The sequence below is a fragment of the Pleurodeles waltl genome, chromosome 3_1 (genome assembly GCF_031143425.1).
Source record: "Pleurodeles waltl isolate 20211129_DDA chromosome 3_1, aPleWal1.hap1.20221129, whole genome shotgun sequence".
Lineage (NCBI taxonomy): Eukaryota > Metazoa > Chordata > Amphibia > Caudata > Salamandridae > Pleurodeles > Pleurodeles waltl.
Window position 1 is genome coordinate 516,203,037 of NC_090440.1, and position 144,179 is coordinate 516,347,215.

A 144,179-nucleotide genomic window follows, 5' to 3' on the forward strand; every position below is an offset into this window, starting at 1 on the left:
AGGCCGTCTATTCCTGGCGCTTTATTCCTGGGCATCTGTGCTAGTGCTACGTCCAATTCCTTCACGCTCAGAGGGGCCTCTAGTTTCTCGCCATCTACCTGAGATAGTTGTGCCAATTGAGATCCTGCTAGAAAGGATGCAAGCTGTGCGGATGTACAGGCTGAACGTTTGGCATAGAGGTTCGTATGGTATTCCCTGAACGCCCCATTTATCTCTTCTTGCGTGGTGGCTGTCTCGCCGTCGTCTAGTTTTATACCCCCTATTGGAGACTGCTGTCGGTCCTTCTGTAGGAGCCACGCCAGCAGCCTGCCTGATCTGTCTCCCTCTGACTGTAGGCACATTAAATGATATTTGTGGTCGTGTCTGCGAAGGCGAGAGTCTACTTCATTATATTTTATGCGCGCCTCTTTTAGCGCGGTGTAGGGTGTCTCCTTCCTTGCCACTACTGTCTCAAGTGCTCTCAGTTCCTTTTCTAAATTACTAATCTCTGCGTGTAGGGTACGCCTCACCCCCCAAGTGGACAATATACAGTACCCTCTGACTACCACCTTATGCGCCTCCCACTCCGCTGCCCTTGAGCCCGCGGAGTCTGTGTTAATTTCCCAGTACTGCCACAATGCCGTGTCCAGTCCCTCTGCGTATGCCTGGTCTTGGAGCGCTTCTGGCTGTATTCGCCATGTAGGGATCACTGAGCGTCTCCTCCCCCAATTTACTGTCATTCTGAGCGGTGAGTGGTCCGATAATGTCTTAGCCAGGTATTTTGTCCCATTAGTCAATGTGCATATGTCCGCTGTGCCCCAGATTATATCTATTCTAGTGTGCACTTTGTGGGGTATTGAGTAGAATGAGTATTCTCTCTGTTGGGGGTGTGGCATACGCCATAAGTTGTGTAGTCTCATATCTTCTGCCCATGTCTGCAAAGGGCACTTAGCACTTCTATTTGTTATTCCTTTCTTGGGGGGGTTTGATCTGTCCAGCACTGCATTTGGTAAGCTGTTGAAATCGCCCCCCCCATATGGCCGAGGCTGCAGGGTTTACTAGTAGTGCCGGGGAGAGTGTACCCAAGAACCCCGCCAGTGCGTTGTTGGGGGCGTAGATCCCTATAATCGATAAATGTCTCCCATTCCTTCTACTATTACGTATCTGCCCCCTTGGCCTAACTTATAAGAGGTTCGGACAAATGGGACGCCACCTGCTATCCATATCAGTACTCCCCTAGCAAATGCTGAATAGGCTGTGCCTGTTATCTGCCCACCCCATTTCCCACGGATCTCCTGTAGCTCAGGCTCCAGTAAGTATGTTTCTTGTAGAATAGCTATGTGAACTCTCTGGCGTCTGAGACGTGCGTGCACTCGCACTCTCTTACCTGGCGTGCCCATGCCCCTCACATTCCACGTGGCTATTTCATATTGGTGTGTATGTATATTTACGTGTTGGACATGTATTATTATGTGGTGTACCTCTGCAATACCCGCTCCGGATTGCGGCTTCCTTCCGAGCTCCCCTCCATCTCGCCGGGTGTGCGCTTAAGAATGATATCCGCGGTAGTATACCCTGTCCTCTGAGTTGACCTATAACATACAATTTAACAACCCCCTCCCCTCCCCCCATTTTAACTATTTCCCTTAAACAACTGCTATCTCGCAGTGAACCACACCACACACTACCACTTGGTGAAACCTGTATCCGTACGAATACCTGTGGGGGAGCCATTTTGATTGCCAGATGTGTCTCTTATACGGAGCTCACATCCTTCCTCAGACCCAGTCTGTGTGTATGTATATGTGTGAGTGTGGGCGCTCCCGATATGTTAGCCCCCCCCATTCCGTGTGCACTCAAATATTAACCGGCGTTCACAACAGGTAGGGATTAATTGTTCAAAAGATACTCTTTATAGCCACCATGGCTGGCAGTTCGGTTCCTGCTGCAGTCACCCCTGTTCCCTGGCCGCTTGTCACCCCAACTGGGCAGTGGAGGCAGTCTAGTTATTACCTTTCACAGTTCGTCTGCAGTTCTAGGGGTGACATCTGGGCCCCTGAGTGCTTCTGTAATCGTGGAGTCCGAGCTAGCCGAGTCCGAGTCCGAGCCCGCCAAGGGGCCCATCCGGAATGCCTCAAAAGAGTTCTGCATGAGCAGCGGGGTTTCTTTCAACACTTTTGCCCTTTCTTCTGCTGCCTGTCTCTCCGTGGGTTGACCCTTGGGGCGTCTCCTGGTGCGCTTCCTCGATGAGGAGGTCAGCCATTCCTCCTCTACATTCGTACCTTCGTTAGTTTGCGCTATGCCTTTAGCGTGCATCTAGGTCCAGGTGTCTTTGGGGGAGGTGAACATGTGGGTGCGTTCCTCAGAAATTACTCTCAGTTTGGCCGTGAAAAGGAGAGCATATTTAATATTGTGCTCACAAAGTCATTGTTTAATTTTTACATAGGAGTTCCGTTGTTTCTGTACCTCCTGCGTGAAGTCTGGGTAAGCATGGACCCCTGAGCCCTCGTGTCGGAATGGGCCTTTGCTGCGAAATTGCTGCAGTATCATGTCTCAGTCCCTATAATTTAAGAATCTCGCTATTAATGGTCTGGGTGGTTGACCCGGTGATGGCGGTCTCCCCGGGACTCTGTGCGCCCTTTCCACAGAGAACTTCGAGGGGAACCCACTCAGTACTTCTTTAATTAGCCATTGCTCTATGAATAATTCCGAGCTCTGTTCTGGTGATTTCTCAGGAAACCCTACGAAGCGAACATTATTACGCCAGGATCTGCTTTCTGCTTCTTCAGCACGCCTCCATAGGATCTTCACCTGTGCGTCCAGACGCTGAATTTGTTTCTGGTTTTCCGAAACTATAGGACTCATCTTGCTTAGAGTATCTTCCGCCGTTTTCACTCTCTCTGTCAAGCTCCAATGGTCCACTCTGAGTAAGTTCAGATCTTGCGATACTGTGTCTATTCTGAGTTCTAACGAGGATTTAGTGTCCATGATTTCCTGTAGCACTTTTTCGAATTGTATAGAGTGGGATTGGAGTGTGCTCTCCAGTGACTGCAAGGTTGGGATTTGCTGTTGGTCGCTGGACGCCGGGCCAGGCGCATTTCGTTCTTGATTTTTGGCGGACTTGGACGTCCCGGCCATTTTGATATCTTTTGGGTAACTCTCACAGCAAGTGGGCAGCTTTATTGTGTGTTTCTTGAGGCCTACAGAGGAGGTCGGCTTTGTCAAAGGCGACGGTGCGGGGGGGGAAGCCTCCTGGCCAATCCGCCCCTTCGCCTATTTTCCGCAGCCCATATTGTTGCCCCCTTTTCACTGCCCCCTCGTTTTCTGGGGGGGAAGGCGTTAATTTCATAATTGAGCGATGGGTGGGGGCTGTCCCCGAAGTGCTTGGGCGCTGCACCCTTGGGTCAGGTGAGTGCCCGCTAGTCCAATGCGGCTTCTGCAGCCGTCTCCTTTTTTTTTTTTTCCCCTTGTTCCTGCCGCTCTGTGTGCCCAGTGGGTAGTCTCCGAGGCACCGCCACGCCACGGCATCACTCGTGCCTCAGTGCCCAATCGTCCCCAGCTCCTGTGCTGCTCCGCTCGGCCCCCCGGCTCCGCGACTGACCCCGGGGCCGGTTGTATAGTTCAGGGCTCCAATCTCCCCATCGGGAGCGCCCTACAGGATTGTTATTTTGGGTCTGAGTCGGCGCTCACAGCTTAGGCGTCCGACCCTACCACCATCTTGGCTCCTCCCCACGGCGCAATCATTATTCTAATGAACCATCTCGCTGTCTTAGAACTTATTGTTTTTTTTTTTTTAAAATCTGTTTATTGAGTTATTTATTATCGAACAGTGCTTACAATTTTTTACAGTCTGCGTTACAGATAGTTTTGCTTTATAGTTGCATTTTTTCTGTTTTACACTTTAATTACTTATACGTTTGGTTTGCTCTGTGATTTACAACCTGTAATACTGTTACATTTAAAATAAAAGAAGATTGTAGGGGAGAAAGGAAAATAGAGACGGGGAGATTATACAAGGGGATAATAGTGGGAGGGTTGATGCAGTTGGGGAAATGCTCTGTTGGGATTCTTGGCGTCACCTTTTTGGAGGCCTGGGAGGCAAGAGGGAACTGTGGTGGGTCCGGGAGTACAGTATAGGGGTCACATGTTCTTATCTTTGAGGGGGGGCAACAAACAATGAGGGAGGGGTTTCTCAGTCGGGGTATCTTGTAACTTTATTTTTGGTGTAGGTGTTGTGTCGGTGGTCTAGGGTGGGCATTTGTCGTCTTTTTCCTGTAGTTGTTCTAGAAAGTTATCCCATATGTCTGCGTTTTTTACCTCAATCCCGATGTCCCGTAGAGTACGTAGTACTTGTGTTTCTGCGTTGGTCGAGTGAGTCAGATCTTTAGTACATCTGTGTATGTCTGGCGTGCAAGGCGACTTCCATTGTGTTACAATGAGTCGTTTAAGTGTGATGAACGCTAGATTTGCACATCTATGTTTTTGTTTGTCTTTGTTACGCCTACGGCGTATTCCTAGTATGCAGGATTCGGGTGTGGGATTCAGCGTTAGGCCCGACCACTTGGCTATTTGTTGAGTGGCGTCGTGCCATATTCGGAGTAATGGAGGGCAATTCCAGGTCATGTGGAAGAAATCTGCCTCCGTGTTTCCATACCTTGGGCATTCAGATGTAGCTTGTAGGGATATACGTTTTATACGGAGTGGAGTTAAATATGTTTGGTGTAGATAGTTGAGTTGGGTATATCTGAAGCGGGCATTGTGTGATATTTCCCGTGTGGTTGTAAGGGCCATAGACCATTGTTGCTCTGTGAGGGGTGTATGTAAAAACTTGTCCCATCTGGACTTTGCTTGTGCTTGTGGTATTTCCAGACAGGCCTGTAGTGTGCGGTATATAAAGGAGATGCTTGTTTGCGTACCAGCGCCTGTTATCAATTCGTGTAGTGTGGGTGATGTTCTGAATTGCCTTGGCCCCATGTTTTACGTATCAGCCCTCTAAGAGCCACGTGCGTAATGAATCCGCCTGGTCCTAGAGTGTATGTCTCTGCGAGTTTCATGTATGTGATAAACTGGGCATCATCAAACAGGTCACCAACCTGTTGTTTGCCTTTTGTAGTCCATGTCACTAGACCCGGTCTGCCGTGTAGTTTATTTATCCTTGGTATAGCTAATAGTGGAATCTTAAGTGAGTATTGTGGTGTGTGGGCCCCCTTTGATACATAGCGGTTCCATGTACGTTCGGCCACTGTCATTAGAACGTTGTTGTGAGGCGAGAGGGGTTCGCACCCTATGAGCCAGCCTAGCACCTCTGTGCGTTCTAGTCGTGATCTCACTTTGCATCCCTCTGGGTTTAGGTGGTCCTGTAGCCAGGTCATGATCCAGTGCAATTATGCTGCTGCATAATAGAGTTCGAATTGTGGTGCGCCCATACCCCCTTTCTCTATTGGGAGGTAGAGCTTGGTCATGGCTACTCTTCTATGCCCGTTGGCCCATATCAGTTCGGTCAGCAACTTAGTTAATTGTGTGAAAATTGTTTTTGGTAGTATGAGTGGTAGCGCAGCAAAATAGTACAGTAAACGAGGGAGCACAATAATTTTGGCCAAGGCTATTCTTCCCATGGGCGAGAGGGGAAAGGAACACCAGAAGGGTATGGAGCTTTTAATTGACCTGATTGCTCTATCTAGGTTACCTTCTTTTAAATCAGAAGTGCTATTGTAAATGTGGACCCCTAGATATTTAAAAGTTGTGTGTTCCCATTTTAGGTTGTTATCGATTGTCGTGTTATCATGTGATTCTGGAGATGGTTGCATGGAGAATATGCATGATTTGGTCCAATTAACACATAAGCTGGACAAGGCCCCATAAGTATTAAGTAAGTGTAATATGTGTGGGAGGGATTCAGTGTAGTTGCATAGTTATATTAATGCATCGTCTGCATACAAAGAAATGATACGGAATTCCTCTCCTTCTGGGATGCCCCATCCTATTGCTTCGTTGCGCAATCTCGCAGCAAGTGGTTCTATTGCTAATGCAAACAGTAGTGGTGAAAATAGACAACCCTTTCGCGTGCCTCTACCTATGTCAAATTTCTAAGAACTTATTGTTAACTGAGAAAGGCAGGAAAATCTGCAGTAGTGGAATACTGTAAGTTTAGTGGTGATTCTATATATTTATGTTTAGTGTGTTTACTACAAAATATACTCTTTATGGGACGCGTTTTTCTTTTCTGACTCAAAATTTACAAGTGACAGCATCTTGTGGAAGTTTTGATCCAAAGTTTGAAACCAAATATGAATCTCGTTTAGCTTTAAAAGGCTAGGAGGTAAAAGATGGTAACTTTCATATACACATGCTAAAGAAATGCGTGTCACTTATACAAACCAATTACTTGAGTGCATTTGGCAAGCGGTCTCGTTGGTAAATGTATAGAATGCCGTATTGTACCCACAATTAAAAGGTAATTAACAGATCCCAGCACGTGTGTAATCAAGAAGCCAGAATGAGCTTGACCGTGAAAAGGTGCAAACACATATATCACAAACCATCTTCATTCACTTCATGCGGAGTCCAGAACTACATAAAAGACCTCTGCAACATGTACAAATCCTACTGGAGGCGTCAGAAGCCATATGCAGTGATCAGTGCTAGCAAATCATTTGTAGTGCAAGTGTCAAAGCTATAGAGTCCTATAAATCCATCTCTGTGAACCAAACCACGTGCTCTTCAGAAAATGTCCGATGGGCAAACTATTCAGTCAAGCCTTAGACAAATATGTACAGACTCATGACCATATCCATGACTGATAAATATCAACCTCAGCCTCAACACAGACCTCAAAAGCAGCTCGAGATTGATTTAGGTACCATCAGCCTGGCCCCCTCCCATAGTAACTAGACTGCAATTGAAGAAAATGCAGAACTGATGAAGCGTTGGAACAAGGCTAGATGGAAATCCAGACTTGACTCTAAATGCTCTGGCTCCAAAATCATTCCCACCTCCCATTACCGCCCACATCCACGAGTCAAAAGATAGAACCTATACTCAGGATCCACGTGTCAGTTGAACTATGTAATGTCCATGTCTTTATAACACAAAGACATTTGGAGTTCTGTGGAATCTCCACCTCTTTCTAATACAAAGACGTATGGATAGTCTGTTGCTCATTTATAAAACACTGACCGGTTACCCAACAACATTGAAATTAAAAATTTTGAAGTGACTGTCAGGAGATATGCTTTTACTGTGCAAGAACCTGAAATAAACGTAATACATGTTAATGGGCAGTATGACCTTACATGATTGACTATTTTAATATTTTCTTTGATATTTCGGTGCAAATTAGTGTATTGAGAACCAGAAATCTATGTGTAGCTGCCAACCTTTGAAAGCTGCCTGCATTTCAAGTGGTTTCCATAGAAGGACTTGCCCTGTTGTGCAGAGAAAAACCTAGGTGAGAGGGTTTTAAGGTTGTGTGGGCTGAGGTGTTCTCAGCCCATGCAGCTGAGGGAGAAATACAAACTTTTCTTTTAGAGATGCGGTGAAATATTTCTCCAGGTTATCATGTCGTAACCTGAAATATTCAAATATTTGATGAGTTCTCTTGCGATTTTCCCATATATGTCTGGGCATTTGGTCGTTATATCTGGAAAATTGTGCTAAATATTCAATCATTTGGCATTCATCTGGGTGGAGGGGAGGACTGCTCCTAAATATTCTTGAACAGAGATGGCCAGGATTGATGCACTTGCACACTCAGTTCTTTCAGAGGGCAGTTTTAAAACATCTTCTAGGGCTGGTGTCCGCGCTCAGTCCAACTCTGGTGGCCTGTAGTGGGGCAGCGACCTTCTCCTTTTGCACCAACAATTAATTGGGCTCAACTGTATTAAGTGTTACATTTAAATGCATGTATTAAAGTTAGGGTGTACTGACAAGACATCACGTGAGCTGAAATCCCGCACCGTACGGTTGCTGCCACATAGACAAAATCCTGGCTGAGAATGTCTGCCGTTGCACGTTTCAAGCAAAATATGGAGTCGCTGGAATTATTGACTTTGGCCAGACATTTGCAAATGGGCGGCGCTGACAAGCACAGGAAACTCCTGGGACTTTATTAATGAGTTGTGTGTTAGTGGGGGTAATGGGGAAGTAACTCTGGCTGAAGAAAGCTGTGCAATATCAGCATGTAGCTAAAAAAGAATCACATGATAATGCCAGTCTTTCCATCATTCAGAATGAAAAGGTGCTTCTAGTGGGGGCACTCCCAATTATTTTTTGCAGCAAAATATTTTAACTAAATGTTATTTTATTTTTAGTGCGCTGCATTTTAGGTTCAACCTGGTCCGCGTTTGATAAATTAGTTTTTAATGTTCATGCAAATTTATAGGACAATCTTTGTTCGTTTCATACTAATGATATAAAGGTGCATGCTCATCAGAATTCAACATTCTAATTGGCTCCAGGATTGTCTATAACTCACATTGACCTAATTTCAGACGCTGGCCAAATCATTAAACCCACATAATAAAACCTAACGCGGTAATCGTTCGACGTCATCACATTTCACAAGATGGACGACGAACACCGAGCGCGAACCACCTTTCACGCTCACATCTGCATATTCATATTCACCTTTACACTTGTGACGAGATGGGAAATAAGAGGCCAGTTTTCTGCACAAATGCCACCGTCTTGTTAATTATCTTGGAAATGATTAAGTTGTAGTCACCGACGTTCGATTAAGACATCACATTAAAACGCACTAACATGGGCGAGTAGCCACTAATCCTTTAATAAGCACTAGCAAAGCCAATAGGCCTCGCCCATACAAGGGCCATTGGCTTTGGCAATGCGTTTTGCTATGTTATACACCAGTGTGGCTGCTCTTCAGCATGGCTAAAGGTTGGTGGCATAGCGTGTCAGAGTGGAGTAGGGGAGTAGAGTGTGGTAGAGTGGATTTGAAGGAATGTCGTAGAGTGGAGTAGGTGGAGTAGATTGTTGTAGAGTGTTGTATAGGGGAGCAGAGTTCAGTGGCAGAAAGAGTCATGGAGTGGGGTGGAATAGAATGATGTGGGTTGGAGTGGACTGAGGAAGTAGGTTAGAGTGGATTGAGATAGTGGAGTGGATTGGACTAGAGTGGGGTGGGGTGGATTGGTTTGGGGTAGCCTGGATGGATTGAGTGGAGTGGGGTGGATTGAATTGGGTGAGGTAGATGGGATTGTGATGGATTCAAGTGCAGTGGATTAGATTGGATTGGGCAGGGTGATCTGGAATGAAGTGATAGTGCTGTGGTAGTGTGGACGGGATTGGTGTTGGTGGAGAGGGATGTATTAGATTGGACTGTAGTGGGGTAAATTGGATTGGAGTAGGGTGATCTGGATTTGAGTGGGGTGGGGTGGATTGGATGGTGTAGACTGGATGGAGTTGGGTTGGGCAGGCTGGATGGATTGGAGTGGGGTGCGCTGAACTGGAGTGGGTGGGTTTGATTGGATTGGGATGGAGTGGGTAGATTGGAGAAGAGTGTGGTGGATTGGAGTGAGTTGTGTGGATTGGAGTATGGTGGGATGGATTAGAGGAGGATGGGTGTATTGGATTGAAGTGGAGTGGAGTGAAATGTGGCACGGTGGATTGGATTGGGGTGTGATTGTCTGCAGTGTGTTGGAGTGGATTGGAGTGGGGTGGATTGGATTGGAGTGGGGTAGATTGGATTGAGGTGGTGTGTATTGAATTGGAATTGGGGTGGACTGGAGTGCACTGAGGTGGAGTGGATTGGAGTGGGGTGGATGGATTGGATTGAAGTGGACTGAACTGGGATGGGTGGGGTGGATTGGGGTAGTGTGAGTTGTAGTGTGGTGGATTGGAGTGGAGTGGAATGGGGTGGATTGGATTGGGTCAGCTGGATGGATTGGTGTGCGGTGAACTGAATTGGGATGGGGTGGATTGGGGTAGAATGAGGTGGATTAGAGTAGGGTGGCCTGGAGGGGGTGGATTGGATTGGAATGGGGCGGATTGCACTGAGGTGAGGTGGATTGTTTGGCATTGGGTGAATTGGACTGGAGTGGGGTGGGTCAGATTGGGGTGAATCGGACTGGGGTGGGATGGAGCTGAGTGGATTGGAGTGAGGTGAATTGGTTTGAGTGGGATGGATCGGATTGAGTGGAGTGAAGTGGATTATGATGGAGTGGGGTGGAATGGATTGAGTGTGGTAGATTGGATTGGGGTGGATTGAATATGGTGAGGTGGATTAGATTGGGGTGGGTGTATTGGACTGGGGTGGATTGGAGTGGGTGGGGTGGATAGGAGTGGAGTGGACTGTCATGGATTGGATTGGAGTGGGTTGGAATGGATTGGAGTAGGGTGGATTGGATTGGAATGGGATGGATTTGAATGATGTGGGGTGGGTTGATTGGAGAGGGTTGTACTAGATTGAGGTGGGGTAGATTAAGGTGGTTTGGAGTGGGGTGAATTGGACTGGAGTAGGGTGGATTAATTTGGACTGGACTGGAGTGGGGTGGATTAAAGTGGATTTTATTGGAGTGGGGTGGATTGAAGTGATGTGGATTGGGTAGCATTGGACTTGATTGGAGTCGATTGGATTGGATTGGACTGGAGTGGGTTGGATTGGAGTAGGATGGGTTGGATTGGAGTGTAGTGGGGTGGGGTGGGATGGATGGATGGGAAGGAAGTGGGTTGGATTGGAGTGGATCGGACTGGAGTGGGGTGGATTGGACTGGAGTGGGGTGGATTAGTTTTAAATGGATTGGAGTGGGGTGGATTGGACTGGAGTGTGGTGGATTGGATTTAAGTGGATTGGTGTGGGGTGGATTGGATTGAGGTGGATTGGATTGGAGTGGGGAGATTAGACAGGGCTGGATTGGGGTGGACCATACTGGTGTGGGGTGGACTGGATTGTAGTGGGGTGGAGTGTGGTGGATTGGAGTGGGGTGAATTGGCATAGTGGGGGTGAATTGGATTGGGGTTGGGTGGATTGGAATGGGGCAGATTGTTCTGGATTGGAGTGGGGCAGGTTGGAGTGGGGCAGATTGTTTTGGATCAAAGTGGGGAAGATTGGAGTGGGGCAGGTCAAAATGGATTGGAGTGGGGCAGTTTGTTTTGGACTGAAGTGGGGTAGATTGAAGTGGGGCAGATTGTTCTGGATTGGAGTGGAGCAGATTATTTTGGATTGGGATGGGTCTGATTGGAGTAGGGCAGATTGGAGAAGGACAAATTGTTTTGGATTGGAGTGGGGTAGACTGGAGTGGGCAGATTGTTTTGGACTGGAGTGGGGCAGATTGAAGTGCAGCAGATTGTATTAGAGTGGATTGGAGTGGGGGAATTGGGTTGGTGTGGGGTGGATTAGATGGGAGAAGAGTGGATTAGATGAATCGGGCGGAATGTTTTTGATTGTAGTGGGACAGATTGTAGTGGGGCAGATTCGAGTGTGACAGATTGGTTTGGATTGAATTTGGCAGATGGGAGTGCAGCGAATTGGAGTGGGGCAGATTGTTTTGGATTGGAGTGGGGCCGATTGTTTTGGATTGCAGTGGGACAGATTGTTTTGGATAGGAATGCAGCAGATTGCAGTAGGACAGATTGTATTCAATTGCAGCAGATTGGAGTGGGGCAGATTGTTTTAGATTGGAGTGGGACAAATTGGAGTTGAGTAGATGGGAGTGGGGCATATTGTTTTCGATTCAATTGGGGCATATTGTTTTGGATTGGGGTAGATTGTTTTGGAGAGGTGCAACTTGTTTGTGATTAGAGTGGGGTGAATTGGAGTGAGGCAGATTAGATTGGGGTGGGTTGGGAGGATTGTAGTAGGGTGGGTTGGAGTGAATTGGGCTGGAGTGAGTGGTTTGGATTAGAGTAGGGTGAAATGGTATGAGGTAAAGTGGGGTGGATTGGGGAGGGTTGGAGTGGGGCAGATTGGAGTGGGTAGATCGCACAATTATGTGTTGAACCATAATTTCAGAAATCACACCTAATAAAGAAACAATGTTGCTTTGAAAATTTGTGAAGAAGTTAATTGTCATCTTTTTAAAAGAGTGCCCACAAGCAAAAACAAAAGAAAACATGAGTGAAAATAAGAAAAGGCGCCTTGGCAAAATAAAAGAAAGTTAGCTTTATAAAATAAAGCGTTTCAATTTAATTTGTCCTGCTAGGCAAGTTTTTGCCAGTCACAAGCCTTCTGTTTGCAGGGCACTAGAAGTTAAAAAGTGCAAAATAGTACCTTGATCTTGTTGGAAGCAGTGGTTGGGCACTAATAAAGTTGAATCAATCAGTGCTTGGTCCGTGCTCCACGCAGAGGAATGGAAATTATGCCAGGCCCGCCTTGCCAAATTATGAGGCTGTAAAGAAGAGTGCTACGCAAACCATCAAATGGTGAGCGACATGCGGGCCCCAATCCATTTACTGTACACAACAGAATTTTACAAGCGAGACGCATGTACTAGTGCATGCTCTTGCAGGCTCGACCCTAATAAAAACCCAGGACTCGGCAGAGTATGCTTTGCATTGTTGTTCACAGAAGGTTGCCTCTAATGTCATGTGAATGTTGATACAGTTCTGGAGCAGCTGGTCCACCAAATGCAGAACTGTGCCATCCAGTCCTGTGGCTGAGGCTTCACGAGGCCCCTCTAGGTGAGAGTATTGAATACAGTAGGAGCTAGTATCAAGATGTCAGTAATGGCAAATCACGAAATAGCCTGCATAATTCTGGATGGATAACCTCATCCAATGCATAGTCTATAACCATCTGACCAACAATAGCTGGGTACCCTGGTTTTCGGGATCATTAGGGATTCCAAAGTAGTCAGTAGAATCTTCCACTTCAAAGGCCCTGATTATGAGATAAGATTGTTTCACTTGATAAATAACAATATCACTGGGTATATTATTTATTGGGTGTGATAAATACCACTTCTTACAAGTTACTGGAGAATAAAGTGGCTTTTGGTGTCTGACTTACCAAAATCCACATGGTACAGTAAATACTTTATGATTTTTTCCTGTTTAATTTTGGCAGTTTTGATCTGCTGAAATCTAATGACAGTTGAGGTATTTAATGCATGCAATAATTATCGGGTGAATTAACCACCTACCAACTCATAATTCTGACCTGTGTGTAAGCAGGTGTTTACACCCAAGTCAAAATACACCGACCACCTCATAATTAGGGCCTAAGACTTTTGTTTCATTTTTGCCACAAGGCAGGACTAACTATGCAAGACACAGGGATAACCTTTAACAGCTAAGGATCAGAGAGAGGGATGCTTTTAGATGGGGATACATTTAGGTATCATCATTTATCCAGCCTGGCAAACAATTGTAATGGAACACCCACAGTTGTCTTACAGGCACATAATATTTGCCCCCACAAATCCTCTAGGGACATGCAGTGGCGTAACAAAACTTGAGGCCCCCTCTGCCACGCACATAGAGACCCCCCCTCCAGACCTAGGCACTCATTACAACCCTGGCGGTCGGTGTTAAAGCGGCGGTAATGCCGCCAACAGGCCAGCGGAAAAAAAAATGGAATCACGACCATGGCGGAAACCACCAACATAGACAGCCACTTTAACACTCCGACGGCCACGGCGATAGAAACAAACACTGCAGCGGTCACCGCCAACAGACAGGTGGAAGACAAAGTACCGCCCACTGTATTTCAAGACGCCTATCTGCCACCTTTTCCGGGGCGGAACCAACGTGATCAAAAGCATGGCAGAAACAGTACACAGAAGGGAAAACACTCACCTCTCGACACCCAATGAGGAACCAGGATGCCATGGAGTCCGAACTACAGGTGTTACCAATGTTGGTGTATCCTCTACCAGGAGTACGAACGGCAGTGGCGACGACCACGGTGAGTACTGCACCGACAACACAGAGGAGGGGGGAAAAGAGAGTGACACACACACGCAACACACAATACCCCCACCCTCACCCACAACAACATACACACAAATACATGCAGCAACATTACATATACACCCGCCCCACCCCCTGGAAGAACGCAAGGACAAAAGAAATGATTGTAACCAGTGTAATCATGAAAAATCAGAAAGTCAAAATTCATAATTCAGTATATTCAAATATGTACACCAACTACACAAGTCCGGATAGTGTACCAATCATTGTCCGTGGACCACTGGGCCCAAAATGCATGGGCGAAGCCCACACTAGATACCTGACTGGAAATGGAAAGAACTCTGCTGGGGCATCAGACCGAAACTATACAGGCACCTCAGGGGAGGGGGAGGGGGGCCACTGCTCCAGGAGGGGGCTCCATGCCCCCTGATTGGTCCTGGGGAGTGCAAAGCCACAGTCTCTCAAGTCTCTCAAGTGGGTAGTTTGCCCACTGCTATATCCTCGGGACTGCAAAGCCACAGTCTCTCAAGTCTCTCCAGTGGGTGGTTTGCCCACTGCTTTATCCTGGGGAGTTCAAAGCCACGGTCTCTCAAGTTTCTCAAGTGGGCGGTTTGCCCACTGCTTTATCCTGGGGAGTGCAAAGCCACAGTCTCTCAAGTTTCTCAAGTGGGCGGTTTGCCTACTGCTTTATCCTGGGGAGTGCAAAGCCACGGTCTCTCAATTCTCTCCAGTGGGTGGTTTGCCCACTGCTTTATCCTGGGGAGTGCAAAGCCACAGTCTCTCAAGTCTCTCAAGTGGGTGGTTTGCCCGCTGCTTTATCCTGGGGAGTGCAAAGCCACAGTGTTTCAAGTGGATAACAGTCTCCACTGGTTCTGGAGGGGGCATTGTGCCCAGAGTGCTTCATCCTGCCAAGGACTGAGGTAGTGGATGTATCTCTCCACTGGTTCTGGAGGGGGCCTGGTGCCCAGAGTGCTTCATCCTGCCAAGGACTAAGGTAGTGGATGTATCTCTCCACTGGTTCTGGAGGGGCATGTGCCCAGGGTGCTTCATCCTGCCAAGGACTGAGGTAGTGGATGTATCCCTCCACGGATTCTGGAGGGGGCATTGTGCCCAGAGTGCTTCATCCTGCCAAGGACTGAGGTAGTGGATGTATCTCTCCACTGGTTCTGGAGGGGGCATGGTGCCCAGAGTGCTCCACGTGCAGTGTGGCCGGTACAATTCCCTCACCTGGGTGTGTGTGCCACGATATTGGTGAGGTAAAGGTAGCATGATACGCCATGGAGGCAGAGACATACCCCACACTGCTGCAGCTTCGCCTTCCACCTGCAGGTGCAAACAGTGATGAATGTCATGCCTCATGGAAGCTGCCCAGGGTCCAGGAGCTCTCCTCCAGCCTCGGATAACTGACCACTGGGGATGGCAGCCATGTCAGCGGTGGTGCCACTGTCCGAGTAAGTCGCGGGGCCGAGGGCGGTGCTTGCGGCGGTGTCTGTGGCGGCAGTGCTGGCGGCGGTGCATGGGTCAGCACCTGCTGAGGGACACAGCAGGACGTCTCCTGCAGCCTCGGACAGCTGCCCACTGGGGAAGAGGCTGGGTACTGTCGCTGAGGCTGTAGAAGTGCCAGTGGCGGTGCAGGTGGCAGTGCAGGTGGCGGTTGTGGTGGCGGGGCAGCTAGCGTTGTTCGCCGCCATACAGGTTGGTGTGGTTGTGGACAGAAGTTGTGACAGTGGTCCCTAGGTCGGTGCCACCATGCCCTCTCCTGACCTGCTCTTCTGCTTTTGTCCCTTCCCCACCTTAGCTGGTGCCGTAGTTGTCTTGCCACTATTCCCTTTTATTTTTGCTGAGCTCTTGGTGGCTGGTAGTTTCGGCTTCTCCCTCCAGTATGTGGGCACCCTTTTCACCTTCGCAGGTGGCGGAATATCCTTGCCATCACTACTTGGCACACTGGCAGCCCTGATTGGTGGCACACTCGATGACCCCACAGTTACTAGTACCACTGTGCCTGAGGATTTGGTGGCTGAGGTGCTGGGCTGGGACCTGGAAAGCCTGGCCCCTGGGGATGGACGGGGGGGGGGAGGTGAAGGGAAGAGGTCAAAGTTTGCCAGGAAGAGTTTTTTAGACACACTGGGACAGGAAGATGGAGGGGGTTTGGGAGTGGAGGAAGAGGTAGTGGTTGTAGGAGGTGTACGCCTGTTGAATTTGGGTGAAGGTGCATGGGCCGGAGGCTGTTGTGAGGTGGATGGCTGTTGGGTGGGTGTGTGCCTGCGTTTGTGTACTTTGGGAGGAGGGCTCACAGACACACTGGGAGAGGACACAGGGGATGTGTGAATGGTAGTGGGGGTGGTGATTGTACGTGAGCGGTGTATGGTGATGGGAGTGCTGGTGATGTAATGTAATGTAAATTCGTACTTGTAAAGCGCACCCCGACCCTAAGGTATCAAGGCGCTGAATGCATACCGCTGTGGAACCCCTCCTGGCTTTTCCCTGTGAGGTGCCTACTCTTGGGCAACCCCCAAGGTGAAGCCAGGCATCCCAGCGCTGTTGGGGCCGTTGTGGAGATTAAGCAAGCTATTGCCCAGAGTTGCACAGTGAGACCCATGAATTAGATTAGGCACTGAGGTGAGAAATATCCTGTCCAGGGAAATTGAGCCCGAGAACCACAGAGACGGGAATCGAACCCTGGTCCCGGGCAAGATCTCTGCATCAGGGTCTGCCTCTCTAACCATTGTGCCACACTTCTCTGAGGATGTAGTGCATGCAGGTGTGAGTTGAGACGAGACAGGGAGGGAGAAGGAGGACGTGGGGGGGGACACAGTGGAGGCAGTGGATGTTGGTGTGTCTGCATGGGGTTGGTGCTTGTGTGAGTGCCTGTGGGATGTGTGGTGCATATGTTTGCAATGTCCACTCTTGTGTGTTGATGTGTGTGCATGCTGGTCTGATGGTGTGCTTGGGATAGGCTGAGGTACAGGGGATTGGGTCTGGGTAGAGGAAGTTGGAGGGGGGAGGCTGGAGACAGGGACAATGGCTGCCAGCAGTGCTGAGGCCAGAGCCTGAAATGTTCTCTGTTGGGCCGCCTGCCCAGAATGAATGCCTTCCAGGTATGCATTTGTTTGTTGCAAATGCCTCTCAACACCCTGGATGGCATTCAAAATGGTAGATTGCCCAACAGTGAGGGATCTCAGGAGGTCAATAGCCTCCTCACTGAGGGCAGCAGGGCTGACTGGGGCAGGGCCTGAGGTGCCTGGTGCGAAGGAGATGCCCACCTTCCTGGGTGAGCGGGCACGGGACACATGCTGAGGGGCTGCTGGAGGGGCGGTGCTGGTAGGGGGGTTGCGGCTGTACCTGTTGATGCAGTGGGCACAGAGGTGCCCGCCACCGCAAGAGAGCTCCCATCAGAGGAGGAATCGCTGTCACTGGTGTCTGCTCCTGTCCCCGCCATGGAGCTCCCCTCGCCCTCCGTCCCACTGGTGGCTTCAGACTCTGTTGCTTCGCCCTCCAGGGCCAAGTGGGTTGCAGCTCCCTCCTGCTCTGGTGCCAATGCTCCTCCACCTGATGATGCTATTGCACACAAGAACAGGGAGATCACAAAAAGGGAGGGAAAGAAAGAAGAAAAACATGTTCAGTGCATGCAGCACCAGTACCGTTGGCGGACACAACACACAGGGAGCAGCCCTCAGCATTACGCCATGCACTAACAGTTCCTAGAAAATTCACCTGACCATGGGGTACGAGGCCTAAGGCCATTTGCTGCACACCTGGAAGTCACAGGAGCCTGACTAGATGTAGATGGCTCTTACCACTAGTGGGGTTGGGGTGCCACATAGCCTGCCTCACAAGGGACCTTGCCCACCAAATTCTCCCGGGCCTACGGGAACCCACTGCCCACCTCCCCCACCCAGACACCTCATAATGCGCGCAGAGTCAGCTGAATGAGAGTGTACTCACCCCCTTGTGGCTGCTGTGATGCCCTCAAGCGCCCATCTAACTCCGGATAGGCCACCGCCAGGATCCGGGACATCAGGGGGTCATGGTGCGACGGGCACCCCTTCCACATTGGGAGGCCATCCCCAGCTGGGCCTCCGCCATCTCCTTGCTCCAGCGGCGCAGGTCCTCCCATCTTTTACGGCAGTGGGTGCTCCGTCTGTGGTAGACCCCGAGGGTCCGGACGTCCTTGGCAATGGCACGCCAAATACCCTTCTTCTGGTGGGCGCTGACCTAGAGGAATGGTACAGGGGGAAAGGAAATTACTCACCTGTCCGGACCGTCATATTCATTGCCCACCAGTTCCCACCCATGCCCTGACGCACATACACTCACCATCCGCACATGCAGGCCTCAGCCCCTCCCATGTTTCTTCCATCCACACCACTCAAAGCAGGCATTGCCCATGCATCATGCTCACAGTGAACTCACCTGTTTGTCTGGAGGACCGTACAGTTGCTTGCACTGGGGGAGGACCCCATCTACTAGTTTCTCCAACTCCTCCGAAGTGAAGGCTGGGGCCCTTTCCCTAGACATCGTCGCTTCCAGACACAGGTCACAGCAGCACTTGCAGTGTAGGTCCTCTCCTGTTGAAGGTCAGGTGTATCAAGTGAGTGAACAGACAGAAAATGGCGGTCGCGGCAGTGCATACTGTCACCGCCGGTGTACATTGTCATTGGCTCCTGGGACCTATAGGGCCCAATGTTAACCAATGCTGAATTGCACCGCAGTCTTCGACCGCCCACCGCGACGGTGTACAACGCCAGCACAGTTACTTCATATTCCCTTGTCCCACCTTACAGGTCAGGCAGCCGCCATTTCAGGGGGCCACATGGCATGGAAAAAAACTCTGTCACACCTATCTAGGCCGGGAATACAGACAGATACCGGCACATAGCGGATTACTAACGTTTCTGCAAATAACACATTGTGATACCTCAGTGTTGGATGACTCTCTGCTCGCTGTTCTCCTCCATAGGGCACGTCTGCTGGGGCAGGTGATGAGATGGCGGCATCCTCCGGTGTACAGACCCCTGGTGGACCTGTCGACAATGGAAGAGAGACACATCATAATCACATACAGACTTGATCGTGCAACAATCCTGGAACTGTGTGCCCAGTTGGAGCCCAACCTGATGTGAGCTATCCGCCATCCCACAGGGATACCCCCTCTAGTGCAGGTCCTGTCTGTATTCCATTTCCTGGCCAGTGGGTCTTTTCAAACAACAGTGGCCATGGCCTCAGGGATGTCCCAGCCAATGTTCTCTAACGTGTTGTCCAGAGTGTCGACTGCCCTGCTGAAACACATGCGCAGCTACATCGTTTTCCCTCAGTTGGAGGATTTGCCCACTGTGAAAGGTGACTTCTATGCCCTGGGACATATCCCCAACATCATTGGTGCCATTGATGGTACACATGTGGCATTTGTCCCCCCCTCCGCAGGAATGAACAGGTGTACAGAAACCGGAAGAGCTACCATTCAATGAATGTGCAGGTGGTGTGTTTGGCAGACCAGTACATCTCCCATGTCAATGCCAAGTATCCTGGCTCTGTGCATGACGCCTACATTTTGAGAAATAGCAGCATCCCTTATGTGATGGGGCAACTCCAGAGGCACTGTGTGTGGCTAATAGGTGAGCCCAAGGTCCCAATACAGTTGACATAGGTGTCTGGGTATGGGGTTGTCCCTAAGGGTTAGTGTGTGTCTAACAGTTCTCCCTCGACATTTGCAGGTGACTCTGGTTACCCCAACCTGTCATGGCTACTGACCCCAGTGGGGAACCCCAGGACAAGGGCAGAGGAATGCTACAATGAGGCACATGGGCGAACTAGGAGGATAATCGAACGCACCTTCGGGCTCCAGAAGGCCCGATTCGGGTGCCTCCATCTGACAGGTGGTTCTCTTTACTACTCACCGAAGAAGGTGTGCCAGATAATCGTGGCCTGCTGTATGCTGCAAAACCTGGCTTTGCGACGGCAGGTGCCTTTTCTGCAGGAGGATGGGCCAGATGGTGGTCTTGTGGCAGCTGTGGAGCCTGCGGACAGTGAAGAAGAGGCAGAAGAAGAGGATATCGACAACCGAAACAACATCATCATGCAATACTTCCAGTAAGACACAGGTAAAAAGATGTAACTGCTTCCCACATCTCATACTATTGTTGAAGCTAGCATAAGTCTGTCATTTTCACTCAGTGTATGGACACTGACTTGTCACTTTGACTTTCAGTTTCACAGATCTGGGTCCCACTTTGTGCCCTCTGCTATATTTACTCCTGGCCTACAGCTCTGTTACATTGGTATGTGAACAAGTAAATTGACATTGCTATATTCCATAGATATTGCAATTACACATTTGTGAAAGCACAGACTGACTCCAGATTGTTTTGTGATTGAAGTGTGTTTATTCCTGTGCAAATAAGTGGAGGGGGATCTCAGGGACCGTTTGCGGGGTGGTTCTCCATCTGCAGGGGGTGGGGTGCTGGTGTCCTGTTGTTCCTGTGGCGGTGCCTCCTGTCCACTAGCGCTGGCGGAGGTTGAAGGCTCTTCATCATCCAGGCTAGTGTCAGGGGCCGTTAGTGTGCCACTGTGTCCTTCCTGGTGTTGAGAAGGTCTGCCAGCACCCCTGCAATGGTGACCAGGGTGGTGTTGATGGACTTCAAGTTCTCCCTGATCCCCAGGTAGTGTTCCTCCTGCAGCCGCTGGGTCTCCTGAAACTTGGCCAGTACCTTGTCCATGGTCTCCTGGGAATGGTGGTATGCTCTCAATAATGTTCGTGCCTTGTGGAGAGTGGGTTCCCTGGACCTGTCCTCCCCCTGTCGCACAGCAGTCCTCCCAGCTTCCCTGTTATCCTGTGCCTCTGTCCCCTGAACCGTGTGCCCACTGCCACTGCCCCCAGGTCCCTGTTCATCCTGTGTTAGTGGGGTTGCCTGGGTTCCCTGTAGTGGTGGACACACTGCTGATTGACGTGTCCTGGGGACAGAGGTATGGGCCCGCTGGGTGGGTGCTGTGCTGGTGTTTCCTCAAGGGGTAGGATCTGTGGTGGTTTGTGACTGTGTCAGGGGAACCGACTGTCCCGAGGTCCCTGATGGGCCGGGCTGGTCATTTTGATCCAGGCGTGCAGAGCTGCTGTCATCACTGTGGGTCTCTTCTGTGGGGGGACTGGATATGTCTGGCACCTCCTGTCCGGTGACGTTGGGTATGAGTTCTGTTGGGGTGTAAATGCATAGTTATTGTGTGTGTGTGTGCCATCTTGTGCAATGGGTCAGTGACCCTGTACTCCTCTGCTTGCATTATTGGCTTGGTCTTTGTGTGATTGGTGATTTTTGGGCATGAGTGAGTCTCTGTACTGGACATGCTTTGGTGATGGGTGTCCATGCATTGGTGTTACATGCAGGGCTTGATTTTGGGATGTGTGGGTTGTGTTAGTAGGGTATCTGTGGGTTGTTGGAGTGATGGGTGTGAGCGTAAGGGTGGAGGTATGTGATGGCATGCATGTGGGGTGTGGGGGATAAAGTAGTAAAGATATGTCTTACCAGAGTCCAGTCCTCCTGCTACTCCTGCGAGGCCCTCAGGATGCATAATTGCCAAGACTTGCTCCTCCCATGTTGTTAGTTTTGGGGGAGGAGGTGGGGGTCCACCACCAGTCCTCTGTACAGCAATCTGGTGTCTAGATACCACAGAACGTACCTTCCCCCATAGGTCGGTCCACCTCTTCCTGATGTCATCCTGTGTTCTTGGATGCTGTCCCACTGCGTTGACCCTGTCGACAATTCTGCACTATAGCTCCATCTTCCGTGCAATGGATGTCTGCTGCACCTGTGCTCCGAATAGCTGTGGCTCTACCTGGACGATTTCCTCCACCATGACCCTGAGCTCCACCTCAGAGAACCTGGGGTGCCTTGATGTGGTGTGGGTGATGTGTGAGGTGGTGTCTGTTGTGATGTGTGAGGGGATGTGTTGGTGTGTGTTGTTTGAGGTGCATGGATGTTGTGTAAGTGATGGTGTTGTGTATCTGTGGATGCTGGTGTTGTTTTAGGTAGTCTCTCTCTCTGGCCTTCTTTCAAAATTTTGTTTGTAAGGGTTTGTGGGTGATGTGGCTATGTGCTTTATATTGGATTGGGTGTGTGGGCGTGGTGTGTGTATGTGTATCAGGTGTGTGTATTTCGAATTGTCCAATTTGGTTGTGTTCTGTAAATGTGTGTGAATTTTGAGCGCCGCAGTGTGTACCGCCAATGGATTACCGCGGTTGAAAGACCGTTGCGTTGATTCGTGGGTCGTGATAGTGTGGGCGTATTCCTGTTGGCGTGAGGGTGTCAGTTTTGGTATTGCCAGTCTATCACTGACCTTTGGTGTGGCGGACTTGTGTGGGTGTCTGTATTGTGGCGGATTCCGAGCTCTGGGTCGTAATACCTGTAGCGGAATTCCGCGGCCCCAGCGGTATGTTGGCAGTCTTCTGCACGGCGGAAAGCGGCATTTACCACCAGGGTTGTAATGAGGGCCTTATTGAGGAGCTCTCAGGCCCAGGTACTATGCCGAGGGGATCCTCTGGAGCGTAGGGAACTCCCTGCAACAGAGGGGCTGCAGAGGCCTATGTTATGCCAGTGGGGACATGAAATCACTTGCTACACTTTCAGTACACTAGGGTGCTGGTTTGGGGTTTGAAAACATATTCCAAGCCTGTTTTTAGCACCCAGTTCAACTGTACAGTGTGTTTATTAATTTGGTTCTTAAAAGTTCAAGAATGCAGTGGCCAAAAGGCTATAACTAGATAAAGGAGCCATGATGTGGAGGATATTTGCAGATACAGCACAGCTGATTCAGGATAACGATGGCTGCAAATTTGCTGTGTTACGTGCACATTCCAAGTTTCTATTTACAAACCGCTATTATTCTGCTGAGGGCTTAGAATGCTTATAGCCCCCAGTCTTTGCAAAGAAGACACCTGCGAACAGCAAGATAAAGAGTTGTTCAGAATCACAATACTTGGTCAAGGGTGAAGCCTAGCTGAACTCCCAGGTCTTCCAGGTCCATCTTCATTCATAACTGAACCAGTAGATCAGGGGTGACCCACCTTGGTGTAAGATGCTGGACTTAAGGATGATCACTGACTGTAAATCAATTTGGAGAGAAAGTGGATTAGCATTTGGGGTGGTTAAGAGTCCACCACAAGTACTAATGGCACTATTCTTGTTAGGTCCAGTAAAGGTTTGTGTTATTTAAACTTGAACTCAACTCCTTGGGCCATATTTATACTTTTCGACGCACAACAGCGCCAACGCAGTTGTGTGTCAAAAAATTTAACGCCGGCTAACGCCATTCTGAAGCGCCATGTGGGCGCCGTATTTATTCAATGACGTTAGCCGGCGTTAGCCGGCGCTGCGGAGTGGTGTGCGTCAAAAAAAATGACACACACCAGGCAGCGCCGGCATAGGGGAAAATGGAGCTTGGGCGTCAAAAAATGGGGCAAGTCAGGCTGAGGCAAAATTATCGCCTCAACCCGATTTGCGCCATTTTTTTTCGACGCCCAGACGCCATTAACATGACTCCTGTCTTAGCAAAGACAGGAGTCATGCCCCCTTGCCCAATGGCCATGCCCAGGGGACGTTTGTCCCCTGGGCATGGTCATTGGGGATAGTGGCATGTAGGGGGGCCCAAATCAGGCCCCCCTATGCCACAAAAATAAAATACTTACCAGCACTTACCTCAATGTCCCAGGGGTGGGTCCCTCCATCCTTGGGCGTCCTCCTGGGGTGGGCAAGGGTGGCAGGGAGTGTCCATGGGGGCATGGGAGGGCACCTGTGGGCTCCTTCCGAGCCCACAGGTCCCTTAACGCCTGCCCTGAGCAGGCATTAAAAAATGACGCTAACGCGGGTAGACGTCATTTTTTTTGACCGCCCACTCCCGTGCGTCATTTTTGCACGGGAGTGTAAATAAGGCGCACAGGCCTGGGAGTCATTTTTTAGACGGGAACGCCTACCTTGCATATCATTAACGCAAGGTAGGTGTCCACGCTAAAAAATGACGTAAACTCCATGAACTTTGGCGCTAGAGGCGTCTAACGCCAAAGTATAAATATGGAGTTCGTTTTGCGTCGAATTTGCGTAAAAAAAAACAACGCAAATCCGGCGCAAACAGAGTATAAATATGCCCCCTTGTATCTATGGCACTGTGAAGGCAGGCTTAACTTAAGAAAATCATTCCAAAACAGTTAAAAAGTTGAAAACACAACACAATAAAACTCACTAATTTATAAAAATGGTAAATAATTTAGTGAACAAAATGACACTTAAGCAACAAATATTGAATACGTGGAACTGTAGATATGAGTTTTTACGATTTTAAATCAAAATAGTGACAAAAAGCATTAAGTGCTATCTGCGGTCATCTGGTTCCGCTAGACCGGTACCAGGTGTGACTAAACACTAATCAGGATGGAGCCTGGGTCCGATACAGACCCGCTACAAAAACCAGGTTTGATACAGGGCTTGATTTAAAGTTTGTCTCATGGCATACTCTGTGACAAATGTGGCAGTTATCTTGTGTGCTGTATTAAAAGTGTAGTAAAGCCTTTGGTACTTCTAATATGGCAGATTGGATGAAACTCTAATGAAAGTGTTAAGGCCCTCATTACAACCCTGGCGGTTGGTGATAAAGCAGGGGTAATACCGGCAACAGGCCGGCGGTAATAAATATGAAATTATGACCATGGCGGAAACCGCTCAGACAGACAGACACTTTAACACACCGACCGCCAGGGCGAAATCAACAGGCACCACGGCGGGAACCGCCTACAGCCAGGCGGAAGACAATGTTCCGCCCACTGAATTATGAGACACCAATCCAACACCTTTTCTGAGGCAATACCAACAACATCAAAAGCTTGGCTGAAACACTGCACAGAAGAGAAACAACTCAACATTGGAGACTTAGGGAAGAACCACGCTGCCATGGAGCCCGAGTTGCATGTGTTCCCCAAGACCTTCTGCTCCATTACGAACACCAACACCGGCGAAGACGACCACGGTGAGTACTGCCGCTTAGCACACGGGGGGGGAAGAGAGTGACATACACACACAACACCCCCAACACCATACACACAAGCAATAACATTACATTTTCATCTGTACCCCTCAGGAATAATGCAAGGACAAAAGGAATTGATTAAAGTAAGTGTGATAAGATAAAATAGTATAAATACGCGCATCCACATCAAAAAGTATAGACATCTTTACAAATGTAGGGACACTGCCCAGTCCTCAATGGCCGTGGGCCATAGGGCCACATTACAAAGTCCAAGGCTCCACCTTACTCCTGCAGCAACACAGGGAGAGAACACTGCAGGGGCATCAGGTCGAAAATAGAAAGGAACCTCAGGGGGACAGGGAATGGGGGGCACCTCAGCCAGAAGATGGTACAACGCCACTAGTCCTGGAGGGGCCAACATGCCCATCACTGTGTCCTTGGGAGTGCAAGGCCACAGTCTCTCGAGTAGGTGATTTGCTCACTGCCTGGTCCTGCGGAGTGCAAGGCCACAGTCTGTCAAGTGGGTGATTCGCCCACTGCCTGGTCCTTGCGATTGCAAGGCCACAGTCTCTGAAGTTGGTGATTTGCCCACTGCCTGGTCCTGAGGAGTGCAAGGCAACAGTCTCTCAAGTGGGTGATTTGCCAACTGCCTGGTCCTGGGGAGTGCAAGGCCACAGTCTCTTAAGTGGGTGATCTACCCACTGCCTGGTCCTGGGGAGTGCAAGGCCACAGTCTCTCAAGTGGGTGACTTGCCCACTGGTTCTGGAGGGGGCATTGTGCCAAGTGAGCTTCTTCCTGTGGAGGATTGGGAGATTGGATGGCATCTTCACTGGTTCTGGAGGGGGCATTGTGCCCAGTTAGCTTCTTCCTGTGGAGGATGGGATGAGTGGATGGCTTCTTCCACTGGTTCTGGAGGGGGCATTGTGCCCAGGGATGCAGATCTTGGGGAGTGCAAAATCACAGTCTCTCAGCTGGGTGTCAGACCCACAGGATTTGCAAGGGGCAGGCCGCACAACAGCCCATGGCCGCAGGACTACACACTGTCCACCGGCGGTGAGGGCTGCTCAGTGGTGGCAGTGATGCTGCTAATGGTGGAGCTGGCAAAGGTGGGGGGAGGCTCCAGCCCTTCCCCTGCAGCCTGGGATGGCTGCCCAATGGGGCTGCTACTGCTGGTGGTGGTGTTGGTGGCGGTGCTGGCAGTGGTGGGGGGAGGCTCCAGCCCTTCCCCTGCAGCCTCAGCAATTGCCCACTGGGGCTGCTGCTGGTGGTGCTGGTGGCGGTGCTGGTGGCTGTGCAGGTGGCGGTGCTTGTGGCAGTGCTGGCAGTGGTGGGGGGAGGCTCCAGCCCTTTCCCTGCAGCCTCAGATGACTGCACCACCAGCGGTGAGGGCTGCTCAGTGGTGGCTGCTAATGGTGGAGCTGGCAATGGTGGGGGAAGGCTCCAGCCCTTCCCCTGCAGCCTGGGATGGCTGCCCACTGGGGCTGCTAATGCTGGTGGTGGTGTTGGTGGCGGTGCTGGCAGTGGTGGGGGGAGGCTCCAGCCCTTCCCCTGCAGCCTCGGCAATTGCCCACTGGGGCTGCTGCTGCTGGTGGTGCTGGTGGCGGTGCTGGTGGCTGTGCAGGTGGTGGTGCTTGTGGCAGTGCTGGCAGTGGTGGGGGGAGGCTCCAGCCCTTTCCCTGCAGCCTCAGATGACTGCACCACCATGGTTGTTAGTGGGGGCTCCCACAGAGTCCCAGACCCAGGCCTCTTGTCCTTTCTTCCTGCTGGTGCAGGCCCCTTGCCCTTACCTTCAGCAGCCAGGGATTGCTCCTTACCCTTCCGTTTAGCAGCTGGGGGTGCCTCCTTGGCCTTGTGTTTAGCAGCTGGGGGTGCCTCCTTGCCCTTCCTTGCAGCAGCTGGGCATGCCTCCTTCCCCTTCCCTGCAGCAGCTGGAGGTGCCTCCTTCCTCTTCCTTTCAGCAGCTGGGGGTGCCTCCTTGCCCTTCCTTGCAGCAGCTGGCGGTGTCTCCTTGTCCTTCCTTGCAGCACTTGGTGCAGGCACCCTTTCAGTGTGGCTGCCTGGTGCCCGGGATCCTCTCCCACCTGGAGTAGCTGTGAACACAACTGTGCCCATGGACTGTGTGGCTGAGGTGCTTGCCTGGGTTTTGACCGCCCTGTCCTGACGTGAGGAATGGGGAGGAAGGGATAGGTAAGAGGTCAATGGTGGAGAGGAAAAGCTTCTTAGGGACATTGGGGCGGGAAGAGGAAGATGGTGTGGGAGTGGAGGAAGAGGGAGTGGTGGTAGGAGGTGTCTGCTGTGTTTGGGTGCAGGTGCATGGGCTGGATGCTGTTGTGAGGTGGATGGCTGTTGGGTGTCTGAGTGCTTGTGTTTGTGTACTTTGGGAGGATGGGGCACAGACACAGTGGGAGAGGACACAGGGGACGTGTGCATTGAAGTGGGGTGGTGACTGCCAGTGAGGGACGTGTGCTGTTAGGTGTGCTGGTGATGGGGGTAGCGAATGTGGATGTAGTGCATGCAGGTGTGAGTGAAGATGCAACTGGGAGGGAGGTGGACAATGAGGAGGAGGGGGCCACAGTGGAGGCAGTCGATGTTGGTATGTCTGATTCTGGAGGGTGTTTGTGTGAGTGCCTGTGGGATGAAGTGTGGTACTTGTGTTTGCCATGTCCACTCTTGTGTGTTGTCCTGGGTGCATACTCGTCTGACTGTGTGCTTGGGATAGGTTGGGGTTGAGAGGAATGGGATTAGGTAGAGGAAGTTGGAGGGGGGATGCTAGAAACTGGGACAATGGCTGCCATCAGAGAGGGGGCCAGAGCCTAGATTGATCTATGTTGGGCCGCCAGTCCAGTGTGAATGCCCTCCAGGAATGCATTTGTCTGTTGCATTTGGGCTGCCAGCCTCTGGATGGCATTCACAATGGTTGGCTGCCCGAGAGATGGATCGCAGGAGGTCAATAGCCTCCTCTCTCAGGGCAGCAGGGCTAACTGGGGCAGGGCCTGAGGTGCCTGGGGAAAAGGAGATGCCCACCCTTCTGGGTGAGTAGGCACGGGAAACTCGCTGAGGGGCTGCTGGGAGGACAGTGATGGTACGAAGGTGGCGGCTGTACCTGTAGATGGGGTTGGCACAGGGGTGTCCACCACCACCACTGTGTCCGAACTGTCCCCTCCTGTCTCCGTGGTGGTACTCCCCTCGCCCTTCGTCCCATTAGTACCCTCACCATCGGTGGATTCGGCATTCTGGATCCTGTGGGATGCAACTCCTTCCGTCGCCGGTGCCTCTGCTCCTCTGCCAGATGATGCTAATGCATATAAGGACAGGGTGACAAAGCAAAAAGGGGGGGGAGACACAAAGGATACACATACATGAGACCCACAGACCCCTGCCCAGTAGTGGAAGCCTACTAGCTTGGATAGAGTACTTTCACATCAGAACCCTGCCCAACATGGGACCAACCCTGCTATACCAGGCCTGGCCTAGGGGCACCCACAGGTCCCACCCCACGATGCGAAAGTTGTAAATTGTGGCATTGTACTCACCCTCTTGTGGCTGCTGTGATGCCCTCAAGCGCCCATTCTGCTCCGGATAGGCCACCTCCAGTATGCGGGCTATCGGGGGTCAGGGTTCGACAGGCACCCCTTCCTCGTTGGGAAGCCATCCCCAGCTGGGCCTCCATGGTCTTCCCTGCCCACTGTTTCCGACAGTGGTTGCTCTGCCTGCTGTAGACCCCCAGGGTCCTCATGCCATATACCCTTCTTTTGATGGGCACAGACCTGCAGGGAAATGGACACAGGGAAAGGTATTAGTCCGACCGTCCGACCGTCCTGCCTGTTACACTCATGGCCCACCATGCCCCTTCCCATCCCCAGTAGCACAGACATGGCCCACGATACATGCTGCACACTGCCCAGGGCCCATCCACCACCCACCCCCTACAGGAGGCCTTCACACACAGCACTCCATGCATTCATGCCATATGCATTGTGTCCACAGTGTACTCACCTGTTGGTGTGGAGGCCCACACAGCATTCTGTACTGGGGTAGGACCCCATCCACCAGTCACTCCTACTCTGCCAAGGTGAAGGCAGGGGCCCTTTCCCAAGTCACAGGAGCCATAGTCAGTTCAAGACAAAGGTCACAGCAGCACATGCAGTGTAGGTCCTCTCCTGTTGAAAGTCAGGTAGCAAGTGAGTGAACAGATAGAAAATAGTTGACATCCGCGGCGGTGCATACCGTCACCACCGGCGTACATCACTATTGGCCACTGTACCCCATAGGGCCCAATGTTAACCAATGAGGAGTTGCACTGCAGTTTTGACCGCCTCCCGCAACGGCGCACAACGTCGGCGGAATTACCTCATAACCACTTGTCCCTCCATACAGGACAGGCAGATGCCATTTTGGGGGGGCAGGCCATGGATCCTAACTGCGTCACAGTACACAAATGCACCATTTGGATATCTCCAACAAAATAACGTTACAATCACAACATGCATTGAACTGTAGTGGTTGGAATTAAGAGATAATGACCAGCTGCTCAACATTTTGCCCCCTAGATTGCAACCGCTGCGGTTGAATAGGAGATGGAGAAATCCCCCCGTGTACAGACCCCTGGTGGACTTGGAAACAATGGAGGACAGGCACATGATCAAAAGATCTATATATACACCTGTACATGTTCAACTCAAAAAATAATATGTTCTTTAAAAATAGGAATATGATTTAGGATTGAGTTAAGAGGGATGTTAGAGGATTGAATTATAAAGATACTACATGAGAACAATCGATAATCGGGTATGACCAAGGAGTGGGATAGGGTTAAGTGGTAAATTAGTGTTAAGATGGGAGTAATTTGATTTCTCTCTTGGACACAACATATGAAGGTGCTTTCCACAGGTTTGGAGGAATCTTTTTCCAGATCATGGGTGCTTTCTTAAAAGAATAACTGGTGCACACTGTCTTTACTTTCAGAATTTTGGAACTCAAGCATCTGTCCTTTCTTTATATAATATTCTGTTTTCCCCTTGGAAAGGTGTTTTTTGCACTAAATAAGTGGATGATGTGAAGTACAGCATTATATGCTAATATATGCAGCATTTATCAATTGAGAGAGGGTTCAGTGACATCAGGACTGGTGAAATTTGCTCAGTTTTTCATTATGTTTTTGGTTAACTATGTTGCACAGGTTGGGATGCTTTTAGGGTCTGTGATCTCGATTTAGACATGCCTGTCAGTGTAGATGACTAAAGACTGGACCATTATGTGTAGACCCTGTTCTGAGAGCAAGTATTTCAAGTTGTGTATGGTGAGCAATTGCCATTGACTGGGATTTTGCGAGGTAGTTGACATGATGTATTAGTGAGAGTCTGTTGTAGACTACGGGAGCTCAACCACTTGGCTTTACTTAGCAACATTTGCCTAGGAAAGAGTTCAGGATTCAGCTGTGTGCAGGTGTCAGTTTGTTTTTTTATAAATATAGGAAGAAGTCTGTTTTCAGCAGTCAAAGATCGTCAGACCCATTTACGCTGTATATTTTTAACATTGCAGACACTACTTAGCCCCAGCTCTGCTTTCACTCTGGTATTGCCCCACACGCCTGCCTCAGCCTTGCAATAAATGCAATTGTTTTGGTATCTTCTATGTGTAACTCTACCGTGCCAGCTGGACGTATGAGCAAAATGAGCGCCCTTCAGTGAATTCTGAAACACCAAACAGGACAGCAGCTGCAATATCACGGTCAGACTGCACATCAACTCGTTCTCAATCCTAAAAAACATATAGCGGCGTCCTTCGAGAATTAAAAGCCAGAAAAAGTTGAGCACAGGTCAGTATTACCTTTCAAACAAAAACCATAGACATGGGCGCTATAAGTGCCCAGTAAACGTCTATTTTGCATCTTGCACTTTCTTGGGAAAGCAGTTGCATAGAAGACAGATGGAGCACTGAGGAGAGGCGGGGCAAGTCTATGGGACTCAGTCGCCTCCGAAACAGTCAGCAGTAAGATCTGTCAGTACTTCATTAGAGAGCGCAGGCAGCAGGATGAGGGGAAACTATACACTGTCTACAGCGAGACAGAAAGACAAGCCCCATCTGTGTAGGATCAGACTGCAGTGCGACTACTAAATCTTGCCCCCTGGTGAATGCAAATACAAATGTCCACTTTTTACATCACTCAACACCGTTTGTTCCTGTTTCCACATCACTCGGATTGAAGGTCAATAAACACTACTGATATAAAAAAAATGCATTCAAAATCACAGCTTATACAACAATCCCTGCTGAGGGGCCTCATGAAAATTAGCCTTTAAGCGTCTCCGGCGCACCAGGGGTGACTAAAAAAGTGACTTCCAGGTATTGCAACAGATGGAAACTGAAGAAGAAGTGCAAAATGTGGAAACGTGGGTTATTGTGAAAACGTCACCTGTAGATCATGAGAATATGGTCCACTGGGTTAGGGGGAGGGTAAGGGATTTGGATTATAAGAAGTCCAGTATCCCCCGCCCAGAAAAAAAACAGTTGGAGCCCTATACTGCACAAATGAAGTGTTACAATCGATTTTTGCCACGGGGAGAGGCGAAACCAGATTCCTTCCACATCCAAATTTTAAACAACTGTAGGCCAAAAACTGCCTTTTTATTCTACTGACTGCCGTAGAACCCAGAAGCAGTATTACACTACAGCCACGTTGCTGGCCTTCTCTGCACCCCAGTGCAGCTCTGGAAACATATCAGGATGGCCAGACAACGGCGGGCTGTCCTAAGTGTGTGCTACCGCAAAGCTGTGGTGCAAATACAGTGCTTGCTTATAGCAATACCCATTTTTGCTATGCTTAGACGTGTACTTATTTTTATTTAGTTATTTAAACTATTTGTACAGCGTCCAAGTCACAGGGCAGCAGGGCGCTTTGCAAGTAACAAGTGAACCAATGGAACGTTACAGAAGGGACAGTGAAGAGCCAGCAAAAGAAGTCAGTTGGGAATGTATAGTTTCAAAATACGTGTTTTAAGCCTTTTTAAAGCAAGAAGGTTACGGTTTAGCCTTATGTGACTGGAGCGTGGTAATAGGCATTACATAAAAAAGTAATGATTATTCTATGGCTCTGGTTGTGATCCAGGCTGGTCCATGGAGGCACAATGAGTGGGATATGTGTGCAAACGATTATAGGCCTAGAGCTGTGAGACAAGTAATAGCGGTGCTCCCTGCAGCAGTGCCGTAGGTCTGCTTAGGGCTTTTGTCGTTAGTAGGTATTTTAATGCCAGTACACTGGAGGGGAAAGGATAGAGAGTTAGGTCCTGGGTCTGTGCAGCAGTGCATGTAGGGAGTGGCGCTGTGCTTTCAGCGATCTGTTCAGAATGACACATTGACCTTGAGTTGGCCCTCGGTGCTTGGCCTTGCTACGATGTTGATGATAAGCTCTTAGAAAGCATCAAGTGGCTCTGGAGTTCAGAGAAGGGCATGGGGAGGGTGAAAGGGATGCAGCACAGAAAGGATACACTGATAGGCTGCACGAGATGCGGGAGGAGACTTCTGGGCACTCTGTATGGCCACTAAGGGACAACCCCTGTCTCCACCTTAAAGCATCTGCCTAATTTAAAACACCACATCACTGCAATGCTTTTCTGTGAACCCAACGAACATTTTGCTGTCCCTATGACTTTTGAATCAGATAGACAGCAGCTACACATAACCCTCCTAGTGTACAAGTAAACGAGCACGAGTTTGCAAGGTCGCTTGTAACGCTTCAGTCCGCAGCAGAAGCAATTGTGGACAAGCTCTTGAACTACAGATACAAGGCCGCCGGCACTGCCCGGCTCCCTGGCAGATCCTGCTGCCAGTTCCTCCAAACTCAGCGCATTACACAACTAGGGCACGAACGCCGAACGAGGCTGGGTTTGATGGGCTTGGCATCTCTCCCCTCAGCACATTTAATATGTCATGTCGGCCAATGCAAAATGACTGCCAGTTCTGAACATCCAAACAACTGGTCTCAGAGCGCGGATGTGCGTTGTCAGTGAATACTCTGCGAGTAAACAGAGCCGGTAATGGAAAAATCTTCCACATGGAACGTTCCTTGTGGAGTGGTGCTTGACAGGGAAGGGGAAGACCTCGGCAAAGGGATGTCTGGACTATAACTTGAGAGCACAAATGAGGGTCAAGGGTTTCGCTGCAGAAGAAGGAATAATGGGTAGGCCCCAATGCTTAATTTGTAAATAAAACCGTGCCTGTGCCCAAAGCTCTCCTCTGAAACACGCGACTGCTGCAATTAAACAGGAAACACAGAATACTGATGCAGGATAACCCTTAAACCATCTCGGTCCTTTTTAATTCATTTACAGCCACTCCCTGCCCCGTCAGCTCAGTCTTGCAGCTTTCTGTTTTCTCCCTTTGTGACGCTTTTTCGTTTTTCTCTTTCTCCGTCTTCCCCGTGTCTTTTACTCGCAGTAAATGCTTGAGGCACAAAAATAAGTGCTGGCCCTCAAACTTAAGTGCAGGTGCCCAGCAAAGATAACCACCAGCTCAAATTAAGAACTGGTAGGCGCTCACAAAGTTGAAGGTGGATAAGACGAAGCGATCAGACTGCACCCGAGAACATTAGGGGAATTCACAGAGGTAGAGCCAGCATATTACTAAGCACCGCCAAATTCCACTAACCACCACGATATACAACTGCCTGCTAAAGATCAGGAAGGCTCTGGGCCGATGTAGTGCCATCGATGGGCTGGAGAAGAACGACTGGAAGGGAGCGAAGTCGACACTGGTTCAAATCTAAAATAAGTATCTTGCAGCTTACAAATCTTAAAATGGGAAAGAAAAAAATGGAAATAAAGTACACAATTCTGGACTGTGAAATTACCAGGCCCAAATTCTAAGCACGTCTTGCACCAGTAGTCAACACTGCGATCTTCAATAAATAATGTTATTGCTGTTATCCCGCTCTTAGCCTCTGTTTCCTTACTTGTCACTTATCTATCAAAATGGGAATATTATATATATATATATATATATATATATATATATATATATATATATATATATATATATCTTACCTAGTGGCAGTCACCACTAGGTAGTTATAGGTAGGACCTAGCTTACAAAGAAAAAGCATAAGCATTTTTTGTTTTGCTAATAACTTTGGCACCCTTTGATGAATCTTCTCAGATTTTTTCCAAGAAAATACAATGCTCACTTCAGCGTCTGTCTGGAAAGTTTCGGGGTGATCCATCAAGTGGGGGAAGATAAAAAGAAGGGGTCCTAAAACGCTTTTTACCTATTCATTTATCCATAGGGGTTTTGAACAGCGATAGCACAGAAACCACTTGATGGAATTACATAAAATTTGGCAGAAAGTTACCTCTTGGTCAAGAAAGTACCCTTTTTGTTCTTTGCTGTAAATCTGTTCAGCAGTTCTAGAGAAATTGAAGAAAAAACAAATTTGTAAATAAAGGGATGCAAAGGATTTACGACCCCTTCCAATCTCGTGCTGAGATCTGATTGGCTGACAACACTTCAGCTAGAAAGTGTTGGCATCCACGTTGGGACTCGGCTTCAGCTGAGTCCCAGAAAAAAAGTGAAAACAAAAACAAAAGGGCCAGGGTACAGAAACGCTGACCCCTTAGCTCTGGTGGTGTGGTCCAAGAGAGACCCCCCCCCCCAGGGCTAAAAAGCACTTTTAAAAAATGCAGCAAATTCACAACAGTTTGTAAATCTACGGCAAACATTTAAAAAAAAATGAAGCATGGGCTCCCCTACTTCTTAATAAATAAGTCCCCAGTTGGGCCAAGTCCTGGGCATTTATATTTGTAAAGGGGGCGGCACCAGCCCCCCCGCATCCCCAGGGACCACCACCTTCCCAAGGCTATTATGAAATTCAATGCGGGGGCCGCGTGACTCCTCCCACCACTGCCCAGGGGACCGCCACCTTCCTAGAGCTTCAAGGTAATTTGATGCGGGGGCACTGCAGCCCTCCCGCTGCCTGGGGACCACCACCTCCCCGGGGCATTAAAGTAATTTGATGTGGGGGCCACGTGCCCCCCCCCCACCCCCCACTGCCCCAGGGACCACCACCTCCTCAGGGCTAAAATAAAAGAATGAAGAGGGTCCATTTCAGACCCCCAAGCCCTGGGGACCACCACCGCCCGGGGCTATATTTTTAGGAGGGGGCAGCGCAGCCACCCTTGAGGACCCAATGATGGCGCTGTTGATCGCCATCTCCAGGACGGGCTACCGCTATGTCCCGGGATGCCCAACTGGGACTTCGCTGTTTGCTATGGCTTGGCTGCAGCTTTGACCGCTGCTGCCAAGTCACACCAAATACTCTGTTTCCAGGGAGGGAGAGCTGTCAAATAGCACTCTCTCGCTTTGAGCAAAGGTTTCCTCTGTCTCCCTACCTCCAAAGATGCAGGGAGGGAGACAGAGGAAACAATTGCTCCCACAGAGAGGGAGCTGTAGGTTTAGCAGCTCACTCTCTCTGTGACAGACATGCTTGCTCCCACAGGAGGTGGGGAGCAAGCAGGGACCATGGGGGCCTTCAAGCTTCACCCATGATCCCTAACATTGTGACTCGGTGCCCTGGGGGGCACCAAGGTCACAAGGCCGGGCCCCGCGGGATGGGGTCCCCGGAGCTGAGATCAGGCTTGGGATGAGAGCTATGCGCCACCCAAAAAATAAATAATTAGGCCACACCCTGGGGGATAGGGTCCCTGGGGCCAAGATCAGCCTGAGGAGGAGGACTGCACGCTACCCCTCCATGAACAAAATATAAATAATTAGACCCCAACCCGGGGAATGGAGTACCCAGGACCAAGATCGGCCTGGGGAAGCCCCCTTCCCTAAAAAATAATAAATTATGCTAGACCTTGGGGGATGGGGTCCATGGGGCCGAGAACGGTCTGGGTAGGGTGGTCACGCAACCCCACTCCCCCCCCTCCAAAAAAAATGAAATGTCTAGGTTGGGCTCTTGGGGATGGGGTCCCCAGGGCCGAGATCGGCCTAGGGAGCGGGGCCGCGTGGCCCCTCTCCCCCCAAAAATAAATATTGAAGCCGGGCCCTGGGGGATGGGATCCCTAGGGCAGAGAAAGGCCTCGGGGGTAGGGGCCACGCAGCCCCTCTTACTCCCAAAAACATTAAATATTTAGGCTGGGGGATGGGGTTCCTGGGGCCGAGATTGGCCTGGGGAGGGGGTGGGCATGCGGGGTTGGCTTGTTATAAGGATTGGATGCTGGGCGGTGGTTAGATTAACGTGTAGTAATGAAATTTACTTTCCATTAAAAAAAAGCATAGAAATTCATTGAAAACAACAAAGGTTACAGGGCTGGTATAGTTAGGAAATAGAATTAAAAAAACACAGACATTGTCCTAAAAACCCAAAGGTTACAGGGACTTTATAGTTAGGCTCACCTTTTAAACGTACTAAACTCTAAAGATTCATCAGTTATAGTTAGAGTTATCACTAGTAACTATAACTCATGCCCTAAGGTAACTATAACTCACACCCCTGCCATTCAATGCTAATTACCCCACTTGATACATCACTCATGACATCTTTGATAAATTATTGATAATACCAATGTAAAATTTGCTGTGAATTTATTATATATATATATACTGTAAAAAACAAAGGTTACAGGAACGTTATAGTTAGGCTCACATTTTAAGTATCAGTGGGTCTCCTAGTGGGTGTGTGAGTGTCTGAGTGGGTGTGTGAGTGGGTGCATGCAGGTCTGTGTGGGTTTGTGAGTGGGGTCTGAGTTGGTGTGTGAGTGGGAGAGAGAGCCTGAAAGAGAGAGATAGAGAAAGAGAATGAGAGGGAGAGAGATAAAGAGTGTTTTAGGCTTTGAAGGATAATATACTAAGAATGAGATATTTCTGGACAAATTAAAAAGAACAATGTATTTATCAATTAAAAATAGTGACACCATCTTTCAGTATGAACCTTAAACTTTTGAAGTTTAAAAGAAATGTAAAGGAAGGAAATGATTTAGGACACACCTGGAGCAGAACACTCAATTGTCAGTGTGAGGGTCTGTGACGTTCACCATTGGGCCATTGTTTTTTTCGGTCCCCCCCATTTTATGCCCTTTATGGGCTATCTGGGACCGTGGCGGGTAGCCTCAAGGCTTCCCCTTCGGTCCCAGCTGCTTGTCTTTTATTAATTTTTTGCCCTTTACGGGCTATCTGAGAGTGCGTGAGGAGCCTCAAGGCATCCCCTGCAGTTGCAGCCGGCTCCCGCCTCCTGCAGCAGTCAGCATTACTCCAGAAAGTAAGGGACTGCTTTTAGTAGCAGATCCCTGCTTGCAGGAACAATGTTTTAATCTGTCTTCCCAGCACGCATCGCATATTTGCGTGCAGTGAAGACAGATGAAAACGATGTTTTCTGACAGCGAGACCTGTTTGACAGATCCTGCTGTCAGAAAGCAGAGTTATGTTTGCTTAAGGGGTGGGCACCCCAGGACATAAGAGGAGCCGGCCCTGGGAGTTGGCGGTCCCCAGGACCATCAATGGCTCCTTGAAGGGAGTCTGTGGCCCCCTCCAGGAAAAACAGCCCAGGGAAGTGGTGGTCACCAGGTCTAGGAGGGTCTGAAAGAAATGGACTCCCTTTAAATTTTTTACTATTTGCCACAGGGAGGTGGTGACCCCCTGTGCTGCGGGGAAGCTGTGTGACCCAACGCATCCAATTTCTTCAATGCTTTGGGGAAGTGGTGGTCCCCGGGGAGGGCAGGGGGACGGCACCCTCCCTATTCAATTTCATTACAGCCCAGGGGAGGTGGTGGTCCCCAGGGCTGTGGGGGGGCCAATTTCCCCCACCGTTACAAATAATGAAAGTCCCAGGGACTTGGCCCACCTGGGGGCTTAAGAATTATGAAGGTAGAAGCTTGAGCTTTTTTTTTTTTTGTTAATTTTTGTCAGATCCGCCATGAATCGCGGAAAATATTTTAGCCCTGGGGGGACCTTCTGGGACCCCAGCACAAGAGATAAGGGGTCTGGGTGTCTCTACCCTGGCCCCTTTTTTTTTTTTTTTTTACATTTTTTAGTGGGACTCAGCTGAAGCTGAGTTCCAAAATGGCTGCCAAAACTTCCTGGTTTAAAGTTTTGGCAGCCAGTCAGAACTGTGCATTTCCCTGCATGAGCTCGTCATTATTCTCAAAGTCATCGCAACCAGAGATATACAAATTTGGATTTCCTTTAATATCTCAAAAACTACTGAACGAGTATTCATGAGGTAGGTCGCAATTTGAGACCCCATTGGGAATGGCGGCACTTACAGGAATGGTGGCCTGCTGGTGTCAGCAGACCACCATGTCTGTGACTGCTTTTAAATAAAGCAGTATTTTTTTTCTGGAATGCAGCCCGTTTTCCTTAAAGGAAAATGGAATGCATTTCGAAAAAAAAAAATGAAAAGTTTTCTTTTCATTTTTTCAGAGCGGGCAGTGGTCCATAGGACCACTGCCCTTTTACGAATGAGTTAGCACCAATTTGAAATTGGTGCTAACTGCAATTGTTTTGCGACCGCATTTGCGGTCACAAAACAATCATACATAACATTTAGATTCGGTATTAGGAAGGGATGCCCTTGACACGCCCCTTCTTAATACTGAATCACAAAACCCAAACTGCGATTTGGTAACAAGTTACTGAATCGCAGTTTGGGCTTTGTACATCCCAAAAAGCATTTTTCTAGTCGCAAACAGATTCTGCGAATCGGCCCCTTTGCAACTAGAAAAATGCTTTGTACATCTGGCCCTTAGTTTTCCCTAGTTTTTCGATTAGCTCGTCCACCCTCGGCAAACGGTACCCATCCATTTTAGCTACCTTATTGATGGCTCTAAAGTCAATGCAGAATCTCATACTGCCATTAGGTTTTGGAACGAGAACAATGGGAGAACACCAGTAGCTGGTAGATGGTATTATAACTGCCATGTGTAATATGTTGTCGATTTCTGTTTGGAGTGGCTTACAGCATGCTTCGGGGATTCTATAGGGTTTTTATCTGATAATCACTCCATCTGGGATTGGAATAGTATGTTTGGTTAGGTGTTTTTTTTCAGGAAGGTTAGAAAATATTTTTGTGAAGACTTTAAGGGTTTTGATTAGGTGTGTTCTCATTTTGGGGGTCAAGTCTTCATTGATGTGAGTTTCCCCAAGAGTGCTGGAGGCAGGTAAGCTACACACATTTTTAGGAGGGTGGTCCTATCCATTTTTTAAAGAGGTTAATATGGTATATTTGTTCTTTTTTTGGAGACAGATGCCACAGTAGGTCACCTTCCCAACTTTTCTGACTATTCTAAAAGGACCTTGCCACTCACTTTTGAGTTTGTTAGTGGATGAAGGTAAGAGTATCAGGACCCATTCCCCTACATCATAGGTCCTCCATTTCTTTCCTTTGTCATATATACATTTGTATTTTTGTTGGATTTTCTCTAAGTTCTCTAGGACCAATACCCGTAGTTTTCCTAGGCAGGACATTAACTGGGTGGCATGTTCTAGAAGAGACTCCGCATGCTTGCTGTCATCCTTCTCCCATGCCTCTTTTGTGATTTCCAAAAAGGTACTTGGCTCTCACCTGAAGAGTAACTCAAAGGACGAGAACCCCAGACTGCTTTGTTTTTGGCCCGTAAAACAGGGAGGGCCAAGGGAAGCAACTGATCCCAATTGTTCCCACCTTCAGACACAAGTCTTTTTACGGTTAGCTTCAGGGAGCCGTTATATCTCTCCACCAGACCATCTGTTTGTGGATGATAAACTGATGTCCTTAATTGTTTAATACCCAGCTGTTGACAAACTTGTCTCATTAGGTTGGAGACAAAAGGGGTACCATGGTCTGTAAGTATTTCCCGGGGGAACCCCATCCGAGAGAAAAGTCGAACAGATGTGGGGCTATGGTTTTTGTATTAACAGTCCTTAAGGGAATGGCTTCCGGGTAACTTGTCATATAATCAACCAAGACTAATACATATTGATACCCACAAGATGTATGAGAAAGGAGAACGATAAGGTCCATTCCAATTCTTTCAAATGGTTTCCCTATTATGGTCATGATTTGTAACAGCACCTGTGGGGGTCAGTATGGGTTATTTTTCTGGCAGATCTCACACTGTTGGCAATAGCGTTTGATGTGAGCGTAAACACCAGGCCAATAAAATCATGTTAGGATAGAATCGTTAGTCTTCTCTGTCCCTTTGTGTCCAGCCAACAAGTGTGAATGAGCAAAAAACAGAACCTGCTCTCGGAAGTCCAAAAGGGATAGGAGTTTTGGCTCATCCTGAGGTTCTGGTGCTCTATATAGTAGGAAGAATGTGCGAGGGAAGTACTAGGTCTGTTCTAATAACAGACTGCCTACACCCTGAGTCTAAAAGGGAAGGAACCCATTTATGATTGACTAGTAGACTTGTGTAGTATATGTGCCCAGTTTCTTGGGTATATAAGATGGAACGGGGAGCATAACTGACATCCATTGGTTCTTCTTCTTGCTTTTACAGCCTCTTCCTACAAAATCTAGCTATGTGGCCCCATTCCCCACATTAAAAACATTGCGGTCCAGTGGCAGGATGTTGTTCGGATTTGGTACTTCTTATTTTTAGGACTTCAGGTATAGGTTTGATCAAGGTCTTTTGGGTAGCTTTTGACTGTATGGAGGTTACAGGTTTGTTTTATTTTCTCCCATTCAATTGGCGGACCCCAGGAATGAACCCTTGCAAAGGTTGTGGCTATATCTACTGCTTGTTCTACAGTGAGACCAGGATGTTATTTAAGCCACCTTTGGGTTGGATAGGGTATGGCCTCTGGATATTGTTCTAAGTATATCTTTCTGATGATCGCCTCTTTAGTAGATTCAGAGGGCTTAAGCCATCTGTCGACAGCATCCTTTAGTTTAAAAACAGGATTTTTGGGGTATCACCTGGTAGTCCTCGTTCTTTCCCGAACTTTAATCTGTAAATCTCATAATCCACGCCTAATCGGTCAAGAATCACCTTCTTGATATTGACATAAGCAGATGTCCTGTCCGCATTGGCGACCTGATAAGCTGTTTGTGCTTCAGAAGTCAAGAGTGGAGCCAGATAAAATGGCAATTTCTCCATAGGCCAAGCACTGTCCCTAGCCGCCCATTCGAAATTCAGGAAGAAAGCAATAGGGTCTTTCCCGTACATGAATTTTTGTAGTGGCACCATAAGAGCAGGGATGGTTCCTGCTCTAGGCTGTGATAGTCCTCACATCATTTGCCCTTGGCTCTCAGCCATCTTGGTCATATTCTCCCCTTGGGAATGGATAGCATTTGTGAAGACTGTTCTGTCTATTTCTGCTAGGGCCATATGTTTTTCTAGCACCCATTCCAGCCATCTCTGTCCTTCCTGTAGCTGTTGTACAACGTTTTCCATCCTGTATCAGATGGCGAATCCGTGTCCCTTCGTAGTTGCCACTTGTGATGCTTGTGCAGCATTTCTTAGGAATTAGTCAGACTCTAATTAGGGATTGCACTTTTCATATTTATTATTCTCAAGATATTTCAACATAAACATCAGATGAAGATTGAGGCATGCTCTTTTCCATCTCTCTTCTATGTTTCAAGGAGGAGGTCTGTCCACCATTCCCTCGAGAGAAGCACAGTAAGTAATCATAAGTATTTAATTATCCTTCTTAGTTACCATCAGCGTAAACACCATGAATGTGCACTAAAACTCAAAGGGGTGGAATGGGGAGAGGGGGAGAAAGGTTTCTTTCTCTTTTAGGTATTGGAAGAAAAAGAAGAACATAAAGAAACGTATTCGTTGTCCCTAATAGGGTAGTAAGGCTTATACTTAGCCTCTTCCCTGACATGCAAGACAGAGCCCCCCTACACATCGTGATTTCTCTTCATTAGAACTACTGGGGTGGGCGGATAGCCATTAGTGTCTTTCACAGTCCCTGCACCCGGCCACACACCTGACGGAGCCAGGCTCCCCCTGAAGTGTGGCAGGAAGATGCAGCTCCACAGAAACAGTCTCCTGAGTTGTTTCCTGGTCTGCTTCAGGTTGCTCCCATTTCGTCATCTCCTGCTCTGGGTCACAGTGAAGGGGGAGGTTCCCACCATCTTCTTCAACTCCAGCTCAACCCCAAAGATGTCCAAGCATCTGTTCTTCTTCCGATTGCTCAGCACTGTTCTCTCCTGGTTCCACCTCTGGTTACCACTGCGAAGATGCTGTCTTGAAGTCTGTCCCTCTGTTCTTCCTGACGCCAGAGTCAGTACCCTGAAGTTATCCTCTAACCGCTCCTCCTCTTCGGAATGTAAACTTCCCTTAAAGAGATGGTCTTCGTCCTGCAAGGGAGAAGAGGGACGTATTGAGATCTTGTTCTCCCGGCAGTTGGGCAGTCGCTGACAGGGCGTCAGGAACACTCGGTGAAGGATGCTGCACTCGGACACATATCACTTTGCACATGCCCCTAAAACAACGTTTGCACAGGAACTGGCCCTACATTTATCTCAGGGACAAACAATACTAGAGCCAAGTGACATGTCTATCTGTAGAATGTGGAAGTGCAAGTCAAGAAAGCAAATACAATTGCAAGTGCCTGGGACTTGTGTCTAGATGAGGTAGCTGCAAGGTGCACACAGCAAAATGGACACAAGCACAGTTAAATGCAAAGAAAGCTAGCACAATTGAACACACTCCATGTCTGCACAAAGAAAACTCAAGCTGCCACACATGAGACCAATATAAAATCCATATCAGGGGGACAAGTATAACTAAATACATGCTGACATTGGGCCACACAAGATGAAATACTTACCATACCAAACAGAACACAATGCAATGACACCCCAATTGCATTAACAAACACATATCCATACAGTCAACATATACCCTTGTCCTGGGTGACAGCAGCACTGCCCACAAAGTCAGAGTTTCATAACAACAGAAAATGGATCAGCAATCAGGGTGAAACACGCAGAACTGTGGGCAGACAACACAAATTAATCAGGAACAACAAAAAGGTAGAAAAGGAATTGCAGGACAAATGTGTACAAAACAACAACTTGGGTTTATTGAAGTGGAAGTGCATAATAGCAAAGGCCATTGGCCAGTTGGTTTATAAGTCTCTGCACAGTACTGTGCCACACTTGACTCCTATCACTGCCAAGGAACCTCCAGAGAAAGGGGAATGAAGTGAGCAGGCAGGAACCTCAGGGATCATCTTTGAGGGCAGGGGGTGGATTAGAGATGGGTGGGTTTGGGTTTGGGAGGAGTGGACTGTTTCTTAGGAGGGGCAGGATTCTTCTTTGTGGATGAGGGGTATGGGTGTTTTAAGGGGAGGCAGGTTTGACAGGGGAGGATTTGACGTGGGAGGGATGGGTTGGGATGTTGGTCAGGACCTCTTGGGTTTGAGAGAGGGTTTGGAGGGCCCGGGGAAAAGGCAAGTTCGAAGAGGAAACTCCTTTGGAACGGTCATCAGAAGGGGTTGGAGATTTGGAGGTTGAGGGAGTGGTTGTCTGTTGTGTGGGTGTAGATTTCGTAGGACTGTGCGTGTATGAGGTTTGCTTTTGTCTGGGTGGTGTCTCTTGCATATGTCAGTGTGGGCGTTTGCATGTCTTGGGGGCTGGGATGTGGAGGTGCTGGTTGATGGAGTGGTGGATGTGTGTGTCTGCTTGGGTGGTGTCTGCAGGTATGCTGGTAGTGGTGGATGTTTGTGTGTCTGTTGGGATGGTGTCTGCAGACATGATGGATATGGTTGATGTCTGTGTGTCTGTTGTGTTGGTGTCTGGAGGTATGGTGGATATAGTGGATGTTTGTGTGTCTGTTGTGTTGATGTCTGTGGGTATAGTGGATGTGGTGGTTGTTTGTGTGTCTGTTGGGGTGGTGTCTGCGGGTATAGTAGGTGTGGTGAATGTGTCACTGACTGTAGTGGTGATGCCAGTGGGTATGCTGGATGTTGTGTGTGGGTCAGTGGGCATGGTGGGGGTGTCTGCTGAAGTGGTGGCTGATGTTGTGTTTGTGGGTGAATTTTGAGTGCCTGCATGACAGTGTGTCTTGCAGTGTTTGTGGTTATGTGTGCTGCTTGCGTGTGTTGAGGTGGTTGCGTGTGGATGTGTCTCTGTGCTTGGGATAGGTTGGGGAATGGGGGTTTGTATTGGGAAGAGGGAGGTGGAGGGGGTGCAGAATGTGTGGGGTGACTGGCTACCATCAGTGAGGAGGCCAGACCCTGAAAAGATCTCTGTAGCCCAGACATCGCACTATGGATGCAGTTGCGTAACAAATAACCCTGCAGTCCCTGCAGTGCGGGGGGCCTCCAAGCTCCAGGGAGCCCCCTCATCACACCAACTAGCCTGAGTGCGTCCAAAGGGGCCCGTAATGTTCTTGGCAGGGAGCCCCCTCCAGTTTTGTTACGCCACTATATAAATGCTTTCCAGGAAAGCATTGGTCTGCTGAAGTTGGCTGGCCAACCCCTTGATGGCATTCACAATCAATCAATCAATCAAAAAATGTATATAGCGCGCTACTCACCAGGGAGGGTCTCAAGGCGCTTGGTTGGGGGGGGGCAGGAGGGTACTGTTCGAACAGCCATGTTTTGAGGGTTTTTCTGAAGAGCAGGAGGTCTTTGGTTTTGCGGAGGTGGGTGGGGAGGGAGTTCCAGGTTTTGGGGGCGAGGTAGGAGAAGGATCTGCCTCCCGTGGTGGTTCGTTGGATGCGGGGGACTGTGGCTAGGGCGAGGTTGGCTGATCGGAGGTTGCGGGTGGGAATGTGAAAGTTCACTCTTTCGTTGAGGTATGTCGGGCCGGTGTTGTGGAGGGATTTGTGTGGAGCCAGTGAAGGGTTCTGAGGTGTGCTGCATTGGTTAACATTGGACCCTATGGGTCCCAGGAGCCAATGACGAAGTGCACCGGCGGTGATGATACTCACCGCCGTGGACATCACCGCCGTCACCGCCGCGGACGTGACCGCCATTTTCTATCTGTTCAATCACTCGATACCTGATCTTCGACAGGAGAGGACCTACACTGCAAGTGCTGCTGTGACCTCGGTCTGGAAGAGACAATGGCTGTTGCGTCTGGGGAAAGGGCCCCTGCCTTCACTGCTCAGGAGTTGGAGAAGCTAGTCGACGGGGTCCTCCCCCAGTACACGCTACTCTACGGTCCTCCAGACCAACAGGTAAGTACACAGGGAGCACGTTGTATGGGCTATGCCTGGGTGGAGAGGGCTGGTTGTAAGAGGGAAGGGGGCATAGTGCAGTGAACATGAAGGACTGTGAATGCATGTGCCACATGGCAAGGGTAGGGATGGGAGCCACTCACATGGGCGGTGCAGTTGCTAATGACTTCTCTTCTTCCCTTGTGCATGTCGTGTAGGTCAGCGACCACCAGAAAAAGGACATTTGGCGTGCCATCGCCAAGGACGTCCGGACCCTGGGGGTCCACTAGAGACGGGGCACCCACTGCCGGAAAAGATGGGAGGACATTCGCCGCTGGAGCAAGAAGACGGCAGAGGCCCAGCTGGGGATGGCCTCCCAACGTGGGAGGGGTGCCCGTCGCCCCATGACCCCCCTGATGTTCCGGATCCTGGCGGTGGCCTACCCATAGTTGTATGGGTGCTTGAGGGCATCACAGCAGACACAAGGGGGTGAGTACACTCTCATTCTGGGGATTTGGCGCGCAGTTGAAGTGTCTGGGTGGGGGAGGATGGCTGTGGGTGTACCTAGGCCAGGCAGAAATATGTAGGCTAGGCCCCTCCATAATGCAGGGCATGTGGCACTCCACCCCACCTCACTAGTGGGCCAAGAACAGGTATAGGTGCCCCTGTGGCATCCATGTGTGCAGATGTCCACCATAGCCATGTAGGCCAGATCCCAGCAATTGCATCAGTAGAGGCCAAGAGCACGGCGTAGTGCAGGGGGCTGCTGTGTCTGTATTGTCCGCCAACGGTAGCGGTAAGCCATGCACTTTACCTGTCTTTCTTCTGTCGTCCCCTCCCCCTTTTTCTGCTCTCCCTGTTCTTTTGTGCATCAGCATCATCAGGCGGAGGTACAGTGGCACCGGGGCACAAGGGAACTGCATCCCACATGGCCATGGAGGGCCACACCACGGACTCAGAATGCACCAGTGGGACGGAGGGAGAGGGGAGCTACACGTCAGTCACCGGATCACCAACCAGCGACACGGACTCGTCCGCCAATGGGAGCTCCCTTGTGGTGGCGGCACCATCTGTGCCCCCCACTTCTACAGGTACAGCCGCCACCTCCCCTACCAGCACTGCCCTCCCAGCAGCACCTCAGCGTTCGCCCCGTGCCCGCTCACTCAGGAGGGTGGGCATCACCTTCGCCCCAGGCACCTCACGCCCTGCCCCAGTCACCCCTGCTGCCCTCAGTGAGGAGGCCATTGACCTACTCAGGTCACTCACTGTTGGGCAGTCTACCATTGTGAATGCCATCCAGGGTGTAGAAAGGAAGTTGCAACACACTAATGCATTCCTGGGGGGCATTCATTCTGGTCAGGCTGCCCATCATCGAACCCTGCAATCTCTGGCCTCAGCACTGATGGCAGCCATTGTCCCTGTCTCTAGCCTCCCCCTTCCAACTTCCTCCACCCAGACCCAATCCCCTGTACCCCAGTCTGTCCCAAGCACACCATCAGACAAGCATGCATACACCTCAACACCCAAAAGTAACTCAGGCAAACATAGGCACCACACAACCCACAGGCACACACACAAGCATCACCCACATGCAGACACACCAACATCCACTGCCTCCACTGTGTCCCCCCTCCTCGTGGTCTCCCTCCTCCCTCCCAGTATCGTCTACACTCTCACCTGCATGCACTACATCTACAGGCAATAGGACTCGCACCAGAACACCCAGCACCACACCCCGCTCACCTGCACTCACCACCCCAACTCCCATTTACATGTCCCCTGTGTCCTCTCCCAGTGTGTCTGTGACGCCCCCTCCCAAAGTACACAAACGCGGGCACCCACACACCCAACATCCATCCACCTCACAACAGCCTCCAGTACCTGCACCTGCACCCAAAACACCTAAAGTGACACCTCCTACAACCACCTCCTCTTCCTCCCTCCCAGACACCCTCCAGCTACTCATCCCAATGTTCGTCAGAAACTGTCCCTCAGCAACGTTAACCTCTTTGCCCCCCCACCCCTCCAAATCATCAGTCCCGTCGTAGCGCCTCAGCCAAAAAGACTCCAGTACCAGTGGTGCGTGTTCAAGGTGTGTGGAGTGCACCGGCCACCAGGGCAGGCAGTGTGACACGGAGCCAAGGCACTGCCAGTTCACCCCCTGTAAAGCATCTAAAGTTGGAAAGTGGCCAACGGGACCGGGTGAGGACTCCTGGAGGAAAAACTACTCACAAGGGTTCCAGGGGGGTTGCAGAGTCAGCTGTGACTCCTCCAAAGGTCGGAAAGGCCTAGAAGAAGTCTGCACAGCCTGGTGTGAGCAGCACAGCGGAGAAGGGCGGCATCCTTCCCGGCGGGCGGGACGCCACCGCCAGCACCGTCGTCACTGGTCAGGAGACCACCACCAGAGTCAGTGCCCAGGAGGGCACAAGTATCGTCACTGGTCAGGAGACCACCGCCACCGCCGGAGTCATTGCCCAGGAGGGCACAAGTATCGTCACTGGTCAGGAGACCACCGCCACCGCCGGAGTCATTGCCCAGGAGGGCACAAGTATCGTCACTGGTCAGGAGACCACCGCCAGAGTCATTGCCCAGAAGGGCCCAAGTATCGTCACTGGTCAGGAGACCACCGCCGGAGTCAGTGCCCAGGAGGGCCCAAGTATCGTCACTGGTCAGGAGACCACCGCCGGAGTCAGTGCCCAGGAGGACCACGGCTGTCACAGCCCCGCCGGGCAATGAGGGACCGTCATGCCACACACCAATGCACTGGTCAGAGACCGCCATGGCAAAGCACCGCTGAACAAGGGAATCACCGCCATGGTGAAGACCGCTGAACAGGGCAAAGCACCGCTGAACAGGTCAGAGACCGCCATGGCAGAGCACCGCTGAACGGGGCAGAGCACCGCTGAACAGGGCAGAGAACCGCTGAACAGGTCAGAGACCGCCATGGCAAAGCACCGCTGAACAGGACAAAGCACCGCTGAACAGGTCAGAGACCGCCATGGCAAAGCACCACTGAATGGGGCAGAGCACCGCTGAACAGGGCAGAGAACCGCTGAACAGGTCAGAGACCGCCATGACAAAGCACCGCTGAACAGGGCAAAGCACCTCTGAACAGGTCAGAGACCGCCATGGCAAAGCACCGCTGAACAGGGAATCACCGCCATGGTGAAGACCGCTGAACAGGGCAAAGCACCGCTGAACAGGTCAGAGACAGCCATGGCAAAGACCGCTGAACAGGGCAAAGCACCGCTGAACAGGTCAGAGACCGCCATGGCAAAGCACCGCTGAACGGGGCAGAGCACCGCTGAACAGGGCAGAGAACCGCTGAACAGGTCAGAGACCGCCATGGCAAAGCACCGCTGAACAGGGCAAAGACCGCCATGGCGAGCACCGCTAGCCCATGAGCGGCAGGGGCAGTGACGCAACTGGGACCGTCACGGGAAGAGTGATGCACTCTGGGCACCAGTCCCCCTCCAGAACCAGTGGAGAAAGGCATCCACTCTGTCTGTCCTGCACAGGTTGAAGCACTCTGGGCACCAGTCCCCCTCCAGAACCAGTGGAGAAAGGCATCCACTCTGTCTGTCCTGCACAGGATGAAACACTCTGGGCACCAGTCCCCCTCCAGAACCAGTGGAGAAAGGCATCCACTCTGTCTGTCCTGCACAGGATGAAGCACTCTGGACACCAGTCCCCCTCCAGAACCAGTGGAGACTGTTATCCACTTGAGAGACGGTGGCTTTGCACTCCCCAGGATACGGCAGTGGGCAACCCACCCACTGTAGAGACTTGAGAGACTGTGGCTTTGCACTCCCCAGGATGTAACAGTGGGCAAACCACCCACTGTAGAGACTTGAGAGACTGTTGCTTTGCACTCCCCAGGATTGAACAGTGGGCAACCCACCCACTGTAGAGGCTTGAGAGACTGTGGCTTTGCACTCCCCAGGATGGTCCAGTGGGCAACCCACCCACTGTAGAGACTTGAAAGACTGTGGCTTTGCACTCCCCAGGATGTAACAGTGGGCAAACCACCCACTGAAGAGACTTGAGAGACTGTGGCTTTGCACTCCCCAGGATGGTCCAGTGGGCAACCCACCCACTGTAGAGACTTGAGAGACTGTGGCTTTGCACTCCCCAGGATAGGGCAGTGGGCAACCCACCCACTTGTGAGACTTGAGAGACTGTGGCTTTGCACTCCCCAGGATACATCAATGGGCATGGAGCCCCGTCGTGGATTTGGCGTGGTGCTGTAATCCGGCTGAGGTGCCCCCCCTTCCATTCCCCCTGAGGTGATTGTTGTATTTCTCTCTGATGCCCCAGCAGTGTTCTCTCCGTTTGTGGACAGGTATATTGTGTGGACCTCGCCCATGCATTTTTGGACCAGTGGTGCACGAACATTGAGATGTGCATATTTGCACTACTTCTCGTAATGTATATACTTTTGAATGAGTTTATTTATATCTGTATATATTTGACACATGTATTTTGATACATTACAATGTTTGGACTGATTTCCTTTTGTGTTTGCATTCTTCCGGGGGGGTTGTGGGTTGTTACTGTGATGTTTGGAGATGCCTTGGTGTGTGTGCTGTAATGTGCGAGGGTGGGGGTGGGGGTGTTTCGTGTCTGTCCCCCTGACTTTTGCCTCCCCCCTCCCCTATGTCGTAGGTGCAGTACTGACCGTTGTCTTCGCCGCCGCAGACGCTGGTGTTCGTAGATGAGTAGGAATACAAGGGCAGGTAGGATTTGTAATTCTTGCTCCATGGTGTCCTCCTTCCTCGTGGGATGTGTTAAGGTGAGCGTTTTCCTATTGCAAAAGCTGTTTCCGCCGTGTTTTTATCCACGGTGAATCCGCCCCGGAAAAGGTGGCGGATTGGCGGGTTGTGATACTGTGGGCGGTACATTGTCTTCCACCTGTGTGTTGGCGGTGACCGCCGCGCTGCTTGTCTGTACCGCCGTGGCGGGCAGAGTGTTAAAGTGGCTGTCTTTGTTGGCGGTTTCCGCCACGGTCATAATTCCCTTTTTTTGTCCGCCGGCCTGTTTGCGGTATTACCGCACCTTTAACACCGTCCGCCAGGGTTGTAATGACCCCCTAAGTGGTTTTGAGTTTTTTTCTGATTTTCTTTTTTTCAACATGAGTTATTTTCTTTTTTTCAACTTGAGTTATTTTCTTTTTCCCAATTCATTAATCTGCAATGTTGTTTTTTGGTAACTTTTCTGTTTCTGAACTGTTTGCAAAATTGTGTTTTGAGCATGGCAGGCGATGCAAGTTGGTGCATGCTTTTTTGTACCTTATAACTTAAAAAATCCTGAACCAATTATGATCAAATTTAAAAAAATGATAATTTCTACACTCTTATCTATATTATACAGTGGCAAAGTTATTACCAAGCAAGAATCAGAGGAACTCCTATCTCTCAGAATCCTAACTATAACTGCAGAGTGGCTATTGACACTCTGTAATACATATATATATATATATATATATATATATATTACCTATATATATATATATATATATTACCTACTGGCGGTCATGAGTAAATGTCACCAATAGATAGTTATGGTTAGGACCTAGTTCCCATAGCAAGAGCGTTTTTTGTTTTGCCAAAAACTTTGGCGCCACTTGACAAATCTTCACAAAATTTTCAAAACGTATACTTTGGTCATTTCAACTGTTGTTTTGAAAGTTTCGGGGTGATCTGTCAAGTGGGGCCAAGAAAAAAGGGGAGCCTCAAAATATGTTTTCCCCATGCATTTTTATAGGGATTGTGAATACGACTACAGCCCGAACCGCTGGATGGAATTACACCAAATTTGGCAGAAAGCTAGCTCTTGGTCCAAAAAGCAAGCTTTTCATAATTTGATGTACATCCGCTCAGTAGTTTCTGAGAAAATTGGAGTTTAAAAAATATAGGGGGAGGTGCACCTCCCTGTCAAGGAGACCAGATCCTCGGGGCTTGCGCATGTTCCCAACATGTCCACCTCTTGGCAGCTCCAAACTCCACTTGTAATATAGCACAGAGTTAAAGAATGGCCAAGTGGGGGAATGGGTTTTGGGTTGGAAACAGCAGGGAAGGAGACCTGTGGAAGCAAGAGTTAAACGACACAATTGCATGATTAATCACAAGGACTTTCAATAAGTTTTGTTTCAAATAAACACTTATACTGAAAACATGAATGGCCTAAGGCTTCACTATAACTAGACCTCAAGAATCTAGGTACCTGGAAATCAAGAAAAGGTTATTCAAGGTTTTCATAAGAACAATCCAGAATTAACATATTATGGCGGTCATTCTGACCCTGGCGGTCAAAGACCGCCAGGGCGGAGGACCGCGGGAGCACCGCCGACAGGCCGGCGGTGCTCCAATGGGGATTCCGACCGCGGCGGTAAAGCTGCGGTCGGACCGGCACCACTGGCGGGCTCCCGCCAGTGTACCGCCGCCCCAATGAATCCTCCAAGGCGGCGCAGCTTGCTGCGCCGCCGAGGGGATTCCAACCCCCCCTACCGCCATCCGGATCCCGGCGGTCCGACCGCCGGGATCCGGATGGCGGTAGGGGGGGTCGCGGGGCCCCTGGGGGCCCCTGCAGTGCCCATGCCACTGGCATGGGCATTGCAGGGGCCCCCGTAAGAGGGCCCCTACATGTATTTCACTGTCTGCTGCGCAGACAGTGAAATACGCGACGGGTGCAACTGCACCCGTCGCACAACTTCCACTCCGCCGGCTCGATTCCGAGCCGGCTTCATCGTGGAAGCCTCTTTCCCGCTGGGCTGGCGGGCGGCCTGAAGGCGACCGCCCGCCAGCCCAGCGGGAAAGTCAGAATTACCACCGCGGTCTTTCGACCGCGGAACGGTAACCTGACGGCGGGACTTTGGCGGGCGGCCTCCGCCGCCCGCCAAGGTCAGAATGTGGGCCTATATTTTTAAACAATAAATAACACTCTGTTGGATCTGGGTTTCAAGAATACTATGAACATTGAATAACACTCTAGTGAATCTGTGTTTCAAAATACTATGAACCTTGAATAACACTCTATTGAATCTGTGTTTCAAGAATACTATGAACATTGACTAACACTCTATTGAATCTGTGTTTCAAGAATACTATGAACATTAAATAATACTCTCCAATTAGTTCTTGGAATAGTCACTGTATTATAACAAAGGTTATAGAACACCTGGTTTTCTCTGCATGAATGAACTGTACTGAACTGTACTAGAATCATGAATAACACTGCTACGTCACAATCTGATTAAGAGTTTCAAGAAGCAAATGCCCAGGGAATATTATGCACCTTAATCAAACTGCACACATAGATTTCAATGTCTAGAAATGATCGCACACTCTGCCGGTCTGTATTTCAAAAGTTAGACACCAGGAATGAATCGTGCACGCTGTTGCCGATTCGGACATCGAGATTCACATGCAATGAAACGATTGCGCGCACTGCCGATCTGTGATTCAAGAGTTTAATGCCGGCAAAGAATCGCGCGCACTGTTGTTGATTCTATTATCTAGAACCAAATGCCATGAAAGGATCGCGTGCACTGCCGATCTGAATGCCAAGAAGTAAATGCCAGGACTGAATCGCGCACACTGTTGCCGATTCAGAATTCACAATACAAATGCCATGAAATGATCGTGCGCACTGCCGATCTGAATACCAAGAAGTAAATGCCTGGAATGAATCGTGCACACTGTTGCCGATTCGGAATTCATGATACAAATGCCATGAAATGATCGCGCTCACTGCCGATCTGAATGCCAAGAAGTAAATGCCTGAAATGAATCGCACACACTGTTGCCGATTTGGAATTCATCGCGCACAGTGCCGATCTGAATACGAAGACGTAACTGCCATGAAAACAATCGCACATGCGCTTTTAAGTTTAGGCCCAAAACTCGAGTGTCACTGGAAAACGGAGTCGGGGGCCTAACCCGACCTCCGCCTTACGGCCCTGCTTGAAGATCACCAAATAAACGAGTGCAGGCCTGGAAATGACTGGATAGGCCTCCGGGACAGGAGCTCTGGAAAATGCTGATGCTCTGCACCGGGACCTCTGAATAGTGAGCACGTGGAGCTGAGTTGGCTCCCTTATATAGAGCCGAGACCCGCCCACGAGCCACACCCAACCATGCTGCAAGAAAGACTTCTAGAAGGTCTTAGAATAAAGGACCACACCCTTGCAAATGAACAATGAATTACAAACAGCATTAATTACTTTTGAAGCTCTGCATTGCAAAAAGTTAACATACTGCATGGGAACACAATGCATGAAATATGCCTTTGCATTAGGACTGGGTTTTTGCATTTACGTCGCCCGTAGAGAGCGCACTGTCCTGATGTTGACACTCCCCCTGCTTGGGCTTAAATTAGCCCAGGCAAAATGTTAAATGTGTATGGGGGAGACCCCACGGCCTCCCCCACACCCTCAGGGACCACCACCTCCCCGACGATTCATAAGATATGGGAAACCCACGCACCCCTGTGCTGCAGGAACCACCATCTACCAGGGGCAAAATGGCTAATTTGAATGGGGGAGGCCATAGCCCGGGACCGGTACCTCCCGGTGACTTCAATAAATATAGTGCTGGGGTCCACCTGACCCCCCGCAGCTCCGGGGACCACCACATTTAGTAGCTCCCTCTCTGTGACAGCAATGCTGGCCCCACAGGAGGTGGAGAGCCAACTGGGACTGCAGTGGCCTTCAGGCTCCCCCCATGGTCCCAACTTTGGAACAAGCTGCTATCTCACCAAAAGAAAATTGAATATTTGGGCCTGACCCTGGGGAATAGGGTCCCTAGGGACAAGATTGGCCTGGGGAGAGGGACTGCGCGGCCCTCCTCCCCCCTATCAAATATATTGCAGAGGGTTGGGTGGTTATAGGGGTTGGGGGCAGGGCCTGGCCGCAGGCTGCTGAAGGCCATGCGTGGTGGTGGTTGGATTAGCATATAGTAATGAAAATTACTTTACCTTAAAAAACAAAACAAAGAAATTCACTTTAAAAATCAAAGGTTACAGGGACGTCATAGTTAGACTCGCATTTTAAATGCACAAAACCATAGAAATTCACCTGTTATAGTTAGAGTTATTTCAAGTAACTATAACTCGCGCCCTAAGGTAACTATAAATGCTGCCCTCGCCATGCACTGCCAATTTTGCCACAAAATTCAGCACTCATGACATCTTTGATGACATCATTGATAATGTAACTTCTGCAGTAAAATTATTGCTCAGATAACTGTGAATGGCGGGTGCACGAGTTATATTTACCTTTGGGTGTGAGTTATAGTCCTCACAGCAGAGATTTATCACTACTTATAGTATGGTGCATAATAAGATGAGAGCCATATTAAATAAACATTGTAGACTCCTGAAAAATCTTTTGAAAAATTACCCGTAATACGTAAAGATCTTCCTCACAGACCTATGTTGACCTTTTGCAGAGGAAAATCTGCTAGAGACTGCTTAGTGAGCAGTGATGTTCGGCAAAGGAAGGAAAGGTACGTGGTTGACAAGGGTCAATGGCTTCACGAAGTGCAACGAGTGCAGAAATGGAGAAAGGACTAATAGTGTATCTCTGAATGGTAGGGCTGTACATCGGATTTGTGGCTCCTATGATTGTTGTATACATTTTGGGGTGTACCTGCCCGAAATCTATGTGGGCAGTACTACCCTGCAGGTTCAAAAGAAAATACTACAACATCTCAGAGCAGTTAAAAACAAAGATGCCACATTTTTTCTGTAGCAAGACATATCAATGAGTTTCATGGTGGGAAATTGGAAGATCTAAAATATTCTGTTTTTGATGGTGTGAAAAAAAATGCAAGAGGAGGAAATAGAGAAAATGCTTTGACTATGGAATCTAAATATATTGTGGCGTTCAAGAGTGAAGAACCTGTAGGAATGAATTCAGGGGAATAACTATATGTACATGTCTAAAAAAAAAAAAAAAAAACTCAAATTGATTGTGTATTCTGTGAGGGAGAATATGAACCAATACAATGTATGCCATTCTGTTTTGAGATAGTATTTGTTTTTGGGAATGTCCTCTTTGGGTTAAGAGAATAAGTGTATTTGTTTTGCCTTAGACATTGAAACACCTGTGTTTATAATGTGACAGAACTGAAAAATGGCTGAGTTTTTAACTGTGTTTTATTTATCTTGTCTCACAGAACACATAGGGGGTCATTACAACATTGGCGATAAAAGCCGCTTACCGCCGTGCAGAAGACTGCCAATACACCGCGGCGGGAGACCGCCACAGCTATTATGACACACATCACGGATTCCGCCGAAATTCAGACACCCACACAAGTGTGCCACACCAAAGGTCAGCGATAAATATGCAGAAACAAATCCTCCACCTCCACGCCAACAGAAACACGCCCATGCTATCACGACCCACGAATCCACGCGGCGGTCTTTCAACCGCGGGATTCCATTGGAGGTACACACCGCTGCGCTCAAAATACACACACCTCCAAAACACCGCCACATTGGACAATTACAAATACACACACCTGATACACATACACACACCACTCCCACACACCCAACACAATATAAAACACACACCCACATCACCCACAAACCCCTACGACCACAAATAAGAGACGGAGGCCAGAGACAGCAACTCCTCCCCCACAACTAACAACATGGGAGAAGCAAGTCTTGTCCATCCTGCATCCTGAGGGCCTCGCAGGAGTCGTTGGAGGAACGGACACTGGTAAGTCAAATCTTCACTATCATATCCCCCACCCTACCTGCATGCTATCACACACCCCCACCCTCACACCCTCCCCTATCACCCTAACTCCTCACTAATCTACCCATAACACCAACCACCCATCCCAACCCCAAGACCAGCATGACACAACTAAGCATGGACACCCATCACTAAAGCATGCCCACTGCACATACCCACAACACCCCCCAAACATCACCACACAAGCCCCACACAGGAATGCCTGCACTGGGGTTCACGCACACCCAACCATTGCACACCATGAAACACACACATGCAATAATCATGTACTTATACCCCCGAAGGAACCCGAAGGAACGTCACCACACCAGAGGGTCCAGACAACACCACTCCACTCCCAGAAGAGGCCCACAGTGACGACAGCAGCTCTGCCCTACTGGATCTTGATGACCAGCCCGGACCATCGTGGGCCTCAGGACAGTCGGTTTCCCTTGCCCAGCCACAGCCCAACACTGAGCTTACACCCTCTGGTATCCCCAGCACAGCACCCACCCAGCGGGCCCATACCTCCCTACCCAGGACAGGTCAATCAGCGGTGTGTCCACCACTACAGGGCACCCAGGGTAACCCACCACCCCAACAACAACAGGGACCTGGGGGCAATGGTAGTGGGCACACGGTCCAGGGGACGGAGGCACAGGAACACCGGGGAACTGGGAGGGCTGCTGTGCGACAGAGGGAGGACAGGCCAAGGGAACCTACTCTCAACGAGGCCCTATCCTCCATCATGGGAGCATACCACCACTCCCAGGAGACAATGGCAATGGTCCTGGACAAGTTGCAGGAGACCCTGCGTCTGCAGGAGGAGCAGTATTTGGGGTTCAGGGAGGAGCTCAGGACCATCGGCTCCACCCTGGGCACCATCGTAGGGGTGCTAACGGACATTCAAAAGACCTTGAGGGACACCGTAGCACTCCAAGGGGCCCCTGACACTAGCCAGGACGATGAAATGCCCACCACCTCCCCCGGCGCTAGTGGACAGGACGCCCCCCACAGGACCAACACACCAGCACCCCACCCCCTGCAGACGGACAACCACCACGAAAGCGGGCCCTGAGATCCAGGAACAGGACAGAGCAAGATGGCAAGACCCCCACCAGGAAATAAGACCACCCTGATTGTCCCCCCACTGTCCCACTTTGTTACCCTGTCCAGCTTGGAACTGCCCCAGCTCCACTTCCAATGGCCAGATGTGCACTGTACCTGTGAGACTAAAAGACTGGACTCTGCCATGGACATTCTTCCACCATGACCTCTCCCCATTTCACAACCCCCCTACATTTTTATGCACTTCAATAAACACCATTGAAACCTCAATAATATTGGAGTCAGTCAATGATTGTGAACTTTGCATTGTCAATTACAGTGTTAAAAAAGGTTACCCATTGGAAGGTCAATATACCAATGTCACACATCACAAGCCTTTCAAGGGTGCAAGCTGTTGACACGTAGGTTACCACATTACTGAAACTGAAATGGAAGGGGACAACTCAGTTACCAAATAGGGAGTGAAATGTAGGTACAGGATAGAGGTAGACGTGTGAAATGTAATATAATGTGAAACATGAAATTGTACTCACCTGTGTCTAATTGAAAATATTGCTGTATGACTGACTCCCTGTTGTCGTTTTCATCTTCATCAGCTTCGTCCTCATCACTGTCCACAGGCTCCACAGGCTCAACCGCTGCAACAGCACCGTCATCTGGATCATCCTCCTGCAGAAAAGGCACCTGGCGTCGCAATGCCAAGTTATGGAGCATGGAGCAGGCGATGATGATGTTGCACACCTTCTTCGGTGAGTAGAATAGGGACCCACCTGTCATATGGAGGCACCTGAACCTGGCCTTCAGGAGGCCGAAGGTCTGCTCGATCACCCTCCTAGTCCGCCCATGGGCCTCATTGTACCGTTCCTCTGCCCTGGTCCTGGGATTCCTCACTGGGGTCAGTAGCCAGGACAGGTTGGGATAACCAGAGTCCCCCAGTAGCCATACACGGTGCCTCTGGAGTTCACCCATCATATCAGGGATGCTGCTATTCCGCAGGATGTAGGCGTCATGCACTGAGCCAGGGAACATTGCATTTACCTGCGAGATGTACTGGTCTGCCAAACAGACCATCTGGACATTCATGGAATGATAACTCTTCCTGTTCCTGTACACCTGTTCATTCCTGCGGGGGGGACCAGAGCTACATGGGCCCCATCAATGGCACCTATGACGTTGGGGATATGTCCAAGGGCATAGAAGTCACCTTTCACTGTAGGCAAATCCACCACGTCAGGGAAAATTATGTATCTCCTTACGTGTTTCAGCAGGGCAGACAACACTCTGGACAACACGTTGGAAAACATAGGCTGGGACATCCCTGATGCCATGGCCACTGTTGTCTGAAATGACCCACTTGCAAGGAAATGGAGCACTGACAGCACCTGCACGTCAGGGGGGATTCCAGTCGGATGGCGGATTGGTGACATCAGGTCTGGCTCCAACTGGGTACATAGTTCCTGGATTGTGGCACGGTCAAACCGGTAGGTCATGATGACATGTCGCTCTTCCATTGTCAACAGGTCCACCAGCGGTCGGTACACCGGCAGATTCCGCCATCTTCCAATATGTCCCAACTGACGGTGCCTAAGAAGGACAACAGCGAAGAAACTGTCAGCATTCCTCCAGGTATGTACCCACAGTCACACACAAGACTACAACAGACAATTAACCCATCCGGGAAAGGTTTTGAGTGTAGGCCTCGGTATGTGTGACGCAGTAGTAATTGAAGCCATGTGGGCCCCTGAAATGGCGGCTGCCTGACCTCTAAACTGGGGCATTGGAATTGTGCTGTAACTGCGCTGGCGTTGGACACCGTCCCGGTAGGCGGTCGTAGAGCGCGGCGCAATGCTGCATTGGTTAACATTGGACCCTATGGGTCCCAGGAGCCAATGAACAGGTGCGCTGGCGGTGATGATGTGCACCGCCGCGGACGTCACCACCATTTTCTATCTGTTTAATCACTAGATACCTGACCTTCGACAGGAGAGGACCTACACTGCTAGTGCTGCTGTGACCTCGGTCTGGAAGCGACGATGGCTGCTGCGTCTGGGGAAAGGGCCCCTGCCTTCACTGCACAGGAGTTGGAGAAACTTGTGGATGGGGTCCTCCCCCAGTATACGCTACTCTACGGTCCTCCAGACCAACAGGTTAGTACACAGGGAGCACGTTGTATGGGCTAGGCCTGGGTGGAGAGGGATGGGTGGATGAGGGAAGAGTACATAGAACAGTCATCCATGGGGATGAATGGGCCACAGAGATAGAGTTGGGAGGGGGCCAATTACAACGACGGTGCTGTAGGTAATGACTGTTCCTCTTTCCTTGTGCATGTCATGTAGGTCAGCGCCCACCAGAAGAGGGACATTTGGCGTGCCATCGCCAAGGAAGTCCGGACCCTTGGGGCCCACCAGAGACGGGGCACCCACTGCCGGAAGAGAAGGGAGGGCATTCACCGCCGCAGCAAGAAGACGGCGGAGGCTCAGCTGGGGATGGCTTCCCAACGTGGGAGGGGTGCCCGTCGCACCATGACCCCCCTGATGTTCCGGATCCTGGCGGTGGCCTACCCGGAGTTGGATGGGCGCTTAAGGACATCACAGCAGACACAAGGGGGTGAGTACAACCTCATCCTATGGACTTTGCGTGCAGTGGAGCTGTCTGGGTGGGGGTGGTGGGCTGTGGGTGTCCCTAGGCCAGGGCGAGTTAGATAGGCAAGGCCCCTCCGTTATGTAGGCCATGTGGCACTCTACCCCAGCTCAAAAAAATGGCAAATTGATGTATAGTTGCCCCTTTGCCATCCATGTGGGCAGATTTCTACCATTGCCATGTAGGCCATATCCCAGAAATTGCATGTGCAGAGGGCAGGAGCACGGCGTAATGCAGGGGGCTGCTGCGTTTGTCTTGTCCTCCAACGGTAGCGGTATGCCATGCACTAAAACTCTCTTTCTTCTGTCTCCACCCTTTTTCTGCTCTCCCTGTCCTTCTGTTCGTCAGCATCAACAGGCGGAGGTACAGTGGCACCGGAGCACGAGGGAGCTGCATCCCACATGGCCATGGAGGGCCACACCACAGACTCTGAATTCACCAGTGGGACGGAGGGCGAGGGGAGCTTCACGTCGGCCACAGGATCACCAAACAGCGACACGGACTCGTCCGCCGATGGGAGCTCCCCTGTGGTGGCGGCACCTTCTGTGCGCCCCACTTCTACAGGTACAGCCGCCACCTCCCCTACCAGCACCGCCCTCCCAGCAGCCCCTCAGCGTTCGCCCCGTGCCCGCTCACCCAGGAGGGTGGGCATCACCTTCGCCCCAGGCACCTCAGGCCCTGCCCCAGTCACCCCAGCTGCCCTCAGTGAGGAAGCCATTGACCTCCTCAGGTCACTCACTATTGGGCCGTTTACCATTGTGAATGCCATCCAGGGTGTAGAACGAGAGTTGCAACATGGTAATGCATTCCTGGAGGGCATTCATTCTGGTCAGGCTGTCCTTCAGCGAACCCTGCAATCTCTGGCCTCAGCACTGATGGCAGCCTCCCCCCTCCAACTTCCTCCACCCAGACCCAATCCCCTGTACCCCAGCCCATCCCAAGCACACCTACAGACCAGCATGCAAACAAGTCAACACACACAAGTAGCTCAAGCAAACATAGGCACCACACACACCACAGGCACTCACACAAGCATCAGACCCATACAGACACAGCAACATCCACTGTCTCCACTGTGTCCTCCTCCTCCTCTTCTCCCTCCTCCCTCCCAGTCTCGTCTACACACACACCTGCATGCATCACATCTACAGGCACTAGGACTCGCACCAGGACACCCAGCACCACAAGCCGCTCACCTGCACTCACCACCTCCACTGCCATTTACACGTCCCCTGTGTCCTCTCCCAGTGTGTCTGTGACGCCCCCTCGCAAAGTACACAAACGCCGGCAATCACTCACCCAACATCCATCCACCTCACGACAGCCTCCAGTACCTGCTCCTGCACCCAAAACAGCTAAAATGACACCTCCTACAACCACCTCCTCTTCCTCCACTCCCAGAGCCCCTCCATCTACCCATCGCAGTGTATGTCAGAAACTGTCCCTATGTCAAATTGACCTTTTTGCCCCCACCCCTCCCCTCCAAATCATCAGTTCCGTCGTAGCGCCTCAGCCAAAAAGCCTCCAGTACCAGTGGTGCGTGTACCAGGTTTTTGGAGTGCCCCGTCCACCAGGGCAGGCAGTAGAACCCGGAGCCAAGGCACTGTCAGCCCACCCCCTGTGAAGGCTCCGAAATTGGAGAGTGGACGACGGGACCGTGTCAAGACTCCTGGTGGGACAGTGAAATGGGATACAAGGCGATTGGTGAGTCATCTGTAACTCAAAAGAAGGTGGGGAAGGTCCCGAGGAAGTCTCCCCAACCTGTTGTGAGTGTCACGGCGGAGAAGTGCGCCATCATTTCCGGCGGTCCAGACACAACCGCCAGCACTGTCGTTACTGGTCAGGAGACCACCGCCAGAGTCACAGCACAGGAGGGCTCAAGTATCGTCACTGGTCAGGAGACCACCGCCAGAGTCATAGCCCAGGAGGGCTCAAGTATCGTAACTGGTCCAGAGACCACCGCCAGAGTCATAGCCCAGGAGGGCTCAAGTATCGTAACTGGTCCGGACACCACCGCCAGAGTCATAGCCCAGGAGGGCTCAAGTATCGTCACTGGTCAGGAGACCACCGCCAGACTCATAGCCCAGGAGGGCTCAAGTATCGTAACTGGTCCAGAGACCACCGCCAGAGTCATAGCCCAGGAGGGCTCAAGTATCGTCACTGGTCAGGAGACCACCGCCAGAGTCATAGCCAAGGAGGGCTCAAGTTTCGTAACTGGTCCAGAGACCACCGCCAGAGTCATAGCCCAGGAGGGCTCAAGTATCGTAACTGGTCCAGAGACCACCGCCAGAGTCATAGCCCAGGAGGGCTCAAGTATCGTCACTGGTCAGGAGACCATCTCCAGAGTCATAGCCCAGGAGGGCTCAAGTATCATAACTGGTCCAGAGACCACCGCCAGAGTCATAGCCCAGGAGGGCTCAAGTATCGTAACTGGTCCAGAGACCACCGCCAGAGTCATAGCCCAGGAGGGCCCAAGTATCATTACTGGTCAGGAGACCACCACCACCGCCGGAGTCACAGCCCATGAGGGTCAAGAATCCCACAGCCCCACTGGGCAATGATGGAACGTCAAGCCACACACCAACGTCCACTATGGAGTTCGTCATGCCACACACCAATGTCCAGTGTGGAGTTCGTCATGCCACACACCAATGTCCAGTATGGAGTTCGTCATGCCACACACCAATGTCCAGTGTGGAGATCGTCATGCCACACACCAATGTCCAGTGTGGAGTTCATCATGCCACACACCAATGTCCAGTGTGGAGATCGTAATGCCACACACCAATATCCATACCAGAACCGCCTTGGCAAAGCACCGCTGAACAGGGCAAAGACCGCCATGGTGAAGACCGCTGAACAGGGCAAAGACCGCCATGGTGAAGACCGCTGAACAGGGCAAAGACCGCCATGGCTAAGCACCGCTGAACAAGGCCAAGACTGCCATGGTGAAGACCGCTGAACATGGCAAAGAACGCCATGGTGAAGACCGCTGAACAGGGCAAAGACCGCCATGGCTAAGCACCGCTGAACAGGGCAAAGACCGCCATGGTGAAGACCGCTGAACAGGGCAAAGACCGCCATGGCTAAGCACCGTTGAACAAGGCCAAGACCTCCATGGTGAAGACCGCTGAACAGGGCAAAGACCGCCATGGTGAAGACCGCTGAACAGGGCAAAGACCGCCATTGTGAAAACCGCTAAACAGGGCAAAGACCGCCATGGTGAAGACCGCTGAACAGGGCAAAGACCGCAATGGCTAAGCACCGCTGAACAGGGCAAAGACCGCCATGGTGAAGACCGCTGAACAGGGCAAAGACTGTGTGGGTATGAATAGTACGGCACATCAGGCATCGTTCTCCCATGTGCAGCTGGGACTGTGACAGGACATGTACTTTCACGGGGAGACTCATCCAGTCTGGGCACCAGTCCCACCCAGTACCAGTAGAGAACTGCATCTACTTGCGAAGATGTGTCTTTGCACTCCCCAGGATGTAACAGTGGGCAAGCCACCCACTGTAGAGACTTGAGAGACTGTGGCTTTGCACTCCCCAGGATGGCACAGTGGGCAACCCACCCACTGAAGTGACTTGAGAGACTGTGGCTTTGCACTCCCCAGGATAAAGCAGTGGGCAAACAACCCACTGGAGAGACTTGAGAGACTGTGGCTTTACACTCCCCAGGATAAAGCAGTGGGCAAACAACCCACTGGAGAGACTTGAGAGACTGTGGCTTTGCACTCCCCAGGATAAGGCAGTGGGCAACCACCCACTGTAGAGACTTGAGAGACTGTGGCTTTGCACTCCCCAGGATTGAACAGGGGGCAAACCACCCACTGTAGAGACTTGAGATACTGTGGCTTTGCACTCCCCAGGATTGAACAGTGGGCAAACCACCCACTGTAGAGACTTGAGAGACTGTGGCTTTGCACTCCCCAGGATACATCAATGGGCATGGAGCCCCGTCGTGGATCTGGCTTCGCATTCATCTGGCTGAGGTGCCCCCCCTTCCCTTCCGCCTGAGGTGCCTGTATTGTTTCTATCTGATGCCCGGCAGTGTTCTCTTGGATTTTGGTCAGGTATCTATTGTGGGTGTCGCCCATGCATTTTTGGACTGTTGGTGCACGGACATTGTTGTGTACATCTCTGCACTACTTCTTGTATTGTACATTTATTTTTGACAGATTTCGTGATATATATATCCGTATATTTTTTAATGAGTAGTATATTGGCACAATACAAAGTTTGACCGCTATTCGCTTTGTCTTTGCATTCTTCCGGGGGGATTGTGGATTGTTACTGTGATTTTTGTGAATGCATTGGTGTGTATGTTGTAATATGCGAGGGTGGGGGTGGGGGGGTTTGGTGGGTGTCCCCGTAACTTTTGCCTTCCCCCTCCCCCGTGTCATAGGTGCTGTACTCACTGGTATGTTCTGCGACTACGTCGCTGTTGGTCGTAGATGAGCAGGAATGCAAGGGCAGGTAAGATTTGTAGTTCCGGCTCCATGGTGTCCTCGTTCCTCGTGGGATGTGTTGAGGTGAGCATTTTCCCATAGCACAAGCTGTTTCCGCCGTGTTTTTATCCACGGTGAATCCGCCCCGGAAAAGGTGGCGGATTGGTGTGTTGTGATAGTGTGGGCGGTACATTGTCTTCCGCCTGTCTGTTGGCGGTGACCGCCGCGCTGTTTGTCTGTACCGCCGTGGGGGGCGATGTGTTAAAGTGGCTGTCTTAGTTGGTGGTTTCCTCCAGGGTCGTAATTCACTTTTTTTGTCCGCTGGCCTGTCTGCGGTATTACCGCAGCTTTAACACCGTCCACCAGGGTTGTAATGACCACCATGGTGTTTTATCTTGAAGATGCCAAGGGCTATGATATCAGTAGCTCACTTGGGCTTTATAGTTTGCAATTGGGTCTTGGAGTGGAAAGAGGGTCACAGATGAGTGCAGGTGATGCCAACTTGGGCTTTATTTTGTGCTTAATAAATTGCAGTGTATTTATCATGATTTGTTTCTGGATGGGCTGATGACGACATTTTGGCCTATCTAATTTTTTGTAACCATTTACCTCTATCATCGTTATTTAGACCGTTTTCTAATCATTGAGAATATGCAAGTATTTAAATATCGAGCTATACGTTGTGATCTAATCTCACATCACAAGATAAGCAAAATGTCATGTATTTTACCTTAATTTGTTATGGAATGGGCTGAGGATGTAATTTTGGTTGCACTTTTGTAACCAATTATTTTTATTCTTGCTTGTCAGCCCGTTTTCTTTTTGGTGAGTACAAGTGTGTATTTGAGTATTGAGTTATATGCTGTGAATCATTCCCACAAGACCTCTATTTAGATTTCAATGTATAGTGATATTTATTGAGATAATGATCAGATAAGAATGTGAGTGAAATAATGATGAGTGTATTTTCACTGTAAGGGGACTGGTTGAGTTTGTCACCTGATTTAGTTATCTACAGAGGCAAGATGGCACCTCAGTAGTTGGGAAAGGCACTTTTGTGGCGAAACACGTTTTGCTTTACACTGTGGATTACACTTTTCACTGCTACCTCAGAGTGCTGTCCTTCCTAAAATGGAAAGGAGAGAGTGACAGTTTGTGTGACGCTGTGGCGTAACGTCTTTGACAGCACCACCAATGGTCAGGCCCATCACGTCAACGCTGTCCTGCCACGGTTTGTCATATATATATATATATATATATATATATATATATATATATATATATATATATATATAAAATATGTAGATACACACTTACATGTACCTATTGCGCAGTCAGGCTGGCCAGAGGGACTGGTTTTCAGACAGGTCCTAAGCCTAACTTGCCACAGGCTCCTAGTGGCCCACTGACCTTGGGCAGTTCACCCCTGCTGTGGGTGGCCAACCTTGCTGAGGGTGGCCATCAGCCATGTGCAGCAAAGGCTGGCCACAGGGCCTGGCCTTTGGTCATGTCTTGCACCCAACATGCCACAGCGGCCAACCAGGGCCTTAGACAAGTCGCTGGTTATTTCTTTTTTTACTTTTAAGGGGCCACATATCCCCTTTTGCTACCTCAGAAGCTGGACAAGCTTCATGCCTGGGTATGGCAAACCCATGGCAAGCTTCAATGGCCGAAGCCTTGGTGAAGCCCATTATGAATCCTTACTGGAACAGTGGAACATTTTTGGAATCTACAGTTCCCCGAAATCTCAATTGGTAGCTTAGTGCACTGTCCCTTTGTTGATACCACTGACCCAACCACCATTTTAGGTGTCCTGGATCCACGATCCCTGAATAAGTACAGTGGATCTTGTGATTTATACTGCGTTTTAAAATCTGTATTAATTCATCAGTTAAAAGACATTGGCCCTCATTACAACCCTGGCGGTAAATGCCACCTACAGCTGTGCGGACGGCCGCCAACATACCGTGACCCCACGTCCTGAAATGGGTGCCACAAGAGAGATTCTTTGTCATGTTCCTATTCTGAAATGAATTATTCCAAGGTTGCCATGAAAGTAGAACCTTATTCAGAGAGGTGCCCTTCCTTGGTTTGATGTAAATCTGTTCAGGAGTTCTTGAGAAATTTGTATTTAAAAAGTGTTTCAGTCTGGGCATGAAGAAGTTAAATGTTAAAGCTATTTCACCTGTTAATCTGTGAATCCTCCAAGGATTCTAATCTAATAAATAAAGGCACACTATTGGCACTATTAGATTCACAAATCTACCTCTAGATTTGCTAATCTGCTATGCTCTGACTGGCTGGCCATCACAGAAACATTTCTGTTGTTTATTGCCATTAATAAACATGGTGCACTGAATACCATGTTCCGAAAACTGAAACATAAAGAGCAGCAGGGGCAGGGTGAGCCTTACCTAATCACTAGGCCCATGGGGGCGAGGGGATCGGAGGTCCAAAGGAACTCCCACTGGATTTAGTTTAATAATAAAAAAGGATATTTATTGTGGAACAAATCCTCAATCCTCCTAAGATCTCAAGGTTTGCAAATCTGGCACAGTATTTGTAAATCCTGAAAAAAGCAAAAATTAAGAAGCATTTGGTTCTTTCCAGATGCAATTTCAAATCCCCTTATACACTACCTTTAACTATGTGCATATGGTTTTACCGCCCACAGCAGGTTAGGTACAAGGCCTGGTGAAAGGCCAGGTGCTGCAGCCAATCTCTATGGTGTGTTAAAGCAGGGCCTCAATTAAACTACAATCCCACATGGACTGGTCAAAAAAGCAATGAGTCAGTGGGGGTTATTACAACTTTGGAGGAGGTGTTAATCCATCCCAAAAGTGACGGTAAAGTGACGGATATACCACCAGCCGTATTACGAGTTCCATAGGATATAATGGACTCGTAATACGGCTGGTGGTACATCCGTCACTTTACCGTCACTTTTAGGACGGATTAACACCTCCTCCAAAGTTGTAATAACCCCCAGTATTTCCATAGCTGAAGAGGACTCTTACTATTTTGAAAGCAGCCATGCTATGATCATGTCCTGCAGTCTTGAAATGGAGCAGTGGAAAGGAAGTCCATTCCACTGCTCTTACTAAAGAAAGTAAGTCATTGTTGGAAAGAATGTGTACTCCTGTACCCTTAGAGGAAATTATTAACTCTTGCTTAATTTTCCGTTAATAGGATGGACCGGTTCCAAAAGCTACAGAATTCTTTGTAGTGATCCTTAAGAATAAATATTGATTTATTACTCTATGTTTCTTTTTGTGATTCCTTTGAATGTATTAAAATAGCCTTATAACCTGTCCAGCAGGCTGAAGCGGCCATTAAGGGCCCGCTCCATAGTTAATGGCCCTTTAACATGGGAACGGGCCTTTACTGGCGTTATAGCCCAGCCCGGCGGGCTATAAGGCGATTAGAACCTTCGGCCCCTAGAAGCTGAATGTTCTAATTAGTAACATAAAGGCCTCGCGGAGCCCAAAGGGGTTGAAATCCACTCTGTCTCCATGAGGCCTTTGTTTACAGCAACAGCTGTGAAAGGCAAACATTGGAATGTTGATGCTCCGTGCTTCTAGTAGCCATTAGAAGCCGGAGCACTCCATTGTCTTCAATGGAGTACTCAACATTCCAATGTTCTAATGTATGTGCATGACTTTATGCCATAGTAATGGGAGCACTTAATGGTAGCCAAATATATTAATTATGTGAACTGCTAGCGCGCCTGGTCCTTAGTAAGTAAACTTACAAGGGGGCCGTAAATAGGTCGATGAACCTTTTGAATCGCATGGAGTATCCTAGTCATGCAGTGACCATTGAATCAATACCCAACATCAATAATCAAGATAAACACTTTAGAAAACCACAATATAAACCATACTAATCAGGAATAACCACTACTCAGGAAAAAGGGTTAACAGGTTTTATTCCCTACTGCTTACAATTCTAAGTCATCTGTTAGTTCAAACTTTATTCAAATCAATTGTTTATTAATTCATCAGTTAAAAGACGTTGGCCCTCATTACAACCCTGGCGATAAATGCCACCTACAGCTGTGCTGACGGCCACCAACATACCGTGACCGCGGCGGTATTCCGCTTCCGCCAGACCAAAGGTCAGTGATAAACTGGCGGTACCAAAAACCACACCGTTACGCCAACAGGAATACGCCCAGAGTATCAGGACCCACGAATCACTGTGGCGGTCTTTCAACCGCGGTAAACTATTGGCGGTACACACCACCGTGCTCAAAATACTCACACACTTACAAAACTACACCACATTGGACAATTCAAACTACACACACCTGACACACATACACACACCAAACCCACACAATCAGACCACTATAAAACACCCACCCACATTACCCGCAACTCTTTTGATGAAAAAAAAGATTGCCAACAGAGAGAGACACAAGCCAGGAGCACCCACTCAATCTGAGCCACAGCACACCATCACCCATACACCATCCACGCACCTCACAGCACACACCACAACACATCACAACACACATCCTCACACATATCACTCACACCACATCCATGGCACCCCAAAGACACCCCAGGATTTCAGAGGAGGAGCTAAGGGTCATGGTGGAGGAAATCATCCGGGTAGAGCCACAGGTATTCAGATCACAGGTGCATCAGACGTCCATTGAAAGGAAGATGGAGCAATGGCAGAGGATCGTGGACAGGGTCAACGCCATGGGACAGCATCCAAGAACAAGGGATGACATCGGAAAGACGTGGAACGACCTACGGGGGAAGGTGCGTTCGTGGTTGCAAGATACCAGGTAGCTGTACAGAGGACTGACGGTGGACCTCCACCTCCTCCCCCACAACTAACAACATGGGAGGAGCAAATCTTGGCAATAATGCATCCTGAGGGCCTCGCAGGAGTAGCAGGAGGACTGGACTCTGGTAAGTCAAATCTGTAATACTATATCCCGACCCTACCTGCATGCCATTGCAAACTCCTACCCCTACCCTCACCCCCATCACTCCACCACCTCATTTATACCCCACTATCACAACCCACCCATCCCAAAACCAAGCCCTGCATGTAACACCAATCCATGGACCCCATCACAGACCTGCATGGACACTTATCACCACAACATGCCCATTAGAGAGAATCACCTAGCCCACAAAATTACCATGTACACAAGCCTAAGTTGCCAGGGCTATCCCAACCATACAGGGAAACAAACCCATGCACAAGATGGCACACACAGATACAATAACACTGCATTTTTATAGCCACAGGACCCCTACTCAACGTTACCAGAGAGGAGTTGCCACCAACATCCAGTCCCCGCCCACAGAGGAGGCCCTCAGTGATGACAGCAGCTCTGCATGCCTGGATCAGGATGACCAACCTGGCCCATCAGGGACCTCTGGACAGTCGGTTACCCTGCCACAGTCCCAACCCACCACAGAGCCTTCCCCCCTCAGGAAACACCAGCACAACACCCACCCAGCGGGCCCATGCCACTGTCCCCAGGACACGTCAATCAGCAGTGTGTCCACCACTACAGGGACCCCAGGCAAGCCCACAAACACAGGACGACCAGGGACCTGGGGTCAGTGGCAGTAGGCACACGGTTCGGGGGACAGAGGCACAGGACAACAGGGAATCTGGGAGGAATGCTGTGCAACAGGGGGAGGCCAGCCCCAGGGAACCGACTCTCCAGGAGGCACTCTCCAACATCCTGGGAGCATACCACCATTCCAAGGAGACCATGGGCCAGATACTGTACAAGTTGTAGGCGATCCAGCGGCTGCAGGAGGGACAGTACCTGGGGATCAGGGCGGATCTCAAAAACATGTAAACCATCCTGGTCACCATTGCAAGGGTGCTAGCAGACATGGGCAAGACCATGAGGGAGGTAGTGGCACAACAACGGGCCCCTGACACTAGCCACACCAAAGAACAGCCCTCCACCTCTGCCGGTGCTAGTGTACAGGAGGCCACGCCACAGGATCAACCGGCCACCAGCACCCCACCCCCTGCAGAAGGACAACCACCCCGCAACCTGTCCCTGCGATCCAGGCAGAAGCCAGAGAACATTGCCTTGCCAAGACCCCGCCAGGAAATAGCACTCTCCTGATTGTCACCCTTTTGTCCCACTCAGTCACCCTGTCCACCTTAAACTGCCATTACTCCCCTTCCTATGCCCCATTGGACAATGCACCTGTGATACCAAGAGAATGGACTCTAACTGGACATTCCTCCACCATTACACCAGCCCATTGCACATCCCCCTCTACGTATGAGCACTTAAATAAACACCCTTGGAACAAATACAAATCTGGAGTCAGTCAAATGATTGAATTATGTATTAGTACAACATTCTGAAAACATTGCAAGTCATATGTACAGTCACTTATACATTGGTATGACCTTTAGTGGGCAGCAGTAAACATACCAGGAGCCAGAGTGGGCCACAGAGATCTGAAAATAGAGATGCCAAAGGGTACAGTAAGTGGCCATAGACATAGGGAAATCAGGCTGCCACGTACAATGTAAAACAGAAAACTGAAATGTAAAGTGAAGTTACAGTGTCTCACCTGTGTGTCACTGGAAGTACTGCTGTATTATATTACTTCTGTTGTCCACATCTTCTTCCTCTGCCTCCTCTTCCTCACGGTCCACAGGCTTCACCGCTTCCACAAGACCATCTCCAGGCTCATCCTCCAGCAGAAATGCACCTGGCGTCTCAAGGCCAGGTTGTGCAACATGCAGCGATGATCTGGCACACCTACTTGGGTGAGTAGTACAGGGATCCACCTGTCAGATGGAGGCACTGGAACGTGGCCTTCAGGAGGCCAAAAGTTCATTCAATTATCCTCCTTGTTCGCCCATGTGCCTCATTGTAACGTTCCTCTGCCCTTGTCCTGGAATTCCTCACTGGGGTCAGTAGCCATGAGAGGTTGGGGTAACCAGAGTCACCTGTAAATATCAAGAGATAGCTGTTAGCGAGATACTCACCCTTAGGGCCAAACCCACACCCATATACCTACATCAACTTGGTGGGGACCTTGGGCTCACCTATTAGCCACACTCAGTCACTCTGGAGTTGAGACATCATAAATGGAATGCTGCTATTCCTCAAGATAAAGGCATCATGCACAGAGCCAGGAAACTTGGCATTCACATGGGAGATGTACTGGTCTGCCAAACACACCATCTGCACATTCATAGAGTGATAGCTTTTTCTATTCCTGAACACTTGTTCATTTCTTCGGCGGGGGGACAAATGCTACATGTGTACCATCAATGGCACTAATGATGTTGGGGATATGTCCCAGAGCATAAAAGGCAGCTTTCACTGTGGCCAAATCCTCCACCATGGGGAATATGATGTACCTTCGCATGTGTTTCAGCAGGGCTGACAACACTCTGGTCAACACGTTGGAGAACATTGGCTGAGACATCCCTGATGCCATGGCCACTGTTGTTTGGAAGAAACCACTTGCCAGAAAATGGGGCACAGACAGGACCTGCAGTAGAGGGGGGATACCTGTGGGCTGGCGGATAGCTGACATCAGTTCTGGCTCCAATTGGGCACACAGTTCTTGGATTGTGGCCCGATCAAGTCTGTAGGTTAGGATAATGTGTCTGTCCTCCATAGTCGCAAGGACCAACAGGGGTCTGTACACCGGAGGATGTCGCCATCTCATATTCATCCTCAGCGGCTGAAGCCTATGAGGAAAACGGTGAGCAGAGGGTCATATTCACATATGAATTGAAATAATGATGCATCTTTTCCTTTACAGAACCTGTAAGTGAATCTGAGAGTCAGGTGCTGTGCCAATGTCTGCTGTGACGCAGTTAGGTGCCATGGCCTGTGCCCCCCTGAAATGGCGCCTGCCTGACCTGTGAGGCGGGACAAGTGAAAATGAGGTAATTCCACTGGCGTTGTGCGCCGTTGCGTTAGGCGGTCAACGACCGCCTCGCAACTTCGCATTGGTCATCATTGGGCCCTATAGGTTCCAGGAGCCAATGGCGTTGTACGCCGGCGGTAACGGTACACACCGCCGTGGACGTGACCACCATTTTCTATCTGTGCACTCACTAGCTACCTGACCTTCAACAGGAGAGGACCTACACTGGATGTGCTGCTGTGACCTGTGTCTGGAAGTGACAATGGCTCATGTGTCTGGGGAAAGGGCCCCTGTCTTCACTGAGGAGGAGTTGGAGAAACTGGTGGATGGGGTCCTACCCCAGTACACATTGCTCTACGGTCCTCCAGACAAACAGGTGAGTACACTGGGAGCATGATGTGTGGGCCATGAATGTATGGATTGCTGTGTGTGTAAGCCACATGTAGGGGAGGGCTGAGGCATCCTGGCCAGGGTGCTGCATGTATGGTGATCAATGTATGTGCGTCAGGGGATGGGAGATATCTGGTGGACCATGAGTGTGAAGGTCTGGATGGTTAACTAATTCCCTTTTCTGCTGTCTTTTCAATGCAGGTCAGCGCCCATCAGAAAAAGGGTAATTGGCGTGCCATCGCCAAGGAGGTGCGGACCCTGGGTGTCTTTGAAAGGTGGAGCACCCACTGCCTCAAACGGTGGGAGGACCTGCACGCTGGGCAAGGAAGACGGCAGAGGCCCAGATGGGGCTGGCCTCCCAACGAGGAAGGGGTGCCCGTCGTACCCTGACCCCCCCCTGATGTTCTGCATCCTTGCGGTGGCCTATCCAGAGTTGGACGGGCGCTTGAAGGCATCACAGCAGCCACAAGGGGGTGAGTACAGATTCAGATTCATGACTGTGCACGTGTTAAGGTTTACCTGGGTGGGGGATGTGGGCTGTGAGTGCCCCTAGGCCAGGGCGAACATGGCAGGATAGGTCCCTTGTTGGGCAGGCCCTGAAACAATCCACTCCCAATAGTGTTAGTGGGCATCTAATACAGGGCAGGGTTCTGTGGCTTTCAGGTGTGCAGCTAATGGCATTAGGCATTGTACCCCATGGGCTGGTGACTATCTTAGTAACTGGTAGTGCATGGCCTAGTGCATAGGGCTGCTAACTGTGAGTTGTGTACGCCAACGGTGGTGTTGTTGCTGGCATTGACCAACTGTATCCTCTGTCTCTCCCCCACTTTTTGTTTTGTCACCCTGTCTTTGTGTGCATTAGCATCATCTGGCAGAGGAGCAGAGGCACCAGTGACGGAGGGAGCTGCATCCCACATGGGCCTTGAGGCTGAATCCTCTGACGGTGAGGGCACCAGTGGGACGGAGGTGGAGGGGAGCACCACGACGGGGAAAGGATGGGACACCACAGTCAGCGACTCCTGCTCCGATGGAAGCTCCCTGGCGGTGGCGGACACCTCTGTGCCCACCCCAACAACAGGGACAGCCGCCACCCCTTCTACCAGCACTGCCCTCCCAGCAGCCCCTCAGCATGTTTCCTGTGCCCGCTCACCAGGAGGGTGGGCATCTCCTTCGTCCCAGGCACCTCAGGCCCTGCCCCAGTCAGCCCTGCTGCCCTCAGTGAGGAGGCTATTGACCTCCTGAGATCTTTCACTGTTGGGCACTCAACCATACTGAATGCCATCCAGGGTGTCGAGAGGCATTGCAACAAACAAATACATACCTGGAGGGCATTCGCTCTGGCGTGACGGCCCAACAGAGAGCATTTCAGCTCTCGCCTCAGCACAGATGGCAGCCATTGTCCCTGTCTATAGCCTCCCTCCACCAACTTCCTCTACCCAGTCCCAATCCCCACAACCCCAACCTATCCCAAGCACACCTTCAGATCAGCATTCACCCAAATCACCACACAAAAGTGACTCAGGTAAACACAAGCATCACACTTCATCTCAAAGGCACTCACACAAGCACCAACCCCATGCAGACACACCAACATCCACTGCCTCCACTGTGTACCCCTCCTCCTCGTCCACCTCCCTCCCAGTAGCGTCTCCACTCACACCTGCATGCACTACATCCTCATACACTACCTCCATCACCAGCATCCCCATCACAACACACCCCTCACTGGCAGTCACCACCCCCACATCCATGCACACGTCCCCTTTGTCCCCTCCCAGTGTGTATGTGACCCCTCCTCCCAAAGTACACAAACGCAATCACCCACCCACCCAACAGCCATCCACCTCACAACAGCATTCAGCCCATGCACCTGCACCCAAACTCAGCAGACACCTCCTACAACCACTCTCTCCTCCTCCACTCCCAAACCCTCTCCCTCTTCCCGCCCCAGTGTCCCTAAGAAGCTTTTTCTGGCCAACTTTGACCTCTTCTCTATCCCCCACCCCCGTCCTTCCCCTTGGGCCGGCGTGGCCAGAACCCAGCCCAGCACCTCAGCCACCAAATCATCATCTGCTGTGGTTCCTGCAGCTATCAAAGATGTAAAGGGGGCACCCATCATCCCAGCCAGTGTGCCACCAACCCCTGCCAAGTTCAAAATCATTCTGCCACCTGGCAAGGTGAAGAGAGGGACAGGATCCAGCAAGGGGAAGGAGCCACAACCACCCAGCAAGGCCACCTCAAAGACTCCAATTGCCAGACCCAAGGTCACACCACCATCTGCCAAGGTGAGGAAGGGGCAGAAAACACCAGCCAAGGCATTTCAGCCGTCCGAGGCTGCAGTGAAGGCCTGGTGGGTACCAGCACAACCGCCAGCACCGCAGAAAGCCATGCCACCTGCACCGCCGCCTGCACCACTACTGTCAGTAGCAGCAGCCCCAGTGGGCAGCCGTCCGAGGCTGCAGGAGAAGGGCTGGAGCCTCCCTCCACCAGTGGCAGCACCAGCACCTACACCATGGCCAGCACCACCACCTGCACCGCGGCTAGCAACGCCGCAGGCCCTGCCGCAAGCATCGCCACCTGCACCGCTGACAGTAGCACCACTACTGTCAGCAGCAGCAGCCCCAGTGGGCAGCCGTCCGAGGCTGCAGGAGAAGGGCTGGAGCCTCCCTCCACCACTGGCACCCCCACCAGCCCCGGCACTACCACCAGTTTGCAACCGTAGCAGTCGCCGGATGGAGTCTAGCCCTGCCTCCATGTACTATCATGCAACCTGGTCCCTGCAAATCTCGTGCCTCAGACACCCAGGTGAGGGACTGTGAACTGCCACACCTCAAGTGTTGCATCACTGGGCACCTCCAGAACCAGTGGAGATATGCATCCACTCACCCTATCCTTGGCAGGATGAAGCACACTGGGCAGAAAGCCCCCTCTAGAACCAGTGGAAGAAGGCGTCTACTCACCCAACCCTTGGCAGGATGAAGCACACTTGGCAGAAAGCCACCTCCAGAACCAGTGGAGCTATGCATCCACTCACCCAATCCTTGGCAGGATGAAGCACACTGGGCACAAACCCCCCTCCAGAACCAGTGGAAGAAGGCATCTACTCACCCAATCCTTGTCAGGATGAAGCACAATGGGCAAAAGCCCCCTCCAGAACCAGTGGAGATATGCATCCACTCACCCTATCCTTGGCAGGACGAAGAACACTGGGCACAAAGCCCCCTCCATGACCAGTGGAAGAAGGCATCCACTCACCCTGTCCTTGGCAGGACGAAGCACACTGGGCAGAACGCCCCCTCCAGAACCAGTGGAGATATGCATCCACTCACCCAATCCTTGGCAGGATGAAGCACACTGGGCACAAAGCCCCCTCCAGAACCAGAAGAAGGCATTCACTCAAGAGACTGTGGCCTTGCACTCCCCAGGACCAAGCAGTGGGCAAACCACCTACTTGAGAGACTGTGGCTTTGCACACCCCAGGACCAAGCAGTAGGCAACCCACCCACTTGAGAGACTGTGGCTTTGCACTCCCCAGGACATCACTGTGTGCAACTCAGCCACTTGAGAGACTGTGGCTTTGCACTCCCCAGGACATCGCTGTGGGCAACCCACCCACTTGAGAGACTGTGGCTTTGCACTCCCCAGGACCAGGCAATGGGCAACCCATCCACTTGAGAGACTCTGGCTTTGCACTCCCCAGGACATCTCTGTGGGCAACCCACCCACTTGAGAGACTGTGGCCTTGCACTCCCAGGACATCGCTGTGGGCATGGAGCCCCCTCCATCTTCCGGCTGAGGTGCACCCCACTTCACCCTCCCCCTGAGGTGCCTGTGTGTTTTCGACCTGATGCCCCTGCAGTGTTCTCTCCGTATTGAGGCAGGAGTCAAGTGTGGGCTTGGCCTATGAGTTTTGGCCTAGTGGCTCACTGACATTTTGTGTGGACAATGTACCGCCTTATGTACATATTGTATATTTTTGTAAATACTGTTTTTAAAAATCTTATGTATATCTGACTATTTCTAAAATATCACTGATTTGACTCTATTCCTTTTGTCCTTGCATTCTTCCCGGGGGTTATGGGGTGTAAATGTAATGTTGATGCATGTGTTTGTATGTATGGTGTTGTGCGTGAGGGTGGGGGAGGGGAGGTGATGTGTTGCGTGTGTGTCACTCTCTTTTTCCTCCCCTCCTCCCTGTGTATTAGGTGCAGTACTCACCCTGCTCATCGCTGTCGCCATTGGTACTCCTGGTAGATGAGGAGCTAGACCAGCATGGGGAGGACCTGCAGCTCGGGCTCCATGGTGTCCTGGTTCTTCGTTGAGTGTCGAGAGGTGAGTGGTTTCCCTTCCAAGTACTGTTTCCGCCGTACTTTTGATGGTGTTGGTACCGCCCCGGAAAAGCTGGCGATGGGTGGGTTGTGATGGGGTGGGCGGTACATTGACTTCCGCCTCTCTGATGGCGGTTACCGCTGCGGTGTTTGTTGCTACCACCGTGGCGGTCGGAATGTTAAAGTGGCTGTATGTTTTGGCAGTTTCCGCCATGGTCGTGATCCCATTTTTTTTACCGCGGGCATATTGGCGGTCTTACTGCCGCTTTAACACCGGCCGCCAGGGTTGTAATGAGGGCCATTATCTCTTAAAAAAAACATATGCGACAATGCAATACCATAAGCTATGAATACCAGCATTAACCTCTTAGCTGCTGGGTCTTCCCCCTCCCCCAGTCCTGAGCCCTTTTTTGGCTATTTGGGGTAGTTTGCGCTTAGGCCTTCATAACATTTTGTCCACATAAGCCATCCACGCCAAATTTGCGTCCTTTTTTTCCAACATCCTAGGGATTCCAATGGTACCCATGGTTTCTGGGTTCCCCTGGAGGAGACCAAGAAATTAGCCAAAATACACCTAAAATGTTGTTTTTAAAAAAAAGAAATGTGAAAAAAGGGCTGCCGAAGAAGGCTTGTGGTTTTTACAATGAAAATGGCATCAACAAAGGGTTTGCGGTGCTAAAATCACCATCTTCCCAGCTTTCAGGAACAGGCAAAGTTGAATCAGAAAACCACATTTTTCAACACAATTTTGGCATTTTACTGGGACATACTCCATTTTTACTATTTTTGGTGCTTTCATCCTCCTTCCAGTTAGTGACAAGAATGGGTGTCAAACCAACACTGTATTCCAGAAAGCTACGTGTTTCAGAAAAGTAGACAAAATTCTGAATTCAGCAAGGGGTCATTTGTGTAGATCCTACAAGGTTTTCCTACAGAAAATAACAGCTGGAAAACAAATATTGAAATTGAGCTGAAAAAAACAGCCATTTTTCTCAGCGTTTTTACTCTGTAACTTTTTCCTGCAATGTCAGATTTTTTCAATCAATATACCGTTACATGTGCTGGACGCTTCTGGTTGCAGGGATATATAGGGCTTGTAGGTTCATCAAGATTCCTAGGTACCCAGAGCCAATAAATGAGCTGCACCTTGCAATGGGTTTTCATTCTATATCGGGTATACAGAAATTCATTTGCTGAAATATAAAGAGTGAAAAATAGGTATCAAGAAAATCTTTGTATTTCCAAAATGGGCATAAGATAAGGTATTGAGCAGCAGTGGTTATTTGCCCATCTCTGAATTCTGGGGTGCCCATACTAGCATGTGAATGACAGGCCATTTCTCAAATAGATGTATTTTTTACACACTGTCTTACATTTGGAAGGAAAAAATGTAGAGAAAGACAAGGGGCAATAACACTTGTGCTATTCTGTGTTCCCCCAAGGCTCCCGATGAAAATGGTACCTCAATTGCGTGGGCAGGCCTAATGCTCGCGACAGGAAAGGCAATATGAACACATCCCATTTTTACATTGAAATCTGATGTGTTTTTTGCAAAGTGCCTAGCTGTGGATTTTGGCCTCTAGCTCAGCAGGCACCTAGGGAAAACCTACCAAACCTGCACATTTTTTAAAACGAGACACCTAGGGGAATCCAGGATGGGCTGACTTGTGGGGCTCTGATCAGGTTCTGTTACCCAGAATCCTTTGCAAACCTCAAAATGTGGCCAAAAAACACTTTTTCCTCACATTTCGGTGACAGGAAGTTCTGGAATCTGAGAGGAGCCACAAATTTCCTTCCACCCAGCGTTCCCTCAAGTCTCCCGATAAAATTATACCTCACTTGTGTGGGTAGGCCTAGTGCCCGCAACAGGAATAGATCACATAGCGGTCAATGTTGGTACTTACATGTGGCAACTGTTGACCCTGGGGTGATCCATTCCTTACGCAGGCACTAGGTATAGGCACTCAAGTGGGGTAGTGTTTTTATCAGGACAGGTGAGGAATCACTGGGCGGTAGGAATTTTGTGGATCACAGCATATTCTTGTAGTCTGTGTGACAGAAATGCAAGAAAAAGTTTTTATTCAACATTTCAGCTTTGCAGGGTATTCTGGGTAAGAAAACTTTGGGGAATGAACATAAGTCACACCTCTGTTGACTCCCCCGGATGTCTAGTTTCCAGAAATGTTTGGGTTTAGTATGTTTCCCTATATAGCCACCGAACCCAGGACCAAAAACACAGGTGCCTGCCTTACAAAACCAGTTTGTTTTGTGATAGATAATTTTGATGTCTCCACAATACAATTTGGGCAGTGGAATTCAGGGCTGAACTAAATTGGGGAGCTCCCAAGAGAGCACCCTCTCTGTGCTTGCCCCCGCATTCACCTGCTCTCTGGGTTGGGCTACCCCACTATTGCCCTGTTGCACAGACTGTTCTTGCGAAACCAGAGTGACGTCAGCAGCAGTCATCCATCAAGATGCCATCTCTGCTATTGGCTAAACTGTTGCTCTAAAACACTAGCCTACATAGACAGTCACAAAATTGCTGGTGTGTGTGTGTGATACGTGCAACAGTAGAGGCCACCTTACCTGCCCTTCTTCCCTCAATCAGCACGTTTTTTCAAGACACTCAAACACCTTGTCACATACCATTCGTCACAGTCTTTAGCACCTCCTGCGCCCAGTCCAACAATCATTATTGATGCTCCTACTCCCATGTCCTCCTCCTCTGATTCCCTCATTACCACCCAGCAAATGTGCTCTTCATCTCTCCATAGCCACCCCCCACCCCGCACATACAACCCATTTGTATTATAGTGCAGGTAGTGGCTGACTTTACTAACGTACCCAGCTATTTACATAAAATACATATTTGCTCTTTGTAGTAGTCATATAAACCTTCTGTGCTTCTTTATGGCACTAAAACTGCCACTAGACAAAAGTCTGATCTTTTTGTAGCAGAAACATAATCACAAGACTTACTTGACTTCTTTATTGCTGCCTAAAAGCTACAGTTGAAATGCGTCAGTTGAAGCACGTGCACTGCTTTGAAGACGCAAGCTGCAACTGCAAGACAACTGGTGGCAAATATATATATACACATATATATATGATATATATATATATATATATATATATATATATATATATATATATATATATATAACTTTTATATGTGGGTCTGGTTTTCTTGGGGGCCGATTGCAGCCCCCAGGGAAACCACACATGCACTGACAAAAGTGATATATATATATATATATATATATATATATAGATAGATATCTATCTACATGGATATATCTATAGATATATATATATCTATATATATATTATATATATATATATATATATATATATATATATACATATATATATATAGATCTATATATATAGAGAGAGATCTATCTATAGACATATCCATGTAGATAGACATATCTATCTACATGGATTGATATACCTATATATAAATCTCTCTCTCTCTCTCTCTCTCTCTCTCTATATATATATATATATATATATATATATATATGTATTTTTTTTGGTAGTTGTAGGGTTTCCTTGGGGGCCAAAATGGCCCCCAGGGAAACCCTACAACTACCCCAAAAACAATTGCCCCCACAGGGGGTCGCCCTGCCTGACAATTTCTTTCTTTTATTTTTTTTTAAATTGGCCCCTGGGGTGGCGCGATTGCGCCCCCCCAGGGGGCCCCAACATTGGAATCTAAAAATATGGCCCCACAGGGGGTCGCCCTACCTACGGGCGACCCCCTGTTAATGTAGTTATTTTTTTTTTTTAAATGTAGCCCCTGGTGGGTGGTGCGATCGAGCGCTATCGCGCCCCCCCAGTGGGCCCCAATATTGATATTTAAAAATATGGTCCGGGGGGTGCCGGCCCGTTTTCCTAGGGGGGCCGACCCCCCCCCAAGGGAAATTCCTGGTGTCTAGTGGTGTTTCCTGGCCCTCGATCGCAGAAGGCCTCGTACGAAAGGGGAGAGTCTCCCCTTTCATACGAGGACTTCCCGAATGTGGGGAAGGCCATTTGGGGCCGTTTTCCCCAACGGAGCAGGAAGCGGCCCTACGGCCGCTTCCTACTCCGATGGGGAAAACAACACTGTGAAGTCAGCGTGCCACGGGTGGGGGGAGACACGAAGGCACTGGTCGTGACCCGCACCAGGGAGGTAGTGCGGGCGTCGGGCAGTGTCCGACACCCGCATTAAAGGGGTTAATAATGTAATTCAGCAATCAATTTTGTCAGTCATTTGTCACTGTCAACGTCATCCCTAAAAGCCTACCTAACCATGATTAGCATTAGTATGTGGGTCTTCATGCAAAAACAATTTAGAGAAAACAGTGATTAGGAAAAAACTACCTAAGTGTGAATCTACGTAACAGCGCAGTTGGTACCTAGAAGAAAAGGCACAAAATCGTCAGTCACATTTTCATAGCTACCTAACCAGGATGGATCAGCAACAAGTCAGTCTTCGTCTTCAGGTCATCAAATAGTCAGTTACAGATCAGGCTGGCAGAGCATGAGCCCAATATCAGCTCCTCAGACAGCGTCTCCTGACGTCATCAATCTCTTCCCAGATTCGCCTAAATTCTGAAGTCTTAGCCCCTTGTCATGACTTTTTATTAGGGTCTCCCAGTCCATCCCCCTAGTTGCTAATTGCTCCGTTGGTCAACAGATATGACTCTAACCTATAGTTTTTGTTTACTGAATCTGCTAATTTTAATACCTTCAAATTACACGAAACGGATTGGTTCTTCTTGCGATGAGGACATCATCCAGCTCTTAAGGTATCAAAATTGTTGCATATGACTCTCCAGTCAGTGCCTCTTTTGTTCAAGTCCTGGGAAAGTACATTTAGCCTACACTACACATAATTGTATCAAATTGTCTTCATCATCTCCTGTCCATTGGTACATTACAGAATGGTCTAGCTAAGCAACTTGAACTCTGAGCGGGTCAAGGTCTCTGTCCCTGGTTTCCAGTCCTTTGCAAGGCGTTCGAATTCTCCATGTTCAGAGCAAGCAAGGCCCAGTGAAACTAGGCCTCTGGTTCAGCTTACTTAATAATACAAAACAAAGGTTATGCATTTCATTATGATATATTACTACATTTTTCTCACATTTTTCTATATTTCATATAGCTTTAGTCATTTTAGTACACATGGTGATCACTCCCCTAGGGCACATTTTCAAACATGCACATTATTTTCTACAATTAATTTCTCTATGCATTTTTCTTATTAATATACACACATATAGGGGGTCATTCTGACTCCCGCCGGGCGCGGTCACCGCGCGCCCGGCGGGAGCCGCCAAAATACCGTACCGCGGTCGAAAGACCGCGGCGGGTATTTTGAGTTTTCCCCTGGGCTGGCGGGCGGCCTTCAAAAGGCCGCCTGCCAGCCCAGGGGGAAAACGACCTTCCCACCATGAAGCCGGCTCGTAATCGAGCCGGCGGAGTGGGAAGGTGCGACGGGTGCTACTGCACCCGTCGCGTATTTCACTGTCTGCTATGCAGACAGTGAAATACAAGCGGGGCCCTCTTATGGGGGCCCCTGCAGTGCCCATGCCATTGGCATGGGCACTGCAGGGGCCCCCAGGGGCCCCGCGACACCCCCTACCGCCATCCTGTTCCTGGCGGCCGAACCGCCAGGAACAGGATGGCGGTAGGGGGTGTCAGAATCCCCAAGGCGGCGCAGCATGCTGCGCCGCCTTGGAGGATTCTGACGGGCAGCGGAAAACCGGCGGGAGACCGCCGGTTTTCCTGCACTGACCGCGGCCAAAGCGCCGCGGTCAGAATGCCCTAAGGGGCACCGCCAGGCTGTTGGCGGTGCTCCCGTGGTCGGTGGCCCTGACCCCCATAGTCATTAATAATTTCTTAATTAACATTTCTGCTCCAACAGAACCATGATTTAAATGTTGCTTTTTGTTCATATGTTTACTTCAATTTGATTTCAATGCATGTGTTTGAGTTACACCATATTATTATGAGAACGATTTTAAATGAATTAAAAGTAGAAAATGTGTCTAACAAGTATGAGTAAAATGTATAAAGTAACAGCTACACAGTTGAAAGGTTGTGCTTAACAGGGAATGGCCACCAGGGAGAGTTGGGTTCATGGTGTAGCCGTAGGTAAAGCCTTGTGGCCAACTTTCACTGCGCACATCCAAAGGCTGTACATAATGGGGGTTAGTCTCACTTGTACAGGGCAGGGCCTGCCCAATGGCTGTTGGCCTTGCTGTGCTTGGCTAAATACCATGGGCAATAGAGGCTGGTCACTCAACTCATGGAGGGATAGGTTCAGTGCCTGGTTGTAGGACAGGCCCTGCAGCCAGCTCTCCTGTTCCAAGCTGAGGCCAGGTGCAGCATGGGTTGACCAAAGCTGTATGTATCTGAGATCTTTAAAAAAGTAGAGTAAGACATAACTAGTACTATATGCAAATGAGGAATTATGGAAAGGCTTAATAATTACAGGCAAATCAGTTGTCAAGGTGTTACTGGAATCACTAATACAGAAAAAATGACCGAATAGCATTAGACAAGTCAGCTACATGTTGCAAGTGGTAGGGTTTCAAAAGTGAGAAATTAGATATTGGAGTGAGCAACCAGGAAGTATATTAAAGGGGAGCTGTGCAGGTGTTGTAGTGAGACTTTGGTAAGATCTATCCAGAAATTGAATAGCCTTCTTTTGAGTAGAGCCAACATTTTCCAATATAATAGAACACAGTCATGATCATAAAGGTAATTGATATTTTTGAATCTCCAAAGCCCGATATATACTCTCTGCCATTGTGAATATTCCGTATATATATATATATATATATATATATATATATATATATATATATATACATTTGAGGTGAGCAAATCTAGAGTGTCGCTGGTGTTGCAGGGTGCTCCTTACTAGAGCTGCTCTCCACCTAAAATTGGGAACTTCCCAGAGTTCTCCTTTGTTTTTTGCATAATTTATGTGTCACTCTAATCCTGAGAGGGCCTTGTTTTGATATCTATCTATATATATATATATGTATGTATGTATATATATATATATATATATATATATATATATATATATAGTTTCTGGTAGCACAGCAGAAGAAATACTCAATAATAAAATGTCTATCTTGAGGGTATTCACCTGCTGTGTTCTTTAAACATATCCAATAACAAGGGGCAAAGGGGTTCTTGTGTTTGAATCAGGCCAATCACCTCTAAGTTCACTTTTACAGTAGCAACCCTGTTTAAATTGGGTTTATTAACTTAATTATTCACAGAATACAAAGCAAAATCAAGGGCCATGCTCACAGACTACCACAAAGAAACGGAACCACTTAACGCTCTAACTGGAGCTCAATTTGGAGAAAACCCTCACATAATCTCCCAAATATACAAAGAGATGAACTTGAAATTAGCCCCTGGACAGAGCAGAGCTTCAGTTCCATAAGAAACTGACCTAGGATACTCACAATCAGATAAACAATGGAAATGCTGCTGCACAAAGATATGAAAGAGCTGCCAAACATCTAATATACAGTTGTTTACTTTAGGTTTATCCGAAGGTAATATTGTGCTAGTGTACCTAGTCCTTAGTAAGTAAACTTACAAGGGGACCCGTATAGGTCGATTAACCTTTTGGATCGCATGGAGTATTCTAGCATACAGTGACCCCTGGACCAATAATAAGATCAATAATCAAGGTAACATTTTATAGAAAAACACCTTAAAACCCTCTACTCATGAATAACCACAACTCATAAAGGAGTCAACAATGTTTATTTCCCTATTGATTACAACTCTAAGTCATCTGTTAATTCAATCAACTTAATTTATTAATTGAAAACATCATCTCTTGGAGTAAACATATGCAACAATGCAATTTTCATAAGCTAAGAATGCCAGCATTAATATTGAAGTTCAGCAATTACGTTTGTCAGTCATTGTCACTGTCAACGTCACCCTTAACAGCCTACCTAACCAAGATTAGCATCAGCATGTGGGTCTTCATGCGAAAAAATATTTGAAGAAAAAGTTAATTTGGAAAATTCTACCTAAGTGAGAATTTCTATGATCAGCGCAGTTGGTACCTAGAAGAAAAGGCATAAAACTGTCAGTCACATTTTCATAGCTACTTATCCAGGTGGGATCAGCAACAAGTCAGTCTGCATCTTCAGGTCATCAATTAGTCAGCTATGGATCAGGCTCACAGATTATGAGCCCAATATCAGCACCTCGGGCAGCGTCTCCTGACATCATAAATTTTCCTCCCGCAACTCAGAATTTTAGCCCCTTGTCATGACTTTTCATTAGGGTCTCCCAGTCTATCCCCCTAATTGCTAATTGGTCAGTCAATCAGCAGATATGTCTTTAACCTATAGTTTTTGTTGCGCGAGGCCCAGGGAAACTAGGCCTTTAGTCCAGCTAACTTAGCACTACAAATTAATGCAAAACATAGGTTATACATCTCATTATGACATAATATTACATTTTTCTCATATATTTTCATTATTTCTTACAGTTTCTGTCATTTTAGTACACATGGTGATCACACCCCGAGGGCACATTTTCAAACGTGCACATTATTTTCTTTATGATTAATTTCTCTACGCATTTTCTCATTAGTAATCACAAATATATCAATAATAATTTTCTTAATTAACATATCTGCTTCAACAGTCCCTCCTCTGATGACTAAATATGTCATCACACCTTTCTTTACCATCACCTTTATAATTCAGTTTATGATGTACTTTGTCTTATTCTTAAATGTTCTCTATAGAGTATTCTCCTGGGTTGTTCTTCCCTCCTCTGATCATTTTTAGACCATCTTTTACCAAAATTTACATGTACCCCATAATCCTAGTATAGAAACAATCACAATTAATATTCCCTGTACAATTTTCCATAATACCCCATTCCAAATTTGACTAAACCAATTGCCTACAGAAGCAAATCCATTTCCAACTTTTTCCCAAACCCCTGGTTCCTTCAATTCCTTCAAATCCTTGCTCGAATTAGTTAAGTTAGTAAGTAAGGGCCAGATGTAGGTAGTTCCGATTTTGCAAACTCAATGCGACTCGCAATTTCCGATTTGCAAAATCAGATGCAGAACGGTGACTCAGACACCGTCTGCGATTCGCTATGGGGTCGCAAAGACCCACCTCATTAATATTAGTAATGTGGGTCGCATTTTGCGACCCCATAGCGAGTCCCTGCACTCACAGGGATGGTGGCCTGCTGAATACAGCAGACCTCCATGTCTGTGACTGCTTTTTAAATAAAGCAGTTTTTTATTTTTATTTTGCAGCCCGTTTTCCTTAAAGGAAAACGAGTTGCAAAATAAATAAAATACCAAAACCATTTGGTTTGTTTTTTTCAGTTTAGGTAGTGGTCCATTGGACCACTGCCTGCTCTGAAAAACATTTTGGGCAACATTCACAAAGGGGAAGGGGTCCCCTAGGGACCCCTTCCCTTTTGCGGATGGGTTACCACCAGTGTGATACTGGTGGTAACTTTGAATTGCTTTGCAATCGCATTCACGGTCACAAAGCAATTTAGCATAGCGATGCGAGTCACAAATAGGAAGAGGACACCCCTTCCTATTTGCGAGTCACATTCACAATTTGCGAGTCAGTACCGACTTGCAAATTGTGAATGTGCATCGCGATGGGCATTTTGCATGGCGCAAACTGCGATTTTATGCGAGTGTATGTGCGTCAGGGCATGGATGGGAACTGGTGGGCAATGAGTATGACGGTCCGGATGGGTGAGTAATTTCCATTCCCCCTGTACCATTCCTCTAGGTCAGCGGCCACCAGAAAAAGGGTATTTGGCATGCCATCGCCAACGACGTCCGGACCCTCGGGGTCTACCACAGACGAAGCACCCACTGCCGTAAAAGATGGGAGGACCTGCGCCGCTGGAGCAAGAAGATGGCGGAGGCCCAGCTGGGGATGGCCTCCCAACGTGGAAGGGGTGCCTGTCGCACCATGACCCCCCCCCCCTTGATGTCCCGGATTCTGGCGGTGGCCTATCCGGAGTTGGATGGGCGCTTGAGGGCTTCAGAGCAGCCACAAGGGGGTGAGTACACTCTCATTCAGCTGACTCTACGCGCATTACGAGGTGTCTGGGTGGGGGAGGTGGGAAGTGGGTTCCCCTAGGCCAGGGCGAACTTGGTAGGCAAGGTCCCTTGTGGGGCAGGCTATGTTGTACAGCAACCCCACTAGTGGTAAGAGACATCTACACCCAGTCAGGCTCCTGTGACTTCCAGGTGTGCAGCAATTGGCCTTAGGCCTCGTACCCCATGGTCAGGTGAATTTTCTAGGAACTGTTAGTGCATGGCGTAGTGCTGAGGGCTGCTCCCTATGTGTTGTGTCCGCCAACGGTAGTGGTGTTGCATGCACTGAACATGTTTTTCTTCTTTCTTTCCCTCCCTTTTTGTGGTCTCCCTGTTCTTGTGTGCAATAGCATCATCAGGCGGAGGAGCACTGGCACAGGAGCAGGAGGGAGCTGCAACCCACATGACCCAGGAGGGTGAATTTACGGAGTCTGAAGCCACCAGTAGGAAGGAGGGCGAGAGGAGCTCCACTGCGGGGACAGGAGCATACACCAGTGACAGCGACTCCTCCTCTGATGTGAGCTCCCTTGCAGTGGCGGGCACCTCTGTGCCCACTGCATCAAAGGTACAGCCGCCACCCCCCCTACCAGCCCCTCAGCGTGTGTCCCGTACCCGCTCATCCAGGAGGGTGGGCATCTCCTTCGCCCCAGGCACCTTAGCCCCTGCCTCAGTCAGCCCTGCTGCATTCAGTGAGGAGGCTATTGACCTCCTGAGATCGCTCACTGTTTGGCAATCTACCATTTTGAATGCCATCCAGGGTGTTGAAAGGCATTTGCAACAAACAAATGCATACCTGGATGGCCTTCATTCTGGGCAGGCGGCCCAGCAGAGAGCATTTCAGGCTCTGGCCTCAGCACTGATGGCAGCCATTGTCCCTGTGTCCAGCCTCCCCCCTCCAACTTCCTCCACCCAGACGCAATCACCTGTACCTTAGCCTATCCCAAGCACACCATCAGACCAGCATGTACACTCATCAACACACAAGCGTGGACATGGCAAACATAAGCACCACACATCCCACAGGCACTTACACAACCCCCATCCCCATGCAGACACACCAACATCCACTGCTTCCACTGTGTCACCCTCCTCCACGTCCTCCTCCTCCCTCCCTGTTTCATCGCCACTCACACCTGCATGCACTACACCATCGGCCACTACCTCCATCACCAGCACGCCCATCACCACACACCGCTCACGTGATATCACCACCCCCACTACCATTCACACATCCCCAGTGTCCTCTCCCAGTGTGTCTGTGAGCCCTCCTCCCAAAGTACACAAACGCAGGCACACACCCACCCAACAGCCATCCACCTCACAACAGCCTCTGGCCCATGTACCTTCACCCAAATTCAGCAGACGTACACCTCCTACAACCACTACCTCTTCCTCCACTCCCAAACCCCCTCCATCTTCCCGTCCCAGTGTGTCTAAAAAACTCTTCCTGGCTAACATTGACCTCTTCCCTACACCTCCTGCCCCCCTTCCTTCCACTAGGGCCAGGGTTTCCAGGTCCCAGCCCAGCACCTCAGCCACCAAATCCCCAGGCACAGTGGTGCCAGCAACAGCGGGGTCATAGAGTGCGCCACCCATCAGGGCTGCCAGTGGGCCACATAGCGAGGCCAAGGACATTCCGCCACCTGCCAAGGTGAAAAAGGTGCCCACATCGGAGAGAGAAGCAGCACCTACCAGCTACCAAGGGCTCAGCAAAAAGAAAAGGGGACAGTGGCAAGACAACTGCGGCACCATCAAAGGTGGGGAAGGGACAAAAGCACAAGAGCAGGTCAGGAGAGGGCACGGTGGCACCGACTGAGGGACCAGTGTCACACCTTCTGTCCACGACCACACCAACCTGTACGGCGGCGAACACCGCAAGCTGTCCCGCTACCACAACTGCCACCTGCACTGCCACCTGCACAGCCACCGGAATGTCTACAGCCTCAGCGACAGTCCCCAGCCTCTTCCCCAGTGGGCAGCCATCCAAGGCTGCAGGAGACGTCATGCTGTGTCCCTCAGCAGGTGCTGACCCATGCACCACTACCAGCACCGCCGCCACAGACACCGCCGCAAGCACCGCCACCAGCCCCGCGATGTGCTCGGACAGTGGCACCACCGCTGAAATGGCTACCATCCCCAGTGGTCAGTTGTCCGAGGCTGGAGGAGACTTCCTGGACCCTGGCCAGCTTCCATGGGGCATGACTTAAATCACTGTTTGCACCTGCAGGTGGAATGCAAGCCGCTGCAGTGTGGGGTATGTCGCTGCCTCTGTGGCGTATCATGATACCTGTACTTCGCAATCTCGTGGCACAAACACCCAGGTGAGGGAAATGTACCGGCCACACTGCACGTGGAGCACTCTGGGCACCATGCCCCCTCCAGAACCAGTGGAGAGATATATCCACTACCTCAGTCCTTGGCAGGATGAAGCACTCTGGGCACCAGGCTCCCTCAGATCCAGTGGAGAGAAACATCCACTACCTCAGTCCTTAGCAGGATGAAGCACTCTGGGCACCATGCCCCCTCCAAAACCAGTGGAGACATACATCCACTACCTCAGTCCTTGGCAGGATGAAGCACTCAGGGCACCAGGCCCCCTCCAGAACAGGTGAAGAGATACATCCACTGCCTCAGTCCTTGGCAGGATGAAGCACTCTGGGCACCAGGCCCCCTCCAGAACCAGTGGAGATTGACATCCACTTGAGAGACTGTGGCATTTCACTACCCAGGATAAAGCAGTGGGCAACCCACCCACTGGGGAGACTTGAGAGACTGTGGCTTTGCACTCCCCAGGATAAAGCAGTGGGCAAACCACCCACTGGAGAGACTTGAGAGACTGTGGCTTTGCACTCCCCAGGATAAAGCAGTGGGAAAACAACCCACTGGAGAGACTTGAGAGACTGTGGCTTTGCACTCCCCAGGATACAGCAGTGGGCAAACCACCCACTCAAGAGACTTGAGAGACTGTGGCTTTGCAGTCCCCAGGATACAGCAATGGGCAAACCACCCACTGGAGAGACTTGAGAGACTGTGGCTTTTCACTCCCCAGGATACAGCAATGGGCATGGATCCCCCTCGTGCAGCAGTGGCGTCGTGCGTTCATCTGGCTGAGGTCCCCCTCACTCTTCCCCTGAGGTGCCTATATATTTTCGATCTGATGCCCCAGCAGTGTTCTCTCCGTTTCCAGTCAGGTATCTTGTGTGGGCTTCGCCCATGCATTTTGGGACCAGTGGGCCACGGACAATGAGTGGTACACTATCCGGACTTGTGCAGTTGGTGTACATATTTGTATATACTGAATTTTGATTTTTGACTATCAGATTTTTCATGATTGCAATAGTTACAATCATTTCTTTTTGTCCTTGCGCTCTTCCAGGGGGTGATGGGGTGTATATGTAATGCTGCTGCATGTATTTGTGTGTATGGTGTTGTGGGTGAGGTTAGGGGTGGGGGTATTGCGTGTTGCGTGTGTGTGTCACTCTCTTTTCCCTCCCCCTCCCCTGTGTTGTAGGTGCAGTACTCACCGTGGTCGTCGACGGAATCTGTCCTGCTCCTGATAGAGCAGGAGGAAGATCAGCATTAGTAACACCTGTAGTTTGGACTCCATGGCGTTCTGGTTTCGCGTTGGGTGTCGAGAGGTGAGTGGTTTCCCTTCTGTGTACTGTTTCTACTGTGCTTTTGAGAGTGTTGGTTCTGCCCCAGAAAAGGTGGTGGATAGGCCTGTTGTGATAGGGTGGGCGGTAGTTTGTCCTCCGCCTGTCTGGCTGTTACCGCTGCAGTGTTTGTTTCTACCGCCGTGGCAGTCGGAGTGTTAAAGTGGCTGTCTCTGTTGGCGGTTTCCGCCATGGTCGTGATTCCATTTTTTTCCCGCTGGCCTGTTGGCGGTATTACAGCCGCTTTAACACCGACCGCCAGGGTTGTAATGAGGGCCATAGTGTGCACAGAGTTCAGGGGTTCCCCAGAGGCTTGACAGAGGCAATAATAGATAATACCAGTGCTCTACTTGTGGTTGAGCAGCTAGGCTTATCAGAGGGTAGTGTTATACATTTGTTGTACACACACAGGCAATAGAAGAAACACACACTCAATGACTTAACTCCAGACGAATAGGTTTTTATATAGAAAAATATCTTTTGTTAATTTATTTCTAGAACCACAAGATACAGTTTGCAGGTAAGTACATAAAATGAAAGGGACTTTTCATAGATATAATCAGGACTTTGAATGGAATCAACAATGAATACAGTTTTCTTTAAAATGGCGAAAAGCTATTTTAAAAGTGGACACTGCAATTTTCAACAGTTCCTGGGGGAAGAAAAGATTGAACAATTTTACAGGTAAGTATTTGACTTACAATTCCTATCTGCAGTTTTTAGGTAGTCTGTCAGTGGGGGTTCAAGTTAACCTCAAACACCCACCACCAATAATGCAGGGCCGGTCGAGTGCAGAGGTCAAAGAGGAACCAAATGAACGTTGCCTCTTATGGAGATGGGGGGTACTCAGAATCCAGTCAGCCAGCAGGTAAGTACCCACGTGTCAGAGGGCAGACAAGCGGGGTTTAGAAGAGCACTGGAGGGTCCACAAGTAGGCACCAAACACACACCCTCAGCTGCACCGGGGCGGCCAGGTGCAGGGTGCCAACAAGACATCGGGTTTCCAATGCAGGTCTATGGGGGACCCCAGGGGTCACTCAGAGGGTGCAGGTGAGGTCCGTGGATGTGTCTCTGGCACACCACTTGTTGAACAGGGCAGAGGGCCACCTACTGGTCGATGCTGCACCGGGGGTCAGGTTCTCCAAGGCCCGGGGGCTGCAGGTGCAGTGTGTCCTTTAGGTGTCGGATATCTTCGTCCGGAGCTCGAGGGAGGTCCTCTCCATTCTTTCTGCAGGCGCCATCGTGGGGGCTTGGAGGGGTCCACGCAGGGTGGGCTCTTGCTCCTAATCGCCTGGGGACCCTTTCTTGCTGGGTGGACCACCTGGTCTCTGTCCTCCACACCAAGATGGAGGATTCTGCAGGGAGGGTTTCACCTCAGCTCTGGACAACATAGGGGTGGTCCGGGCTGGGGTGGTCACTCCTCCCTGTTTTCCCTAATTTCCCACTGGACTTGCCACCTAAATTAGAGCTTTGTCCTGGGGTGGGCATTTCCACTAGCTGGCGTGCCCTGGGGCACTGTAATCTGAGGCTAGAGCCTTTGATGCTTACCGCCAGTTGTTACAGTTCCTGCAGGGGGAGGTGTGAAGTACCTCCACCCAGGACAGACTTTGTTTCTGACCACAGAGTGCACAAAGGCACTCGCCCCATGTGGTCAGAAACTCATCTGAAAGTGGCAGGCTGGCACAGACCGGTCAGTCCTACACTAGCAGTTGGGCTAACATACAGGGGACATCTATAAGATTCCCTCTGTGTGCATTTTTCAATAAATCAGATACCAAACTTCCAAGTATTCAGTGAAGCCATTATGGTGCTGTGGAGCTTGTAATGACAAACTCCCAGACCATATACTCAATATGGCTACACTGTCTGAGAATGGACGTAGACACTGTAGGGGCATATTGCTCATGCAGCTGTGGTATACTGCATGCTGCCTTAGGGCTGTACGGCCTGCTAGAGGGGTGACTTACCTTTGCCACAGGCAGTGGTTTGTGGGCATGGCACCCTGAGAGGGGTGCCATGTCGACTTTGTCTTTTTCTCCCCACCAGAACACACAAGCTGCAAGACAGTGTGTATGTACTGAGCAAGAGGTCCCCAGGGTGACATAAGACATGCTGCAGCCCTTAGAGATCTTCCCTGGCCACAGGGCCCCTGGTACCATAGGTACTCTTTACAAGGGACTTAACTGTGTGCCACGGCTGTGCCAATTGTGGGAGCAAAGGTACAGTTTTAGGGAAAGACCACTGGTGCTGGGGCGTGGTTAGCAGGGTCCCAGCACACTTTCAATCAAAGTTGGCATCACCACTAGGCAAAAAGTGTGGGGGGGGTAACTATGCCAATAGTGGCACTTTCCTACAGGTGGTGGACGGCCGGTGCTGGCTTACTGCCATCTCTCCTGCACTCGCAGGTGGATTAACATTGCAAAGGTTGCCTGTGACTCTTGGCAGTGAATCACTCAGTTTGCACATAGATGAAGAACACAGCAAGTTGCCAGAACTAGTGAGAATTGCAGGACACATTGATCTTCAGCATTTCGAATCCACCTTGCAGCCCTGGGTTTGCATGAACCTGTTGCATGCCCCCCTCCCAGGGTTCCACCCAGTGCTTGAAATGGAAAAAATAAAGTGCAGGTACTCTGTGCCAGAGTACCTGCTTGTTTCCGAGAAGTGCCGGTACTCTCCAATTCAAAGTATTACGTTTTTCTTGAGATGTGCCGGTACTCTCCCTCTCAAAATAAAAAAGTGCTGGTACTCAGTACCGGGCAGTACCGGCCCATTTAAAGCACTGGTTCCACCACAGACTTACACTACTGGCACACCTGGCCTTCCATACTTTGGTGGGGCAAGTTGGCACCCAGTCTGTTCCGGGCCTGAAAAATCTGGGGTGCATTGCAGCCTGCTGTGTATTACTGTTTGTGGTGACCCACAGCTGCCCACATGCACTGCCTTGAGCTCCCACTTCTGTGGCTGGGAAGCCCCCCCGCCTACCTGTCTATCTGCTTAAACTGGACTTCTGTGTTGCAAACTGATTCCATGTAATTGACACCAAACACTTGCCCAAGGATCAGGGCACTAGATAGCTGAGAGACACCTGTGAAGGAAGTTGCCTGTTCACACTATGTCGTAAGATCAGTGGGCCCAGATACATCTCCCTACATTCTGGTGTAGGAACTGTTTATTGATTGGTGGTACAGAGGGAAAATAAAGTTCATTCTCAGAGGGAGGTTTGGGATGCAGGGGAAGGGCGCACATGTGTCAGTTACTAGTCCAATGTCTTCAAATAATTTTTACATGATAATGCAAAGGACCTAATTAGGGACGTCCGCAGATAGTGTAAAGAGCATTAATAAGTTCCGTGGAGCTTGGTATGCAATAAATCTAAATACAAAAAATAAGCTGAAAAACGAATCTGTAATACGGTAAATGTCATTGATAAAGTGAAAAATAAGCTTTGGTTTTAAAAGGCAGGTAATGTTCAGTTGAAGCAAGTGCAAAGTCATGCACCTATGGCACAGGACACCTAAGGAGAAGCAGAGCTGGATGGGAAGTGAGGTCTTAAAGGCATCAAACTGGAGACATGTCATGAATTCCTACTATCAAGTGACTTCCGAATGACTAAACAATAACATTTGTTTAAAACTACATATTCAGAAGCATAAAGACTGAGAATAAACAGTCCTGAGTTGGGCAACAAAAAAAAAAGATTTTTGGCTTAAAACACAAGCCAATTACATACATATATCAAAGCACCATCTCCCTTCCTACATTCTGTACAATAAATCATGGAAAATAAAGTTATGTGGCAAGAAATGAGTGATACCCCAATAATTATTTCCAATACTCCTAAAATCCATATGTTTGGTTCCTTTAAACAATACTGCCCACTATCCCACATCTTTCTTCTAATCTTCCATTGGTGGTAAAGCTTCCATACTAGGCACTCTTTCTAGCTTTGGTCTAATTTCTAAATTAGTCTGTGATTTCAAGTTCCTGCTCCATTTCATACCAGGCCCCAGATGTGTTCTCTGTCAGAATGTATGTTGGTGTGACTGGATATCCTGGTGCACCATAAGGTCATCATTTGCTTTCAAAGTTAATACATTTATAATGAAAAATGTAGAGTAAAATGCCCTATTTTGCCACTTTTTCCCCAAATTTCCTTGGGAGATACTTACCCCTCCCCAAACCTCTCTAGCAGGGGTCAGGCTCGCCTGCTGCGCTAGCTTGCTTTACACCATATGGAGGCTGGTCTGCAGGGCCGGACTGGGAACCCAAACCAGCCCTGGAAATTTTTATCAGATTGTAGCTATCTTTGCCCAACTGCAAAAAGAAGTACAATTATCAGTACCCTCTTTAGGTGATCAGGAGATGCAATGATGAAAAGACCATGCTGGAAGACCTCCATAATTTAGCTGGAGTCATATTATCTTACCAAGGCTTCACTGCCTTTGTGACCTTCAATATATGTCATTCTTTCGAGCCCTGTGCAAGTCTTGGTGAAAGAGTTCCTGGAGGGATGGATTTGAGACAGTGATCCAGGACGGAGGAGAAACAACTGTACTTCTGGCTGAAATAGACCTTGACTATGAGTCAGTCCAGAAGGGTATGTGATTTTGCCACAACAGAAACTAAATGCTGGTGAGATTGGATGGAACAATGAGCCAGGACGGGGAGGGAAGGGTAGGTATGTGAGCAGGCAATATGGTCTGTGGCTGGGCTACAAGCCGACAGTGACAAGCAGGAATGTGAGCACAGCTGTTCCACAGGCAAGGCAGTTGTGACCTCACATTTGGGCAAGAAGGAGATGGCGCTATTAGTGGAGTCAGAATGAATCTACATGGGCAGAACAAATAACAGGACTCTAGTCACAACAATATAAACTACATGCAAAAATGCAGAGTGGGCAGGAAGAAAATGAGGAAACACCATGATATGGCAGAACAGTTGGAAATGTGAGCGGAAGGAGTTGGGTCAAAACTATATGCACAGAGGGACGATATGAAAAGTCAGGTGAGGGTCAGGTATACTGGCAGGAATGGCAGGATAGTTTATGTGTGTGGTGACTGTGCAAACTACGTGCAGTACCAAAACATTGCCAAGGTAGTGTGCAGGGTAGGATAATGACAAACTAAAGAGCAGACGCTGAGGCCAAAGGAATGTGAGCAGTGTCATGAAGACTCTGGCTCAATTTAGAACAGATCTTTCTCATATTTGATGGCGCACTCTTATTAAACCAGATTCTCTTCCCAATTCTGCATAGGCTGATCCGGTCCTTTTTACTGTAAACTAATTTATTGTAAAGTCAAATGAACATTAACAAAAATATGAAAGCCTCATCAACAGTTTATTACAATCAAACAACCTTTGAATGAATCCGCCCTTATTACCTCCACAAAACATAATAAACATGAATATTCCTACTAACAATTATCACTGAACTGGACTTTTCAATGTATTAATCATAAACGTGAAACTGAATTTATTAAATGAACCTCTAATACAAAATTGAAAATACATCAGTTAACTAATACCTTAAAACATTTAACAAAACCACTCAATGCAAAATATTTCAACAAAGTAACCATTAGGTGGTTCTCGCCCTCAACAGACTTTGTTCTTTCACTGCTGGAGTAGGGCACAAAGTTATTTATGTAGGCATTTATATGGTATTTATATGGTATTTTTTGAGTGTAGTCAAAAGATAGCGGACCACTGTACAGGGCAAAAACAAGCATAAAGTCAGTGAGTGATAGGAGAGGTAGCTGGATTGTTGACAATTAGTGCACTGTGATGTAGTGGTCTTTAAGGAGGTAAACCTTCAACTCTTATTATATATTGGGGCAGCATTGAGGGAGTTGTAATGGATATAGGGGTGTGTTTCCAGATTGTGGGTGTATAGATGGAAAAAGCCCAATGCCTTCTTTTTTCTTTTTTACAATTCTTAGTTTGCAGTCTAATGGTTTCTTGGCTGCGGGTGTGGCGAGTACCACCAGAGATGGTGAGCTTCATGAAAACTCCAGAGATATTTTGATCCGTTAAGATGACCTAAAACGTAAGGTCCACCTTAACACCATCGCCAAGGGTTCAACCTTGTACTTACTGGAAATGCCTGTGACACCAGAAGCACACAAGCCTGCCTCTAAGGTATAGCTCCTGACTACTATTCAAGAACTACTTTGAGGTTATCAAAAGCACTATCAACTCAAGAACCAGGACTTTAAAAATATTTAAGCTTGAAACACTTTGGAAATTAAGGCTAAAATAAAAACTCCCTTTTGCAACCAGAATGCCATTTGTATAATCAAGGACTACTACGTGTATAGCCCAAACTATCACTAATAATACAATAATCATAGTTCCCCCCTTTGATTTAATTTTAGGAACCATTTTGGGCAGTTACGTTTTCCTTGCAAGTGAAGACTCCCATGAAACACTTGGAATAAATAAACTATTGTTTATGCCTGGCGGTTATAGGAACTAAGGCCCTCATTACGAGCCTGGCGGTCTGTGACCGCCAGGCTCGCGGTTGGCGGGAGCACCGCCGACAGCCCGGCGGTGCCCCGCAGGGCATTCTGACCGCGGCGCTTTGGCCGCGGTCAGTGCAGGAAAACCGGCGGTCTCCCGCCGGTTTTCCGCTGCCCGTTGGAATCCTCCAAGGCGGCGCAGCTTGCTGCGCCGCCTTGGGGATTCTGACACCCCCTACCGCCATCCTGTTCCTGGCGGTTCGCCCGCCAGGAACAGGATGGCGGTAGGGGGTGTCACGGGGCCCCTGGGGGCCCCTGCAGTGCCCATGCCAATGGCATGGGCACTGCAGGGGCCCCCGTAAGAGGGCCCCGCTTGTATTTCACTGTCTGCATAGCAGACAGTGAAATACGCGACGGGTGCAGTAGCACCCGTCGCACCTTCCCACTCCGCCGGCTCGATTACGAGCCGGCTTCATCGTGGGAAGGTTGTTTTCCCCTGGGCTGGCGGGCGGCCTTTCGGCGGCCGCCCGCCAGCCCAGGGGAAAAGTCAAAATACCCGCTGCGGTCTTCCGACCGCGGTACGGTATTTTGACGGCGGGACTTTGGCGGGCGGCCTCCGCCACCCGCCAAGGTCCGAATGAGGGCCTAAATCTTAAGCCTTTAGGAAAAAGTCTATGAATGGATTACAACAAATGAAAATGTATTAGTGTGCATCCAGAGTCCACAGTTAGCAGATCTGATGTCAAAGAAATTATTTGTTAAGAAAGAGTCTCCTATATCTTGACACAGGACACCGAAAGGCCTCATGGGAATACTTCCCGATTATGTACCGACTCCCAGCACTACGCCACCAAAATATCCATGAGTGACCATTGGCTTGACTGAATTGCAAACAGCTCCTCTCTGATCACACTTAAAATGTCCTCAAAAGGTACCTCCATTGAAAGAAGACTTTGGGGGTCATTACAACCCTGGCGGATGGCGGAGAACCGGCGGTAAGACCGCCAACAGGCTGGCGGTCTTACCTTGGTGTATTATGACCATGGCGGTTACTGCCATGGTCAACCGCTGGTTCTCCGTCCCGCCCGCCAGGACGGAGACGACCGCCGGGCTGGAGACCTGAGTCTCCAGCCCGGCGGCCGTCAGTATACCGCCGGCGGTATTTGGACCCGGCTTACTGCTGTGGATTTCCAGCGGTTTCAACCGCCATGAAATCCATGGCGGTAGGCACTATCAGTGCCAGGGAATTCCTTCCCTGGCACTGATAGGGGTCTCCGCCACCCCCACCCCCACCCCCACCCCGACTCCCTCCCCTACACCCCCCACCACCCCTGCCACCCCCCAAAGGTGGCAGGGCCCCCCTCCCCACCCCGACCCCCAACATAACATTACTCACACATACCCAACACGCATGCAGGCACCACCAACACACACACGCACACACCCCGACATACATGCCTACATCCACACACACAGTCAGACACGCACACCCACATTCAAACATACACGCACACATCCATACAGACATACCCACAGCCATACATGAACTCATTCCCATACACACAACACCCCGCAAGCATACACGCACTCACACACCACCTCTACATACACACACGCACACCCCCATGCACGCATACAACACACAACACCTCCCTCCCCTAACGGACGATCGACTTACCTGGTCCGTCGATCCTCTGGGAGGGGACGGGAGCCATTGGGGGCAGCTCCGCCGACACCACACCGCCAACAGAACACCGCCACGGCGAATCACAGGACGTGATTCGCTGGACGGTGTTCTGTTGGCGTGGCGGTGGAGCAACCTCCAATCCCCGCCGCCCGCAAGTATGGCTGTTGGCGGCTCTCCGTCGGAATAACGACAGAGAGCAGCCAACAGTCATAATACGCCGAGCGGCAAACCGCCTGCATAGGCGGTCTTCCACACGGCGGTCCCTCAGCGGTCTTGCAAAAAGACCGCCAAGGTCGTAATGACCCCCTTTATATCCACAAAAGCTGTGTTAAGCCTGTTGGTTCTAAACCACAGCCTATAGGTTTGCTGCAAAAAAAATTTGGGGGGGAAACAGTAGTTAAAAACTCTTCCATGCATAAACTACATAGGGAATCTCATTCTGATGCAGCATTTGCAAGCATTACAAAGGTCGAGGGTAGCTCGTTCTTCTATACACATCGTAGGAGTTGGACTTCAGGCCAAGAATAGTAAGGGGAGTTTTTTCTGGTTTAGAACTCAGCCTAAAAACAGAAGTAAATAAAGGTGCAGTATGAGGTCAAGACTTCTACCACCTTTTGTGGATAAAAGAAAATTAAATGGTGGTAGATGTCTCTTAAAACAGCTGTTCCCCCATTGATTCCATTGATTCCATAATGCCGCATTTGCTGCAGATGGTAGGCAATATGCAACAAGATGCACCTTATCCTCTGATGCCCTATGTGTGGGCCTTAATATAGCCTACATGTCCTCTTTCTGTGATCTTCTTTCTCTCATAAAGGATTCTGTTATCCAGCATGCTAGTAGTAAGAAGTAAACCAGCACTTGTCCTCCCTGCATCTAACTCTGAACTTAAAATGATTTAAACATTTAAAAAATGCAAAAAAGCAGATGCATTCTAGAAGGTTTACTCCTCGTCTCTGTTGGGTAATGCTGATCAATAAGCTCAGTAGGGCATGTAGAATAACAAAGTTCTGAAGTGCGTTCAGGTTTGGATGCACTAAGGACTCTGAGTGACTCATTAAGCTGTAAATAATGAAAAAACAAAGCAAGACTTTATTGTTTGGAGTGGAATGTGTCCTCTTATTCAGTAGGGATACTAAAAAGTGGGACAAACCAAATTAGAAACAACATCTGTTAAACACCCAACACAGCAAAGACACACTAAATCGGCAACAGTGCTTGTCATAACGTACTGCTATACACAGAAAGGTGTACAGTTATCACTAAAGAGACTACTGGAATATCAAAACAAACACATTAGAACACCCCTCATACAATACAATGCATAAGGTACAACAGCCCACACAGCTGACATACCTCAGACCTGACACACATCCTGCAATACCATACTCCAGCTGTTGGGCAAATGGAATGACTACCTATCTAGGACAGAGGTTCTTAACCTTTTGACTTCTGTGGTCTCCAACTGAATCATTATTGTAATCCAGCGACCCCAACTGAGTCATTACTGGATACCAGGGACCCCGGTTCAAGCAATTTTGATAATTTGAATCTCATAACAATACCCAACATACAGAAACAAGCAATAATCAAACAAATACACAAATGATGAAATATCTTATTTGGGTTACAAACAAATATAAGAAATACAAATTTTAATGACAAAGTTGGAGCTTTTCGAAATTCAATTGATGCTCCAAAAATCAATCTGAGGATGCCAACTTAATTTTTAGCCTCCAATATCAAATTCCTTTAGACTTGAAGAATGTTTTAATATTTTCAGTTTTAAATATTGCTTCTTTATTTATATATACTTTATGAATTTGTTGCTACTATTTAATTTTCTAAGCAGTTATGGACCCCATGAGTATGGACCACAGGTTAAGTACACTTAACACTTGCCCAAGGATCAGGGCACTAGATAGCTGAGACACACCTGTGAAGGAAGTTGCCTGTTCACACTATGTCGTAAGATCAGTGGGCCCAGATACATCTCCCTACATTCTGGTGTAGGAACTGTTTATTGATTGGTGGTACAGAGGGAAAATAAAGTTCATTCTCAGAGGGAGGTTTGGGATGCAGGGGAAGGGCGCACATGTGTCAGTTACTAGTCCAATGTCTTCAAATAATTTTGACATGATAATGCAAAGGACCTAATTAGGGACGTCCGCAGATAGTGTAAAGAGCATTAATAAGTTCCGTGGAGCTTGGTATGCAATAAATCTAAATACAAAAAATAAGCTGAAAAACGAATCTGTAATACGGTAAATGTCATTGATAAAGTGAAAAATAAGCTTTGGTTTTAAAAGGCAGGTAATGTTCAGTTGAAGCAAGTGCAAAGTCATGCACCTATGGCACAGGACACCTAAGGAGAAGCAGAGCTGGATGGGAAGTGAGGTCTTAAAGGCATCAAATTGGAGACATGTCATGAATTCCTACTATCAAGTGACTTCCGAATGACTAAACAATAACATTTGTTTAAAACTACATATTCAGAAGCATAAAGACTGAGAATAAACAGTCCTGAGTTGGGCAACAAAAAAAAAGATTTTTGGCTTAAAACACAAGCCAATTACATACATATATCAAAGCACCATCTCCCTTCCTACATTCTGTACAATGAATCATGGAAAATAAAGTTATGTGGCAAGAAATAAGTGATACCCCAATAATTATTCCCAATACTCCTAAAATCCATATGTTTGGTTCCTTTAAACAATACTGCCCACTATCCCACATCTTTCTTCTAATCTTCCATTGGTGGTAAAGCTTCCATACTAGGCACTCTTTCTAGCTTTGGTCTAATTTCTAAATTAGTCTGTGATTTCAAGTTCCTGCTCCATTTCATACCAGGCCCCAGATGTGTTCTCTGTCAGAATGTATGTTGGTGTGACTGGATATCCTGGTGCACCATAAGGTCATCATTTGCTTTCAAAGTTAATACATTTATAATGAAAAATGTAGAGTAAAATGCCCTATTTTGCCACTTTTTCCCCAAATTTCCTTGGGAGATACTTACCCCTCCCCAAACCTCTCTAGCAGGGGTCAGGCTCGCCTGCTGCGCTAGCTTGCTTTACACCATATGGAGGCTGGTCTGCAGGGCCGGACTGGGAACCCAAACCAGCCCTGGAAAATTTTATCAGATTGTAGCTATCTTTGCCCAACTGCAAAAAGAAGTACAATTATCAGTACCCTCTTTAGGTGATCAGGAGATGCAATGATTAAAAGACCATGCTGGAAGACCTCCATAATTTAGCTGGAGTCATATTATCTTACCAAGGCTTCACTGCCTTTGTGACCTTCAATATATGTCATTCTTTCGAGCCCTGTGCAAGTCTTGGTGAAAGAGTTCCTGGAGGGATGGATTTGAGACAGTGATCCAGGACGGAGGAGAAACAACTGTACTTCTGGCTGAAATAGACCTTGACTATGAGTCAGTCCAGAAGGGTATGTGATTTTGCCACAACAGAAACTAAATGCTGGTGAGATTGGATGGAACAATGAGCCAGGACGGGGAGGGAAGGGTAGGTATGTGAGCAGGCAATATGGTCTGTGGCTGGGCTACAAGCCGACAGTGACAAGCAGGAATGTGAGCACAGCTGTTCCACAGGCAAGGCAGTTGTGACCTCACATTTGGGCAAGAAGGAGATGGCGCTATTAGTGGAGTCAGAATGAATCTACATGGGCAGAACAAATAACAGGACTCTAGTCACAACAATATAAACTACATGCAAAAATGCAGAGTGGGCAGGAAGAAAATGAGGAAACACCATGATATGGCAGAACAGTTGGAAATGGGAGCGGAAGGAGTTGGGTCAAAACTATATGCACAGAGGGACGATATGAAAAGTCAGGTGAGGGTCAGGTATACTGGCAGGAATGGCAGTATAGTTTTTGTGTGTGGTGACTGTGCAAACTACGTGCAGTACCAAAATATTGCCAAGGTAGTGTGCAGGGTAGGATAATGACAAACTAAAGAGCAGACGCTGAGGCCAAAGGAATGTGAGCAGTGCCATGAAGACTCTGGCTCAATTTAGAACAGATCTTTCTCATATTTGATGGCGCACTCTTATTAAACCAGATTCTCTTCCCAATTCTGCATAGGCTGATCCGGTCCTTTTTACTGTAAACTAATTTATTGTAAAGTCAAATGAACATTAACAAAAATATGAAAGCCTCATCAACAGTTTATTACAATCAAACAACCTTTGAATGAATCCGCCCTTATTACCTCCACAAAACATAATAAACATGAATATTCCTACTAACAATTATCACTGAACTGAACTTTTCAATGTATTAATCATAAACGTGAAACTGAATTTATTAAATGAACCTCTAATACAAAATTGAAAATACATCAGTTAACTAATACCTTAAAACATTTAACAAAACCACTCAATGCAAAATATTTCAACAAAGTAACCATTAGGTGGTTCTCGCCCTCCACAGACTTTGTTCTTTTACTGCTGGAGTAGGGCACAAAGTTATTTATGTAGGCATTTATATGGTATTTCTATGGTATTTTTTGAGTGTAGTCAAAAGATAGCGGACCACTGTACAGGGCAAAAACAAGCATAAAGTCAGTGAGTGATAGGAGAGGTAGCTGGATTGTTGACAATTAGTGCACTGTGATGTAGTGGTCTTTAAGAAGGTAAACCTTCAACTCTTATTATATATTGGGGCAGCATTGAGGGAGTTGTAATGGATATAGGGGTGTGTTTCCAGATTGTGGGTGTATAGATGGAAAAAGCCCAATGCCTTCTTTTTTCTTTTTTACAATTCTTAGTTTGCAGTCTAATGGTTTCTTGGCTGCGGGTGTGGCGAGTACCACCAGAGATGGTGAGCTTCATGAAAACTCCAGAGATATTTTGATCCGTTAAGATGACCTAAAACGTAAGGCCCACCTTAACACCATCGCCAAGGGTTCAACCTTGTACTTACTGGAAATGCCTGTGACACCAGAGGCACACAAACCTGCCTCTAAGGTATAGCTCCTGACTACTATTCAAGAACTACTTTGAGGTTATCAAAAGCACTATCAACTCAAGAACCAGGACTTTAAAAATATTTAAGCTTGAAACACTTTGGAAATTAAGGCTAAAATAAAAACTCCCTTTTGCAACCAGAATGCCATTTGTATAATCAAGGACTACTACGTGTATAGCCCAAACTATCACTAATAATACAATAATCATAGTTCCCCCCTTTGATTTAATTTTAGGAACCATGTTGGGCAGTTACGTTTTCCTTGCAAGTGAAGACTCCCATGAAACACTTGGAATAAATAAACTATTGTTTATGCCTGGCGGTTATAGGAACTAAATCTTAAGCCTTTAGGAAAAAGTCTATGAATGGATTACAACAAATGAAAATGTATTAGTGTGCATCCAGAGTCCACAGTTAGCAGATCTGATGTCAAAGAAATTATTTGTTAAGAAAGAGTCTCCTATATCTTGACACAGGACACCGAAAGGCCTCATGGGAATACTTCCCGATTATGTACCGATTCCCAGCACTACGCCACCAAAATATCCATGAGTGACCATTGGCTTGACTGAATTGCAAACAGCTCCTCTCTGATCACACTTAAAATGTCCTTAAAAGGTACCTCCATTGAAAGAAGACTTTGGGGGTCATTACAACCCTGGCGGATGGCGGAGAACCGGCGGTAAGACCGCCAACAGGCTGGCGGTCTTACCTTGGTGTATTATGCCCATGGCGGTTACTGCCATGGTCAACCGCTGGTTCTCCGTCCCGCCCGCCAGGACGGAGACGACCGCCGGGCTGGAGACCTGGGTCTCCAGCCCGGCGGCCGTCGGTATACCGCCGGCGGTATTTGGACCCGGCTTACTGCTGTGGATTTCCAGCGGTTTCAACCGCCATGAAATCCATGGCGGTAAGCACTATCAGTGCCAGGGAATTCCTTCCCTGGCACTGATAGGGGTCTCCGCCACCCCCACCCCCACCCCGACTCCCTCCCCTACACCCCCCACCACCCCTGCCACCCCCCAAAGGTGGCAGGGCCCCCCTCCCCACCCCGACCCCCAACATAACATTACTCACACATACCCGACACACATGCAGGCACCACCAACACACACACGCACACACCCCGACATACATGCCTACATCCACACACACAGTCAGACACGCACACCCACATTCAAACATACACGCACACATCCATACAGACATACCCACAGCCATACATGAACTCATTCCCATACACACAACACCCCCGCAAGCATACACGCACTCACACACCACCTCTACATACACACACGCACACCCCCATGCACGCATACAACACACAACACCTCCCTCCCCTAACGGACGATCGACTTACCTGGTCCGTCGATCCTCCGGGAGGGGACGGGAGCCATGGGGGCAGCTCCGCCGACACCACACCGCCAACAGAACACCGCCACGGCGAATCACAGGACGTGATTCGCTGGACGGTGTTCTGTTGGCGTGGCGGTGGAGCAACCTCCAATCCCCGCCGCCCGCAAGTATGGCTGTTGGCGGCTCTCCATCGGAATAACGACGGAGAGCAGCCAACAGTCATAATACGCCGAGCGGCAAACCGCCTGCATAGGCGGTCTTCCACACGGCGGTCCCTCAGCGGTCTTGCAAAAAGACCGCCAAGGTCGTAATGACCCCCTTTATATCCACAAAAGCTGTGTTAAGCCTGTTGGTTCTAAACCACAGCCTATAGGTTTGCTGCAAAAAAAATTTGGGGGGAAACAGTAGTTAAAAACTCTTCCATGCAGAAACTACATAGGGAATCTCATTCTGATGCAGCATTTGCAAGCATTACAAAGGTCGAGGGTAGCTCGTTCTTCTATACACATCGTAGGAGTTGGACTTCAGGCCAAGAATAGTAAGGGGAGTTTTTTCTGGTTTAGAACTCAGCCTAAAAACAGAAGTAAATAAAGGTGCAGTATGAGGTCAAGACTTCTACCACCTTTTGTGGATAAAAGAAAATTAAATGGTGGTAGATGTCTCTTAAAACAGCTGTTCCCCCATTGATTCCATTGATTCCATAATGCCGCATTTGCTGCAGATCGTAGGCAATATGCAACAAGATGCACCTTAACCTCTGATGCCCTATGTGTGGGCCTTAATATAGCCTACATGTCCTCTTTCTGTGATCTTCTTTCTCTCATAAAGGACTCTGTCATCCAGAATGCTAGTAGTAAGAAGTAAACCAGCACTTGTCCTCCCTGCATCTAACTATGAACTTAAAATGATTTAAACATTTAAAAAATGCAAAAAAGCAGATGCATTCTAGAAGGTTTACTCCTCGTCTCTGTTGGGTAATGCTGATCAATAAGCTCAGTAGGGCATGTAGAATAACAAAGTTCTGAAGTGCGTTCAGGTTTGGATGCACTAAGGACTCTGCGTGACTCATTAAGCTGTAAATAATGAAAAAACAAAGCAAGACTTTATTGTTTGGAGTGGAATGTGTCCTCTTATTCAGTAGGGATACTAAAAAGTGGGACAAACCAAATTAGAAACAACATCTGTTAAACACCGAACACAGCAAAGACACACTAAATCGGCAACAGTGCTTGTCATAACGTACTGCTATACACAGAAAGGTGTACAGTTATCACTAAAGAGACTACTGGAATATCAAAACAAACACATTAGAACACCCCTCATACAATACAATGCATAAGGTACAACAGCCCACACAGCTGACATACCTCAGACCTGACACACATCCTGCAATACCATACTCCAGCTGTTGGGCAAATGGAATGACTACCTATCTAGGACAGAGGTTCTTAACCTTTTGACGTCTGTGGTCTCCAACTGAATCATTATTGTAATCCAGCGACCCCAACTGAGTCATTTCTGTATACCGGGGACCCCGGTTCAAGCAATTTTGATAATTTGAATCTCATAACAATACCCAACATACAGAAACAAGCAATAATCAAACAAATACACAAATGATGAAATATCTTATTTGGGTTACAAACAAATATAAGAAATACAAATTTTAATGACAAAGTTGGAGCTTTTCGAAATTCAATTGATGCTCCAAAAATCAATCTGAGGATGCCAACTTAATTTTTAGCCTCCAATATCAAATTCCTTTAGACTTGAAGAATGTTTTAATATTTTCAGTTTTAAATATTGCTTCTTTATTTATATACTTTATGAATTTGTGACTACTATTTAATTTTCTAAGCAGTTATGGACCCCATGAGTATGGACCACAGGTTAAGTACCCCCGACATAAACAAGCGGTAATGCGCTTCAGTCAAATCACTCTGACACTTGTATCGTCCTCCCACAGTCCAATGATCCCACTTAAGTCTTAGGAACTGTGAAAATACAAGCATCATACAAAAAACAAGCGCAGCAAATATGCTACGTCCATTCAGAGGGAGAGTTGTAAAGGTGTGGTGTGTAGCCGGTGTTCCATTTTCAATCACTGGTGTGGTGGTGCCTGTCATTTACATACAGTACATTTTACATTGCAATGGCCACTAAATTTGCATGGACATGCAGAGTCACTGGCAAAACTATAGAGCGCATAAACGATAATGTGTGGAAAACTGGTTTTTGCACCACCAAGGGCCAGATGTATCCAAATCCCACTTTGCATTCCCTAAATAGCGAATTTTAAGAAATCACTATTTAGGGAATACGAAATGGTAGCGATTCCCTAATAGCGATTCCTACAGAATAGCAATCACTATTAGGGAATCAAAAGTAAGGATTTTGAATCCATTTGTTTCTATGGGCCCATAGGTGAAAATGGTATTGCATTTCCTAATTTGTGATTTCCTATTAGGTGCAAGGCCCCCTTTTGATGCACCCCTAAAATAATTTGTTCACATGTAAAGCGCGCACATGACCTAGGGGGATGTGTGCGCTTCATGGCACTATATAAAATGCATATTAATGCAGTTTTTTAAAATGGCACATGGTTACCGTCAACTTGGAGTTGATGGTAATAGCATTTCCTAAATGCCCATTTCACATTTAGGAAATGCCTGTTACAGGTGCTTATGGAATCGCACCTTTATCACTTCTTCTTGTGGTTTTGAGATTTAGTAGTAAGGTCGACAGCAGATCAGAAAGTTCAGGCACAATGATGTCACAGATTAGCTGCAAAGCATGGACATCACCTTAAATGGCTGGTGATCATATGCATGTGCTTGCTAGATTTGACACTCTTCCATTTATAGTGCTGAAAAAAAACAAATGACTGGGAGAGTGTGAGGGAATCAGGGAATCAGAGAATCACCTTTTAGAACCTACCTTCTAAGATTCTATTTTTACTAACTCACTTACATTGCTCATTCCCAAATCCTCCTAAATTTCCAAAGTCCAATGAGGACTGCCTCTAAAAGTACCATTGGACCAATAAGCCTGGTTTTAAATGAACGTCAGTGATGACCTGAGGTGTTCAACAAGACATCATACTTGCACTCTGACACTCATTTTAACAGTTATGCATCCATTCATTTACCCACTGACTCTTTCACCTAAATTGAAAATGAAAAGTAAAACAGTTGACATAAGCAAGTCAATTCAAAGCACCACGGCCGCCATGAGCACGAAGTAGAGACACAAGGAAAAATAAGTCGGAAAAACAGTGCTTGCGCTGCTATGCTCAACCTAAAAACTATGGACAACACCATTCCATGACAACCTGGTCTCGACAGTGTGATCTTGTGAGATGAGGCACATTGCAGATTAAATGAATGGCAAGCAAGCAGCTTGTTAGCACTGTCTGGGGACCTGTAGTATTCTCTAAAGTAATCAAAATAAAAAGATAAGCAGGAAAGAAATGGGAGTTAAAAATGAAAAACTGAAAGAATGGTTGGCAAGTCAAGCACTGACACACACTCATTGTTAGGTGTGCATGCACGTGAGCAGAAGAATGCCACCACTAATAGGGCAATAGATGCTATGTCTGAATGGCTGACCTACTGACCCACACTGATTGTTATCATGGATGCAAATGTGTCTCAGCTACAGACTCTGCTATCACACAGTGTATTTTCAATGCTTTTAATACAAGGTCCTGGCAAACAGGTAAGCCTGTCAGACCTTCTAAAGATATTTTAGCAAGAATTATTACTGTACAAATCTTTTATCCCCCCCCCGAGTTTGTTAGAGGGAGAAATCAAGACCAAAATCCTTGCCCTCAAAGGTACTCTGTGAACTTTCATGGAGCAAACAATATGTCTGCAAGCTTAACAGAGTGTGATAAGTATGTTATATGTAACTATGTACCGTTTAAAGACATATTGGCTTTACCATCTTTGTTTCCTAATAAAGAAGTGAGGCCTACTGCCTTTATTGTAACTTATAAAAACAGATCAGAACTACGCCATCTAGCATAACGTTTCCCAAATAACCAATAAGGCTTATAACCTTTATGAGTGACTTGTCATCATAACTATCTCTGACCTACTGTATTAGGCATGAGCTTTCCTGCAAGACAACCATCCAATACACAGGTATAAAATTACAAATATGTGCAAGATTACATTGGTCAAACCATATCAAATCCCTTCTAAGAGGGCCTAATAAGAATGATCTCATTGCAAGTCTCTTATGCCCACGGTTTGTTGGAGTAAGTCACCAACACCAAAGTCCGAGCTTACCATGTTAGTCTGTGAGATTCCATTTAACAAAATATCTGCCTACAGGTTTTGACCCCGTGCAATAATAATGCACTGTCAAAAGCCTATTCACTTTACCAAAAGTTTTTCATTCAGGCCTTCTGGCTTTCTCATAACCCTTCCTAATAATCAAATTAAACATATGAAAGCTTAACATAACGTTTCCCAGTGAACCAATAAGATTTACAGCCTTTACCATTAGCTTGGCACTATAATCAACATAGGGCTACTGAAGTGTGCATATGCTAGCAACCATCATGCATACAGTTATAAATGTACAAATTTGTACACAATTACAGTTGCAAAAACAAAATTTAACCTTTCTCAAAAGAGCCTAACAAGGATTATTACAATGAAAATATTTTTCTCCCATAGTCTGGCAAAGGGAACGATGAACACCAAAACCCTTGCCTACTATGGTAATTTGTTAGATTTAATGTAGCAAAATTCCTGTCTACAGTCTGTAACACAGCGGGATAATAATCCAAAATGAAGGCCTGTATTTTTAACAAATGCTTTTCATAACAATTAATCCAAGGCTGATGCCTTAAGGTTTTATACTAAAGAATCCAGACCTATGGCTTCAGACATTGCATCTGTCAGTGAGCCTATCAAGCCTCTTGCCTTCATCATAGCTTTCCATCATAACCAACTCAGGCCTGACCATAAGCTTTCCAACAAGCAACCTTCAGGCATACAGTCACCAAATTAGAATTGTAAAACAAAAGTTACAGTTGGAAATAATAGGTCCCGTATAAGGTCCAACAAGGATTATCTCATAGTTTGTTAGAGGGGATAACTAGTAACAAAACCCCTGCCTATAAATGCAAATTGCGAGATTCCATGTAGTAATACACCTGTTTGCAGATGTTAAGAGAAATAACAATACACCCTTAAATGCCTGTTAACTTTAACGTGTGCTTCTCACTATAAATGCGCCTGCCCTACTGATTTGAGCATAGCTTTTTATGACAATAGCTTATAGTATTAGTTAGCAGCAAGACCTGCTGTAAAGAGCATACACTCTCACACCTGGCAATCAGAGAAGAAGTTGTTTAATTGCAATGTGGTTTATTTTGTTTGACCTTAAAAGGCATGCTCCATCTATCACAGTGGCATGAGTAAGATGGAAAGGACAAATACAATAGCTTTGCCTGCTTCAGAGCCTGCCTCAAGCAGTTGGATAAACAGAACATTTCAGCTGCTTGAAGGGTACACACTATTGCTGTGGAAGCACACAGCTTTGGATAAATCAAAAGTAGTACTCAGATGAACCAACATCCGGGTGGAGCACACTTCCTCTCTGTAAAACTCATCAAAGCTTCTTTCTTGATTACATAAGGTCAGCCGACAGCTGCGTTGTCAAGCCAGACCTAAAAAAGGGCACATTCATCCAACATAATTTCCTTCAACTGGTTAATTTTTTTACTTTGTGAAAAAAATTAGTTCATATTACTCCTCTAGTCCTTGTGATTTTAGTTGTTTGAACTTTTTAGATTAGTTCATTGCAAATCAACTCACTCTTAAATTTTCATTTAACACAAAACATTTTACAACTGAGATTCTAATGGAAGAAAAGCCCATTGAACTGTTTTGTCAACCTGTATCACTACCATAAAAGGTCAAACTATCCCTCAGTGCTTAATTAAGAATCAATGCAGGCAAGGGACAAGAACATGTTTTTACACAGGGAATCACAGACCTTCACATACCACAATCAGATTCAGACATATGTATGATGAGATTTTACAAACTTTGTTGGCAATAAAATAAAAATCTTTACAGAGGCATAGTGATAGTTATTTTTATGGTAATACTTTTTTTATTGGATTTCTACAATTTTATAAAACACAGACACACAGTTTGTCAGAAAACCTTAGAGCGATAAACTATTTAAGGAACTACAATGTTTTAACCCAAAGCTGGTTTACAACAAAGGTTAGGTGACAATTGTTTAACATAGAAACAATCATAATTAGGGCAATAACAGTGAGTGTGAAGAAAGAGCAATCCTAAGTGAAACAGTGAGCATATAGTATTTGTAAAGCAATTTTAGCGCATTGTGTAATAGCAGTAAATCATTTTGTGAACTTTACAGATATTTATCTGTAGACTTCACAGAAAGAATTACTGTTGCACAATACTGTTTTTCTTAGAGATATAGAGGTCCAGAAAAAAGTTAGATACAATGTTGTAAGTGGTATAGTGGTGATACCAGGAGATGTTGACAATAAAGGGGGTTATTCCAACTTTGGAGGAGGTGGTAATCCGTCCCAAATGAGACGGATTTACCACCAGCCGTATTACGAGTTCCATAGGATATAATGGACTCGTAATACGGCTGGTGGTATATCCGTCACTTTACCGTCACTTTTGGGACGGATTACCACTTCCTCCAAAGTTGGAATAACCCCCAAAGTGTCCAGTTTTCATGTGTGCCTACTTTTCCTCTAGTATATTGAAATGTTTTTTCTTTTACTTGTTTAAACAATACCTTAAAGGCAAACATCAGCATAGCCAAACTTATTTTAAAGGTGAAGTGTTCTTGACTTTGCCATTGCTTGTTCTGAATTCAAGTTTCTATTTATCTTACCAGACCGCCTTTGTGCAGTGCTCAGTAAAAGGTTAGTACCTGCTCACACATTGAAGACTACCAACTGGGTTGCAGTATACTTCTTCTGCAGGGCTGAAGCGATCTCAAACATTTACTCCTCAGGATCTTTCAGTGCTACATCCTTCCCAGTGACCGTAATTGGCCTTTTAAAACATATGCCCAAAATAAGATTCATCAAGAAGCAAGATACCTCAAAATACAGCTACTATATCAGTGGCATTCAAACGTATCATGATGCCCTTACTAGCTCACTCTACAGTGGTCAGAAGTCTGCATTATAAATCAATCAGCAAACACTACACAACATCTGGACTAACATTGACATTCATTAGACCATGAGCAGTGGTGTCAGCGCACCATACTACAGTAAATGAATTATGGAAAAAGTAGTGTTTAAAATCAGCTCATTAAACAATGTTTGCTTTCCAGTTGTTATACAGCAGTACAGCGAGTTTGCAAATAACTGTACTGGAATACATTCAAGGTCATAATTTTGAAGGGAATCAGAACACAACTTTGAATCTACTTTCATGTAGAGTGCTGCTAGGTGGAGTAATTTCTCTTGATCAATTCAATATTTATCCTTTATTTACCTGTAGACCTTTTAATCTTCCAAACTGTTTACTTAATCACTTGTGACATTTTTTTTTCTTTATGGTTGCTAACTCAAGCTAATAACTAAATAGGAGGTTGAATTAAGAGTCCAGAAAAATGAAATAAAAGAAAGCCTGGAACCTCAAGTTATTCTAGCTGACTAAGATGCACATTTCAACCTCCCTCACAGAAATAATGCCATTGTATCACCCTGGAAGGCATCCCTGAGCACACAAATTAAGCATGCCAATAACGTGTCTGTGAACTGTTGAACAAACCAGTCAAACAGATTTCAAAGCAGTGGAGCAAAGCTATCATTAAAAATACAAGCGAGAGTGGCAGTGAAATAGATTTATCAAAGTGGAAATCAGCTTTTAGGTTTTTACAAGTGGCTCTGTGTAGTCCCTTCTGCTACTACAGATTTATGCACTGCACTACAAGGGCGTTTTTGCAAAGACTTCACTATCTATGAACGCCTTAACAATAAACAAAACATGTTCTCAGTGGAGATTCAAAAATACTGCAGCATTTTGTGTGAAGACTATAAGTGTGAATGAAAAATAGAACAATGCTCATATATTCAAAAAGACAGGTGCTCAATACCACGATCAAAATGTGGCATAAAATGGGTCACTAAGATTTGTAAATCTTTTGCCCCTGTTCTCCTCGCCGATTTCAGATCAGGGATTGTCTAGGAACAGAACTTTTGCCAATTTCACTTCTAGAATTATGATCCTAATTTTAAAAAATTGCAAAGTAACACTGAGGATTTTATTCGTAGCTTTGCTAATTTGTTGATATGAGAAGAAATCTGTAGTGCCATTGTGAGAGCATAATTTTTGTACTACTATTTTCCTCATATGTAATCATAATTAGATTTCAATATCTAAATCATTGTATGGTAAATTTTATGTATCATGCATAATGTGCTTTACTTAGTGGCCGCCATCAAGTGAAAGGCCTGCACCTTAAACTAATATTGTAATGGAAAAATTATGTCTCTTTAAGAACGTTCTATGCTAAAATAAATGCTGAAATACTACAAGTAATTCTTGTTGTCTGCTGGGCCTGAAGCTGAGCAAGACCACTGTGCAATGTTTTCTGTATTAAATGTTTCTAGTGGACTCTGTTCTCATGACGTCACGTCTGATATTTAACAAACTTCATCCATTGAATTCGCATATTTGTCTGTATCCATGTGTCTAACTCATGTATTTCTCTTGAGGGAAATGAGAAATGTTTCCATATCAGTGTAACCACTGTCTAGTAGAAGCAAATCCGGAAGATGCCAAACAAAAGGGCCAACAGATGCAACTGAAGAAGGAAGTGTGCAAGATACATTTTGTTAAAGTGTTGATAACGTTAATAGCGTAGAAGCCATTTAGTGACTTCTAATAATTTTTTGTATTATCTTCGTTGTATTTTTGATATCTAATATCCATGTAATTGGACGTTTTCCCCTCGTACAATGTTTTTACCAATGAAATTGTTTAGTGAGTGTAATTTAATGTTCAGTCGCCATTGGTTTGGGGCTCTCTCTCGTGCTTTTACTTTCCTGGGTTCCAGAGACTTCACTTTGTGCCTTTGGTTTGATCTGTCACTTTGACATTTCATACTTTGCCAGACTGTCTACTGACATTCTGGTGTTTTATTATTTTCTGAGTTTACTATGTCTGTTCAATACTGAACTAATGCTCTGATGGTTTAGTAATCTTATAGTCCAAACACTAAACCATCACCCCTTACCTTGTTCCTGTTCCTGATGCTGATACTGTTATCCTTCTGATAACGTAGAAGTTGTTGCTGATTACCTTAGAAATTGGGTAAATGTATGAACTGTGTATTGCTATTTGTCTCTTGTTTTCCAGGTACCAACTGCTACTTTTTTAATAGCGCCATTGCTAAATGTTTTCTAAATTCACGTTACTAAATCTTTTACATGAAGCCCAACATGTTAATGCTAATTAGTAGGTAGTGAGGTGTTTCTCTCATACTCATGAATGATCATTGACTCTCTGTCTGTTAATTCAATGTATTCAATTTGTCTTGCTCAGATTCTATTGCTATGGTTCTGTGTATTTTCTATTGGAATAATAATTCTCATTGCATTGATTAAGCTTAGGTTAATTTGCCAACAAAATCAGCCTTTATTGTTTCTTTACATGTATCAATTGAACTTGAGAATAACATTTGTGACTTTAGCATTGTTAATATAAGGAAATAACTATTTTAACTTCTTAATAAACTGGTGTGGTTATTAATATTTGCATTGATCATGGTGCGTCTTTATTGGTTTTATAATGATGTATAGTGCATTGTTTGATATTTGACTTGATGCTTCTGACGTTTTCTTTAAAGCAGATTCAGTTTGGTTCATCGACCAAGAAGTATGAAATCCGCTATCTTACCTGTTGTGACTAAAATATAGCAGAGATTCCTGCTTTAACAGTTTTGGTAGCAGAATTGGATGGTTTGTATCCCTTTAAATGTCGTCAGAAGTTGTATAAATTGATTTAATTGTTTTGATTATTGTTTTTGAAGTTGTTGTATAATATGGAGAATATGTGTCCCTAAATGCCCAAAGTGACTTTCCCCAGTCCTTGGAGTTTGCCTACGTTGATGAGGAGTGTTCTCAGGGTTCTATGGTTAGGTCAAATTAAGTAGATTATGCGCTTGCACAGCTTTAGCTAATTTGCAGTTGATTGAGTTGTTTGTGAGATTTTAGGGGAGTTGGCATACTCCATATATGGTTAAAGAGGGAGTCAGCATACTCTGAAGTGTGAGAGTAGGGAAGTCGGTAAACTTCACATGTGTGTGGCACTTGGTGCTCAGGAAAAATTGTTCACGTGGTTTTTTTGGTATACGGACTTCACAGTGTAGGTCTAAGACTCCTGAGTATATTGAAAAGTATAATGAGATACTTGTTCGATCAGACGTGATTGGCAGGTCGAGTTTGAGAGTCAAATTGAGTGTTAGGTCTTTTTGACTGAGATTTGGCGAGTCCTATGTGCACCAGGACATTATCCAACGATCAGTTGAGAGTGAAATTTGCAGGTCAAATTTTTCTTGCGAATCTGAGAAACTGAGAAAGAAAGATTAGCTGCAAGAGTGAAAGCCGTCAATGAAAATTCCGAAAGGTTCCTGAAGCAGTTGAGATTTACCCTACCTGTAGTGAACAGACAGATTTGTTTTATTATTGGGTTTTGATGAAGTGCTTGCAAATAATTTTGAATTAGTTTTGAGGGTTCATGAGTTTAAGAGGACAAGCTGATGTGTGTAAGTGTGACATGATTTTTTATGCCGCGCTGGGATAGGTTGGTTAGTGAGAAGGGTCGCGCACGGATTAGTGGACAACCATGAAGCACAATTGATTGAGAAGGGAGACAAAGAGGATTGTGGGATTACAGTCACTTTCTGATTATTTTTTTTTTTTTTTAATTTGTGAAAAGGACGTTTTTCAAAGCTTTAAAAAGTGTTCTTAGCGGAAATAAGTCTATTTCGGCTAGGCAAGGAGAAATTTATCCCCCAGAAAGTACTCCAGCATATATTGTAATTGAGGAGAAAGGTAACAAAGCATGTCTTTGGCTAAAACATTGGATTAAAATCACAGAGAAGGAAGGGTGTTTAACATGTCGTGAAAATGGGACATTTATTTTGAGAAGTTTGGAGAATCTGAGACTGGTGATGTATGGTCTAAGACCTCCACCAAGACCAGCTCAGTTTGATGCATTAGTGATCTGGGAGCTAGTAGCTAGACAACAACAGACATTGAAATTTGAGCAGAAAATAAGAAGAGCAGAGAAGCGACTAGCAGAAGCTGGGTGGGATAATGACCAAAAACAGTGGAGATTAGAAACCCTGCAAGGCATTAGGTTGTTTCCTGCAATGTCTAAGAACAGTAAGAAAGATGCAAAGGAAACTACAAAGAAATCTATGAAGTGTTTTCCTTTATCAAAGGAAGAGCAAACATCAAAAGAACCTGAAAGGTCATTCATTAATAATGAGGAATCGGACGATAATAAGCTTATTTTACAGATTTTGAGAAATCGTCTGCCACATTATGTGACTTAAGATGGTGAGAGTATAAGTTGTACTAATCCTACTGCACCAACACTGGTTTAGGTAACACAGAGTCCAGTACAGAGTAACCACAACATGACTGATAGTTCTGTACAGGTTAACCCTAATGTGAACCAGCGCTCAGTGCAGACTAGTCCTTCTATGCAAATACCGATGCAGAGCAGCTTCGATTTGTCAACTGACACTGTACAGCTGCCACAACTTAGTGTTCCTATGATTTACCCAGATGTAACAATTGTGAATACAACTGCTAATCTAGTAGTACCCTCATGACAGACTTTACAGGAGCCGATGTTGGTTCAGACAGAGCCAACTCCAATGTTACTGCCTCAAATACAGAATGCAGGAGTAGTGCAATCTCAGAACGTAGAGACCAGATTATGTCCAGATGCAGTGATGGTCCCTATCACAATTGGTCCACCTGTGCCTTTATGTGCTAAAGGCAAAAACAGTGCAAATAACCAAAGAGTTCAAATCCAGAACGAAAACATGAGGTTAATCTCGCCTATAGGACAGACTGTAAATAGATCAAGGTCACTAATAGATTTAACCCCTATTAAAAATTCTGAAATTGTTGGATTACGTAATAGTCCTGATTTAAAAATGTTAAATCCTCAACGTGTGAACTCAATGCACCAACAGTTACTGAGAATGCGACCTGGTAATATTTCATTACAGGGTTTGACAGCACAACAGTGTGGTTAGAGGAATTGAGTGCCTCAGGTAATCGATCTAAAGAAGGGGAACCTATAAATCGAGCAAGATTGTCGATGGAAGCAGGTGAGCTTCTTGAAGGGACAATGGGAGTAAATAGACTTGAATCTTACACTGAAGCTGAGCTGAGATATTTGTTTCCATTAATTACAGAGGGAGCAGCTGAAGTACATTAGCAACTACAAGAGTTAGCAGGTACATATGAAATAGATCTTATGGAAATGAAATGCCTTGAAAGAAGTTATAGATTAAATTTTGAAGCTGAAGATTTTGAACACATGAGGTCTGCAGGCATGAAAACACATCTTAAAGGGGTACTTGAGAAAGTACCAATTTGGAGAGCATTAGACGAATGGGAAGATAGATGGGTCAAGAAAAGAGAAAGGCAAAGGAAAGGTTCAGATACTCCTCCTGTAGATGTATCACAAATAAAGAGAAAGTAAAAGTTTTACCAATGAGAGAAATTCAGGGAGGGAACTTTGTACATGTCCCTTGGAGTAGGAGTGACATTTTGTTATTTACAAATGACTACCCAAGTTTGAGAGAGAAACCAGTGGAGTGTTATTAGCAAACAGATAGGATTGTGAAACTTGCAAAATGCCTGTGGGAGGATCTGTACACTGATCTGGAGATAGTTGTTCCAGCAGACTTGTGGATCGAGTGTAAGAGGAGCGTAAATTGGCCAACAAGTGAGCCGCCATGAGATTCAGCAACAGGTGCACTGTCACCTGAAGTAATGAAGTATTACTATAAGGTCATTAAATTCTGGAAAACGATAATTTTGCAGAAAAACATTGATTGGCAATGCATAGATATAACAGCTCACAAAGTGAAAGAATCGATTCATGCATACCACGAGAGGTTGCTGAAAGCATTTGAACATTACAGTGGTACAGAAACAATTGAGCCGTAAGAAATGATTCATTTTGTGTTCAGGTTTGTTGAAGGAGTCAGACCAGAAATTAGTCAGATGTTTAAGAGTCATTTGATCTGTTGACAACAAAGCCGATTGATGAGGTGTTGCAGTATGCAAAATACTGTAGTGATGAGATTGAACTGAAACAGAAAAAGTTAAAAGAGAAAGTAATGGTGATGCAGATCAAGGCTGCACAAACAGAGACTCAGGGACTATTTCCAATTCAACAGCAGCAACAGGGAAATGGCATATTTCAGAATGGTGGCAGAAGTAGAGGCCGTGTTGGTATGGGAAGTGTAAATCGTGGTCCTGACGCAAGGAGAGGCACAAGGAAAAATAATGTTACCTTGTCATGTTTGGGGGGGAATCAGACATTGGAAACAGCTGTGTTCAATGTTAAATCAAGGAGATGTTGTCCAACAGATGAATGGTGTCAATGCTTTTCAGAATATGAGGGGACCAAGAATGAGAGGTCAAATTCCAAATTTCCAGGGTAATATAAATCTGATGCAGGGTTTCCAACCCTTACAACCCATGCAGCCTGTGCAAAATGTGCAACCGCAGGTACAACAAGTACAATTACCCCATTTGCAACAGAGGCAGCCATAAGTGCAGATGGTGCCTGCACAACAAATTCAAATGCCTAGACAATAGCAGGTACCACAGTCTCCTATGGATCAGCAACAGGTGATGCTTTCTCAGGTGGTGATGAGTTAGAAAATGAATCAGAGTAATAATGCAGTACACCAATTTTCTTTACACAGTGAGAATGGAATAAACTATGTTTGGCTGTCAGATAGTTCCGATGAGGAAGAATGTGTATTGGCTGGTTCTTTACGAGTGGATCAGAAAGGTCCTTATGCTAAGGGAAAGGTGCATGGTCACAAAGTCTCTGTTCTGGTTGATACAGGAGCTACACGCTCAACAGTGAGACCTGCAGAGGTTCCAGATTTGCCTTTATCAGGATAGACAGTTCAGATTGTGGGCGTTGCAAATCAATATTTGATGGACCCAATTACAGAACCAGTCTTGGTTAAACTTGGTAATTTTAAATGTTTGCACAAGTTTGTAGTTTGTGATTCGAGTCCTATGTCACTACTAGGAAGGGATTTATTGTGCAAAACAAGATGTTCATTTACTTGTACCGATGAAGGAATTGAAATTCAAACAAACAGTGATGATGAGGAAGATTCACCACTTTCTGTCAGTAATGAGTCAGTGTCTGAAAAAGGTCCTTTGATCAGTCTTGATGAGCCAGTGAACGAAGAAGCTTCTCTGATTAGTTTCTTTCCAGTTTTTGAAGTGAAAGATCTTCCAATTGATTACCAAAAGACTGTTAAGTCTAAAGTTTGGGATCTTTCAGGAAGTGACATTGGGTTGATTAAAGGAGTAGAACCAGTCAGAGTTACAGTTAAGTCAAATGCAGTTTTCCCTCAGCCTCCACAATATCCAATGACAATTGAAGCAATCAACGGTGTGAAACCATTAATAGAGCAGTTTATAGAGAAAGGATAATAATAATGGATCTGCGAAAACCATGTGGGAAAATTCATCTTGTTCAGGATTTTAGAAAAATAAATTAAATAATGGTCAAATGTTGTCCAGTTGTGCCAAATCCAGCTGTGATTATGTTTCAGATCTCATGCGATGCTGAATTGTTTACTGTGAAAGACCTATGTCAAGTGTTCTTTTCCGTGCCTCTTCACGAGGACAGCAGATATCTCTTTTATTTAAAATTTCAGAACAAAGTCTACTGCTGGTGTAGAATTCCACAATAGTTTTTCACCATCCATTTTCAAGCAGATCTTGAAAAATATTTTGAAGTCCTTAGTGATGCCTTATCAGTCAACGTTAGTGCAATACATTGATGATTTGTTAATTGCATCCAAGACAAAAGAAGGGTGGAAATATGATATGATTGCTTTGTTAAATGTCCTGGGAGACAATGGACATAAAGTATCCCCTGCTAAATTGCAGTATTTGTCAGAAAAAGGTGAGATATTTGGGTCATCTGATTGAAAAAGGAACTAGAAAGATTTCAAGAGAGAGAGTAGCTACAATTTTACAAATGAAAGTACCGAGTACACAAAAAGATGTGAGGATGTTTTTGGGAATAGTTGCCTACTGCCTTCAGTGGATCCCAAATTGTTCGGTTCCTTCAAAACCCCTTCAGAAGCTGTCTCATAAAGATGTTTCTGTTCCTGTATCAATGGATGCAGCTTGTATGAAAACATTTAATGATCTGAAAGAAAGTTAGTGTCAAGCTCCAGCTTTAGCTATGCCTGACTACACCAAGCCTTTCCTACTGTTTTGTCATGAACCTGATGCATGTTCTTTGTCTGTTTTGACTCAGATTCATGGTGGTGTAAATCGCCAAGTGGCATATTTTTCAGCCATTTTGGACCCGGTTGCAGCAGCCTTACTTGGTTGTTTGCAGTCCGTTGCAGCAGTCGAGCAGAGCCTCGCTCAGAGCGAGAGCATAATGATGGGTTACCTCTTCACTATTATGGTACCACATTCTATTGAAATTTAGCTTACCCAGTCACAGACACAATATCTGACCAGCTATAGGTTGACCAGATATGAGACCATGATCTTGGAGTCTGCAAATGTTACAATTAAGAGATGTACAGTGCTTAGCCCAGCAACCTCACTCTAAATTGAGAATACTTTCTCTGACAAATTGGATGATACAGAACATGATTGTCTGGAAATTACAAAGTTATGCACACAACCCAGAGCTGATATCAGAGATACTTGCTTGGAAGAAAATGATCCATTTATTTTCATTGATGGTCCTTGTCTGAGAGATAATGTGGGCACATTAAGAGCAGGATATGCAATGGTACTATCACTGGCATACTGGAAGCATCATGGCTTTGAGGAGTGTTTTCTGCACAGGTGGCAGAATTGGTAGCTCTTACTAGAGCCTGCCACATTTCAGATCAAATGAAATTGACAATTTACACAGACAGTCAATATGGATTCAGCATTGTGCATGGCTTTGGTCAAATATGGTCACAAAGAGGTTTCTTGACCTCTTTTGGTTCACCAATAAGGAATGGTGAGAGAATTCATGAGTTGTTACAAGCCATTCAAAAGCCCGAAAAGGTTGCTATGGTGAAATGCAGTGCACATCAGAGATCACAAGCTTACGTGTCATTGGAAAACACATATGCGGTTCAAGTCGCAATGCTTTGCGCCTTGAACGGCATATCCTTCAAAGAAAATTGTGAATTGTTGCTTGAAATTATGAGGTTTGTGTGAGTCTTACTCTGCAAATTATTGACACCTTGAAAGAGTTAAAAGCTCTCCAAGATAATGTTCCCAAAGAGGAGCTCAGAGATTGGATGAAGGCAAAATGTGTCCAAAGAGATGATGATGTCTGGCTTATAGGATAAGGGAAGGTAGTTCTGCCAAATAGTCTAATGACTCAAATGGCCAGATACTATCATATCCAAGCTCACATAGGTAGAGATGCTATGGTCCACTGTTTCAAGCAGCATTGGTTCAATCCTAAATTTAGACAGGTTGCCAAAACAATCTGCCATAGATGCAATGTTGTCAACAAATAAAAGTTGGCAAAGGGACAGTGGTCAATATGGGACATATTGTCATGGCTGGAGGACCATTTAGCAGAATGCAGATGGATTTCATTGAGATGCCTGCGTGTGCTGGTTTGAAATGCGTGTTGGTGATTTTGTGCCTTTTCAGTCATTGAATTGAGGCTTACCCTACATGGAGAAATTACAGTCTTACAGTAGCAAACGTACTGCTTAGAGAGTTAATTCCACATTTATGTGTCCCGGTTTCTTTGGAATCAGATAGGGGAAGCCACTTCAACAATGAAGTTATTAAATTGCTATGTTCAGCCTTAAACATTGAACAGAAACTCCATTGTAGTTACCGCCCAGAAGCTTCAGGACTCGTAGAGCAAATTAATGGCACTCTGAAATCGAGATTGGCAAAAATGTGTGCACCCACTAATTTGAAATGTCCAGATGCTTTGCCGTTGGCTCTAATGTCAATGGGAAGCACCCCTGACAAGAAAACAGGAATGTCGCCCCATGAAATCCTCATAGGAAGAGTTATGAGATTGCCAGCTTTACCTGCAAATGCTTTTGTGAACATTACAGATGATATGGTGTTAAACTACTGCAAGGGTCTAGCTGATGTGGTACGATCTTTCTCTCATCGGGTGGAAGCTACCACACTTCAAGCAACTCCAGGCCAAGAAAAGAACCTGAAGGCTGATGATTGGGTTGTGATCCGAAAGCACGTGAGAAAATTTTGTTTGGAACCACGGTGAAAGGGACCCTACCTGGTGATATTAATAATGACTACAGCTGTGAAGTGTGCAGGGCTCCTGAACTGGGTCCACGCAAGTCCCACTTGGAAAGTAAATAATCCAACAGAGCGAGAAGAAGAACTGTTGAGATTATCTGCATCTAAGAGTAGTCCAGGTCAAGAAAGAAAAAGAGAAGAGCTGGAGGCTACATCTGGAAACGCTCCAGTCGACTTACCTACTCCAGGGTCAGAAGAAGTGGAGGGTATCCTGGAAGATGAGGGTGAATCATCCTCAAATGAAACAGTAAGAGAACCGGTCCAAAGAGAACAAGAAAGAGTACATGGACAGAGAAAACCTGCTCAGAGGAGGGTGTCCTCAGAAGCAGATGGTCTTACTAACCAGAATGAACAAGTGACTGACCCCAATGGAAAGGGAGTCGAGACAGATCCAAGCCAAGGGGGTTTGACTCTTCCTGAACCAGTTGAGAAGAAGAATTCGATTTCAATTCTGAAAAAAGCATTAATGAGAAAACCTCTGAACGGTGACAACTGGCCAGAGACAAGCTCAGAGGCAGGAAAGATTAACGTGGTGCCATCAATTCAGGAAGAAAGTGAGTTAAACAGAGAAGAAGATCTGAGTGAAGGAGAAGCAAACAGTAGTCAAAGATTGAAAAGAGTTGCCAATAAAATATACTCTGGTCCTGAAATGGGCATATGCAACTACTAATGAATGGCAGGAAGAATATTTGAATTTTTGTTTTGACAGAGACATTCCAGGTCTATTTTATGGCTCATTAAGAAAAGCTGATGAAGATTTGTTGGAAAAAAATTGAAAATTTGAAAACTAAATGAAACAACTTTGTTGAATCGTACCTGAAAAGACTTTGATAACCTAATTTGACAAGCTGCTGAATTGATTTTGACAACTTCTATCGAACTTTGACAAAGGGTCCTGATAGTGTAAATTAACTTTTGAAAGGAAAAAAAAATTAGGAGGGATTGATAATTGAAGAATTGAAAATCTTTGTTTTGTTTTGATTTTTACATCATAGCTATACGTTTGTTTTTGCTTTTACTTTTGATTCCTTACAGACCATGGGAAGCTCTAGTAGGCAACACTCTAAGGACAGATGCTGTAAATTCATAGGTATTGGTTTGGCGATCGTCTGTGCAATAGTATGTTTGTTATTGTTTGTGAATGTGATTGTCTTTGATTCAAATAGAGCAAACCATACCATAGCTATGCATACAACTTTTACATCTTCAGAATTACTTCCTACATTTTCAGCAAGAGATACGTTTAGAATAGATGGAAAATATACAAAGAAAAAGAGCTTTCTTCTAATGTCTTCTATCGCTTATGGCAGGAGTATGTCGACACTATGGATGCGAGAGATTGCTATGTATGTATGCAAATTCCAACCTCTGTTGAGGAGGGAATTTCATATCATAGTCTGCCGTTATCCTATGGCACAACTAGCAGTCTTTTACTAACAAGGTTCTATAACCAAGAGAGTATTCAGTATTTCTACTCGAACTATGATCTTGTATTTTCCTTTGTACACATAATCAGATATTTGAGTAGAGTAGCTAAGGATAATGACATAGTTTTAGTAAGAGGATACTTTGAACCTACATTTACCTTTGGCACGGTGTATGCACACCGGAATAATTTAACCTGCTTACTAACACCTGTTGAAAAGAGCTACTTAGAAAACACTGAGGAAAGAAGAAGGGTAATGAGAGCTAAGATAGATAAGGGAATAGTTCAATGAAGCCCTGGAACTGATCATGCTTACACTGATATCACTAAACAAGGGAAGTTAGCTTTAGATGCACAACATGTAGGCAAGCTTTGTATATATAGGCAGCAATTCTATTTTGATAGAATATATGTGGGAACGAGTGAATGTAGACATGTGTTTTTGTTTCAGAGTAAATGGACATTTATGCTGAATGGTCAAGATCCTGCGATGCCTGGAATCTTTTACATCTGTGGGAAAAATGCCTATTACCGTCTTTCTAGAGGATGGTATGGCACATGTTATTTGGGAACAGTCTTTCTGAAAATTTACCAACTGGATGACTTGAGTAAATGTCCTAAATTTACAGAGTTACAACCTAGACACAAGCAAGAATCAGTTTCTAGCATTTTGAGTGACAGTGACAGGGAAGTAACTATGGATTCGCAAGTAAGTAAGCAAAATATGTTTAAATCCTTTTATTTTCTTCTTCAATGAATGTCTCTCTTAGTCTTTCTCTACTTTGGCTGTACGTCTGTAGGATGTATCCTTCCTAACCTTTATCCCAGTTCCTCATACATCTTCTTTTTCTCTTTCAAGTTGAGGTATTCCAGGGCTCCAGAAGATCCTCCACACCATGAGAGGGAGAGAAAAATATGAAGCCCTTTCTTAAGAGGTAAGTATAAGTGAAACCAGGTTTTTCTCTTTCTTTTCTTTCAGGCTATTCTTTTCTCTGTTTCTTACTATTTTCCTTTGATCTTTTCTGTGCCCCTTCTTTATTAGTGATTTAGTGCCTTGGTTAATACCTAGGTTACCTTCTTTTTAATTTTTCCTTTTATTAGTCTTGTCACTCTGTGCTCGTTTAGCTTTTCTCCTTTCTAATATACTTTCTCTTTTGTTAGTCTTGGCACTCTGTTTTACTGTGGATCACTCAATTTCCCATCTCCCAGTGTCTTTTCCATTCTTTTTTTCTTCAGTGTTTGATAATGTGTAAGTGTTTTAAAACAAAACAACCAGTCCTCACATCTTCTTTGACCCTCTTTCCCCTCTCTTTTTCCAGCTCGTTGCACGTACCTGGTTGGGCCACGCTCCTCCTGGAACGTGGCTGGCTTCTACATGTAACGCTCTCCCTCACGGTCGTCTTGAGGTGGTGTCTTTGTTAGTGTTCAGTGACGTCCGTTTTCGGGTCCCGTCTCCCCGAGTTCGTCGTCCCGTGCCTCTTTCTCCTCTTGGCTACTCTATCTTCTTCCTGCTCCTCGCGCGTCCTCCTCAGTCCCATCTGTCTTTCCTCCAGGCTTCTTCCGGGTATTTCAGGCCTGCCTCCTCCTGTGTTCAGGAGCCATTATGACGTAGGGGTTGTAGTACCCCAGGTATGTGAAGTCCAACACGATCCTCGCGCCCTGTCACAGTGACATATCTGGAGCAATAATTCCTTCAGTGGTAGTTGTTCTGAATTCAATGAAAATAGAAAGGTTATCTACAGTAGTGGATAACATGCTGACAGGATATTCAGGAGCTATTCTCCTCTTAGATACTGAAATGGTTGCGACAACAGCTATGACTCTTCAGAACTGCCTTGTGTTTGACATACTCTTAGAAAAGGAGGGCGGAGTTTGTAAATTGCTTGTTCTGCGTCACTGTTGTTCATACATACCGGACAATCGTAAATTAGTTAGAAGTTTAATTAATAATTTAACTAAACATGAAACAGAACTAAAAGAATGAACCAAAACTAATATTTGGGAAAAGGCAGGCAAGGGAATTGTCTCAGTGGGAAATTGGATTGGCATCCTGGGAGAAGGTATCATATTAAAATTAGTAAAATTGATTTCATTTAATGTGTTTTGTATAATTAGAATTTGGGGAATGTACAAATTATTTCAGATGATCAAAAGAAGAAGATTTGAAAAGAATCAGAGGAGGGTAGTGTAGGGATATGCCTGTAAGAGTGGAATGGAATGTGAAGTGGTGCTACATTTTAGTAGGGATAATTGGAAGGTTGGGGGAGTGGACTGGAGACTGTGGAACTGGGAGGAAGCTGGGAGTTATATATGCTGTTCAAGATGAAGGTAACTGGAATAAAGGACTTCTAAACTTCATCAATCTTGTGTAATCACTACAGGTAGATATTTAAATGGATAAAGGTTTTGGGAAAAATTCAAGAAGAAAGACATTTTTCAAAAATGTGAGTGAAACTAGGTTTTAAATTGTGCATTGAAATAAATACATTTATTTGGGGTTTTGTGCAATGACATATATAGTCATCAGAGGAGGGCTTGTGAGAGCATAATTTTTGTACTATTATTTTCTTCATATGTAATCATACTTATATTTCAATATATAAATCATTATATGTTAAATTTTATGTATCACGCATAATGTGCTCTACTTAGTGGCTGCAATCAAGTGAAAGGCCTGCATGTTAAACTAATATTGTAATGGAAAACTTCTGTATCTTTAAGAACATGTTCTCTGCTAAAATACATGCTGAAATAATACAAGTATTTCTTGTTTTTTGCTGGGCCTGAAGCTGAGCAAGGCCACTGTGCAATGTTATCCGTATTAAGGCCCTCATTACAACAAATGCGGCCGCACTCCCGCAGTGGCCATTATGACATCCCCGCTGGCCCAGCGGGAATGTTGGCCGCAACATGGGAGCCAGCTCCAAATGAAGCCGGCGGTGTTGCGGCTGTGCGATGGGTGCAGTTGCACCTGTCGCGCTTTTCACTTTCTGCTGTGCAGACAGTGAAAAGCTTGATGAGGCTGTGCCAGGGGGCCCCTGCACTGCCCATGCCAAAGAGATGGGCAGTGCTAGGGCCCCTAGGGGCCCCGCGACTCCCCTTTCCGCCAGCCTTTCCATGGCGGTTCCTACCGCCATGAGAAGGCTGGCGGGAATTGGACTCGTAATCCCCTGGGCAGCGCTGCAATCAGCGCTGCCCTGGAGGATTAAATCCGCCGGTCTCAACGTGGCGGAAAACCGCTGGTTCCGGCGGTGCGACCGTGGCGCTTCTGCCACGGTCGTAATATGCGAATTTGCACCGCCAGCCTGTTTGCGGTGCAACCTCCAAAACAGCCCTGGCGGTCTTTGACCACCAGGGTTGTAATGAGGGCCTAAATGTTTCTAGTGTACTCTGTTCTCATGACTTCACGTCCGATGTTTAACAGACTTCATTAATTGAATTTGCATATTTGTCTGTAGCTATGTTTCTAACTCATGTATTTCTCTTGAGGGAAATGGTACAACGGGAAATGTTTCCATATCATTCTAACCACTGTCTAGTAGAAGCAAATCTGGAAGTTGCCAAACAAAAGGGCCTACAGAAGCAACCGGAGAAGGAAATTTGCAAGATACATTTTGTTAAAGTTTTGATTACGTTAATAGTGTAGAAGCCAATTAGTGACTTCTAATAATTTTTTGTATCATCTCTAGTGTATTCTTGATATCTAATGTCTATGTAATTGACTGTTTTCCCTTCGTACAATGTTTTTACCCAATTAAATTGTTTAGTGAGTTTAATTTAATGTCCAGTTACCATTGGTTTGAGGCTTTCTCTTGGCTCTTACTTTCCTGGTTTCCAGAGACTTCACTTTGCACCTTGGATGTGATCTGTCACTTTGACATTTCATGCTTTGCTAGTTAGTCTACTGCCATTCTAGTGTTTTATTATTTTCTGAGTTTACTATGTCTGTTCAATACTGAACTAATGCTCTGATAGTTTAGTAATCTTATAGTCCAAACACTAAACCGTCACCCATTACCTTGTACCTCTTCCTGATGCTGACGCTGTTGTCCTTCTGATGTAGTTGAAGTTGTTGCTGATTACCTTAGAAATTGGGTAAATGTATGAACTGTGTATTGTTATTTGTCTTTTGTTTTCCAGGTACCGACTGCTACTGTTTTAATACTGCTGCTGTTTTCATAGCACCATAGCTAGATGTTTTCTAAAATCATGTTACTAAATCTTTTACATGAAGCCCAACATGTTAATGCTAATTAGTGTTAGTGAGGTGTTACTATCATACTCATGAACAGTCATTGACTTTTCTGTCTGTTGATTCAATGTATTAAATTTCTCTTCCTCAGATTTTATTGCTATGGGTCTGTGTATTCTCTATTGAAATAATAATTCTCATTGCATTGATTAAGCGCAGGTTAATTTGCCGACTAAATCAGCCTTTGTTGTTTCTTTACATGTATCAATTGAACTTGAGAATAATATTCATGACCTTAGCATTGTTAATATAGGAAAATAAGTATTTTAACTTCTTAATAAACTGGTGTGGTTATTGATGGTCGCATTGATCATGGTGTGTCTTCATTGGTTTTATTATGATCTATAGTGCATTGTTTGATATTTGACTTGATGTTTGTGATGTTTTCTTTGAAGCAGATTTGGCTCGGCTGATAGGCCTATAAGCATGAAATCCTCTATCTAGGCCATCATTACGAGACTTGCGGTCATGAGACCGCCAGCCTCGCCGTGGAAGTCCTACCACCGCGGAGGCGGCGGTAAGGACCGCCACATTAGAGTTTTGAGGCTTGGCAGACGCCAAGCCTCCACAACTCCACCTTGCCTGTGGTCGGCGGTGAGCACCTCCAATCCGGCAGCAGGCTACAGCCTGCTGTCCGGATTACGAGGCTGCAAACGGCCAGGCTTTCCGTGGTGTCACCCCACCACGAAAAACCTGGCGGTTATGCACCCGGCGACAGGAATCTTCATTCCTGTTGCCTGTACACACATACACATATATCCACACACATGAACACATCCTCCCCACCTGTCCACACACTCACACACACCTCTTCACGCAGGCATGTATACACACCCATTTAGCATATGCATACATGCACTCAGACACACCCAATCACTCACATTAATCACACAGGTGGTGTTAACTTCTCATCCTAGCAATGTAATTCTTGATGGATTTGGGAGTAGTGCATTTGTGTGTGGTTTTCACCACAAACAAACATCTGCATGCTTCCATATATTTAAAATAGGGTGAAGGAGGGTCATGTCCAAAATGGCACCCTAGTTGCTGTGTCTCCATGAAGCAACGCTTCCCGCTTTGGTAAAAGTAGCGGATGTGGATCCAGGGCACTACGAGGGCACCAACGTCACAGGGTAAGCTCCATGATCACTCCAAATGGCCATCCTACCAACCCAAAGCTGTATTAGCCCCCCATCTGTAGGCTCCCGGGCCGCGGAGAGGAGCGCCAATAGTTTGTCTTTATGTAAAACTAAATAAAGAGATTCTTTTTTTTAAATGATGGTGGCCACCACAGAGCCTTGACTCTGACGGCCCTGGCAGACTGTGTTGAACTGCTCACAACTTAACTGCCCGCCTCCTGAAATACTCTACATGTGCAAGGGTCAAGGCCCATGCATCACTAGGGGGGTGAGTGATCTGTGGCCATAGCCCTTCAAAGAGCGCAAACATAGCGTGAAGGCCAGCGATGGGCCCTGGTGGAGATGGCGGTGCCAGAGAACTAGACTGGGCCTCCTACACCCCGAGACATGCTTGACAAGCTTGGTGATACAGTGAGGCTGCCCAACGATGCAGCCGACAGCCCTGAGGTGGTAGCAGGACACTGGATGGCGAGCATGGAGGTTAATAGGCATGTTTCAGCTGTCCAGGACCCAAGAGATGACCTGCAGCGATCCTAACCCACTGGCATAACAAGCGGTCCAGACACTCTGCAGAGTGAGGCACAGGGGCACAGCCAGGAAGAACACCCATTCCCTCAGAGACAGCATTGGTGGTTGTTGGGGGCATTCCTGCAACTGGAGACTCGCAAGGAGAATAACATCACAGTTGGAAAGGCTCTGGGATTCAGAGCACACACACCCAAAAAGAGACCCCATCAAAATATTCTGAAGCCTGACCCTCTAAGGGAGCAACCATCACCTTAGTTGCTCCAGTGAATATTGTACCCCGTGGCCCCACAGTTTTGGTGGCAGTGGGACCCCCTGCTTCACAGTGCTAGTGGACACTTCTGGTGAGAGCTGCAGTGCAAAACTCCCACTCACAGACAGGGACCTGGGAATCTGACCGTAGAAGAGGTTGCTTTGGGGGACTTTGAGTCTTCGTTGCGCCGGGGTCGACCCTCCACCCCCTCCGCAACTCATCTGACAGGTGTCTGTAAACGAATCCTTGAGCCAAGGGATTCCCTAATTGGTGGGGAGGTAGCCTGGACATTTCAAGAGGCTGAGGCGGTGAACTTTGGCTTTAAGCAAACATCTTGCCCCATTAGAGGGACAGACCTAGTGTCATAACCTCCACTCACTGTGACAAAAAAGACACCACCTTGAAAGACATGCTCAGTAAGCCCCACCACCAAAAAAGCTGACCAACATTGGGGTGCCTCACTTATGGCATCCATAGTTAGGGCAACAATAGGAACCTGGGGCAAGGTGCAATTGACACAGAAGCTCTCCACCCGCATATCACCACAGACACCAATCATTGGGAACCCTGACTTCCCTCCAGCTTTTCAGGGGACTGAGTTTGCACAGTGCAACAAGCCCAGTGTAAAAAGGTGGGGGACCTCCACGACCAAGATGGTTCTGTGGTAACTTTGCACAGATTCAATCTTACAGTGGCATCCCTTACAACGCACAATGGCAGTATGTTGCCATTAGGAACTGGATTACACAGCCACACATATGCCAGCACACCAGCCAACCCTCACATCTTTTGAGAAATGGTTACTCACTCGCCACACAGATAAAGGCCTGCTTTCTGATATATATGCCTTTCTTAATGCCCCAAGAACCAATACTAAATCTTCTGCACAGCAGCGATGGGAACGAGAGTGTGAGCGCTACTTTCCCCCCGAAGAGTGGCATGATATTTTACACTGAGCCTATACATCTGTTTATAGCACCTTCAATAAGAAGACCTTACTTAAAATTACACATTATTGGTCTTACACCCCTGCTAGAACAACCAAATGGAAACATGGGGGTATGAGAGATGCTGGAGACAATGTGGGCATTTAGACACATTGGTACACATTCTCTGGCATTGCCCCAAAATACAGCAGTACTGGACAGATGTCTTGGTAGACACTGACGAGATGTATGAAAAAAACCTCCCCCAGTTCCCCAACTATATCCCCAAAACATTAACATATTATTTACGATCAGTGAAGGGGAGGGCTATTACTCTTGCCCTCTGTGCTGCTGAGCAAGTCATTCTCTCTAAATGGGGTACAACTAAAACACCAACGCAGCTGGACTGGCAGCATAAATTGTGGGAACTTCTTGGCATGGAGAAGCTTATGGCAATAGTGGACCGCAAATTGCCCCAATTCCATAAAACTTGGGGGGCCGTGTATACTGTTTCTATCATAAGAATTCAAGGAACTATCCTGCCCAGCCTTTCTGTGAGTCCCTCACCTCACACAAACAGCTCATGACATCGACTCAGGAGTGGAAGCAGCGACTCAATTTGCATCATTTATCCCCCACCCTAAACACACTGTATTACCTGATATTGGGAGTTATCAAGCAGATCCCTTCCTAGCTTTCTTCCTGGACATTCCCACCAATCCCCTGCCCTGTTCTCTCTTCTGACAAGTTCCCCTTCTAATCTCCGCTCCCTTTGGTTAACCTCCCTTCCCCATTGTTATACAAGTCCACGGATGTAGGTGAGGAGATTGTTCTGTACTGTCTATTTTGTGAAACTTAATAAAACAGATTTAAACCTAAAATAAGGTAAAAATATGTAGTCATTTTGTTGTATCAACTTTGTATCAACTTTTTAAAGTGTTTTCATCTCATACAATAGTTAGAATTGATAAGCTTCCTAAATCCCCTGCAGCAGGTTTAACTGAATCTTAGAGTGCCTTCAAATGATACCACACTAAAGCATGTTATTATCTGTAGTGTGCTGCAGGGAAGTTGTCTGTTCGAGGCCTGCTCCCAGCAGTGGGTTATTCTATTCCATCTGAATTTCTCACATTACGGAAGTCAAAAAAGTACTAGATATGGAGTGTTCAAGAAGTGACCACGCTAACTGAAACCCAATCTCCTGGATGTCGTGCAGTGGTTTCCAATTCTGCATTTTGTTAGACACTTCTTGTTCTCTTCTGAAATCACATGACCACGGCTCCTAAAGCCCTACACTGACTACCTGTTCACAGAAGAGCACAGAAGAGCAGGCTTCAGTGCTCCGTGTATTCTTTATTAAATCCTCTTTATGTGGGGCCACTAGATCTGTGCCGGTCAAAGAGACCCTCCTGATCAGCCACCAGCTGTTAGATGGTAATGCCCACTGCTAAGAAGATCGGAGTCGGGCGGCTGTTGTCCACTTCTATAAAATAGACCATTTTTTAAGACTACAGCAAATACTTTCAAACGCCCTTCTGCACCTTTGCAAAGGCTGCTAGAGAGAATTTTGCCTTTACTATGGATTTGGTGTAACCCTCTGCTGCAAATTTTTCACTCCGTCATTGTGAGCACCTCTAATGATGTCTGCTTTTTTAGCAGATAATATTGCACAAATTCACATCCACCTCTTGTGATCCCCCAGCTGACCCATCTGTTTTTGGTGTACAGGTGCTTGGAAGTCTCCTTCTATCGTGTACGCTATGTTACTGAATGGCATTTGGGTAGCAATTGACTACCAGCTTTTGTCGCCTGCAGTTGCTACTCCTGTCTATAATTAATTTCAAGTGCCTGGGTAAGCTTCGAAATTCGAACATGCAGCATTCGGGTTGCTTGCAGGTCCCAGAAGAAGACACTTTGGTCAGATCCATCCTACTGACTACAATTAAATCTGCATTTACCTATAAAGAAAACTTCCCATTTTCTACCTCCAAAAGTGGACACTTGAACACCCTGCCCTTCATTCTGAGAGGGGTGGAAATACCAGGTACGAAGAATGCACATGAAAAATATCATTATAGCATGGTTGCAATATCAGTCTGGGTTGTTTTACACCTGATTCCAGGTTTCAGAATTAAGGATATTGGGACAGATGACCTAACTCATTTTCTTGTCACAAACCATGTGATTCAGTAAATTGCATGATTGGCAACGAGAAAATGTGGTTCTAAAATGTACAAAATCCATTTAATGATTCGGTAACATGTTACCAAATCGTTAAATGTGTTTAGAAAATATTAAAGAATGGCAATTTGGAACCGGCGTGCTTAGGGTGCGTCTTCCAAATAGCAATTCCTTATGGTTGTATTAATGTTTTGCAATCAACAGAATGGGAAGAACAATTTAAGGGGAAAAGAAAGCGCTCCCAACTGTCCCCTATAGTATAAACTTAGGTGCTCCCGGCCCTAGAGGATTCTTCCCTTCCTCCAAAATCTGTGAAAACACAGCTATAACAAAATTTGTATAAGAAAGGACCTAGGCACACTATAACAATAAACTAACCATTACATTTAGAAATATACTAACCAACAATACATAATGGATAAAGAAACATTATAGAAAAAAGAACAAAAAAGATCCCATAAGCATAATCAATCCGTCTTTAATATGGCGAAAGGCAGCGAAGAACAGCCAACACGTGTTTCGTCGAGGGGAGTATAATCCCTTTGACTTTTTCAAGGCTATAAAACATAACAAAAAGCAACATTTACCCTTAAAAACAAAATAATGATAAGAAAGAACATCCATATACATAGTACAGACAACTGAAAATAGGTATCTCCCAAAACTCAATGGTGTCAAAATTTACATCAATAGCAGTTATATATACACCACTTTGTAATTAATTATATCTTGTATGTACAAATTGATAATTAAACCTCACATCCGAAAGGTGAAAGTGATCAACCACACCACAAAAAAGCGCGAATGACTGCAAAATGGTGAATATCAATAAATAGTTGTCAATATTAACAAGTGACTATCACCAGCAACCAAATAATGTGTGTATCCCCATATCATCACCTAAAGTCAACAATACAAGAAAACATACCTCGCTGACATTCAAAATTGATTCAAATACACCAACCAATAGGCGTTTAGAGGAACACTGTTGTGCAAAAAAGATGTAATTAATATCAAATTTACCATATAAGAAGTTAATCGAAATAAAAAACAAAATAGGATTATATGTGCACCACCAGAAACCCAAAGTGCAAAATATTCAAATAACCTACCCGTACGTCGCAAACTACTATCATCAAAACATAAGGCTCGCAAATCCATTCAAAACCTAAAATGAACCTGAAATAATCAAACATAGCACTCAAGTCACCATCACTACAGACAAAACGGGGCTTAATTGAAATAATAATGCCCCTCTCAAACTCACCCACATAAGTTTTTCAAAAAGCAGGAGTCCGAATATTCGGTCCCGCGTTTGCCTGATAAGCGTTTGCCGCTGCCGCCATTGGTAAACGCTATTAAAGCAAGCCGGTACGCGCATGTGAATTACAGCGCGTCCACAGATCAGCACTACTGCTAACCTACGGCAGAGCACGGGCGCCATCTTAGAGTGAGACGCTATATATTGACAAATATATATAATACGTTACCACAATGACAATAGACGACATATTGTCCATAAACAACACAATGAAAATGCTAATTAATGTAAGAAACTATAAACGAACAGCAATTAACCATGCAATTTACACAAAAGGTAACAATAATTGAAATACATAATTTTATATTGAAAAAATGTAACTAATCAGAAAGGCTGTATCCATCACCCTGCAGTCAAACGCACGTCCGCGTCATGGTGACCACCTCCCAATTCAGGATGCGAGGTATTACAATCTAATAGACTACATAATAAAGAAAATAATACATTTTATAATAAAGACAAGTTGGGAATAGCATCTTATACAAGTATAAATGGAATACACGATATCATAAATATGTATAACTATATACTACAAATATTTGAAAATATAACCCATATTCCATGATTCAATAATTAGTAGTAATACAACACAACAGTTTATGTATTTAATTAGATAACTAATCCAAGAAATATTCCATTTCGTAGTTCGAATTGAGTCCTGTTTCCACCGCTCTAAGTTTAAGAATCCATAGGCATTCCCTCTTTCTTAATTGTAACTCTCTATTTCCACCACAAGAGTTAGCATGAACCAAATCAAAACCAAAGAATTAAAAGTTCTGTACTTTAGTCTGCCTAGAACATTGACTCATGTGTGTAACAATAGGATAGCGTTCATCAAGGTGTTTCAAAGCCCTATAATGTTCACTAATTCTCACTTTCAAGGGTCTAATTGTACTACCAATGTAGTATAGACCACATTTACAAATAATCATATAAATCACGAAACAACTATCACATGTTATGTGGGTGTTAATGTGAAATTTCTCACCCGACATACTTTCAAACGATGAGATCCCCGATCTGCTCAACCTGCACATACCACATCGACCACACTTAAAGAAACCCTTACTGTGGATTGAGAGCCAATTCTCTTGTTGCAATCGTGTAGGATAGCTCGGACACAAAATATTTTTGAGGGTTCTACCCCTACGGTAAGTGAACATTGGTGATTCAGATAGTGAACCCTTCAGAGTAGTGTCAGCCCGTAATATATGCCAATATTTCTTCATACTGTTACGCAGGGCTGATGATGCCGGGGTATAATCGACTATACATCTTATTTTGTTATCAGATGCTTTATCCCTATTTCTCAAAGTGTCAGTCCGGGACAAACGACCTACTCTATTACGTGCTTTGGTCACAATATCTGTAGGGTAACCCCGAAGCTCAAATCTAGAAGACATATCTTGAATGGTATTAATAAAATCATTATCAATACTGCAATTCCTTCTGGCACGTACCATTTCACCATAGGGAATGGAATGGATTTGGTGTTTCGGATGTGCACTACTGGCGTGCAGTATGGAATTGCAGGCTGTACTTTTTCTAAACAAACGACTTTCAATCTTGTTGTTGCGGATGAAAAGTTCAACATCCAAAAAGGATATACAAGTTTCACTATAATCCCATGTGAACTTTATGTTAAATTGATAGGATGAGGTCCCCCGTCCATATCATAAGACAGTCATCTATATATCGACCCCAAAAAAGAATACTAGAGTTCCAGGTCCTTGCTGAAGGCCCCCATATCCATTTCTGTTCGAGGTAACCCATAAACAGATTCGCATAAGATGGTGAAAAGCGGGATCCCATTGCAACACCTCTTTTTTGTCGAAACCATTTATTCTTAAAGAGAAAAAAATTGTTGTCCAGAATCAACCTAATCATATCTAAAATCATCGAAGTGTGTTGGTATAGACTAGCTGATTGATTATGTAAAAAATGACGTATCGCTATCATACCCAAATCGTGCTTAATACTGGTGTACAATGAAGTCACATCCAGAGTTACTAACTTCATGCCCTGTTCCCAGGTAATATCACCAAGTATACCTAAGATGTGTTTAGTATCCTTTATATAGGAAGGAAGATTGATGACAAAAGACTGTAGAAAAATGTCTACATACTCTGATAGTTTTTCAGTCGGGCCACCCATTCCAGATACAATGGGTCTGCCAGGAGGCGAGCGAGAGTCTTTATGAATTTTAGGCAGCGTGTAAATACAGGGATATCTGGGTCTGAAAACCCGTAAGTACATATATTCATCCTCCTTAAGCAATCTTTGATCAAAACAAAGTTTCAAATAGTTGTTAATTTTATTGGAGAGAGCAGGTATAGGGTTATTCTCAATCTGCTCATAGCATTCGGAATCGCTAAGCTGTCTAATGATTTCAGATTCGTAATCTGCAATATTCATAACCACAATATTACCACCCTAGGTCCTTTCTTATACAAGTATTAATGTTTTGCAGCCGAGATGAGATCACAACATTTGTATATTTTACCACCATCTTAACTGAGGTGATGACCATTTGCAAACTGGAAGGATCTCCCAGGGGACCCCTTTCCCTTTGTGAATGGTCAAAAAACATTGTTTAGACCACTGCCTACTCTCCAAAAAATAGTTTCACAAACTTTTCTCTTTGTTTTGCAAATGCATCCCATTTTCCTTTAAGGAAATGGTCTGCATTTAAAAAACAAATTGATCTATTTAAAAGCAATCAGAGATATCTCATTGCTATTCATGAGGTAGGTCGAATTGCAAAAGAATGAGACTCAGTATTTGCAAACTAACTTATTAGTACATAGGTCGATTCACAAAATACCACTGGATTCACTAAAAATTTATCCCTAAATGGCAAACAGTTTTAGTGAATCCAATGTACAAATATTTGGTCCATTGTGTTATTTGAACTTTACAGACCAGTAAAACGTACTTTATCTTCACAACCCAAATTCCCCCTGTTAGTACAAGGGAGCATACGCTTGCAGGGAAAACCCTGGGTAGAAGCTAATTACCACCCAAGTCAGATTGTCAAATTGGGTGTAAACACACTTTGTGGCCCATTTCACCATTAAAGTGACTTTGAATTAGACTCTCCGACTTCACTACCTACTCGGGAGCTCTACAGTGAAACAGTTTTAAATTAAAATCAACCTAAATAGTGTAACCCCGCAGTGGCTTCACTGCTGTCATTGATGTCAATTAGGGGTCTCCAGGCGTTGCAGCTGCAACCCCTAGATTGCCCTTTGCAACCTCGAGAACTGTTTTTGCGACCCCTAGCCTCAGGGGTAGTAAAATCCATGGCAAAACAGGCCTCGAAAAATGTACTCACTACCTCGCTATGATGAGGGAGCCAAAAACACCTACTCCACGCAGAATATAGGTGCTGTATCACTTTACCTAAGTCAGAGGAAAAATAACTTGCAAAAATCAAATGACCAGGCCGTATGGCTAATAAAATCAATCAAACAATAAATTAATCAGCGATTTGTATAACACTGCTTATCACCCGCAGGGACTCAAGGCGCTGTTGTGAGGGTGCCGATCAGTTGAAGAGCCAGGTCTTGAGGTCCTTCTTGAAATGATTCAGAGAGGGGGCCTACTTGAGGTGGGTAGGTAGCACTGCAAGGTAGGAGAAGGATCTGCCTCCCACTGTGCTCTTTCTGATTCTAGGGGTGGAGGCAATGGCAAGTTGAGAAGATCAGAGTTGTCTGGCGGGGGTGTAGAAAGGTAGGCGGTGGTTGAGGTAGGCCAGTCCGATATTGTGCAAGGCCTCTTCCAGAGGAGGCGGAGAGTGTGGAAGCATGATGATGAGACAGTGTTGACTTGGCGGGTCATGGACAGCATGGAGTCCAGGGTGACACCCAGGTTGTGTGTGTGGCCAGTGGGTGGGGGGCACTATCAAGGGCAGCTGGCCACTAGGAGTCATCCCAAGTGGAGGGAGTGGGACCCAGGGTGAGGATCTGTCTTGTCCAAGTTGGGCTTGAGGCAGCTGTTTTTCATCTAATCGGTGACTGCTCTCATACCATTGTGGAAGTTGCTCTTGGCTGTTGATGGTTTGTCTGTGAGGGAGAGAATTAGCTGTATATCGTTGGCGCAGGAGACTGTTGAGGTCATGCTTTTTGACGATTTTGGCAAATGGAGCCATGTAGATATTGCAGAGGGTTGGGCTCAGAGAGGAGCCCTGGGGTACTCCACAGCAGGATTCTGCTAGTTCCGACAAGAATGGTGGGAGTCTGACTCTCTGGGTCATCCATGTGAGGAAGGAGCAAATCCACTCCAAGGCCTTGCCGCAGATGCCGGCGTCCTGAAGCCCGGTACATAGAGTGCTGTGATATACGGTGTCGGAAGCGGTGGAGAGGTCGAGGAGGAGGAGGGCAGCCGTGTCTCAGTGGTCCAATATGGTGCAGATGTCATCCGTGGCTGCGGGGAGGGCAGGTTGGGTGCTGTGGTTGCTCATGAAACCAGATTGGGAGTGGTACAGGATGTGGTTTGACTCGAGGAATTCTGTGAGCTACATGTTGATGGCTTTTTCGGTTACCTTGACTAGGAAAGGGAGAAGTGAGACGGGTCTGTAGTTTTTTTCAAAGAAGTCTTGATCATTTGATTGTAGGTCGGGCTCAGGTTGCAGTGACCGCTCTTCATTCAGCTAATCAAGAGCTCTTCATTACTGTGCTTTCCAATGAATGTCTACATTTCTGTATCTACTCCTTTCCAACTAGCTGATTCAATCAGCAAGGTCAGTCAGTGCAGCCTGGCCGCGCACAAGCTGTCCTGGTCCTACACTAGCTAATTGCTGTACTGCAGCTCAAATGGGTATTATGGAGTTTAAAGCACGGCTGCAGGCCCCACCTGGCAAACTGAAAGCTGGTACTGGAATTTTCCTAATACTAAAACACCAATAATGTGCGCTACTGAGCAATCAAAGTATTGTTTATAAATTAATTTCTCCAATGTGCCAGGAAGGGGGGGCGGGTGGGAGGTACTTCTACAGCTGTACTGGTTCCCCTCCACAGCACTGCACAAGACCCTTGTTTACACCGGTCAGACAACATGGTTCCACCCTGCCTCCTGGTGCCATCAACCTATCATGGCCTGTTTGGAGTATCACAGGATTCTGTGCCAGGTTCAGGAAAAATACTCCTGATTGATTGTGAGCCTCCAAATGTTTTATCTATTTGCATTACATCACATAATGCTTCCTCTTGTTTTTGTGATCTGCATAAAGAGTGACCTGTAGCTGAGTGAGTGAGAGTGAAGCTGTAGGAAGACTGAGGAGGCAGAGCCATTTACGGGGTTTAGGCATGGATACTTAGAAATGTTTAGGGGATAGGTAGACATCTCAGGAAATACATTGTTTGCTTATAACATCTAGAATGTGAAGAACTATTGGAGCAACATGGGAAAATATCCACTGAAAATGTAGGCAATATGAACTCACCAAAAAAAGGGATCATGCACAAAGAGCATAAGAACACACAGATATAGTAACAAACATACATGACTTACGGAGCCCAAGGTATCGTAGACAAATCTCTTTTGATGCACTAAATGCCACAATAAAAATTCTTTAAAAAAAAACAAGAGCTATCTTATATTTTTCAAGCTGTCCTAACCAATACTGTATTATTAAACGTTCTCCAAAACTGAGCAGATAATTAGTTACAGGTGTCCATCGTACGCCTTTGACGGCCAGAACAGTGCCCAAATTTCAGGTTAATCTGAATTGATCACGTCAATTCAATTTATAATAATTGAATGTAAATACATATGAATTGGTTCTGATAATTTTAGACCTATCTGAGATACCCAAGATTCCAATGGACAGCTGTTATCTCAGCCCTGAACATGTACCCAGAATCCAACTTGTGAGAACTCCCACAGCCTATCTTTCTACAATATGGTCTTGTAATTTAATTGAACACATGTAAAGCTTACAGCATTAAATCACCCTTGTTTTAGCTTCCAGAACTGTTCCTCACCTGTGGTGGGAATTGTTTTTGACAGCCCTGTCTTCTCCTGCATCTGACAGCACCTTGGGCCCCCATGCACACCAGACACACAACTTGTCAAGGATTCCCATTTCAGCACTGCTGAGCCTTTGTCAAATTGTTTACAAACCATTTCAATGACCCCACACAAAGTGTGTATCAAACAGGAATGTGTTCTCTTTCCCAGCCTTGCATGGGACACCCGTAGTTAAAAGCTCTGGATGGTATACTGGAGACATTTTTTGGCAAAATTGGTAGGGGCGGCTCCTCTGCTAAGGGGAAGGAGCGTCACCCCACTGATTTGTGGGGAACGGAAAAATAAAATGATGATAACGCTATGTTATTGTCATTTTATTCTTCCTGTGAGAAGGGGGGGTTGGGCTAGAGGTAGAGGGCCGTAGGAGGACTAAATTCACCACAAAGTGAGCATGTCTGTTTGGCCAGCTGTATTGGGCTGGCTAAACAGACATGCGCACTTTGCATATTCTCTGCCCAGCTGTATTGTACAGCCAAGTGGAGAACATGCCCAGGCTCCCACTCCCAGTCTGAACGGTGAAGCAGGCCACTCAGACCAATCACAATGCTACTTTTATGGTGGTGACAGCAGCGTCGTGATTGGCTGTGAGCCTGTGTGCAGCCGGGAAGAGGAGGAGGGCAGAGGGGAGACAAATGCATCTTCCCCAAAGGTAAGTAGTTTAGAAAAAAAAAAATCATCCCGTTCCATCCCGCCACTCCTATTAAGTGGCAGCCACCACTGATAATGGCCACCCTTAAGAAAATGATGGCATTGGCACTTTGGAGGTAATTCTTGGCATGAAAAAGAACAACTGTGACATAATCATGCAGTTATCAAACATCAACAGTATCAATTATTGTGATTTCATCAGGGATACGATATTGTGACATTACTCCCAAGGAAGACGCTTGGTCAAAAGTCGTATGTCAATTCCTGTGATTTCATTAAGGTCAAAGGGTATGTGACGTCAATCGACGTCCATGACTGCTGTAGTCTTGATTCTACCGTATTCACGACAGTATTCAAATGGCAAGACTTTCTTTCTCAAGCTTTTTTTTCCCTAAAATTACTTTTTCTTTTTTCATACACCGAATAGTCTCACAGTCAGGCTTTGCGAAGATATTACTCAGGAAAAACCCCAGCCCAGTACAATCTTTTCACAAACAGCGATCCCACAATTACTTGGCCCAATGAAGAGGCTTTGCAACTTACACTTCAGTCTCCAGCCATAGACTAGAGCGTGCAAGTGGCTACGTGATTTCCAGGAATAGAGAGTCGCACACTGCACGCCGGTCTTTCCAGGCGGGGGTTTATTTAAGGTTCCTACTATAATTTGCCCATTCATTAGATCTTGTATCCCACACAGCATCCAGTCTGACTGAAATGTATTTAGGAAACATGGCTTCCCCAAATAACATTTGCTAGACCTTCTAATTTTAATCTGAAAACTGGCAGCATCCCTTCTCTCTCTCGGCCCTCCACGTCTGTAAAAAGATCAACGTAGTCTCAAAAATAGCCTGGGTAGAAAGAATAACTCCACAACCCACCATGTAGCAGACCATGCCTGCAGTTCCTAAAATACATCCATGCTCCACGCAGATCTGGAGCTTAAGTGAGCGTGCGGCTATAAACACAACATATTTATAGCATACATATAAAATTTAAACAAGGCAATTAACATACCGACGTCGAGCTTCATTTACTGTATGATTTACATTTAAAAGGAAATGTGGCCTCGCTGTACATTTTTACCAAAGGAAGGAAGAGTGTGGTTTGTGGTCAAAGTATCGACTTTGGAGAACGCAAACCACAGTCCTGCTCGAGTCCAAATGTTCAAACTGAAACTCGAACACACAAAATGATTGTTTTTACGAAGTCGCTAATTCCTTCATTACGATGTAGCTGGAATTTGGTGGGGCTAAACCGAGTGATGAAATCTGATTTGGTCGGTATCCACTCCACTAAATTCTAGCTATTCCAAGATTTATCCTTAGAATAGACAAGTTCAGCAAGGCTCGAGGAATATTGTGTCCTTTTCTATGCATTTTTCCCTATTCAGAGGACAAATTTGCTGATATTTTCCATCACAGTCTGAATATATCAGTGGGAGTGCTGGTGTTAGGACAGGGACTTGAGGGGGCAAAACAGCCTAAGGGAGTCAGGGGGAGACTTCCTGCTCTTCCCATAATGTGTTCTCAATAAGGAATCAAAAGGGAGAAGAGTGCACACAGCCAGGGCTATGATAATGCCTGGGGCTTTCCTGACTATTAGGGAGAGGGTGAAGGGTAGGTGTTGTGAGGGGGGCCTCAGGTCTGACTGGAGGGATGACTGGAGGGAGCCCTCTAAGCTCCAATGATGTGCTCTGGGTGGGATGTCACAAAGCTCCGGTCACTCTCATTGGCCCGGGCCAGTTTTCTGGGTGTGGTAAGGGGGACACAAAGCCTCAGAGACTGCCATTGGTTCAGGTTGTCAGTGATCCTATGGGCTGGTGAAAGCATGCATCCCAGGCACTGCTATCAGCCCAGGGCAGTGTCTGATGCCTAGGAGTGGGGAGAGGGTTCTACACATAGCCATTCTTGGTATATCCTCTTGCAGATCAGGAGGGAGAAGGATGGAGGAGGAGTGGTCAAGGCCCTGCCTAGAAGAAGAATTGTATGCTCCCCCATTGTACTGCAGGGGTCAGAGGGGCAGACTCCTCCAACATCCAGGGAAATGTTAAGGAGGTGTGGCACCCACACCTTGGTGCATCATCCCACAATAGTCATCTTTGCAGCACCTGCTGGCATCCTCAACTCCCTTACAGACACCGCCGATGAAGATGATGTCTTTCCCTTGACCTTTGCCAAAGCCCCTTCCAGAGAAGCTTTTTCAACTCTACACACCATGGTCGATGTCTTCCTGTATTGATGTATATCTTCCCGGAAGCTCTCAAGAAAGGCAAGATACTTCACTCCGAAGAAACACGCACTAGACTCCGGTGATCTTGAAAACTACCAGCCCATCACTTGTCTACTCTTCACTGGCATGATCACTGAAAGACAGTCCATGCATAATTCCAAGATCAGGTCTCCTGCATGACTACAAATGAGGCTTTAGATCACACTACATCGAGAGAGCTGCATTACAAATCATTGGTGAAGGCCACCTGACCAAAGATAACAGTGACCTGCTGATTTCACTGGACCTCAGCCGCTTTCATCATTGTCTACCATGCCACCCTCGACTACACAATGAAGTCTTGAATAGGGTTTATTGACTGGCTCTCCAACCTACATATCATTCACAAGTGTACCACCAGGTCCCAGAAGATCCCCATCACCTGCCTTCCTCACAGCTTCATCCTGTCTCATTTTTAAATTGAGCACCATAGGACTCCACGCATAGATAATAACAACAAAATTCACCAATGCCACAACTGCACACAACTGAACTTACTATTATATTCGTACTAAGAGATTACCAATGACTGAAGTGGACAGAAGAAGATGGTGTGTTCCTCATGCAGTAAGGCAGAATGTTGCTGCACCCTGCGCATAGCACATGGTTACGTGTCCATGCCACCTTGACCACACAGGTGTTTTTGCATTTGTGGTCCAGAAGAAAGTGTTACCTGGGCACATGAGCCATCAGGTGTGAAGAGTGATGGTGGGACTGCAGTTTTCAGCAATGGTAAAAGGATGTCAAACGTTGGTGAAATGTTGGCTTCTGTTTTTGTAGGACAAACTGATGCCAAGAGATTCAAGAAAGGGACAAGGACAGGACTTACAAACTGCCTCTTCCAAGATGTTTCAGAGAATTGTATCTGAAGTTGACAACCCAAGATAAAGTAGAGTATTTTCCTGTTATATGAGTTC